Source organism: Oenanthe melanoleuca, chromosome Z (assembly GCF_029582105.1).
Source record: "Oenanthe melanoleuca isolate GR-GAL-2019-014 chromosome Z, OMel1.0, whole genome shotgun sequence".
Lineage (NCBI taxonomy): Eukaryota > Metazoa > Chordata > Aves > Passeriformes > Muscicapidae > Oenanthe > Oenanthe melanoleuca.
Window position 1 is genome coordinate 49,972,241 of NC_079362.1, and position 142,216 is coordinate 50,114,456.

The 142,216-nt window shown below is 37.9% G+C and overlaps 2 protein-coding genes across 7 annotated transcripts; both read left to right on the forward strand.

Annotated features, from left to right (window-relative positions):
* The first annotated feature begins 962 nt into the window (after positions 1-962).
* On the forward strand, positions 963-102,479 carry RFX3 (regulatory factor X3). Of its 6 annotated transcripts, XM_056514896.1 has the most exons (18): positions 963-1,299; positions 46,921-47,035; positions 52,097-52,221; positions 59,097-59,194; positions 67,696-67,954; positions 78,262-78,336; positions 82,403-82,584; positions 83,129-83,248; positions 85,658-85,779; positions 86,982-87,094; positions 87,879-87,994; positions 88,572-88,726; positions 93,579-93,676; positions 93,941-94,090; positions 95,556-95,764; positions 96,705-96,858; positions 98,880-98,922; positions 99,850-102,479. In XM_056514896.1, the coding sequence occupies exons 2-18, from the start codon at positions 47,032-47,034 to the stop codon at positions 100,086-100,088; spliced, it is 2,262 nt and encodes a 753-aa protein (XP_056370871.1). In that variant the 5' UTR covers positions 963-1,299; positions 46,921-47,031; the 3' UTR covers positions 100,089-102,479. The 6 variants fall into 6 exon arrangements, with proteins under 6 accessions (XP_056370871.1, XP_056370875.1, XP_056370872.1 ...); XM_056514900.1 differs by lacking the exon at positions 78,262-78,336; XM_056514897.1 differs by lacking the exon at positions 46,921-47,035.
* Positions 102,480-126,717: 24,238 nt separating this feature from the next.
* LOC130265656 (heat shock factor protein 5-like) lies at positions 126,718-133,504 on the forward strand. Its single transcript, XM_056514909.1, has 2 exons — positions 126,718-127,424; positions 130,875-133,504. Exons 1-2 carry the CDS (start codon positions 126,841-126,843, stop codon positions 131,092-131,094), a joined length of 804 nt encoding a protein of 267 aa, XP_056370884.1. The 5' UTR covers positions 126,718-126,840; the 3' UTR covers positions 131,095-133,504.
* Positions 133,505-142,216: the final 8,712 nt, after the last annotated feature.

Consider the following 142,216-nt stretch of genomic DNA (forward strand, 5'->3'; position numbering starts at 1 on the left):
TGGATGCAGGGGCACTATACATAGCCTGAAAGTCACCTTCAGGAAGCAGCTCTTTATCTTGGTAGTGGCAGAACACTGGGACAGGCTGCCCACCGAGGCCCTGGAGTTTCACTCTCTGAAGACATTCAAAACACCTGGACATGTTCCTGTGTAACCTGCTGTGGGTGACCCTGCCTTGGCACGGGGGGTTGGACTAAAAGATCTCCAGATGTCCGTCCCTGTAACTCTGTATACACCTGGAAGGAGCAGACAGAGCCTGTCAGGAGAGCATCCGGTTATCACACTTAGTGGTAACCTCGGTGGAAGTGTTTAAGGAAAGACCGGACATGGTACTCAGTGCCCTGTCTAGATGACTCAGTGGTGTTTGGTCACTGATTAGACCTGGCGATCTCAGGCCTTTTCCAACCCAGTCGATTCTGTGACTCGGTGTGCCAGCTGGAACAACGGCCCAACGCACGCACTCGAAACGAAAGGCCACGTGGGTTGGCAGCAGCCACCGGGCACTCCGGGGCCTTGGCTCGGCCCCCCTGCAGAAGTCCAGGGTCGGCAGGGCTGCCGCGAGGCCACCGCGAAGTCGGCGGGACAGGAAAGACGCCAGGCATGGTGCCAACCGCGCTTCCCCTTCCATCGCCGCCTGTCGCCGGCTACCCACTCCTGGTCCGGCTTTTCTTCCTCCCCCCCACGAAAATGGCAGCGCAGGCCACGGGCGGTGGGGGAGCGGCCCGGCCGCCGCCATCTTGAGGCGGGAGGGACGGCAGCCGCCGAGCCCCTCCTGCCCGGCCTCCCGCCGGAAGTGGCGTCAGGCGGCCCCCGCGAGGCCACGCCCCGCTGCCGGGCCTCGCGCGGCCGCCGCGCGCCCCGCAGCGCGCCGGGCCCGCCGTGTGAGCCGCCCCGCGCGCGCGGAGAACCGGGCGGGCGCGCGCCCCGCGCCAGGGGCCAGGGGGAGCCGCCGCGCGCCAGCCGTTACCGCAGGCCCCGCCCCTTCCGGGGCGCTCGGCCGCGCCGCCGCCCCCGCCTCCCTCCGTCCGCCCGTCGGTCCCTCCCTCCCGCTCCCGCTCTCCTTTTGTGAGTTATAGCAACCGTTGCCTTGTGAGTCGAGCGCCATAGTCACCGTAGTCCTGGCGACTGTTACCCATCAACAACAGCCGCTCCGCTCCCGCTCCTGCTCCTCCTCCTCCTGCCGCTGCTCCGCACCCCCTGCCTCACCGTCACCCACCACAACAACAACAACAACAACCGCAGCCGCCGCCACCAGCAGCAGCGACAGCGGGAGCGCCGCCGCAGCCCGCCCCGGCACAGGTGAATGCGCTCGGCGGGCGCACCCCGGCCCTCCCTCCTCGTTCTCCGCGCGGCATCCGGGCCCGGGCTGCGCCCTCGGGCTGCGCCCCTGCTCGCGGGGCGGCGAGGGGACGCGGGGCTCCCCGCTGACCCCCCGCGGCCCTCCCGGGAGCGCCGTGCGGTCGGGGAGAGAGGGGCGGCGGGCGGAGACGGGGGTGTCGGGCGGGGAGCGGGGCCGCCGTGCGGGCTGAGGAGGAGGAGAGGCTGGGCGATGCCGGGGACGCAGGCACGCTGCGGGACCTCCAGGACAATCGCTGGGATGCGGTGCGTCTGCGTTTGAGTTGGGTCTCGTTTGCACGGGTCGGGAGATGGAGAATTCGGGGGACGCGCTGCGGCCGCAGTCGAAGGTTAATGGCTTGAAACCTGAAAAAAGCCGTAGGGTTGGGAGGAAAGATGCAGCCGGATCCTGTAGGACAGCAAGAGTAGAGGTTGAGTTCCCCCTTTCACTTACAGGGGCCTTGTTCTGATTTGATGTGACTACTAAATAACTAAATGTTGCAGGTTTTCGTGAACTTGCTGTATCTTTTAATGATACTCTTCGTGCTATCGATCATACCTACCCCCATTTTTTCTGTGCTTTCTCCGTGTAATTTTTTTCTTTTATTTGTAATTAATTTGCGATTTATATTCGTGCAAGCTGTGTTTTCTTTGTATTGTGAAGTGGGGTTTTGTTTATTCAATACCCCCACGAATACATACACAGAGTAGCAGGTTTGGTTTTTTTATTCTTATTGCACTCCTTCTGCAGAGAATTGTTTTTCAATTATGCTTTCATACTGACAGTGTAGCATGGAACAGTGCATGTGTAGGTCTAGTTTATCACACAGTTACGTTTATGTGGAGAGAATCCATTTGTTTCCTCAAACTCTTCACGATGAAGGAAATTCAAGATACTGACGGCAGGTTTCAGCGCTAAGCAGCAAAGAAAGGAAAAAAAATAGTATGAAAAAGAAGTCTGTATGGTTTTCATAGTGGTGCTGCTTTTCGATAATACTTCTGTTAAAGAGGGAAGGGGCAGCTATTTACCTATCAAAGAAATGTGGTAGGACTCATGTTATTAATGAGTATGGTTTTCTTCTTATTTTCAATCAAAAATGCTTGCTTTCTTCATGCTTTTTGTGATTGCTTATTAAGATCTAAAGATTTTTCTTGTCATTTATGTCAAATCATACTTCTTATACTTATTTTAAAATTATTTGGATGAATTTAAATTTAATCTTTTATGGCAGTGAAACATTTAACATCTTCACCTTTCCATACATACAAAGGGGAGAGTTGTACTCTCCCCTTTGACTTGTCAAATCATATGTTGTTTTGCCAGGCTTTATTCTTTCTGAAGTGTTGACTTACTTATTTCCTAAATATTTAGTATAATAATTAGGAAAAACAGTAATGCTCTTGTTTTTCATCTAAACCCTACATTTAATTGTATATACATCTTTTGCATTTTTATATCCTTAGATATCCAGTGTAAGATACGGGATTTGTCTCACATTGGAACTACCAATGAGTGTGACTGGGGCAATTTTTTCAAGCAGGTATTAACTGTAAAATCTGCTAAGTAGTTTGATACTGGTATTCCTTGAGGTAAGACATATTGGATCTTTTTTTAATATGTTTTAATATTTCATGATTCACAAGACCCTAATAATTAAATTATTTTAGATAATGACCAAAAGCCTCTACATCATCTTTCAGTTTTTTTAGTCCAAGATGAAACCACTACGTGCTGATTTTGTAGATCCTGGTGTAAATAAGTTCTAAATACATTGAGAATTTTCAGTGTGAGTTCTTGCAGAGTATCAGTTATATGGCACATCGTAAGTCTTTATGGATTTGTTGTTAGTTTCTATGAATCATTGGTTTTGAAATAATTCCTGGCATCTACTGTTGTTGAAAAGAGAAGATGTCAGTTCTGCACGATACCTTTCTTGAGTAGCTCTCCTAGATCACGATAGAATATTTCTCAGAATGGGATCATTCCTGGGTGTTGAAATCTCTTGTAGAACATGTATCTGGGCCGCTGGGTAGCAAAGGAAAGTGTGCGCCTCTGTGCGACACAAAGTTTCTGTTCTAAATTCGTGGGGTGATGTATACACGTGTTTCTTCAAAATCATATTAAAAGTACCTTTTTGTCTAAACCCAAAGACCTTTATAGTACTATTTGGCTGCATTTTCCTTAGCCAGTGACTACAATTTGGAAAATAACAGAGCAGGTGTAATCACTGCTTTTAATATTATGGACTTTATTCAGAAAAGTATTGACTCTTTATTCTTTCTGAGATACTGCAGTGACCACAGATGAGATTTGCATTATGCCCACAGCATAATGCCTAATGCCCACAGCTAACAAAATAGTTGATGTTTGTGATACTAACTAGTGTTTGAAAATGATGTGTCTTCTGATTTTTTAAAATTTGATTTAAATGCATAGGCTTTCATGACTTAGAGAGTGTGACTCTAATTTTGTTTCAATGTATCCAAACAAAACAGTCACGATCAGGTCCTCTGTTGTGTTACTAGTAAGTGAACCTACGTTATGCTATTTGGAGAAATCCTTTCAGTAAGGTAGTGTACATTAATAAAATAGGCATAAAAGCTGTTAAAGATTTTAAAGTCATGGTGCTTTATTAGATAATTAGGTTCAGCTTTGTTTGCACTATCACATTTCTTGTTCCTGCCTGACAGGGTAGTTTGTTAATCAAAAACTGCCTAGAGAAATAAATGCTGCATTTTATTTCCATTTACTAAACTTTTGAGAGGTTAGGCTGCTTTTGTTTTCTTCCCTTATTAGAGAAGCCAATGTCAAAAATGCAATAGCACGTTGTCATTGTAGTTCCTTTTAGTGTTGTAGCTAGTGTTTCTCATTTTTATGCTTTATTTTGAAAGGCTTTCTCCCCTCTGAAAATATTCTAGGTTAGTTGTAATTTTTACCTGCAGTCTTTGTCAGCTTACCATTTGCAGGTATGTGTCATGCAGAGTGCTTACAAAATAAATAGGCTTTTTAAAATAGATATGACTATTAAAATGGTTTTTAAAAATCATTGTGAGTTGGAAAGACATGTGAATGCTTGACAATACAGAACAAAAAATAAGGTTGCATTGGCAATGTAGTGCTCCATTCACTGGAGTTCCATTTCAAAACCAAGCTTTTTGTCAAATTCATATACTAGAAAACAAAAAGAAGAATGTTTTAAAATTATTGATGAAAATGCCCTTTTTTTTTTTTTTTTTTTTTTTTTAGTACTAAGAATTAGGGCTGAAAACTTAATGAGGCTTTTAAAATGTATAAGTAATATTTAAGACCTTTTATTTCAATTAACCATAAGTTTATTATCTGTGTATTTTGCCTGCGGTTGGTTGTCAATCAAAACAATACTTCTCTTTTCTCAGAGATGCTGTGCATACCCATATTTTGGAAATTTAAGGATCACTATATATACTGATTTGTCTAAATCTAGTTTGTTAGGAACAGATGGCTGATTTAAACAGGTGTCACTTTCATTTCTTGTGCCTTGTGTTGAAACTTCCAGAGGTTTACAAAGAGCTTCCTAAAGCAGATGGTGATCTCCACTTCTGTGGTTAGAAAAATTACTTTTGTAGGAAATTATTTTCCTAGTGACTAGGTGTATTTTAATAGTTTGATGTGTCATATTAGAGTTTATGCTTTAATAGTTAAAATGTCATAGCAGAGTTTGAAGTGTTTCATATAATACAATAATTTTAAAAATTCTTTTCTCACTTGACTTTTAAAGGATATGTGATTATTTTGGTGTGCAATTCAGTAGTTTGAGTGTGTGGATAGCTGTAGACCTAATAATTGTTATTCTTTCAAGACTAAGAGCAGATATTTTCTTTTCACTGCCTTCTGTTTTTTACTTAAAGATTAGTTCATTTTGAAATATTTTTTAATAAAAATGAATTACTATTAAGAACACAGGATTAGTTTTAAACTAATATAGGTTTAATTTTTTTTCTGGCATCCTGCTGTATTAGCATATCAGAGGGTTTATTTTCTTTTAATTTTTTTTTTATTCAGTAGTTATAATTTCCTCAATTGCAAAAGATTCTAATAAGAAAGAATTAAATTGAAGTTGGTGTTCTAATTTTTTTTGTTATTTTTGTTTCTAAGAATTCCTTTTTTCTTTTTTTTTTATGTTGACTTTTTTATCTCAATGACTGGTGTTTATTGTTAGTTGTTTTCTTTCTAGGAGATGCACCAGAGGGTGCTATGCTATTTGAAATACAAAAAGGAAAGAAAATCCTAAAAGTTTGTTCATTGAAATGCATTGATAATGTATATGAGAGTTGAATAAACATTACTGAAATTTTCACACTTTCTTTTTCTGTGCAGTGCAATAAAGCAAACTTATTGTTTTGACAATGTTATGTTAAAAATCATAGAGGAAATTGGCTGTTCTGGATCTGTAGATTCACACACTTAATGTGCACCTTCTGTTCATCAAAAGAAAAACAATACTTATATGTAAATTATGTCTATTTGACTTATCTGAAACTATATAAGCTGTATACTAATTGAAGTACTACATGAACTTATCTGAGACACACATGCATTTTGGAGTGACCTTTATTGTATGTTACATTTTTTATTTATAAGTCTGTATTCACATTTTATGTAGCTCATTTGCTCATACGTTAACATGTTTTAAAAAATGCATTGCTGTATGTAGAATTTTTTTCCTTTCTCACTGAAGCTTTTCCTAGATGAAACTGAGGTTGGCATGGGGGCTATGTACTTAAGAATTGCAAAAAAACCAGGGTATTTTTCTCCATCAATCATTAGTTCTGGGAAAGAAAGCCATCAACCTACCTCCCCCTCACACCCTCCCCCAAAAAGAAAAAAGAGAAACTCAAACCAGCCCCTGCGTCTACATATTTACAAGTACTATTATGTTTTCATTTCAAAAAATTCTCTATGGATATATGAACCTATCAGATTAGAAATTAATTGTAGTAACTTGTGTAGTTTAGTAATATTTTATTTTTATCATACCCTGTAAGATTAATAAGGCAGTATTTTCTTTTTTATGTGTAGGTGGTTAATGGTGTCTAGTTTAGTGTAATTTCCCTTTGGAAGTATGTGAAAAGATGCAGACTCTAGGGTAGTACACCTTAAATTGCTTGGTTTTGCGCACTATTTCAAACAATTTACTTGTTCTACCTGTTCCACTATTGTTAAGTTGTTTGGTTAGCTAAGAACTTCAGTTTTAGTATCCTAAAATGAAGAGGTAGTGGATGGGATATATTGTAAATTCTATTTGATAAAGAAATTTCTCGTTTTACAATATAAATATTAGTGGGACTTGGAAGGCTAGTTTCTAGCAACTTAGGTTTCCCTTTGACCGTCTAATTTATTTTTAACCTGTCTTCTTTAAATTCTTGCATGACATTCATAGCAATGCTACGAGAATGCCAAATACTGTATATGAATAACTGAACTGGAGTGTACTTGTAGCATTTATAACTTTATTCATTCATCAATGAGAGGAAAGGGCAATTTAGCTCTTTGTATTTAGCAGTTTTTAAAGGTCATTTCATTCACCCATAGACCCAGTATGTTGAATACATCTCAGCTTCTTAGACCATTTCCGAGTAAACAATGTATCTAGTTCTTTCATTTTCTTCTTATTGAAGTCTGATTTCAAGTAAGTTTATAAGGCCTTTAAGGCAAGAACCATGTATTTAGATTTTGTTCAGGCTTTGGATGCTGCTACTACAACTAATGACTCAAAGCCATGTTTACTGTTTATGTACCAAATAAATGGATTCTCTCTTCTGTTTTACTTCCTCATTGTATTTAATCTAACAATGCTTTCTTTTATATACCACCTCAGGGATGTTTTCTAAACTCTGAAACTCAGTGTAGTTAAATCATGCAACATTGTGAAGTAGAAATAGAAACAGGCTAATCTGTTAAAAGGTGGAGTATGTCAGTTTGTAGGGGCCATTGAGTCAGATCATTCTACCTCAGTTAAGGTGTGCTGGGGTTTTTAGGTTTTTTTGTCTGATTACTTTTTTATGTGCTGTTAACTATGCATGCCTTATAAAGAACTTTAAACGTATAATAGGATTCTATGACAGGACTACTTACAAGACAGTTATTAAGGTTATAGATAGCTATTTATTTATTAAAAAAATGCATTTTTTGGCTCCAGTGAGCTAGTTAATGTCTGCTGAATTTTCAGGTGATTCTCTAATACCTTTGGTCTGATTTTCTTCCCCTGTCCCCAGAATTTCCAAATTCTGAGGTGGGAAGAAGGGAGAGCAGGTTTGTTTGTGTATCTCTCTTAATCTGACCATGATATTGGATGTTTATTGAATTTCTTAAGTTTCCTTTCTAGTGGATTAGATGACTAGAACTGTCAATTTGTACTACTGTGTTTTGGTGTGACCTGTTACATATTGTCCACAAAGCATTTTGAAATGTTGCTCTTGTACTGTGTGACCTCATGTTAACAAAATTAGAGTCATCACCTGAGCTTTTTCTTCCTTGCATTGTGGTAGCATTCTGCACTGGGAAGAGATGGGAGTGAAATTAACAGTGAAACTAACAGAGTTGAATGGTGAAAAGTAACTAGCCTTATCTAAGGAGGACTTAATCTCTTCATTATTGGTAGGGGAAAGCAGAAATAACAAAATAGCTGTAGTTCTCATGCTGTTGGAAGCCATAGCCAATGTCGGTATTTATATATATAATTTATATTATGTCTTATATTAAATGTCTCATAAATGTGAGGACTTATTTTCTATTTAACTGCTGCAAAAAGTATTCTAAATTCTCCCTTTAGAGTCCTAACTCTTTTGTTTTCCCAGTAAGATGTCTGCTGTATACCTCTTTATTGTTCTGTGGCTTGAGAGTAGATACAGTAGAGTTACAGATTTAATGAAGGTAGAATGTTTCCTACCTCTCGTTTTTGCTGATGAGATGCACATTGTAGTTCTTCCATTAGGAAGGACATGTGGCTATACACAAAGGATTGCTAATTTGTTTTTCTAGTTAAGGTTTTATATATTGTGTTTGTTACTGGAAATCAGAAGGTTTTATGTATTGTGTTTATTATTGGAAGTCAGTGTTAATTACTTTGTATCTCAGAGAATTTAGAAGATACAATAAAGAATTAACCTTGCATTAGAACTACTTTCTTTAATTACAATCCTGTTCTTCCTTTTCAATGTTTTAAAGAAAAATGATTATTGTATAATCGCCATTTAAAAACTAACTTTTTCCATAATTTCTGATTGAAAAATCTGGAATAATTTAATGATCAGATGATATGCATTTTACAGTTAAGTTATAGGAAGGTATTATTTAAATATACATAGTCTAAGAGGCTATTACAATCATTTAGAAAGTGCATAATTTATGAAAACTATTTAGATTTTTTCTTACGACAATCTAGCCATTTTCAAAGTTACATTAGCCTTGGATAGTGAGAAGCAGTTGAGCTACCTGTGTAGTAGCTGATTTATTAGATTGACTGTTAGCCATGAGGTGAATTGACACACTGTGGTAGCAAGATCATATCAACATTTGTGTTTGTCTTTAGCATTTAGTTCACGCCTATTTTGTTTTGTCCACTCTGTGTTAAATCACTTCAACTGAGTTGCAATTTGCAAAGGAGTTGATAAATAACTCTTCCATGTTCATTGTATTGTTTTCCTGCCAGGAAAAATGGAAAAAACGTAGAATCCAGTATGTTTCTAATTCCTCAGTGTTGACTCTGGGTAATAGTAATAGTAATTCCCTGTAACTCCTAGGAAGTTTATTTGTTGGTGTTTCTGAAAGGCATGGAAGCTCTTCCATGAGCTGTATCATCCTTACAGTTGTTTTAGAGAGTAAAACATGCTTAGTGTTAAATCATAGATTTAATGTAATTTAATATAATTATTATTTAATAATAAGTAAGACAGAAATATAGCTTCATTCCCTTATTTTGTGGAAATATTTTTGAGCTACAAGTTCGGATTTTGAAGTGGGGCAAGAGTGAATGAATTAAGATGAAAACGCAGCTCCTCATGGTATTGTCTCTTTCCAAGTACTTTCTGATGGAAGGTTGTCCTGCGTTGCTCTGGCCTTCTCCAGCTCTGAAACTCCTTTCTAGTGTAAGAAGCCCAGTCCTGAGAGGGTACTTCATAGAACAGTAGTGAGCAAGGAAATGTATAGAGATTTCAACATGCTGGGTCTGTTGTGGTGTGGAGATGAGAAAGGATAACGGTTATGCAAACCTCAGGCTAGTTCACAGAATTTAGGTTTTGTGTCCTAAGAACCCTTTGCTAGCAAACTTCTGCAGTAAGGTTTATTTGCAGTAAACTCAGAATTAGAGGCAGTCCTTCAAAGCAATAGCGTAATTTATGATGTAAGTAATGATTCTGTCTTATGAAACAGACCTTCCAGTGTTTTAAAAGTTCTGGGTTTGCACTAATTCACATTGTGGATTTACACTGTTTGGTGATTTACACTTTTTAATGCTGTTGTTTCAGGTCATTCAGATGGTCAGTTGTCAAACACTATAACCTTATGAACTTGTGTGGTCTGGATATTGAGATTTTTTATTACTGTTTTATATCCATACTTTCTTTGGAGGCAGATTTAAATTCCAGATATTAAAATTTCTTGCCATGATCTTGATATGGGCCACTGAGTCAAATTTCCTGTCCTTAATAGGGCTTGAAAGTCTTCAGTATCTTCACTCTTTGGCCTACTTCAGTATTGATTTCTCCTTACTGAATTCTGAAGAAACTGACATTTCTTGAATTCAGGGAAGAGCTGGACACAGGATCATGATTTCAGTGCAGTGACCAGCTTTCATGACCTGATGAAGACAGATTCTTCATTCGATCTCAAGTCACCAGTTACTAGTTTGTTTATCGCAAACATGATTCAGGCAACTGAGATGAAGAGGAGTTTTAGGATTACTTTGCATGTGAAAGATTGCCATGTAAGGGCTCCCACTGCTTGATTTCAAGATGAAATACTAGGTTGTTTGGCTAAGACTTGTAACAAGTCAGTGCTGTAATCTCAGCAGCTTTTAATGGCTTGTGTCCCCAGCACAGCTGTAAGTTTGAGGTACTCAAAAGTTCTTGTGTCAGCATAGTTGTGTTTTCTATTACAGGCTATGATCCAAGGAGGGTAACTTTTCAGACACAGCTGAATATCTTGAAAGCTCAACATCAACAGACTGACCGTCTGTAGCCTACTGAAAAAAGGAACTGGAACCATCAGTTCATTTTTTTTTCCTGCACTTGAAAATAATGAATATTTTGAAAAACTACAAGCATTTTCTTCCCATATTTTAAAAAATGGGAAAAGATATAATGTCCAAGTCAGAAAAACAAGGGGATCTGGCAGATAGGAAAATAGAAGTTACGTTTTTGTCATCTGTCATGAAGTAAGCAGTGTGTATGTGTGTGTGTGTGTGTGTGTGTGTGTGTGTGTGTGTGTGTGTGTGTGTGTATAAGTTTTGGTCAGAAACTTTAGTACTTATCCCAGAGTTTGCAGTATAAGAAGGGGAAAGGAACAGGTTTTGGCCATTAAAAATGGTTTGAAGATATAATTGGGTGTTAACACTGGGAAATGAGATGTTGATTCATAATATGTTAAATCCTCTAATAAAATTACTTGTGTTATCTCTGTAAAACAAACTGCATGGTCACAAGTATAACTTTGTTTTATAGCTATGCTTCTGACCTCCCAGTGATCTGTTCTTTTTGGCTAATATTTAGACTTTGTTTTTAAAAATATGTTTGTTCTAATGAAGTACTTCTGTCTTCCACAGGCTGATTCAAAAGCATGTGCTCTAGTTACAACATCTAAATTGCTAGTATGGAAATGGTTAAGTTTACCATAATGATGCCAGAATGATTTTTGTTTTTATATTTCCTTCATATATATATTTCTGTAGACTATTGTTGTATAGTTATATAGTTCCTAGATAGCTCCAGTACTTTTCCCTTCCCTGATAGGCAGAAAGACAAAACACATTCCAGAAGCTCCAAGGCCCCTATCCTGTCTTGATTCTCTTTGGGAGCCAAGGTTCAAACCAGCTCTTGGAGACAGATTTTCATAAATGTTCATAAAAGTTTACTTCCTATCTAAGGTGGGGGGGAGTTTCAGGAAGGGGTAGAACCAAGGGGGAATTACCTCATTGCTTGTGCTTCTAATTGAGGATTCTTTTCAATTATGCTAATTTGCTAAACTTATAAACCTGCCCCTTGGAGGCTTCTAATGAAGACCAGCCTTTATATTACCCCTTGTTCTATACTGTCTTAAAAGTGTGTTGATCATTTCTAGATCTTTAAGGCATCAATAAAACCGAAGGAACAGGAGATGCTTAGGGTACTCAGTGCAGGATGGTGTGCAGTTTGTGATTGGTATGTATTTGGTTGATTTTTAGGGGGTTTTTTCCTTGAACAGTGAAAGAAATGTGACGGATAATTTCTTAGGAATAAGAACTATCTAGCAGGACATTTTATTTTAATCTAGGTGGTTCAACTTGTCAAATGGAGTTGCTTGTGTTTGGGCAAAGGGTAAAACTGGTGGTTTTCACATTATTGACTGGTATGTAATTTCTGTATTGAGCATAATTTCTCAAATAATCTCTTAACTATCCTTCACAGAGTGTTAGAAAGCTTATCTTTCCTTACAGCAGACATACAGATTGCCTATTATAAATACAGTTGTCTTAGTGAAATCTAGAACAAAAACAGTCGCTGAAAAAAATTATTCTTTTAACCTATTTCTACAATAATCTTCAAGGCCAAAAGGGAGAGGAATGCCAGTCCTATGAAGCTCTCTAGGACTTCAGAGACCTGTAGCTGCAGACTGCAGGCTGGGACAGAGTGGCTGGGACTACAGGCTGGATGAGGCCCTGAGATCTGTGGTTGTCAGGTAGCTGAACATGTGCTAGCAGTGTGCCTTGGCTGAAGGGAAGATAAAAAATGTCTCTTGGGCTGTATGAACACAGGTATATGCAGGAAATTGAGAGAAATGTTTATCCACCTCTCCTCTGTATTTATTATACAACATTCACAGGCATTTCTGCTTTTACTCTCACTCTTCTGCAGTTGTGGGAAAGGAGTTGGTTGGAGTAAGTTCAGCAAAGGGCCACTAAGAAGTCAGTAGCTAGAGTGCACATATCTGTACGTAGGCACTGGACAACAGGAACTTGTTCAATCTTGAGAGAGTTACAGGCATGCCATCAGCAGCCTTTCCTGGAAGTGCACTTCCAATGGAAGCATGTGGTGAATGGATGAGAGACAGTTTTGTGAGTTGAATCGAGAGATTTAGATTGGAGACAAGAAGAACCTTTCTTCCCATGAGGACAGCCCAAGTACAGCTTGGACCAAGTGAGGTTTTGCCATCTCAATCTTTGGAGATATTCAAGCTCTGACTGGATAAAGCCCTGGTGAGCTGTCTGAACCTGCTTTGGGAGTTAAGTTGGGATTGGCAGCTCCTGAAATCCACACCACCAGCCCAAGCTATACTATGATTTTACTTGTGATTCTTGTTCTACAGCAGAAGTTCCTAGACATGATATAGTTTGCCTTCTAGTCTTGTTGGCCAGCTCAGTTTCCTAGGACAGCATTTGAATCCTCACATCTGTAGGTAAAAGTGGAGGGATAGAGCTAGAGTCACAAAGTAGTCCTCTTGACTTACATGACCTGGATTTGGTACCCAGGAGATGATATCCCCAATAACGCAACTGTTGGGTTCCTTTTTTCTTCAACGCGTTACATTTCTGTTATTTTGGTCCAACACTTCATTCTATGGATTTTGCAAACTTAGGTCTGGACATAGACTGGATTCCTTACATTTATTTATACAATATTTTAGAATGAAACCTCAAGACTTTGCACTGGAGTCCTGCAGAGGCAGAAAAATAAAAGCTGTAGAGAAAATCGCAGTAGCAGGAAAACATTTTTTTAGGTCTCTTCAGGAAAGACAGTGATGAACAAAGGGTTTTATAAAAGGCAGAAGGGCCTTGGTTGAATACCTGGCAGAACCAACCCTGCTGACATCTGTGGATATTTTTGGTGTGTATTTATCAAAGTCTTAATTGGCAGGTTTTGATTTTGTTGTAGCAAAAGAGAAGAATAAATTAAAAGTGAAAGAATGCAAACAGTATTTTTATTGGAAAAAAAATCAGAATTTTAAAATAAACTGGATAATTTCCTTTGTTGAAGCAAGTTCAAGGGTGTTGATGAAACATTCTATATTTGGCCAACTGCCTGATGATTTATAAGTGATGTTCAATGTACAAAACTGCCAGCAATCTGAAGAGGGGGTCTTTTTTGTAATCAGGATATCTCAAATATTTTCCTGTAACTTGCCTGTATCTCTGTTCATTTTGATAAGAACTGGACTGTGTCCAAAAAAAATGGATTTCAGAAGCAAGGACGATCATTTTTGAGTGTATGTAAAGAGATGTTAGTTTTTGAAAAAGTGTTTACTTTATCATATAGCTGCAGATATAAAATTAATAGCAATGATAGAGATCAAGAGCAAGGATCTAAGGAAGTGTGCATTAGAGTAGCTATTACTGGTGAAATCAGAAAAATAGGTTGATAATTAATGCTTCTGTTGACTGAAATGGTTCTCTTTGGGGGTCTTTTGTTTGTTTTGGCTGGAGTTTATCATGATGGGATATTCAGATCCATAGCAAAATTAATGTACTTTGATTTCTCTTACTCTTGTTTAGCACTGCCTGAGAGATAAGCAAAAACATATGTATACATTAGTAATTATGATAAATGTAGTCTTGATAATCATGGCAGTATTTGAAAGTAATCCCTTTATTTAAATGGAGATATTTCATATCAGCTAATCTGAGTTGAATTGAATGAGTAAGGCCTGGATAAGAAAATACATTATTTAGAATGAGTTTTTATTTTATTCATTATTTGTTAAACTGTCAAATTTGAGAATTTCAGTTAAAGAGGGATGTAGGATTTCCATAAAGTATTTCCAGTGATTTTTTTCCAAGGAAAAATCATTTTTCTGATTGAACAAAGTGTATGATTGCCCAGTGAAACTCAAAAGTGCCCTAAAAGATCTAACACCATGACGTGGTCAGTACCTTTTCAAGTACCTTTATTCTAATGTGCTTCTTTTAGAATGTTCGTGTCAAGTCCTGCCTGACTTTTTAAAGTCAGTGATTAAAATGAATATCAAGAAATTCAAGTAGTAGAAATCCTGCTGGGCAAAACAAGAGCTGCAACAAGGAAAACAAGCAAAATAAGCCTATCCAAAATTTATATAATTAGTGTTCAGTGTTGGTCTTGTATGTGTTGTAGTTTAGATTTCTATATTTCTATACTATAAATGAGATAGCTAATGATACTTGTTTGATGTTATTTTTGCTATTACTTGGCAATTATGTAAGAACAATGAAGTGATATGTTATATAGTTGTATGTCTTTATTTTAAGACTTAGAAATCAAATTCAGTTTCTGCTGTTCATGGCATAAATCTTGAATAAATATTGTTGCTGAATGTTCTTTATATTTGAATTGGTTTTTTATTCTCTAGTAGCAGTATGCTGCAGCCTAATAAAAAAAAAAGCACCAAATAATAAAAATCAGTTACCATTACGTTTTGTCAAACCATCTTTTGAAAGTAATATTACTTAAACTTCTTGGGCATCAAGCTTTTTGTAGTATGATATTAAAATTTCTGTTAGGAATGTTTTGTAACACTAGAAGCCAGAAAACAAATAAACAAAAAATACGCTTTGGATCCAATTGTGCAATTCGCAATATTCAGTTTGTATGATAAGTACAATTACTGTAAACATAGAGATTAGTTAAGTATTCACTGTTGTACAGTACCAGCTTGATTAATGACATTCTTTCATATTTTTTAATAATTAATAAATGTTCCTTATTTTTTTACCTTTTTATTATTTTTATTTGCATTTCTGTGTGCTGGTATGCTTTTCTTCACTTGGGTTTTACATTGTACTTTTTTTTAACTCAGTATTTTTTCTTTGAGGGCAAAAAACCCATACTACATAAACCTAGCTAAGTTTAAATTCTTTAAATAAGAATCCTTATGCATATTTTCATTTTACAATTTCATGTTTTCAAATGCTTTCTACAGTCAATCTTAGCTAAGAGCTTAGAGAACTGTTTCTTTGAGAGAAAGGTAGTGGTGAGTAAAGATTTAATAATTTTAGGATATTGCTTATAAATAAATGCTTGTAAGCTGAAAATATAAGTTGAAGTGGTTTGTTCTAAGTCACACAAGGAATAAAAATAAAATATTGGTATCTATCCAGGAAATGCAAGCTGTGGCTTGTTGAAATCACTATCTTTTCAGGTGCTCAGTATTGTTAAGTTGGAAAAGCAGAACAGACTGTGCTGTTTGGAATTGAGTGTCTTTTACAGTGAGGGCAACAAAAAGCCATGTGGGAGTTTTTTTTGTACATTTGGCTTACGGAATTTTTTGGTTTATTGTTTTGTGTATGAATTTGAATGTATTTAAAATATTCAAATATATTTCATTTAATGTGACATAAAAATAAACGCTGGTACTAACAGTGTCTTGTGAATAAATATGTGCTTGTGAAAGCTAATGTTCTGAGAGGTCACACAGGAAGGCAAACAAAGTTATAATTAATATCTTAAATAATGTTGTCAAGTGTGATGGTAAATTTCAAGCATGTTTGGTAGAATATTATTTTTGGAGTGAGAGGTTTTTTGTCATTGCTTTCAGCATAATGCATTTCTTGTGTATTTCCTCTAGAATTGCTGCTGCTGAATTGGCTCTTAAATTAAGTATAAATTTATTAAATTAAAAAAAGACAGAACATAGTAAACACAGTGAAATATTTGTTGCCTTGCTGCAGTTATAGGACTTCAAATAAATGGTTACAAAGCTAAGTAGTAGATTTCTGAAGAGAAACTTCAAATTCAGATGGTAGGGCAGGGTAAAGGATATCTTTAGGACATAAAGCAGTATTTTATGGGGACAACTTTCTGTAAATGTGTTTCTAAATTTCAAAGTTTGTAAATGTTCCTTTCTTTCTTTTATTCTTTCAAGTTAAAGTATATGCCAGTCTTGAATTTTTTTGCCAGCGTTTCTTACCTCCTTTGCGGTTTATAATGTAGTTCTTTTTTTTGCTGCTTTATTGTATCATCATTAGTGACAGTGATATCTGCTTCTTTATATTTTGCAATTACATTTATTTCTTCAGTACTTTTATGGCACTCACTTTTGTTATTAGGCTATGCAGTTTAGTATCCACAGATTGGCTGGGTTTTTGGGTTTTTCTCCCTGCTGTTGTTGGATGCCTGGCTTGGATGTGGTTTAATATTTAACAGTTTACCTGAGATAGTGGGGTATGACTTGTCTGCTAAGCATCACACAGTGCCGACGTATACCCAGTTGGTTATAGGGATAGCTTACAGGTGCTGAGATTGGCTTTCAGGGACTGCCTGATTTTTTATTTGCCAACAGCCGCTTTGCTTTCATGTTTGCTAATCTCGAGCTTTCTCTTGGGGTGCTTTAGCCTACTTCATGGCAATGTATATGGAATTGATACTTAAAAATGTATTTGGAAGGATGTTCTGTAAGTCGGTTTGATATAATTTGAAATAACTTGAATTTAGAAATTCAAATCTGTTTCTTTTAACAGCTACATGAGAACAGGAAAATCTCCAGACTCTGCAGAAAATAACCCCACTTATTGCAAAGTGGAATCCTTGAAGAATATATTGAAGCAAGATCTTGAGTTATTTGGGGGTTTTGGTGGAGTGGGTATATTTGCTGCTGTTTCAGGGAACTCAGGAGCAATTGTGCATGCATTTGGTCTGGATTTATTGTGGTGGTAGTGAACTCTATCCTAAAAATAGGTTTCTAGAATTATGGGTGAAACGTTACCTTTATATGTCATCTTACTAATGTGGAATTTTCCCCTAGAGCCAAGGGAATGTTCAGCTTGCATAACTTATTTGAATGGCCAGTTTACGAGTGAGTTCTATAATAAAGGATGAGGGAATCTTAGGCTTGTCCTTAGCTAGTTATAGTGAGATTCTGGTCAAATTTATTTTGCTAAACCGTCAGTGAAGACAACCAGAGTGTCTCACCAGACTAAAGGCATCAAGGCCCTGTTCTGTTTTGTGTAAAGAAACCACTGATGTCTACAAATTTCATTTACATCAGTAACATTAAAGTAAATATACTTAGAGGAGAACATCTAACGAAAAATGGTGGATGGACAATGCTTTGCATCTGTTCTCTATGATAAAGACCTCCTTGTCTCTAATAAATTCTTGGGCAGCACAGAAGTACATAAAAAGCTCTAACAAAAGGTTGACTGCAGAACTTAATTCAGATAATCAGTACCTACTTTTTAATTCTAAACCTATAGGTAGTTTTACAGTGTGACATGCTTCTATTACACCTCTAGCTGTATCTAGTTGTTGGTGTTGCCAAGCAGCCTCTCATCTTTGAGGTGGTTATGTCTATGGTAACATATTACAGTGATCCTTTTTAAATAAAATCATAAAAAGTTAACTGACAATGGTGGTTATACACACCAACTCTTCAGATTTGTCTGTAGAAGTTGATAGAATGTGTTTCATTCTGGCATTTGGTTGTAGTCTCTACTGGATTGGTAGCTGTTCCAGGCTAAATCCTTCAAGTACAGGGGGCAAGGCAGGTTTTTTATTGTTTGAGTGTTAGCCTGACACAGGTGAAAAGTTCAGTTTTGTCTTTGAAAAATATTTTGAAAACATAAAAATTCTGGAAAAGCAACAAAGTTGTAGTTGGAAGAGTTTGAATTCTGCTGATTATTTGCTGTTTTACCCCCAACCATGCTTATTATTTCTTATTGTTTTCATGGTTCCCCTAGAAAACATCAGTCACTGAGTAGTACACAGCAGTTTGGAAAGGATAAACAATAGCATTTCCTTTCATGACTACTGGATTGCATTTTGTGGCACTGTCTGTTACATCTATTGCCTAGATAACTAATCTTAACGTTTTCAATAACTTTTGGGACAGTGCATTAATTTATTAAATTAATTAAATTAATAAATAAATTAATAAATTGATAAATTAAATTTATTATAAGTTTGGTTTCTTTTTTCTTCTGATGTGCCTGTCTTATTCAAAAGAGGATTAGAAGTTTCAGAAAAACATACTAACAAAATAATTAGCTTGAAAAGATAAGCAAAAATAGGTGCTACCATTGAAGAAGAGGCATTTCCAACTTATTTTTCGCTCCCAACACTTTGGATAGCCAGACAGCAAATATTCACAATCCATCCTACAGTGTTGTATGGATCCATTTAAATGACCAAGCTGGAGGAAATGCTGTATTCTTAATTCTGGTGCCATGGAACAACATGTCCTTTGACGCAGCCTGGAACTGCCCCAGATTATTAGAAAGAAAAGCCATAATAATCAGATCTTTTGCATGTCATTTCGTAGCCATTCTTCAGCAGATTTACAAAAATAATGCTGAAAGAAATTAATTTGCAGAGATTTACATAGTTCTCTAATACGTAGAATGTGTAAAGGTGACAAAGACACGCTAAAACAGAACTCACTTGAAATCTAGTTAGAGGTTTGTTGGACATCTTTTGATGTAGATTATAAATAATAAATATTCTGCTAATTTAGAGTTATTAAATTAATTTTTTCCCTCAAAATCCCACTTTTATGATCTAGAGTATGAAAATCCTACAAAAATGTATTGTTCTGTCAAAAGTTTATTATAAAATACCTTTGCAGAGATGTTTACCAACTCCATTATACTAGCTGGTTAGTATGTGAAGGTTAAACTTTGAGTTTAACTTTGGGTTGGAGTTAACTGCTAATTTAAATAAATGATGGATTAGAGGAAATACTGCTGTCTGCTTTGTTGTAGCATGCAGCATAGGTCAGAGATTTTGCTTCTGTGTAGTTTTTTGGGTTTGTGTTTGTATACAGTATTCGAATTTGTCATTGTAACTTTTTTAAGGATATGCCTGGAATTGGGGTTGAGTAAGGAGAGTGTTCATCTATTTAAATAAACTGGTTAGAGACATAGGAGAAGGCCTGTGGTGTTTTCAAGGCTTCTCAGCCTGAAAGTGCTGCATAACCCTTTTAGGTTGCATAGCAACAGGCTCCTAGCAACAATAATAGATTGAATTTCCAATAGTGACCAGGCCGGATGTAATAATAAAGCAAGAGTACAAACAGTTGTCATGGTTTTCTTTTCACAGTAAACTAGTGTTGAATTTAGGGAGGTTCTATTTCTCAAAGTGGTGAACCTCTTTGCAAAATGAAAGTAATTTTGAAAATTGAGGTACAAAAATCGTGACAAGGTGCTTAAAATTAATGACTTTGATGTCTAATAGTTTTGGAACATTGGGGAAGACAAAGAAACATTGAATTACTTGTTAACAAAAAAGAGTATTTAGTAACCACTTTAGATTGCTTTTTAATCTCAACCTCTTTTATAAATTGACCTGTACTGGATCTTCATAGAAACTGCTAGCTGTACTGATAAACATGTTGTTTAGAAAAGTTTGGAAATATCTGGTCACTGTACTGTTAAGAGATAATAAATAAAACTGAGTAACTGAGATTTGTTTTATGTCACTAATCTGTCAGTATTTCATATTTTTAAGACCTCTTATGTGTGAAAGGTAGAAATATATGGACAAGCAAGTCACTTGGAATGACAGACAAAAATCATCTCACAAAATAATGATAGTTGTAATTCTGGATGAATACATTTCAGTTTCAATGTTTTGATCTGCCTAACAGTTGAAAATTGTAACACTAGTTGTTAAATAAAGAAACAGATTGACACTAGATTAACACCACTTTTCAGTTCCTGTATCTGGTTTTGGGATGGTGTTGAAGTGTCACTATAGTAAAGACCAGTTACCTTCAAAAAAGGACAAATTACTTATTTGCAACCTGTTACATTCCATTAATATGGCACCCTTTGTTTTCAGAATAGATAAAAACTGTTCTAAGAGTATAAAATGTTCATCTTTAGTTACTGGTACAGAGGCAGCTCTAGGCTCTGTACATTATTGAAGAAAAAATATAAAATTAAACATTTGGAAGTTAAAGGCTTGACTAAAGATGTTTCACTGGATTTTGGTGTTTCAGTATGTTTAGATATTTATCAGTAGTGGTTTTTATCTCAGGAATATTTAAATCTGAATTCTGAAAAAAGCTTTTCAGTGGACCTCTGAGGTCTGACTACAGATAGTATTCTCCATTTTAACTGTTAATATCATTATTTTGATAGAATCATAGAATGTTAAGGGATTTGAAAAGACCTTAAAGACTATCCAGTTGCAACTCCCCTGCCATGGGCAGGGACACCTCCCACTAGACCAGGTTGCTTAAGGCCCTATTCAGCCTGTCCTTGAGCATTGCCAGGGTTGGAGCATCTACAACTGCTCTGGGCAACCTGATCCAGGGTCTCATCAACGTCACAGTAAAGAATTTCTTATTAAATTTTTGCTCATTTGACACTAGAATTCTCATGGTGAAGAGTATTAGCATGGTGGTAGAGACATACTTTGGATATGATCAATGAAACAAGATGCTTTTATGTGATTGTACTCAAAAATTGAGTTCTGTTACTTGAATTGTGAGTTAAGCGGTAGTCTGAATAGTGTTCTGAATTTGTATTATGTTTGTAATTTAGACTATGCACTCATTTAAACTTTAGAATTTTAAAGCTTAAAATTATTTAGGAGTCTAACCTAGTCTGAGTCTGACATCTAAGCAAAAGCATTTGACTAGCATTTGTGGATTGCTAACTAATTTTGTGCACTACGGAGGTATTTATTTGATAAAGTAACTACTGCCACAGCTGGAGAGCTAGGAGAGTTTGAAGGATTTAGAGAATTGGAGATTGTAACTTAGAATAAAGTTAAAATCTGATAATGAAATTTTAGCTAGGAGACAGAAAGAAGAAATTTAAAAATACAGAAACGTAACTTTTACAGCCTTCATAGATTATGACTGTTAAAAGTATTTTTACTGAGAATTGTTTTGTGTAGTTGTGATATTTTCAGGGAAGTCTTAGGCAGTTTAACCTTACATTGTAACAATAGTATCTAGTATTTATAATGGCAAATGCATATTCTTAAATCATGTATATTACAATCAGAATTCCTGTAAGAATGTATTTACTTTCCAGAAATGCTGTCATTAACTTTGTTCAACTCTCTGTGCCCCTTTTCCTGCATAGCTGGATTTCTATATACTGTATCAGTGATTGTTTTCACCTTTTAGACCAGAGATGTTGCTTAGAATAGTTACTTACAAATATTCTTGTTGGGCAAACATAATAACTGGATTTGTGGGTTAAGGCTTCTACTTCATTCAGGGTACCTAACCTATCAGGCTGCTTGCCTCTGAATTTAAGAAACCAAAGAAAACACCCTTTTCTGTTCAAATCAAAAGAGCAGAGATTAGATATTTGACTCTGTGTCCGATATGATAGTAATGTTTCTTTGCTTCCTATGCTTTTAGGGAAGTTCAGGTGAAACTTTTATCTGGAAAGGATACTTTGCATTTCTTAGACTTTACAACTTTTATGAAAGAGGAAAAAAATATTTAATATAATAACTAAAAACTGAGAGGACAAAAAACCTATTGTAGAGTCTTGTAGCATGTAACAGTGGAAAATCTTGAAGAACAAAAATGAAAGGCGAGCAAAAGAGAAAAGAAAATACTTTCAATTGTATTTATTTATTTTTAACTGTAAGAATATGTAATTTTAGGAAATTTGTTCAAGTGTTTGGAAGTATAAAAAGAAAGACTAGGAGGAAGTAGTCTCTGAAGTTCAGAGGACAATATCAAACAAGAAGGTTGGTAAAAAATCTGTGTAGTCTCTTGGGCTGTACATTTATCCTGCTACTGATTGCCATGAAATGTATTGTGTTGTGGCATGGCACTGTGTGTTTAATTCTATTTTTTAAAAATTAGTGCTGTTGATATGCAAATTTATTTTCAGAATTTTCCATTTCATGTGAACATATTCTATTCTCATATTGATTAATTGGAAGAACAATTATACCACAATTTAGTGTAAGAAGTCAAAACGGTTATTTTTTTTGTTTAGTATCTGTAAGTTGAAAAGCATAGTTTGGAATAACTTACCAGACACCAATTCTGAAACAAACATATCATATGCTTTCTGTTTATTTTTTGTACTGGTATACTCAATACACTAACTATGACTAAAATAACAGATACAAGCAATAATGTTGCTTTATGTAGTTAAATGCTGTGTAAAATTACAAGATGTTCAAAAATGCAGAGTTTTTTTAATGGGTAAAAGAACAGACCGAAGCAGTGAATGCTTCCATGCAAAAAAGCTATATTAGCATTAAATGTAGTTGTTGTGTGGAGGACTACATGATCTAATTAATTTTTTGGACTTAATTGCTATTTATATGCTACTGGAGCATGTATGATATTCTTCTTTCATAAATATACCCATGTACAATGTTCACTCTTTGATCATCTACTGTTATTTATGCCACGTTTATCTGCCAAGAAGAGTGAAGAATGTCAACGAGATGTTTTTCTGCATAATTAAATACTTAACACCCAACTTAATAGGTCTACATCACGTAAAACATAGCTGTTAATCAGATATAACAGAATGCTGTTTGTGCATTGAACCTGAACTTATGTGTTCGGTATCCCTGTTTTTGATGCACTTTTGAAGGTTTTAAAGTTACTTGTATTGGAAAGAAAGGTGTAGGAAGCTACTGTGTAGTATCTACTTTTATCTAGAGAGGACTAAGATGTACAAAAATAATCTTTAATGGTGACTTTGAAGAGAGAGATGGAATTTTCAGGATATGAGATTTATGCCTGTTTATATGAGTTTTATGTATTTTTCTATTTCTGGAAAGTAATTCTTCAGAACACTCGCGTTTTACCTTTTTTTTGCAAGGTTTTCATTATTGGAAAATTCTGAGTTGCCTAAGATTTACAGATTTTCTTAGGTATTTTCCTATATTTCTGACAATTGAGAATCTAAGATTTCTGTAGTATTCTGAGAAAAAAACCCTTTTTTTTTGCCATTTTTCTTCCAAATGCATTTTATATTGTAATAAATAGGAGAGTATCTAAATAGTATTGCTAAATATTACATGCAACTTTGCATTTATACCTTAATATACTAGTTTTTGTGTTTTATGTTTTTAATAGAATTTTTGACTATTCTGAAAATGCCCTTTAAATGTAGCCCTTGGGGCTACCTATTTTGTATTAGTTATTGATGAGAAGTTTCATTAAGAACTTCTCTTTTAAGAATTGTACAGATATAGTGTGTGAATTGCTGTCTCTCATGATTTAATTTTTGAAGCATAGTAGAACAAAAAGCCCTGTGTTTGGAACTTGGGTAATTTCTAGGTCTTTCTAGAAGCACAGAAATTTTCTATTGCAGTCACTGAAGGTGCTGACCTATAAAGAAAACCTTTTCTATTACTTGATCATGGAATATACCTACCAAGCCAAAATCAATCGGTAACGTGAAGTTATTCATGTCTTGAGATAGCATGCCATTCAGTTTTTACATGAATATGAGAATAGTGGTGATACCACCTTACAGTAATTTACCTCACTAAAATAAAATATATTAAGCCTCTAATCATTAGATAAATAATACTGTAATTACTTGAAGTCTCAGTAGCAAGGACTGTTTTTCCTTTTCTGTAGAAGACAGTCTCTTTTGAACTTGAAGGTTGCTTTTACATGACAAATGTGACATTAAAATCAGTGTAGTTCCTTTGAATAATTAATTGGGATGCCAGTGCTTTTATAAAAGTGGCAAATGTAGGATGTATCTGGTATTGTTATTTCAAAATAATATTAGTTTATAATTGCAGTAATGCTCACTGTAAAAACATACTGTTATAGGTTCAGACATACATCAGTTGTTTTAAAAAGTTTCATTTCCTTAATGTGTTTGACTAGGTAATTTAATAAAAAATCACTAACATGTAAATTGTGCCATGCATTTGAGTTTGGAGGAAGAGGATGTTCCCAAATGAATTCTAGTACTATTTCAGCTTTCTTTGATATTGTTATTTTTAATATCTTAAACAAAACGATTGTAGTGTTGAAAAAAAAAAACTTTTACCGGGTAACGATGCCTTAAGTTTGGAGAGTTCGACTCCCATCTTGTACCATTAGTCACTTCTGACCGCACACTACAGTTCTTCCCTGCACTTTTCACTTGCATTCTTTATTTCTTCTTCGATCTGTGAGACAAATGTGTAATGAAAAAAGCAAGTAGTTTAATTTTGGGTCGAATCAACAAATAATCAAACTGTAGCTGTATGACTAAAACCATTGTGATGCCACAGTCTTGCGACAGTGAGTTTGATCAAAAGGCAACAGCTGATCACTGTGAAAAATAAGTTGCTGTCAGTGCTCTCTTTGGAGATTATTTAAATATAGAAATGTGTGGAAGGGAGGATAGGAAATGAAATGTCCAAACAGTAATTGAAGATGTGTTCTCTAGATGCAGTTTGGGGCAGATCTGGTAGAAAAGGACAATGGTAAAGGCCAAGGTACCCAAGGTACACTCTTGACCCTGGTCTTTGCTGGTAAGCTCTACATTCAGGTGTTGAAGGTACGGGTGGAAAACTTGTGGATCATGGAAGATTTGTCCTCTGTGAAGGGGTGCCAGGTTGTGACTAAACAAACAGGACATACAAAAGTCCATTGATTCTGGGAAAATGCAGACAGGAATGCTGAGGGAGCTGACCAATGTCACAGAGATCACTCTCAATTTTTTGGAAGATCGTGGTGGTCAGGGAATGTTCCTGGTGTGGGGCTGGGAATACGTGTTTTCACTACATTTTTGATCCATGCTTCTGTCTGTTGACAATTACCACAGAAATGCAAAATAACTACACATTCTTCCACATGTCTTACTCCATTTTATTAAACTTTTTCTTTTTCGAATTAATAGATACCTATGTATTCACTTTTGCATAGGATTGTATTTTCTTTTTTTGGTACAATACTGATTAAAACCAGATACTAGCATTGAATAATTGAGCTATTCAGCTACAGTTTCAGAAAATTTATTCTGAATGCAACATGATATGATTTAGTTAAAATGCTTTCAGTGGTCTTTTGCTCTCTGGTTTATTAAAGATGCTTTAGGATAGTATAGACTCTGCTAGTAAAAGACTGATGTAAGGACATAATTAAAGAAATAGAATTGTTCATGGTGAGTTGAATTTCATTAATTTAGTCAGTTAAATACCTTAATCAATTAAAAAACCTATTGAGTTAAATCTGAACTAAATGCTAGAGCATAGTGATAGTCTAGATGCTAAACTAAATTGCATAGAACTATTCCTTGCTTTTCATTTATGCTGGTGTGATTAAAAAGATCCCATGTCAACGTTCCCATGGCTTTGTCACTGCGTAACTTACTGTATGACCTGCTGTTCAGCAATGAGCTTATTCCTCATGATTTGCTTTTAAATGGGCAATCTAATTTTTACAGATTTTTCAATTACTGTCAGTGCCTATTGTTCATCTGGGAATATTTGAATTAAAATGATTAGGTATTTGGGAATTGATTTATTGGTCGTAAATGTTAGCCAGATCTTCTTTCCATAGGAAATATCTGAAAAGACTCAATTATTACAGTCAACAATTTCAGTCCTAAAATGTGTGAATAATTCATTTTATGCTGTCTATTGCCATTTCTTTACTACTGGATATTACTGGTTCAGAGATGGGAGTGTTGATGAAGAGAGTTGAATGGTTGAAAAGGCAAAGAGACATATCAAAGATCATGAAAAGGAGTGTGGGAAAACAGAGTACAGAATTTAAAAGATTCTCAGCTCATAGACAATGATCTTTACTGCATGGGCCAGGATGCCTAAGAGTTATTTTGGTTTTTTTAGCTAGAGGTTATATAGAGAATGAAATGATTACTGGATATATTGAGGATTTTTTTTCTATGCTTAACTCAGCTAAATACTTAGGACATGCAAAATAGCAAGTGGCTATATGGAGATAGGTGTTCATTTTGAGTATATTATTAGCTGAGGAGACTCAGTGTTGCTGCTAGCTCTGAATTCAACCCTCTAGTAAAATGAATATAATCACTCACGTATCACCTATTAGAGGTTGAATTCTAAGCATTCTGAAAGGGGTGAGAAAAGTAAGAGGATTAGTACATTAGTTGCATTTTGAAGAAACTGGTTAACATCACCTGAGATTTATTATTATCACATTGTACAGCACACGCCTTCTGCAATGATTTGTCCAAATCAGCAAATATACTCAAGTGACCCAGTGAGCCACCACAATTTGTACTAAAATGAAGTTAGTAAGCAGCCAAAATAGAGTTTCCATGGACTAGAACTTCTAGGATTAGCTGCAGCTTAGCAACATTTGTAGCGTATTAAGGTCTGTGTAATTCACAATAGTATTTTAGAAGCTAATATAATTAAGGTAATTTTTGAAGTTTATGTTCATTCATGACTGTAACATAACAGAGCTACATTGGTTTATCAGTTTGTCTTCAGTGATACTATTGGAGTTGAACTACTAGCATCTACATTAGCTGAATTTTAAAAAGTAAATTCATAAGCTCGGTCACTGTAGGGGAACTCCTAATGTAGTACGTTACCTTTATGGTCAGATAACTGATTTATCAATATGATCTAGTATGAGAGAGATAACTACTCAAAGCACTTAAAATGACATGGGGGTAAGAAAGATTGTGCCAGTGATTGTATTTTAATCTTCCATTATATTTAATTAAGTTCAGATGTTTCATGTTTTAAAGAAATTTCTGCATACTATGAGAAGAAAGATCAAAAAGAAGCAAATTAAATAAGTATTTATCATATAATTTCAAATCTCTATAGGTATCAGTAAGTCTTTATCAGTAATCATGAGACGGTGAGAAAAAAATGAGGTGATGGATTTCATGCAGGCATGCATTTGGAGTTAAAAACTGCCAGGTGTGTATAGTATTTCTAGTAGGTGCTTGTCATAAAAATAAGAATTGGTGTCTCAGCCTGTTTTCAGGTATCTCTACAGTAATTAATTTGTTTTTATCCACTTGGTTTTTAAGGTTTGAGGGAGTGTAGAGACTTCCACTTCTATGTCATTAACTGTTTAAGGATGGTTATGTAAATAACTGTATGGCCTTCATTGTACTACTTCTGTATTTGTATCATTTAGGTACTATGGTAGTAGTGGTGATGGGCATTTTAGTTAGGGAATGTTAACTTCTTATGTTTGGGGTTTTCTTTGACCTTGCTTGAAAACATGTAGACTTCTGTCCTGATTCGTTTTTTAGGCTGAACTGGAATACCACTATACCATGCTAAACTGGAACGAGATCTAGACAGCATTCACTGTAATAAAGATTTATCAGAAACCCTGGAGCACATGAATGAGTATTTTTAATTGAAGAATAAGACACAACACACTTTGAGAAAGAGCTATCCTTATTAAACTGCATCTGCAGATACTAGTTCTTGTAGAAAATGTATAGGAAGTATTCTTAAAACTCTTCAGTCGCAACCTACTTCCTAGTTTACCACACTATAATGAATGTGTAAGAAGGCCATGTTAATAAATTGGTACCTTACCTCATTGTTGCACCTTGTGTGTCTGTGTGTGTGTGTGCACGCGTGTGTGTGTGTGGGTATCTTTTCTGCCGCTCTGTGGGCCAATTTTCTTTTTTTTTTTTTTTTTTTTCCTATAATTAATTCTTCCTTAATTTCCTGGAGAGGAACAGTTGGGTTTTTTTCTTGCATGATTTTTCTGCAGTTGTTTTCTATTAATTTTTGTTTTCTGAGCTGAGGTTGAACAAACTCTCCTAGTGTTTTAAATTGAGCATTAACTCTCCTAGGGACCTGATCACCTCAGTTCCTACTATCAGTGGCTGGAATTTCTAAAGATTCTAGCAACATGTTTTTTCTTCATCTCACTTTTTAGCATATGTCAATTTAAGAACAAAGGTGTTAAAAATGGCCAGGAATTTCAATTTTTAGCTTGATAATGTGGTCTCTTCATTTCTTGTTGTCTACTTGGACACCTTTCTCTATGAACAGCTGACAGTTACAGCAGTTTCTAAATGGAAGATGTTTTTAGAAAATCAAATTTTGTGCAGGTGAATCAATACATTTGGCTGGTGAGGCCAGCTGGTGAGACCTTAACTATAGGATGGAGGATTGAGGAAGCATGTTGTAATAAGCAAGTGCTCTGAATGGAGGTAGAAAAGATCAAGACACTCAATAAAAGAATAGGGAAGGAAAAGTTTCAGAACTATTGTAGCAGAAATAGATTTCTATATAAGATAGTAATTTTTAGGTTTTAAAAAATATGTAGTAAAAACTAAGTAAGATTCCATTAAAGCTGTAGAGGCAGTGACTTCTGTACCTTAAACAGTTAGAAAAACGAGGACAGAAAGAACACTTTTCATCCTTTTCTTTCTGTCTGTCCACCACCTCTTCCTTTGCCCTTCCTTTGTCCCCCTTTCTGCTTTTTTCCCTTTCTTATACTTTGCCAGAAAAGAAACTGTGATAGAAGAAGACAGTGAAAAAGAGAGTTGTAAGTGTCTTTAAAACACATGCTTTAACAAGACTTTAGGTTTCTCTTTATCAGAGTTTAAATTTGCAATTACTATTGCTGTGATTTTTAGATTCAATTTTTTGTACAGAGTGATTCTTTACAACAAAATTCTAGGAATGATAATCAAAAAATGAAGATATTTATTTCATATAGCATATGCACATTTAAAATAATACAGGGAATTGTTTATTGAAAATATTCAATTTTTATGCCTGATCTGCTCACTCTTTTGTAGATACTTATTGTTTTGTAATAACATCCTGCTTTCCTGAAAGGAGACAGGGCAGGGGGGAATGAAGTTTAAATGTAAAATACATTTTAGCTTCTCCAAAGCTTTTGTTGACATAAACAGATCTAGGTCTTTGTGGTTGGTGTTTGCAGTTAATTAGCTTTCTCTTCCTTAACAAACAAAGCAAATGGAGTCACAAGACACTTGTCACCTTTTCTGTCACTCTAATAATAATGTATGTATTTAGCTTATGCAGTTCTTCAGTTGTTTTTAGTGCTAACTTTCCTACATTACATGTAATGGAAGTGATAAGTAAAAGTTGCAAAACATTTGTGTTGCAAGAGAAAGCATGACTGATAGCGACATTCCTCTCTACAGGAAAAAAAAAGCATGTGATAGAGCCTTAACAATGCCCTAAATATATATAAGTATAAACCTTATCACTTCAGGTTTCAGAAGTTAACTTTGAAAAATGATTGCTACTTTGGTTTGCTTTTAGTATGGAAACAATTATTTAAATATTATTTTGAAAACAAGATTTTGTTTTGTTGGTTTTGGTTTTTGTTTTTTGGGTGGTTTTTTTGGTTTTTTTTGGGTTTTTTTGTTTTTTTTTTATTTTATTTTTTTTATTTTTGTTAGCAGTATCAGTAATGAAGTTACAGAGAAAAGAAAATTTATTTTATACTCCGAAATAACACTTTAACTTGTTTGAAATAAACCAGTATCAAAACTGTCAAATCCAAATAGGTAAAGTGGAAGACACAGGAAAATAAACTAATATGATAAAACCCACTGTTTTAATGTGAAATAATATAGGACTTATGGTTATACTTTATGAGAGATGGTTATGAGCTACAATAATTTTTCTAAATTGAAGGCTTACATCTAGTATCTGTCATGTCTGTTAAAGAGGAAGGAATATCCAGAAATAAGGGTGTTAATCTGGAAAATTGCAGTTTGTTCCCTATGTTGCTAATTCTGTGTGTTATTCAGAATTAATTGTTTAGGCCTACGTACCTGAAGGTGTTCAGGAATCTAATTCCTCTTAGCAGATCCTTAGTTAGTGTTTCTAAGTATTAGGGAGTTTTTTGGTTGTGATATTTTTTCTTCTTTTTTTTTTTTTTCTCAAAAGTGTGGGTTTTTTTTAACATACTGAGATTTAGCACATTGAATTTGATGTGGGATTTAGAAGGAAATGGCTAGGATTTAAGAGATGCCAGTCTTTTTAATTTTTTTAGTACTTTTTGTAAGCTGTATTTTTCAGTCAGACTGAAGAGCTTTTATCTGAGTAAAATAATATATTGGTATAAAATTGACAATACCCAAATCAGCAGAGAAAAAATTAGGCTAAATTGAGGGCTAAAATTGTTTAGCATAGATGAGTCTCCAAAAAAATGTTTTGGAACTCAAGTACAAGTGTTTTTTTCCTTAATCTTATCCCTTTGTTTCACAAAGATTGATCCTTATTGTTGTTTGTCAATGTAAGAATGTAAATTGCTAAAGTAATTTAAAAGGAGATTGATTTCCTGATGGCTTTTAGTCACTACCACCCACTGTCTACAAACCAGTCTTTGCAGTTATGTATGGCCCACAAGCTTGCTGAGGTGTACCGTGTTCCATCCTCTAGGTCATTGATGAAGGCATTAAACTGTTCTGTACCCAGTATTGATCCTTGCAACTGATGACTGGCCACCTGCTGGACTTTGTGCCACTGGTGGCAACCTTTCTTGTTAAATTCCATTCAGAGCTCTTTTGAAATATGGGTATCAGCAAATACATGTTTCAGAACTTCAAAGACTAATATGCATGTTTTCTCGTCCAAAGAAGTTACTCGTGGGGCAGGCTCTCTCTTGGGCCATAGTGTTGCAGTTGTATGTTTATATAAAAAAGACTCACTCTCAGGACATACATGAAGTTGTGTGTGCCCTGGTTCACTGATTCATTCATAAGGGTTGCATGACAGGAATTGCTATCAAATTCTTACTACATTTGTTAGGCTGATTATAATCTTAATTACTGGTTTTTTGCAAGTCTTGTATTTTAGCACTATTTTTTTTGCTTTTCCTTTAATGATGGCTATGTTCCTGATGACACAATAGTACCAGGTTTCAGGTGTATCCCAAGGTAACTGTATTGTGGTTGTTATTAGTCATTACCTTCTCCTACCATTGTGTCTGGTTTCTGGCTCTAATAAAATAGGGCTTCAAATAATGTGCTGCTTATCCTAAACTAAGACACAACAGAATTTTTTAATAATTTGATTATCAGGAAGATACATCAGTCGTCATGTAAAAGTTAGAAAGTAACTTTTAAGACTGAAATGATAAAGTGCTAATATATTGTGACTTTGATGTAATATATTAACTCCTGAATGTATTCTTATCTGACATTTATTGCAGAGTGTGCTAACAGTAACAGTTTAATTTATGACAGCTTGCTAAAGGAAGTATGCCCTTATTTGCTTGAGGTCACATTCTATTTTTGCACTTTGTATACTACTTAGGTACATAATTTGTTAAAATTGTCATTTTTTTCAGTGATATATCTTGGAATTTTTGTTGTTTGTTTGGTTGTTGTTTTTTTTTTCCTTTTTCTTGCTTAGATATACCTAGAGACTTGTTAGCATTTTTTGAAAACTTCATATAAGCAGAAAACAAAATCCATCTTCTTGTTAACCTATGCAGCTGATCTGTGTAAGGCAATCTAAAACAAGGCAAGGAACATGTATGTAAAAAAAAAAAAAAGGTGAATGGACTGTCCTTTTGGAATGCAATTCGTTTCAGTATCTGCAGCGCATAGTAAGTTCTTGAAAGAAGACAGACTGAAATTCTTCGAACTATGAATATGCCTCCTAAAAACCATCACAGTTTTAGCTCGCTCCTCCTTTTTGCGCCAGGGAACCACCGTGACTAATTTTGAAAGGTTCAGAGTGTCATGGTTTGACCCCAGCTGGGAACTAAGCACTATGAAGCCTGTCGCTCACTCCCCTGCCCCAACTGTCTCCCCCCACCCACCCACTGCGGTGGAGAAAAGGTAAACTTCATCGGTTAAGGAAAAACACTTTATTAATTTAAACGAAATGTAATTTATTACTGCAAGTAACGAAAAAAGAGCGTGCATTATACCAAGGGGTTGTGAGAGCCGCGTGCTCCGAAGGCCTCTGGATGTTCGTTCCAGAGCAGGAGGCCGTGAGCCGCGCCCCCAGCAGTGCGAGGGGATGGCGGTGCAGCGGCGGGGCCGGCCGAGCGCTGCCCTGCCGCCTATGGGGCGGAGGTGTCGGAGCTCCCCGGAGCTCTGCCCCGGTCCCTCGGCGGCCGCCCCCGGCTCCAGGCAGCGGGAGCGCGGCGGGGCCGCGGGCGCAGCCGGTAGCGCCAGGGCGGGGATGTGCCGCGCCCGCCGTGCCCGGCAGCGGCGCTCTGCTGGCAGCCGGACGGGCCGAGCTCGTACTCCTGGTAGTCGTCGTCCGCCCTGACCGTGTGCAGGATGCGGCCGAAGCGCTGCCGGCAGAGCGGGCAGGCGGCGCGCACGGCGGCCCACTGGCGGATGCAGCCGAAGCAGAAGGTGTGCAGGCAGGTGCCCACGTGGGCCGCGTTGTCCAGGTCGTCCAGGCAGATGGGGCAGAGCCCGGCCGCCGCTGGCTCCCGCTGGCCCCCGCCCGAGGCGGCCGGCGCGGCTGAGCCGCTGTCCTGCAGAGCCTCCTCGGCACCGCACGCCATGGGCTGCCGAGAGACGGCCCGAGGGCCGGAGCTGCTGTGGCGCCGGGAGCCGGCAGCAGAGAAGGGCCCAGAGCGGGGGCAGAGAGGGGAGAGAGGGGCCTCCCGAAGGGTCTCGGTGTGGGGCTGAGAGGGGAGAGAGGGGCCCGAAGAGTTTCGGCGTGGGGCTGAGCGGGAAAAGAGGGGCCGTCCGAAGGGTTTTGGTGTGGGACAGAGAGGGGAGAGGAGCCTCCCGAAGGGTCTCAGTGTGGGGCTGTGGCGCTGGGAGCCGGCAGCAGAGAAGGGCCCAGGGCGGGGGCCGAGAGGGGAGAGAGGGTCCTCCCGAAGGGTCTCAGTGTGGGGCAGAGAGGGGAGAGAGGAGCTTCCTGAAGGGTCTCTGTGTGGGGCAGAGAGGGGAGAGAGGGGCCTCCCTAAGGGTCTCGGTGTGGGGCAGAGAGGGGCCGCCCGATGGGTCTCGGTGTGGTGCAAAGAGGCGGGACAGGGGCCTCCCGAAGGGTCTCGGTGTGGGGCAGAGAGGGGAACAGGCACCTCTCTCCTTGCAGGGAAAGCAGGTCTTACTGGAAAGTGACCGAGCAGCCCCTCAGCTGCCTCCACAGGTGCCTCCCCCCTCGGTTCCCCTCAGGCGCGCTGCCCCCATTCCAGCAGAAATGTCCCTTGCAGTGCTGCCGCCAGCCAGTGGGGCTCGGCCGGCACAGGGCAGGTGCAGGGGCCGGTCGGGGTCGCAGGAAGGCGCTGGGAGCCCTCAGTGGTGCCGAGGGCCCCGGAGCATTCACAGGAGCCAGGACCAAACGCACTGGCTTCTGAAGTGCAGTGAGTTTGTGGCTGTGTGTCCCACAGTAATAACACGTAGTCTCTGGGCCTGCACTTCAACCAGCAACTGAGGAGGACAGCAAACACCCCAAAAGGGGGAAAACCTTTGAATCACAGGATGTTTTTCACGTCATGGTGGCGTTTTGAGCTGAGATAAGCCTCAGTCTCCTCAGATCCTGTAGTGACTGTTTTCCCTTAGTGTGAGGACTCAGCAGCAGGGAGTGCAGCAGTGCAGGCAGGGAACACTTGGTGCCTATGAAGCTCTCTCTTGGCACTTTAAAGACCTGTCAGGGAAGAAGGACCTCTTGCTTGTTGTCACAAAACTTCAGCAGTGGGAAATGAACTCTGGAGGCACTTTTTTCATACCCCCGCTCAAACAGGACCACTTGAGAGTCAGTTGCTTAGGACTGACTTTTGAAAATCCTCAGGATGGGGATAGCACAAGATGTCCTATTGGCTAACTAAAAAATTCACTGAAAAAAAAAAAAAAGCTTGTCCGGATATTAAATTAGGATCCTCCTGTATTTCAGTTACAGGCTGCAGAATATCTGCTCCCTTGTAGACCTCTCTGTGTTGCGGAAGCACAAACTGTGTCACCATGTTTTTTCAACAGGATTCAAGAATCTCTGCTCCAGCACCTGAATCACATTTCTCCCTTCTTCTAACCTTGATGTCTGCAGGGTTGCTTGTCTTTCTCAGCTGCTGTTGGATGGGGCTTTTTTTCCCCTGTCTTGATTATGTTATCACAGGGGCATTGCTGCCATTGTTGTTCCGCTCGGCTTTGGTCAGCAGTGGGTTTGTTTTGAAGCCGAGTGGAAGTGGCTCTCTCTGACTTGGGGGAAGTTTCTGATAGCTTATTGGAGCCAGCCCTGTAGATCCTCTGCTACCCAGCTGATACAGGAGCCCAGAATTTGACACAGCATTCCAACTGTGGCCTCACCAGTACTGAGCAGAGGCCAACGATCACCTCGCTTTCCTTGTCTTCAATACTTTGTGTAATGCAGCTGGGGATCTTTGTAGCAAAAGACAAGCTAGCTTCTTTCAAGGGGAAAATTCAGGGTGGAACCTCTTGTGCATATATATGTGCATATCAATAGTTTAAACTTGAAAGTGTTTCCTTGGCACATGAATTACTCAGGTTACATGGCTTCCAGCTGTAGCAAGGTTAAGTTTAGATACTTGGTGTTTTGAAGATGGTTCTATTGAGCACATCTGCACTATCTTAGAATTATTTAGAGAGAGCAACTTTAAAAATAACTTCATAAATTTTTTGTGTTGCTTTTAGGCTAGGCAAGTATACATGTATGTAAAGGTTACTAGTTATTTCTTCCATCCTGTAGGTCAGGAGCTTCATGGGTTTTTAATATTTTCGCATTCTGTGTAATAACTCATTATATTCATAACGTGTAAAATACATGGAATTTATTTATCTTTTAAAGCAAATTTCTGGTCCTAGAGCAAAGTCTTAAAAAGATTTTAATTTTTTCATATACACCTTGCGCTGAGAACTTGACACTTTTCCTTTTATTGTGCTGTGTCTTGTTAGGTGGAGGTTGTATAATAGGTTTTTTGTGTGCACCTTCTTTAAGTGAAAACCATGCAAATGCTGATTTGTTTTTGTTGCTATAAAATATGGCACATTTCAAAGTGCAAAGCTAGTGCAGGTTTGTGTTAGGTAGGAGTAACATGCAGTATAGTCTTTTACAGTGTAGAGAACTTCTGTCCAGGAGCTTGAGGATATTGGGAAGGTGTGAGGAGAGATGGGAAGGGAAAGAAGTGAAGAACAGCAATTCTTGTAAATATCACAAAACTCAGGTAAGGATACTGTTGGGGCTTCCTCTTATTCTAGGAGATACACTATATCTCTTCTAGTAAACAAAAAGAAAAGAAGAATATTTCATTGGTGTTTTGTTAGGTGTGGTGTGTGATAACTATGTAGTTTGTCCTGGTGTTCTAGATTTGTGTAATTTATACTTCATAAGGAAATTTCTATTTTGCCTGAAGTGTATAAGCATGGTAGTTTAAAACAGTAGCAAATATGACTGACTGCTTCGTTGATAAATAAGCAGCCCTGACATTTCAAATGTGAGTAGACATTTAGATTGTGCTTGTTTGCTAATACATTATGAAAGTATAGTGGATACAGCAGGAACTGGAACAAAATCTGTCCAATTTTCAACTCCTGTAAGTATGGCCATGGATCTTATTTTGTATTTGGTGTGAATTGAACTACATTTTTTTTGTCTTGCTTTCTCAAAACAATTGAGATAGTTGTGTCATTATCTTCATTCACCAGAAAGGGAGAATCCCTTGGGAACATACCAGATTTGGACATTTTAACTGACTAAGTATTTTAATTAAGGTTAATTAAGGTTGTACAGCTCTGTGGCTTTTTTTTTTTTTTTTTTTTTTTTTTTTTTTTTTTTTTTTGTTAGAATGAAGACAAATATTTTTTAGATGGGCAGTGTTGTTTACGTAGAAATAACACAATATAACATAGCAAATCAATGTTTAATCACTTAGAGTGAAAATAAGCCTTGCAATAGCTTGGCACAATTTTCTACTTGAACTAGAAAGTTGAACTACAGTCCACAGAATCAAAGTAGAGCTGCTCTTTACCAGAAGTAAAAAATCAGCACTTATATAAGCATGATGTAGTCAGTGTGATACCTGTCAATTCATCCCAGATATTAGATGTAAATATAATAGCTGCATTGGCATATTGGCTGTGAGCAGTAAACTTCAGCAAACTTGTTTAAAAGACATAGCTAATTGTGTGGGGTCTGACAGGCAAGTTTTCTTTTGCAGTCAAGGAACTTCCTTAAATGATTGATAGTTTTGCTTGCTTCGTTGAACTGTAGTAGAACTGCGGCTCATATTTGTCTCTCTATGTGCTAAGTGAGTGAATGGTGGAGAGTAGCTCTGTCTTTCAGCTCTTCATGTTACAGTTGTCCTCCTAAAGTTACAAAAAAAAAAGAAAAAAAATCCATACTGACTTGTTTTGTGGGTAAGGTAAGAACTGCTTGCTGTGGAATTATAGACAGACTTGGAATATTAGCTCTATAACAATAAAACTTTTTTGTACTGAAAGGCAGTACACATTGGTTTATACAGTGCAAGTTCCAAATGTTCGCATCGGGATGCTCTCTTTTCCTGTGAAAAGAAACCAGCATAGTAGCACCAGTGTGATTTTTGCAAAGTGAGAAAGGCTCGCAGTATAGGTTGAAGCCTTATGGAACAAGAGCTGTAAGAAAAGGTACCGTAGTAATCAAACAATTTTTTTCAGTAAGTATAACAAGCCTACTGCTGTAATGCTGCAAGGATGTGAGCAGTGAAAGAATAAATAATTTTTGTGTTTCTTAGCTGAAGACAGGGAGGCATCATGCTGTAATCCAAGCCAGCAAATAATAATGTTGTGTATGGTGAAGTTCATTCTTGGTAAGGCGAAGTTATGTGAACTTGGAAGTACACTAAGTTATTTCTTACACCTGACCAAACCGTTTGAATTAAATTGTACTATTTCCACCTGTCAAATGGTGGAGAAATTTGATTCTTATTTCTATTTTTATCTGAGAGCTTTCTTTTCATCACTTACCTGTGAAGATGATGTACAGATCCAAGCTCATTCTTAATAGGACATTTTCTTACCTCAAAAACCTACATCTTTTTTCTTATGTATTGTGTTTTAAACTTCATCTTCCAGTTTGTTTGCACTGGGTTTGGGTCTCACTATTCTTTTGTGTACAACCAACAGCGGATCAGATACAGACTGTTGAACCTGGAACCATACGGTCAATAACTTGTCTTAGTTTTATTTAAATCCATTCTAAATAAATTCAACTTGTCAGTTAATGCAGCCAGTCATTATGTTTTCTTCAATGTTCTGTATACAGACTTCTGAAATGTAAGTGAACCTATCTGTAAGAAACTAAAATGTTCCAGTTTTCCGATGAAAATCTCTGCTCTTTTGATGCCTGGAAGATGCCAGTAGGTAAACTGAATGTCTTGTTAACCTGAATATAGGTTAATAATTCAGTAACTACTGATTTACTTGGTTTTTCCCCTAAGATGTTAGATGGGTTAAGAAGAGAGAAGATATAAATGAGTTATGGGAAGAAGAAGATTGTTAGTTTTCCTTCAGTTTGAATTAAGAAATCTAAGCACTTTGTTGAGTGTCTGTTTTGTTTTGTTTTTTAATCAGAGTTTAGGTTGTCTTAGAAAAACTACTGGATTACTGATTTATTTGAGGATTATAGTCACTGTGCTATAGCATAAGCATCATCTTTAGCATTTAGAACACACGTCATCTGGAAATTGGCCACTTCTAAGACTGAATATTTGGGGAGGCTACCTCAGAGAAATGCTGGTAATACAATAGTCATATTTTCCATTAAAAGTACTTGGGTGTTTCTGAAGTTATAAGGGTATGTCACAAAATTCAGGAGGCAAGCCATTTACCTGTGAGTCCTTCTTCAGGATCTTATATGTATGTAAACTTCTTTTATTAAGGCTGAACAAATCCCTTCTGGTCTGCTTTTCCTCCCATATTAAATATGTGTGCGGTTTTTTCCTTTTTTTTCCTCTTCTGTGGAGTCCAATGATAGATAGATGGATAGAGCTTTCAGGTGGGGTCTAAAGTAGGGAACTGAGGCACTTACCTGTTACAGTCAAGTCTGTTGTTGGTTGTCTTTACTGCAAGGATATATTAATCTACAGTTCCCGTTTTCTTTACTCCAGTTGTGTCTAAATACTTAGTAATTTTTAATATGTCAACACTTAATACGTTACGGTGTATTGTTTAGGGAGATCAGAAAGACTAATCTGAAATAAGTTAAAGTCATACATAATTAAAAGTATCAGCACAAATAAAGCATTTGAGAATATTTCTTCTATTATTATTACTATTATTATTATTATTATTATTATTATTATTAATAATAATAATAATAATAATAAAGAGAGAGCACATAATATGCTGGGATTTGTACCTTTTAAAATCATAGATGTAAATTAAAATACATTCCACTGTGTGTTCTTTAAACAACTTAGTCCTTGCAGATTCTCTTTGCAATATAAAATAAACCTGTCAAAGTATCTTGAAAGATGAATGTTCTACTATAGTAAATGCTGTCAAGACAGGAGCAGTCTTAAGTAGTCTTAGGAAGAGAGAGGAATGTTGTCCATTGATACACAAAATATATCCGATTATGGTTTAAGAACATACAAGCCTTCTGGTAAGTCAGAAATACCACCAGAAAGGGTACCAATTTGTGGTTGGTCTAGGACCTGATACTACAAATACTACATTTAATTTTTTTTTTCCATTGTAAGTTCCATATTTTTAGGTTCCACACCTTCACGTGAATTATTTGATCAGTTCCTAGGTCTGAAAGTTTAATTTCCTCGTAATAACTTTAGAAATTTTTTTTCGGTTTAGGGAGTTCAGAGGATGCATCTGCCTGGTGTTGTGCAGACCATGATGAGCAGGGCTGACTGAGGCTTCAAGACAGAGTTAATTACTCTGGTGCTAAAAAGAAGACTTCCCGCATAATTCGTGACTGAATGTGATCAGTAAAGAAGCTTTGCACTGAAGTGTTCACAAAACTTGGCTCATGCTTCATGGCTTCATTGTCAGTGCTTCTGACAGAACACAGAAGCACTACATTTTATTCTTTGGAATATTTTTAGGTTTAAGTATGGTTTAAATCCATCTGGCACCTAAGCCCCGTGCAGATGCTCAGTCACTTCCTCCCCAAGAGGATGAGTGAGAGAATCAGAAGGGTTATCCCTGTGGTCAATTAGGGTCTCGGCTGTGTCCTCTCACAGCTTCTTGCACACCCCAGCTTGCTTACTTGTGGGGTGGTACAAGAAGCATAAAAGGCCTTGATTCTCTGCAAGAGCTGTTCAGCAATAAGAAAAATATATCTCTATCATTAACCGTGTATTCAGTGCAAATTTAAAACCCAACCCGATACCAGCTACTGTGAAGAAAATTATCTTTACCCCACCTAAACCCAGCACATTCCAGCCCTTATTTCCTGGCATTTACATCATGCTCAGGTCCTATATTACTTGGTATGACCTTACTAACCACAACCCCCTTTCCATTGTTTGATATACTACACAGATAGCATTCTTTTAGTCTGAGAATCACCTCAGCAAAATTTTCATAAAATGTCCATGGAGTTTATTTAGTCCATGACTTTGTGTTCCATCTGTTCTGGTGGCCACTTGAGACAGGGGAGGTGGTGTTTTGCATGAAGTAACTGGGCACCAAAGCCAGGTCTGGAACTGTTTCTTTTAAGTCTTCTCCTCCATTGGTTTGGGTGGTACTGTCATAATTCCTATGAGATGCAACTCAAATCATGGCTTACAGCAGCAGTTTAAAGGTATGTCCATTATAACCTCTGTGCCTCATCCTTTTGGGCCAGAATTTATGGTTTTTACAGTGAACTCCTTCACTTGTTCCTACCATGCCTAGCAGCAGGGAGTTCCTGCTCTGGTCCACCATTAACCTCCATGGGCTACAGAGAGACAGAGTGCCTCACCATGGTCTTCACCAAAACAGGCTTCTCAGGAATCTCTTTCTTCCTTTCCTCCATCATGGGGTACCACCCACAGGAGACAGTTCTCCAGAGACTTTTTCAGTGTGGATCCTTGTCACAGGTTGTAGCTCTTCATGACCTGCCCCAGCCTGAGGTGAACTCCTTCAGAAACAGCATGCTTCACTATGGATCCCTCACAGGGTCACAAGTCCTGCTAGCAAACCTGCTACAGGGTGGACTCCTGTCTCCGTGCATCCACAGATCCTGCAAGGAACCTGTTAGGTTAGGCATAAGCCTATCTCGGAGTCACAGCTGCTTTTGGTCATCCAGCTATTCCACCATGGGGTCCTCCATGGCCTGCAGGTGGGTACCTGCTCCTGCATGGAGTCATCCTTCTACGCAAGTTCACACTGGTATTCCAGGCTGTCCAGTACAGCAGCACAGAAAAGTGCAGCAACACCCTGGCTACCTGCCAGCCCAGGCACTTTGCCATGGCTGTTTTCAAAATGCTCTGGGGCACAACACAGTAAGGTGATCAGCAGCACAGCACTACAAGGAGCTGCAAAGGCAACAAGTGGCCACTAATGAGCACTAGACCTAATATTCAGTCAGGCAAGCAAGGTCTATGGCAATCACAGGAGCATGCTCATTGCTAGCTAAATGGCATTAGCTATAAATTTGATCTAGTACATTTGAGTCAAATCTGTTGTTACCTTGAGCCTTTGTGCTTCACACTGGCTGCCAAAAAGGACTGTTACGAATTAACCCCAGCTGCCAGCTAAGTTCCATGCAGCTTCATTTCCCTGCCAGTGGGATTGGGAAAAGAATTGGAAAGTGAGAAAATTCACAGGTTGAGATAAAACTAGTTTAATGAAAAACAAAAGCCACAGACACAAGCAGAATGAAAACCAAGAAATTATTTCAGTGCATCCCATGGGCAGGCAGATGTTCAGCCATCTCCAGGAGAGCAGAGCCCCATCACACATAATGGTAACATGGGAAGGCAAATGCCATTGTTCCAAAATGTCCCTTTCTTCCTCTTTCTTCCCTCTGCTTTATATGTTGATGATCCAGCCATGTATCCTCCCAGCCTCCTGTGCACACCCAGTCTCGTCACCAGCATGGCAGTGTCAAAAGCAAAAAACGCCTTGGCTGTGTGTAAGCCCTGCTCAGCAATACCAAAAGCAACTTTATTTTATCAAGCCGGTATTCAGCACAAATCCAACACAACCACCGTGAAGAAAATTAATTCTATTCCAGCCAAAATTGCATGATGACAATAGACTTCTTTTTTTTTCTTTTTTTTTCCTTTTTTTTTTTCTTTAATTAATGCTCTTTTATCAGGAACATAAGGAAGGGTAAGAATAATTTAGGACTGGAGAGTAATTTGGGAGAAAGCTATAAGGATAAGCAAGGCTTCTTTGTCTTTACAGCTGCTAGGTGCAGAATGACAGCTGTAAATGAGTATGGTGAAGTTCATCTGGACACTGTGTGTCCTTATCATCTTCTACTTTCCCTGCCTGTTGACATCTTAATTCTTTAATTTCTTTCTAATTGCATTGTATTTCAGAATTATCTTGCATTCCCAGTGCTTTCTTCTCCATTTTCAGGTGAGTTGACACCATACCAAACAGAGTCTCAGTTGCAGCTAAGGTGTGAATTATTGCAGCTATTATTACTGGATAATTGGGGACTATTGTAATGGTAATATTCTGAGAGACACAGATCAAGTCTCCAAATTTCAGGCACACATTTTTTTATGCTCTGCTACTATCTGGTTAGTCTGTTACAAGCTAAGAATCAAACACTAAGCAAATGCATTGATCTTTGGGGTTCTTTAGAGAGTTGATACCTATTTTCAGACATCTTTCCATGAATCTGTTTCCTGCAAATAGTTGCAGACTGTGGCACGCAATCCAGTATGATAGAATACTGTACTTCTGATTCTAATTCATTCTTTTTAGGGTCTGGGTATAAGGTGAACAAGAATTTATTTCATTTTTCTGTTTTAAGCAAGCAGTGTAATGTCTCAGAGCAAGAATAAAATGATATGTTTCACAAATAGATCTTCCCTGTACAGGGAAGGAAAGCTCCAAGGAAGGATATGCCTCAGATGATGCCTCAGTCATTAGCAAAGTAAAATAGTCACTAACTCATCTCTTGACATGCATGATATACATCCTTCTCTTATGAAATGAAATTACAGGTTGAGGAAGACAGTGGTGGGAGAAACTGGTGAGATTTTATCCATTCCATTCATTGTTTAAGTAGATTACATGTAGTTATCCCTGAAGTAAGCCTGCAGATATCCCAGCTGAAAGCCTATTTGCATGTTACCCAGGTCAGTATAGAAAGGATTTGTCTTAGCTTGCTTCTTTGTTTTAAGCCAATATAGTCCTTACTGGTGTTAGTTATAATATTCTTGCTGAAGTCTCCTTCCTTGTACTTTCGTGGATAAAAGACAGCTGTAGCTTCTGTGTTTAGTAACCAAATGGATTTCACATTTAGCCAAGAAAGCCATTCTGACTTGAATCAGTGTGGTCATCAGGACTAGGGCAGGGGTTGTCCTCCCATACTCGTAACTGGTGAGTTCAAAAATTGTGTTCAGTTTTCCGCCTCTCACTACAAGAACATTGAGGTGCTGGAGCCTGTCCAGAAAAGGGCAGTGGAGCTGGGGTAGGGTCTGGAACACTAGTCCCATGAGGTGCAGCTGAGGGTGCTCAGCCTGAAGAAAAGGAGGGTAGGAGGAGCCTTATCATTGCCTACAATGGCCTGGAAGGAGATTGTAGCAAGGTGGGGGTCAGCATCTTCTCTCAGGCAACAAGTGACCAGACAAGGGGAAATGGTCACAAGTTGCCTAGAGAGGTTCAGGTTGGATATTAGGAAAAATTGTTTTACTATGGTTAAGCACTGGAATGGGCTGCCCAAGGAACTGGTAGAGTCAGTGTCCCTGGGAGCGTTCAAATAATGAGTAGATATAGCACTTTGTGCTGTGGTTTACTGGTAGTGTTTGATCAGAGGTTGGACTTGATCTTGAAGGTATTTTCCAGTATTAATGATCCTATGATTCTGTGATCATTTATCTTCATTTTCAGATCCTAAACCTGAGACGTTTAGAATATATGTTTCCAAATAACTTTCAGTGTGTCAAAAGTATTTTTCACTAGGATTCTCAAATCTCAGAGCAGTATTCTGTATCTTAGTCAGGAGAAGAGTATCATGAGGTAGAAAGAGGAGCTACAGAGAGTAAATGTCCAAATGGTATAATACTGTCAGACAATGTGATACTTTTTTTATTTTAACATCTACTTAATATACACATATTAGTAAATTTTTCTAGCATAAATTTAATTTTGTTGTGTGCTACTACCAAAACACTTTATTTTAAAAGAATATAAAATTTTTATTGTACTGTAACGCAATACTTCCAGCAGAAATACAGAATTTCACCTAACTCAAAGGTGTTGTATACACAGGGTGCCATCACACAGTTATCCACTCACTGTAGAATGTGTACTAGGCACTTCAGTTAAATTTTGTGGGGATTAGAATTATATATCAGTATCAATGCTGTCTGCATGAAAATCATTTGCAGTATATGTGAGCCTATAGCACTGTTTCCAGTGTTTTGAACTGCTTCAACTTCTCAAAAATGGAAATGTTAAGATTTATGCATCTTATCTAAAACAACCCAAAACTTTAGCCATTTGGAATCTGATAATTTTGTTATGTGTGGATTTTGAAGCAAACTTTGCTGTAGTTTAGAATAAAGGAAAAGGTATCTCTCTTAATTTTCTTTTTCCCTTAGATGCACAATCTTGCTTTAGAATTGTTGTTCTATAATACGATGTTGCAAGACAGAGTCATGCTGTTTAACCTTTTATTCTGTACATGTTCCTACATCTAAAGATATTTTAATATTGAACCACTTTTAGTTTCTAGAGAGTACTAAACAGCTTTTCAAGAGCTTTCATCAGTCTTTATCCTAAGCCTTCTTTCCTATCCAGTGACTGTAAATTCTAATTTAATTATATTGATTATATAATCCTGAATATCATGTGGTGAAGTTATTATTGGGTGAAACTTATGTGTCTCCCTCTACATTCTCTTTTTTCCCCCCTCTTTTTTTCTCTTTTTTTTTTTTTTTTTTTTTTAATTTTTTTTTTTTTTTTTTTTTTTTTTTTTTTAATTTTCCTTTTTTTTCTTAATTGGCTTCCCCCATCCCTATTCATAGGGAAGCCATGGATTGTCACCTGCCTCACCATCTGTTTAACTGCTGCTAAGGTGATGGGTAAAGGAAGAAAATGGACAACACAGCCATTGGGGCAATAATTCTGGCATGAATTGTTTCCTTCTTCTTGTACCTGGTGAGGAAATGGCTAAATGAAGCATTTGGAAGGTGTCAGTGTATTACTAATATCATAACTTTTAAGTGTTAAATTATAACATGAGCTAAGGCAGAGCTGATTCTTTTCAGTGTTGCCCAGAGTAGGTACTAGAGGCAGTAACAGGTGGTCCTCTCTCAACCTGAACCTAAGCTTTTTCTGTGAGGATGACCAAGGATGGGCACAGGTTGTCCATAGAGGCTGCGGAGTTCCTGTTCTTGGCTGTATTCAGAAGTCACCTGGATGTGGTCCTGGGCAGAACGGTAGAAGCCTTCTAGGTAGTACTGCTTAAGCAGGTCCCTTCAGTCTCTGGGATTGTACTATAATTTGGTGGAATTCCAACAGTAAGGATCACAAATAGAAAATTCATGACACAGAGGTGACACATGGAGAACCTAAGTTGTTTCCTCTAATACTTGTCATTTTATTAATAAAGTAGATTTTTCCAGCTATAACGTTTTGACTTTTTCATTTTATATTATGGTCTACTGAGTGGTCAAAATAAATAGTCTCCTTTTTCTCCCTTTATTTCATTATTATCAGGTACACATTTAGTCTTTTTATGGAAGGACTGCAGCACAGTATCATACTAGGAGAAAAAAACCCACCCAAACACCCATAAGTCACTTCTGAAACAACCTAGAGATCTCCTTTCGTAACTGTATAAATTATGCAGAAGCATAAAAAGCCATTTTATCCAGGTTCTCCTGCTTTCATATTCTTCCTCAGAAAGTAATTGAAATACATTTTGTTGTCAATAATTTTGAAAGGTTTGAAGAAATAGCATTGTACATGTTAGACTTTATAATTAATTCTGCTGTTATCATTAGTGCCTTAGAATAAGATCTTGGCTCAAGCTAGAAATTTCATTTGATATTGTAACTATCATTTTGCACAGAGATATTTTTGGGCGATTGTGAACATGCTCGTTCCAGCCCATGACAGTTATGCTAATAAAGACAGATGCCTCTGTATCTGAAAAGTATCTGAGTACTATTAAAGATGCATAATGCTTGACTAACTGTGAATTAAAAACCATAATATACTAGACTTAGCAGTGTAAATAGCAACTTAGAAAGCACACTAAACTTGTAGAAATGTACTGTAATATAATTCTTTATTAAAATTGTTTCTGGTTAAACACTACAAAATACCATCTCAACAAGGAAGCTTCTGTGAACTTCATCCTAAAGACTGTTTAGATTGTTTCCTAAAGACTTTTTTATTTCTGAAAAAATCAAACTAAAGTCAGATAGCTTCTGTCCCTCTATTGCTGCTGTTCAGTCACGTTTGCTATCCCGGCATGTCACTGTCACCTCAACAAGATGATAGTCTTGCAAGTGCACAGAGATCTCTATTCGTCATGTTTTTTTGCGACGCTGAGTGTGAGGCCACTGTATACCCCTTCGCATGTTAGCTCTTCAGACAGGCACTGCAGCATGCTGATTTCTGAGAGAAGGTCTGTGTGTCTTCCTCATATAGATGTCTTGTAGCCACTTCCTTGCTTATATGCACATGCTTGAGATGACCCTGCTTAAGCCTCATTTTTTGATTATGTGTTGCCTTTCATTCATGTCACCTCAGGCCTTTGCTTGTCAAATCTGTCCACACAGGGCTGCTGGTAAGTCTTTCTCTCCCCATATCACTCCTGGTTCCAGTCCCTTCTCAGAGAACGTCCTATGGTCATAAAAAACAAAGTCCTGTTGGCCATGCCAGTTCTACAACCAAGTATTGACAAGTATCAGTGCTCTCTTCCTCACAGCCTTTCACCCAAGATGAAGGAAAACACCACTTGGACTTTTCTACTCTCAGAATATCTAGTGGACAAACTAATGCTTTAGAAGAGCATAAATGTAATTGTTTGATGGTTTGCTAGTTTTCTCACAACAAAAGTTTTGGGAAGCTTTGTCCTGTTTGTGAATGTAGTCTTGGTGTTGGTGTATACTAATGTGTAGGGCTCCTGTGTAATACTAATTTTCCAGCAAGAGTAAATACAGTTTTGATGGTTTCAAAGGTAAAATAAGTAAGTAGATCAAAGTAGAGAGCACCATGAAGTAGTTGTTCGATCTAAGCACCCACATGCTGTGATCTGCTGACAATACAGAATTTCATGATGACTGCTAGTACTAGTACTTTTCTTAGCTACTTAGAAAACTGATCATCAAGACAATGCTTTTTATATTATTAATTTTCTTGGAAGGAGTTACAAGGAGTTTCTACTTGCACAGGTCCCTTTCAGTGTGCATCTCGGTATCTCACCTTTCTGTTTGTTACTCTTTTGCAGGGTTTTACTACTTAGAAGTACATATGTAAGTCCAGAGAGGCAGCTTCTAAAACTTCATTCTGTGCCATTCAGTTAAACTGTTACTCCCCCATAAATCTGAAAAGCTGAAAAATGAGTAAGGAAATTTTTATTTATAACTGCAATATTTAGCAGCTAATCCCAGGCAGAGTCCAGCTGTCTACTTTGGTATTCACAAGAGCCATGGGGGAAGACAAACAATCAAATAATGTTTAGTAAGAAACTGGGGTTCTAATGTGAAAATACATTTCTATCTAGAAACTATTGTAATATTCTGTTCTTTCTCTGTGAATAGTTTGTAATCTGTCTTCTGCTCTGTGACTAACAACAACACAATTAGGAAGTAAATTATTCATAAAATGTTTGTTTATACAAAAATTGAAAAGGAATGCTTATGTGAAACTAGTGTATTACTGAAAACTTTTTACATTTATACTCTTGTTCAGGAGCCAAGCATTCCATATTAATTGTTGGAAGTTAATGTTCTGAAAAGTTTTTCTTTATTGTGAAACACATTATGTTGCTGCAAATTCTTAATTAGTATATTGGCTATTCATCATTATAAATAGATAAGATCTTAAGATTAGCCTTTTATTCTGACTATTAAAAGCCTGCCATTACTGGATGTGATTATGAGATCTAGTTCAGTTTGTCTTCTGTGATGTTTTGTTTAGGCTTCTAGAGGAGAAAAAAGAAATTTCCTGCTGCACTTGAAAGTAAATTACAGGCTTTCATTTTCTGCATTGAATTAAAGCCTGCTACATTATTTGATCTGGACAATAAAGCATATGTAGCTGAACAAAACTTTGCAAACTCTGGTCACTTAAAAAGGTAAATTAGTTCAGTGTGAAGTAGTCCAGGAACAAAATAAACCATAATCTGACACATTTTAACAATCTCTTTTGATAAGTAGTAGAGTAAGTTATACTCTTAAATCATTCTGTCTTCATATTTCAAGTCTAGAAAGCAGAAGGATTCCAACTGAGAATTTGGGTATATTAAAAAATCTTTGGGAATTTAACAGACAACATGAAACTGAACAGAGTATATAGGAAAGGAATATTTTTCAGCATAGCAGCTTTGCCTAAGTTCTGCCCATTATCCTGAGGAAATACTAACCTTGTTGCATTCTGCAGCTGGGTCTCGACAGTATCTTTTCCCACTTGGAGGGGTTAATTAGTCTTCTTTCAGAATGTGACCTGTTTAGCTTACATTCACATCATGCAGCAGGCACTGGCTATACAAAGCAATGCCATTAACAGATGGGTGTGTCCAACTGCTTAATTAGGCAGAATAAAAAGGACCTTGTCAAACATTCATCTGTTGTTTGTCATACACCTGACGGTCCAATTAAGCAAGGGTGACGTCTTTTCTGCTATAATATCCACTTCCTTTACTTACATGGAGTGTCAGTGAAAAAATGGGAGAGTCTTCATTTAGATTATTGTTGTAGCTTTAATCCTAGCCAACAGCCAAGCCTGCACAGCCACTTACTCACTCTCCTACCAGTGGGGTTGGGGAGAGAATCAGAAGGGTAAAAGCTGAAGAGCTCAGGGGTTGAGATAAAAACAGTTTAAAAGGGAAAGCCACACACAAGCAAAGTAAAACATGGAATTAATTCAGTGCTTCCCATGGGCAGGCAGGTGTTCAGCCATCTCCAGGAGAGCAGGGCCCCATTACACATAATGGTGACTTGGGAAGACAAACACCATTGCTCCTAATGCCCCCTCTTTTTCCTTCTTCATCCCACTTTGTACACTGAGCATGATGCTGTATGGTCTGGAATATCCCTTTGGTCAGTTTGGGTCACCTGTCCTGGCTCTGTCTCCTCCCATGCAGCCCCAGTCCCCTCACCAGTGTGGCAGTACAAAAAGCAGAGAAGGCCTTGGCTCTGTGCAAGCCCTGCTCAGCAACAGCAAAAACATCTCTGTATTATCAACCCTGTGTTCAGAAGAAATCCAAAACACAGCCCCATGCCAGCCACTGTGAAGAAGGTTCATTTTAGCTAAAACCAGCAGTGTGCTCTCAATATTGATGCAGTGTAAAGGAATTACACTCACTGCATCACGGACACAATGCTAGAAAACCTTTCAGTAAATAGGAAGATGCTTAAGGTTGACTGTCAAACCATATCATATGACACTAGCAGGAAAAATCTGTACAGTGTACTGAACTACATTAAAATTTTGCATTTAGGGTAGAGACTTAAATCTAAACAATGGAAGCAATCCTGGCTGAATGCCAGGTGCTCACTAAAACCACTCTATCACTCCAGTCCTCAGCTGGACAAGGGAGAGAAAATGTCACTAAAAGCTCATTGATGAAGATAAAAACAGGGAAAGATCATTCACCAATTGTCACAACAGGCAAAATATATTCAGCCTGAGAAAAAATATTTTAATTTATTGCCAATCAAATTAGGGTAAGATTGTAAGAAATAAACCTAAATCTTCAAACCACCTTCCCCTCATCCTCCACTTCCTCGCAGGCTTAACTTTATTCCTGATTCTCCTACCTCCTCCCTTCCAGTAGCCCAGGGGAATTTGGAATGGGGATTTGCCATCAGTTTCTCACACATTGTTTCTGTGGCAGTTTCCTTCTCAGGGGGTGAACTCATACTCTTCCTCAGCTTCTGTGTAGGGTCCCTCCCACAGAAGATAGTCCTCCATGCATTTCTCTTTGAGTCATTCCCGTGGGCTACAGTTCTTCACAAACTGCTCCAGCATGGGTCTCTTACATGGGGTGCAGCCCTTCGGGACCAGGCTGCTCCAGCTTGGCTTTCCCTTGGGATCATAAGTCCCTCCAGCAAACCTGCTCCAGTCTCAGCTCAGGCACCTTCTCCTGCTCTTCCACTGACATGTCTTCAGGTTCTCTCATATATTTTCACTCCTTTCTTCTGTGACTGCAATTTGCTTCTGCCCAGTAACATTTTCCCCTTGGATATCTCAGAGGCACTACCACTGTCGCTGATGGGCTCAGGGCTCAGCTTTGGTTTGCAATAGTTCTGTCTTGGATCCAGTTGGCACTGTCTTCATCAGACATAGGGAAAGCTTTTGGCAGCTTCTCAGAGAAGCCGCCCATGTAGTCCCCCTCACTTGCTACCCAAACCTTGCCTGACAAACACAATAGCTCTCTCTTCTTCCTCCCCTATTCTTTCTGAACATGCTTTCTGAGCCTGTGATTATTGCTGGCTGCACTCCACCCATGGGGTATTTTACCAACTTTGAATTGGTACTACTAGGCTGCAAGGTTCTAGCAGCATGGATGCTTCCAGCTCCTCCATATTTATTGTGTGGGCATCCATTTTAATTGTTAGGATTTTAACATATAAGAGTAATCTGAAAATATGTTTGTTTCTTCTTTTTCTTTTGTATGCTGATTTTTGTCATGTGTGCTGGGTCCTGAAGTGCATACACTGCTTAAAAGTAGAGGGTTCAGTTAACATGAAACTGAGAGTCTGTTGATAATCTAAAATTAGTTTGATCAAGAAATTATCTGTCTTTTTTAATATTTCAGAAGAAGAATTTAAATCAATCAGGTGTGCCATAGGCATGGTGTCCTGGAATTCAAACAAAGAATGGTCCCAATTGGCAAAGTCCTGGCCCTGTCGCCTGAGCTTATACCATATTTATATATCTGTTTCTTGCTTTGCAGTGGCTACATTTGAATGCAGAGTGAGCTAGAGATAGTTGGAGGGAGGAACTGCAGAAATCCAGCCTTAAATCAGCTTAAACTGCTGTAGAACACAGCCTTGAGAGGGAAGTTTGCTATTGACACCTGGTTCTGTTGTCAAGCAAGGACACTGAATTTTTTTGGTACAGTAATTAATCCCTCCTACTATCTACTTGTATGTCCCTCAATTTTTTTATAATGGTATTGTCTCAAAAAAATTGTAGTATTTTGGGAAGCTTGTTATTTCATAGTGGTGGTGGTAGGGATTAAAGTCCAGTTTCTTCAGTGTCAGCCATCGGGGTCTCATGAGTTAAACTGAAAAAAAAATTACTTGCATAGGTCATTCTAAGTATCTATAGATATTTTTTTTTTTTTTTTTTTTTATCAATCTCTTTTATTTTGCATGATAAAGCTGCTCATTTTTAGTGGCAGTGGTTCTCAGATTGCCAAAGTATTCTGTGGCTAATATAGATTGATAGAGATTGAGCACAGTAAAATTTCTTATGGAACATTTGGGTTACAGCCTACTAATTTGTGTTTGTTCACTGTGATTCTTCACAGACACATACAGCCTTCTGTTTTGAAGGTACCAGGTGAAGAAGAACCTGTCTCATCTATTTTTTATTTTCACTAGTTAATCATCCACTGCTTAAAAGAAATTTAAGAAGAAAGGGAAGTAAAGGCTGATTCAAAGTTTTGAGTTCAATTTGGTTTGTCAACAGTCAACTGTATTGTCATTTTGGCTGTGCAAAATTGAGGAACCTGGAGCTCACAATCTATGTTTCATATGAAGGCGTGTCATTCTTTCTTGTCTTTCTGATAAGTTTTCTTTGTCAGGGATTTTCCTTGATTCTTGAACCGTTTCTTTATTCTACCCAAATTTTGTTGTTTCCTTTAAATATCAGGGCCATGATCATAGGCCATAGGTCTACTATTTATGTGTTTCTAAACGGTTTTAGTGTCAAAAAGTTTCTTACTATTTGTTTTAGTGCTTTGTACTGAATAAGGTTATTTGAATGTTGTTTTTTTTCACTATGACTCATTAGATGCTTTTCAGAGTTTCCCTTCCAGAGTAGAGGCTGTCATTCTGTGGCCTGGTTCAAGAATTTGAATGTGTAGAGATTTTAGTGTAATTCAGTAAGACACAGAAATTAGATTTAGAATGCTGACTAGTTATTTATAAGCTCAAAGAAGAAGAAGATCTGCTGCTGATTTTTCAGAGTTATTCCTAAAGTGACAAAGTTCATATATGTTTCTTCATGTTTAAGCAAAAGATATTTCAAATATAAATAAAGTAACATAAAACCCCTTTTATACAAACTCGTGTGCTAATAGGGGAAAACATCTTTGGACTCATAACAAGATTGGTATTAGCTAGTTTTAAAATATTAATAGAAATAAGGGACAAATTATTGTGCTAATGTAAGTAATAGAATAAAAACATTTATGCACTAACTTTTTGATTTTTTATTTTAATTTTATTCAGAGATCACAATGCAGACATCAGAGACTGGGGCGGATACAGGTTCGACTGTGAGTTTACAGACATCTGTGGCTGGTCAGGCAGCAGTGCCCACACAGGTAGTACAGCAAGTACCGGTTCAGCAACAGGTACGTGGCTGTTAATTTTGAGAAGATTAAAAGAAAATTCCTAATAATAGTTCTTTACAATATAATGAGGAGTTTGGTTTTGTGCAAGACTGCTAAAGGAACTTTTGCTCTGCTTTTATCAATTTTAGTTTGCTGGAATTAAAATAACCAGAGAAAAGCAAGCTGTTTTCAGGATCTGTTCCTTAACTAGAGCATCTGACAAGCTCTGGTAGTACTCATACATTATTCTAACTGTTTTTTATTATATAATTCATGCAGTAGCTCACAGAAGTTTGCTTTATGTTACTGAATATTTACATTTTTCCTTTAAATAATGGATATGTTTCTGAAATTATTGGCTATATAGTTTCTTCATCCATTTGTATGTCCAAGTAAGTGTAATTCAAATGTAAAGACGAAAAACACTGTTCTTTGCACTTTTAGGCTTGATATATGCACAATGTCATGAAAGTTTTTGTGGTATGACAATCAATAACTCATAGTGTAAATTTGCCAGAAAAGGAAGATCTGTATAGCAGCCAGCACAACGTACTGTTCTGTTACATAGAGTGGTTTCTCCTATGCAGCACCTATGAGCTTTATAAGAAATGGAGGGAGAAGAAAATTCGGCACTAAAAAGAAAAAGTATGGAGGTAGAAAATGGCGACTCAGTGTGAAAGCCGTGGTGGCTGTCCAGGATTTTTCCAAAAGATACAGAAATTAGCTGTCTGTATGGTGGATATTCTGGATGACATCTGATTTTTATCAAAATCTGACTTCCCATTTTCCAAATCAATTATATGAGAGCTAGACTTATTTTGTTAAGTAGTGCCATTTGTTTCTTTGCTGGTGGAGCATTTCTCTTTAATTAAACTCTTCAGCATTTGTTGAGTTCTTAAAATTACAGCGGATTTTTATACATGTGTTTCACAGTCTCATCTTTGTTGCCCTGAGTGTGTAAAACTGTTCCTGATCACCTTTACATACATTTCCTTTAGTACTGCTATTTCTGAGTATCACCTTGTATTGAATACACCATTGTTATATTGGACTGTTTTTCCCTGTGGACATAGTAAGTTATACTTTTCTGGCTGACTCTTAACACTGACTGTATAATCAGCATAATGTTTGAGAAAAGAAATCTAAAGGATCGGGGATTGAAGACCCAACAAGAACATTGGGAAATCCAGTGCAGTGATTGAAACACATATGTATGGGAGATATGTGTAGAGAGAGATGATTGGATTATGGAAGTAGTGAGAAGGAAGGGAAGAGTGAAGATATGAATATGTTATGCTAGCAGGAAATGTGGTGAAGGATGTAGGCAGGATAAGTAATTTCAATTGCAGGGTTGAAAAAAAAAAGGAACAGCAAATATAAAAACAATCACTGTGTTGAGGAAATTGCAAGTAAGATTTGTCTTGAGGAATGTATAGATTGCATTGGCTTAATATTGTCTCTAAGTACATTTGATAGGAATGGGCTAATTTGCCTAAAGAAAGTAAGGAGAAAGAGCCATTATATTGGCTATTTTGATAAAGACATTCTTTTGATGGCAGAGGGAGGACTTACTATTTCTGCACATTTAAAGTTACCAATGTTGAAAGCTGGAGAAAAGGCTTTAGGCAAGAGTGTATAAAATATGGTTTCTTTTTTTTATGGGTTATAATGGACATGCATAATGATTTCAGCTGTATCCAAATTATGTGTGAGTATTCAAATTTTGATTATATTATCTTGTGAATATACATAGCTAAAAACAATTGGGCACTTCTGTGATTTTGTTAAATTAGGGGATACTGTAATATGGGACAATTCGATGTGAGCTGAAACTTCCAAAATATGATTTACAGTAATTTATTAGCGCATTTTAGTGAATAATGCAATGTTAAGTCAATTTGTTTTTAATTAATATTAAAACAGTGTATAGTAGTTAATTTTTCTAGATGGGAGATTTCTGTTACCCATGTTTGTATTCCTGTATGCACACCATATTTAAATGACATCACCTAAATGCATTAATTTGGAGTTCATTTCATGACATCGTATTTCTTTTATGCATAGAAAATTTTTTTTTTTTTTTCAAAAATGAAATATTTTTGTCCTGAAGAGGAGCAAGCTGAATAAGTGGAAGGGCAGACTTAAGTGCCTTTTCTCTTTGACTGTGTTAGTACTTAGGCATCCTGTCTCTTGAACAGTCAACAAAAGAGTAACTGTTAATGTTTTCAGCTAAAACAAATCCCTAATTTCCATGTAGCTGGTATTAATATGCTGCTCATAAAAATCTGCTATAATGCTCCAAGAATAGGGACAGTAAAGGTATCATTATATGAAAATCTGAATTTTTACTCTTGCAAAAGTGGCTCTAGTGGCAGCTGGTTTCATGCAACACAACAGAAGTCACTCTTGAGGTGGCATAGAGGGGAATAAGAAGCAAAAAGCACCAACAATAAGACTGAAAATGTGAGAGTGTAATTAAATTCTGTTTAAATAGCCAGAGGAATTCTCTTAGTCTTCTGTTTTTTTGAATACAGGGATTTTTCATTAATACCTCATTGTTTTTTCAACAGGTGGTCTTCAGCTCAGTGCAGTAAGCTCCGAAGGATTCAAAATTAAACTACTTTTGTGCTTATGCCATGCAATATGAAAGAATTGGAGAAATAAAATTTAAAATAGGTTATTTTATAAAAATATATCCATGCATCTGAAGTTGGGCAAAGCATTTCTTCACAGTCATTGAATTTGGTGGCTATCACATTCACAAAGCATTCTATCATTCATTAATTGGAGATGCAGACTTTTGCTAATCAAAATTGCTCTTAATGCAAAATCGTGCTTAGCATATGAAACACATAATCATGAGGTGACATTAGCCATTATATAAATATGAATGTGCTTAGAATATTGCAGCATGTGCTATTTATATGTTACTTGCCAAAAGTAATCCATACTAATGAAGGAAAAAAATATTTTTATCTCCAAGGACAGAAAATGTTGCACATCCAAGCTGTTTGCAAAGACACCGTGGATAATTATATGTTCTTTTAAAATGGAATTTAAAAATCCATTTATTGCAGTGTTGTTCTAGTCTTTGCTTACTAGTACTTTGAACAAAAGCACTTTTTATTGGAAATCAAAGTTCACTCTTACATTTTAATTCATGCTTCGGTGTAATTTCAGCATTTCAGTATGCTTTTGTGCACTTTATTAACTTTCATAGATAAAGTATAACTTCGTCCCTCATTTATTCCTCTGAGGTATTATAATTAAGAATACAATTTATTTTTGCCTTTTTTTTCCCTTCTTCAGCTAATAAATATAACTACACATGTATAATTAATAAGTTTTCATTCACCTCTTGTTGTCCTGCAACATTTCAGCTGCTTGCTTCTAATCCTATTCCAGTTTTTTATTTCTGGCTAGAGTGACAGAAGCAAGAGGAATGAAAACTCTACTGACTGACCTTATTTAAAAATGTTGAAAATTGCTATACAAGTTCATTAATTTTCTGTTTTCCAGCCAGGCAATAATGAAAATTACCATGGCCAGTTCACCAGTCCACCCTAGAACACAATTCTTAAACTTGCATACTGTTGCTCTTTAATAAATATTTTATTGTGTTTTCTACTTTGAGCCCAGTTCAATTAATTATTGGAGTATTTTTTAATAAGGTCACTTAGGTTTAGGTCTCTGGAAAATGCTGAGAGAATAGTCAACAATTTCTGCTCTGCCCCAAAAAACTACATGACTTAGCTGATACCACTCCTTTAATAGCTTAATAAAAGGTGAAAGGATAATGATAAATAAAACAAGTGAAGAAAAAACCCTTTTTTGTCATATTTTCTACAATTTTTCATGGTGTTTTGTTTCCTCATAACCAACTTCTCCCAAATAATTTTGTGTTTATAGAGAGTAAATATACACATCTCATTTCTTTCTGTTGAAGATTAAAAGAAAATTCAGAGGCATTAGATTTAATTAAAGCATTATAAATGAAATTAAATAGTAAATAAAATTAGTATTGGAAATATCATATAAAAAAGATTTTCATCATGGCAGAAGTTTCATATACAAGGCCATCCTAAAGGCTCCTTACTTAGGGAAAATATTTGTGTCTAACCTTCCCCACCCTGAAGTTCTTAGTACAGTGGAATACCATATAGTGACTGCAGCTTCCTTTGGCAGGATAATGAATTTTACTGTAGCAGTACTGAGTTTCAGAGAAGCTGAAGCAAAGTAAGTTTTTTTGTAAACATTTTTTCTTACTGTATTGGAAACAGAATAATTCAGTGGCCCTCTTGATCTTCAGCATTAGAGGAAAAACATTTTGATTTTCAGAAGTAGGTAAAATGTTTTAACAGCACTGTAGCATATCCATTCTTAAATATTGGTTTAAAAATAAGTTATTTCTATGCATAAATAGTCCTGAAGTTTTCAGTAATATTATGTAGGCTAGTAAAGAACTTATATAAAAATTGCTGGAAAATTGAAATTAAGCAATGAAAATTTTAATTTCAACAGATTTTGGTATTGTTTCATGGTAAATAAAATTTTTATTGGTCTTACTCCATGTTAGAGTAACACATTTTGGAATTTTTCAGTTTCCCGTCCAATAGACAGCAAACGTTGATGCACTGTGTACACACTTTGTCTCTGCAGTATTGTCTCGGTTCTGACAGAAAGGTGTTGCACTGTGCTGACTCTGATGTTTTTGGAATGGGTAGCAGCTTGTAGTCAAGAATAATGGGAGGATATAATGCCTTGTATAGAAGGGGAACATGACCTCTCTGTTTTAATGATGTGTTTGTACACATTGTAGAGTTCCATTTTATCAGTATATGCAGGTTACAGGGAGAAAATCATGTCTCTATTAACAACAAAATAGTGTGGGTTATTTTTAATAGAAACTAAGCCGCATTCAGTGTGCGTGAATAGGGAACAAAGTGCATTTTGGGAGTAGTTGGATGAGAACATGGAATTGATACTGACAACAGCATCATTTCCACAGTGTTACCCCATCTGTGCTACTGAGAGAGAAAATGGGGCATATCCATTACATGTCAGGTGACAAGCTACTGGTTTTAAGAACAAAGCCCGTTTTCAAGATGTTTTCTCACAGCATAGGTCAAGTAGATCAGTTTGGTGTTCTGTAATAGACTGATCAACAATGACTCCCCTTCTCCCATTGATTGAAGGTCATAGAATTGACTCACCCAAAACGAAGAAATATGCCTAGAGTTGAATTTAAAAAATATCAGAGTAAGTTGCATATATGTTTCACAATAAAGCACATACAGATTTTGGCCAATTATTGCATGAGAGAGTTTTTTTGTCAGAGTTTGGCAGATCTGGATATTGAGAGGTATAGATAAATGACAAGTTTACAGGTCTTTCTTATAGTGGATTCAGATCAAGCACATTCCATGAAATTATGTTTGAGTTAATTTAAGTTAGAAAGTCAAAAGTGAGGGAAATAGAAACAATTTAATTTTGGAAGATGGTTGCACAATACAGCTATTTATTGTTTTTTAATTCAGAGAATCTAAGGTCTTGGTAATGTGCATGGTTTTTGATTAGAGTTTTTTGAGTTTATTTTGAGAACTGCACCTTTCTGTTAAATAACTAAATATTTCTAGGAGAAGAAATGTACACAGTTGCCTTACCTTAATAATTAAGCAAACATCTTCAAAGTATACTTTTTGAAGTTGAAAAATTGTATTTCAGGTGTATGTCTCAATTTATGTAATGATTCATGTAGGAAATCAGGAAGCTTTGTATTTTAACAGATATCTTAGCCATCCTATTCTGTCTCATTGCTGTTAATGGATAGAAGCATCTGAGGCATGAAACCGAGACTGATCTGGAATTATGGTGTTTACAGTCCTTAGAATCAACTGGATTAGACTGAAGTAGCCTTATAACAATAAGTATGAGAAAAATTATTGTCACCAAACATTATATCTATTTACTAAATAACTACATTGATACTTTCTTGATTCAATTCCTTGGGTAAAATTTGTCAATCTGTGAAGTCTCTGCAAGTCCTTTAGCATGTTTTAGATTCTTGGATTCTTTGCTCCTGGACCAAAATATGGCTTCTCTAAAAGATGGAAGGTGCCAAAGATGAAATTCTTCATCTTTACTGTGGCAGAAGACAAAATATTAAGACTGGAGAGAAAATTTGCATAACCTGAAACATTCCTATAATAGTATATGAATCAAAGGAATTGATGAGTGGCTGTCCTTAGCAATACATGGGATGATAATCCATGTCTTACTGCCTCTTGTTGTTTAGTTCATTAAAGTAAAACAAGGTTGTGTTGGAGTTTTTAATAGCTGATAATATTCTGGGAAAGGGGTTACTCAGACAGGAGGATTTGGCCCCTAATTGTACACCGTAAAAGAAATCTTGTATCACTGTAGTTTGACTCCAGTTAAAAAAGAGCTGAAGCATCTTAATGAGAACATTTATTTCTAAACATACTGCAACATATTTGAGCTATGATTTTATGGCTTGTACTATTTAGGACTTAAATGGAATAAAATAAAACATAAATGTAATGAAATTATACTTTCTTCTGTAGTAAGTGTAATTCTTCAGCTTGGTGCAAAGCAAAGTTACACTTCATTTCATCTTTGTGCTCTCCAGTTCATTATGTCTTTGGCACTGAAAATATGTATGCTTCATGACTGGGCATCTTCAGTGTTAGGGCTCTGTTTACCAAATTCATAGCACAAATATTGTGTAAGAGCACTAATTTTCTTTGCTAGTGCTGTGATATACCTTAAGTAATGTTGAGGGCAGAGATATCCCAAATTGTTTAGAAGCTGCTAGGTGCTCTGGAGCATTGGTACTTCTTTATGATATTCAAAACTTCTGGTATTCTTGTTTTCAGGTACAGCAGGTACAGACTGTGCAACAGGTACAGCATGTCTACCCAGCCCAGGTTCAGTATGTGGAGGGAAGTGACACAGTCTACACTAATGGAGCTATGTAAGTTGGAAAATGGTCAGAATTTTAATGTTCATTAAAATATGAAGTTAGATACATATTTTCAATTAGATTATATTGACTACTGTATATTAAATTGGAAAGAAAAATTATTCAATTACAGTTCTTCTTGTTTCAAAGTAGTTTTTTGGATGAAAATATGAATTCACACTATTTTTTTTTATTAAGGCAGAAGTTTTGTGTAAGTAGAATTTTTGTGATTGTTTAAGTTGCACCCTTATGGCATGATGTTTTTTGAAAAAGTATCTTCTAGTTCATGGGTATGTTCTGTCTGAAAGACATTGTAACACTTCTGTCCTCAGGACAAAAGGCAGAGCCTTCTGTCTTCCTGATTGCAATCCTAGTGGCAAATGATAGAGAGGTGCAGCATCTATCTAGTTACTATCTAAAGAAAGTTGTGATATAATTTCATTCCTGTGTTTCATAAAATGAGATCAGTTTTTTTTTTCCAAAGGAATGAGGAAAAGCAGAGGAAGAAAATTAACAGTCTCATTTTGCTGCTTCTTAAACATCTTTTTTCACATGATTGTGCATTTCCTGCTTTCCCTGCTTTTTCATCATCAAATTTCTTTCTTCAATACACAAGCTAAGAAGGACTAAGAAAAAAAATCAAGCTTTGATCTGTTTTCTGCACGTGACCTAGTTTAGTAACAGACTTGGAGCAACACCACCTTGTAAATTGGCTCAAACTTCAAAGTAGACTATGTTGCTTCTCAATGTCATTTTTTCATTTACCATTTTTGCTTTCTAACTGGCTTTATGAAGAAGTACAATTTAGAAAGCTTTTTGATTGTCTGAAGGTACTTACGTATTGATGATAATCCAAAAGTAATTTGAGAAAATAATATTGTTTGGATTCAGAGACTTAGGATGCTAACAATGACGATGTTCTTTGGTCTTTTCTACTAGCACGTTTTGATTTATTCATTTTTTCACATACTGTCTTCTCCATTTTTTTTCTTACTTGTAAATCCTAAACTATGTATTTTAAATACGTATTAGACTTCTCTATTGTTCTGATTTTGTCTGGGATAGATTTTCTTCCTAGAAGCTAGTACATGGCTGTGTTAAAGACCTGTGCTACAAATGGCATTGATACTATCTACTGTGAAGAAAGTAACTCTACCCCAGCCAAAGCCAGCACACACATACAGCAGCATAATGACATTGTGACCATGATAGCCTATTAGCCTCCAAAAGAGGTCGTTCTTAAATAAGCTGTTTTTCAAGTTTCTCTTTTCTTTCATTATTTTTAAATTCTTGTGTGTGCTTTTGGGACTTTTGGCAGTGTATAAAAAGTGTACTACACTACTGATTACAGTCCAAGGGAAAAACAGAAGCAGATGTGACTGACTGCTTGGCAGGAACCTTCAGGTTTCTGCTATGTTATTGTATTTCTATATCTGAATCCCTCTGTCAGTTCCTGCAAAATCAGTCAATAGGATATAAAAGAAGAAAGCTCTTCTTAGAATGTGAGCCAAATCTATATTGTTTTTCCTTCCTACAAAGAAGATTTTACCTATGGTGCTGTGAGCAACAATGTAGTGGACAGACAGTTCATTGCTCAATCCTTACAGGAAGATTTACCTTTCTAAAGACTGTAGTTTCATTAGCAGTGAATGGACCCAGTTTGTGTTTCTACTCAGACTTTTTAAAGATTCTATATAGTGAAGCACATTTCCCATATGCTTTTATACACCAGATTTTGGATAGTCTTCCCATGATTATATGTTTGATTTGATATATTTTATGATAAATCAAAATCTTAATTCTAACACAAAATCAGATATAGGTTTGTTCCATAATCTCTCAAGCAACAGTACTGCTCTAGCAAGGTAATAACAAGTCCGCAAACCATAGTTAAGGTGAAGACATTAATTCATATGGGAATCTCTGGAATAAATTGTCACAGCATGCCTGATGAAAGACTTCACTTTCCTCTCTGCTCTCATGAGACCCCACCTGGAGTGCTGTGTCCATTTCTGGGGTCCTCAGCAATTAGGAGGTCATGGACTTGTTAGCACTGGAGCCCGTCTCTTAAAAGGACAGATGAGGAAAGATTTAGAGCTTTATTGTGACCTTCCATTACTTGAAAAAGGCTTACAGAAAAAGGCAGGAGAGGGACATCTTTACAGGCAGATAACGATAGGCTAGAGAGGCAATGGTTTTAAACTAAAAGAGGAGAGATTTAGATTAGATGACATCAGATATTATGAAGAAATTCTTGGCTCAGAGAGTGGTGAGGAAGGTCATCCAGAGAAGTTGTGGATGCCCCATCCCTGGCAGTGTTCAAGACCATGTTGGATGGAGCTTTGAGTAACCTGGACTAGTGGAAGGTGTTCCTGCCCATGGCAGGGGGAGTTGAGCTAGAAGATCCTTAAGGTCCCTTCTGACCTAAACTATGCTACAATTCTGTGAAAGAATTGTCCTTTATTTTAAAACACATACTTGCAAACTAGCACTGATTTAAATCCGTATACAATAGCAGTAAAGGATACAGTTACAATATATATCAGGAAAAAGTTACCTAATTCTTTGGATTATAAAAGTAAGAAGTTTGTCAGGTTTCATAGTTTTTGTTAAGTGTAACTGTTTTATTCCTATAATGCAGTTCTTCCCACACATTTTATATCATGATTTGTCTACACTTAGAAGTTATTTGGTTTTATTATAATGGGAGGGAATAAAACAATAAAAAGGGTGTAGCCTGCAACTTGTCACATATGTTGTATGATAGGAAAATATTTGAACTATGTTATCTACATTTGTCTCTAGTTAACAGCAGTTTTGCTTGTCAAGCATATCACTCTATCCTGAAACAAAAGTGCATTGTTGATGCAATAGCATGTACAGGCTTACCTGGCTGTTCAGAAAATATTAAGACTATTATTGCTGCACCTATGTTAAGAAGTCAATTGGTTCCACCTACTAGAAGTGAACTTTCTTAATACAAGTTGTAGAACTTGAATAAAAGGTAGCCACTTACCTGGTAGTTCTGATGCGGCAAAGAGGGTTTTAATTGCTGGGATTGCTCAAGGATTGTTATTGCTGTTGGATCCAAACAACATTCTTCACCAACTTGTTGCACAACCATTTGTGGTGTTTATATTGGCAAAACACACCATTCAAGCAAACCCAAGGATTTACTGTTACCTTAATTGAAATCTTAATGGTTAAATAAAATAATTATTATCAATATAGTTACAATTGTAATCTTCATACTAGTTTCTAGTATCTATCCCTTTTTCTCTGACATCATCCTTTTCCTTTTACCCTTTTGCATACGAAGGTGAATGGCTCCTCTCCGAGTTACAGAGAATTTCAGCAATTTACCACTAATACAGGTGTTATGTCTGAACAATGTATGATGGGTGGTAAGGGCTACTCTACAGTGTGTCCACTTGCAGATATTTTTAAAGTGTTCTAGTATAGTCCATATTTTATCTATTCTTCACTGACTTTCATTTCCATAATTTATTTGAATTTCTTTAATGTCTGTTTTTGTCAGAATGGATACTTCTTGAATAGTTATGCCAGCTCATGGTCTTCTTTGCTACAGTTTTGATTTAGGGTCATGGATTGTTTATTGTGTGCAGACCAGCTATTTGATACTGTCTGTTAGACATTACAATGCCTCAGCATTTTAATTATAGGTTTCATACCATACAATCATAGAAAGCTAAGCTAAAATGGAAACAGATTAAGTAACATTTAACTAATTATTCAGTAATCACTGCTAGAACAAAACTCTAGACTAAGACAGAGAAGCCTAGAAAAAGAGAACCTGAAAAGCCCGACTCCTGAGGTCTTGCAGATTTAGTACATGGCCTTTGACATGTTCCTGACGGTGGCAGTGCCATATTTCTTGGACCATATAGGTCTGCTGTACTTCATCAGAATTTTAGAAATCTGTAATTAATGTTTCCTTAACTGTCTAAATTACAGATCATTAGAATAAAATTTATTTTTAATAAATTAATTTTTGTTTTCATTTACTATATTCCCTGGTTTGCCGGGTTTTCTGTAGCTGTGCATTGTGTTCACTTTTATCGCTTTGTTTCCATGTGCAAAATGGTCTTGAACTGAGTGTTGAAGTTCTCAGTTCTTTTTTATGACTAATAAATGCCTCTCTATTATAATTTAATGGCTATGTCATGTTCTGTTGTGACTGTCCCAGGATGTATGGCACTTCCTTTTCTTCCCTTTGCTTAGGATAAGTCACCTCCAGAATCTGGCTGTGATAAGGTCTTCCCTACATATTAGACAAAGGATTCTGTTCTCTCTAGTTTCTGTGAAGCTTACTATTAGCTTAAGGACCACAGAATTATTCTGTAAATTTAAAGGAGTTTGAGGCTATTGTTCTGGCATGAAAGAATTTTTTAGTTTGGAGGTGTTCCAAGGCTGAGCACTGATGAATAGCAGTCAGTGGATCGGATATTTATATAGAATCTGATAATAGGTGCAGATGGGTTTAAATTATTTACAATGTGTGCATGTGCACACTGAAAACTAAGGGAGGACAAGAACAAATTTACTCTTTCTGTGACATTGTTTTTATTTTTCTCCTTTTTTCAGAATGTCAGTGTCTTTGAAGAGACAAAAGTGTCTGTAAAAGTTGGGCTCAGTAACATTATATTAGAGCCTGTAAAGTAGGGTAAGACATTGCAATTAATTTGCATGGTAATACTGGGGCTTATTGAATGTAGAAATTAATTCTTTTCTGTTTTCATGTGCAAAAAAAAAACAAAACCTTTAAACAACATTATACCACAGCTCCAGCTCTTTTATTTCTAGTGTTATATTTTGTAAATCAAAATGTATATAAGCAAGCAATGAGGCATAATAGGAAATGCCATGAATTATTGTACCTTGCAATGCTAGTCCAACTCTTACTGGTATTGTTAATTTCTAATGTGGGATTTTAACATCAGGCACCTGTTCTAGGCTTGCTTAATCTGAATTGAGTTCACACAGTGCCTGACTTTCTTTTGCATGCTCTCAGGGTAAACACGATCTAGTTTGCACAGCCTTCTGGAAACTAGGATTCTGCAGCCTAACTACTTAGTTTTTAAATTTACTTGTAACTGATAAGCTTTCAAATACCACATTCTAGTAAGCACGGAACTTCACAGTGTTCCAGTAGTAGAAACTATCAGGTTCTGTAGCCTTCTTGCTATCTCAATCAAGAATTAATCATCAATGTGTTCTCATAAAGAGCACAAAAACTTAGAGGTTACTCCCTGTGTGATTTTATATGCAGCTATTAAAGGAGAGAAGAGCTAGGAATGCTTTTATAACCTCTGCAGTGTGAAGGAACTGACTATGATATGTGTCAGGCTATTTGAGAAAGTGTAACGTATTTGTGCTACAAGTGCTGTAGAGAAGTAAAAGATCACTTCATTATTTTCCTGTATGCTGCAACTTTATTTTAAAGAGTAGTGGTTACCATGTGCAACGACCTTAAAACATTCAAGTCTGCTCTCTAAAAATATCATTTCTCAAAACTGCTTTCTAAAACATAATCTTATACATCTGCATTTTTTATTTCCAGATTCAATAATTTTGGTTAAATTAAAAGTCTCTTTGCTAAGTTGCAATTATTATTGCATGTAATAATAGTTTCATCTCCCTTTTAAGTATACAGTTGATCTCTGTTGTGAAAGGTTTGCTAAGTCATCTCCAATGATCAGGTGTTCTAGAAAAGCCTGCTAGTTGTTGGACCAAATGGAAGTGTGTGTTTATTTTTGAATCAGACCCATTGATGAGTCCCATTGATAAACTCATACAGAGTGCTCTTATAAGCAGAAATAGATGCTCTGTTACAATTAGAGACTATGCGTGATATAGAGGTCTACAGATGATATATATGTTATACAGATATACCTAAGCAAGATAAAAACAAACAAATATTTCGTCTCTATTCCACATCAAGTCTGAGAACTTAATTTTCTTTGAAGGAGAAATTTGAAGCATTCTCTAGGATTTGCATTGCTTCCGATATTCAATTCCAGTTTTGCAAGTAAGATTTGTCCTCCTTGCATCTTTCGTACAGTGAATTTCCTCTAACCTTGTCTATTTTTGCTGTCAACAATGATTATATCCTTTCATTACTTCTCTTACTGACAGCTGATACCAAGACTTTTCTTTCCTCTTTTGGGAGAAATTACAGTGTCAGTCACTTGGTGATCATTTCCATGAACTGTTTTCCCTGAGCCTGCCTCACAGCATTTCCCTACATTTCTCCTGTACTGCATAGCACTGTTCACACATGTGAAGACAGAGGCAACATCCAGTCTGCTAGTGATTATTGTGCTTATCACAAGATGAATAACCAAGGGTTAGGCATTAAGAAAAAAATTCTTCGCTGCAAAGGGTGATCAAGAGCTGGAACAGGCAGTTTGGGGGGTGGTAGAGCCACCACCCCTGGAAATGTTCACAGACATCTAGATGTGGCACATGGGGACATGATTTAGGGATGAAGATGGCAGCGCTAGTTGATGGTTTGACTTGTTATTTTTTTTTTAACCTTAACAGCTCAGTAGATCTTTTCTATGGTTCTAAGATAAACAGTATCCCTAAGGTATCACAAGGTATCACCATGATGCCTTGGTTTGAAAGAACAGATTAATCGGGACCTGCGCAGTACCTCAATACATACATTGGTTTGTGCAATGCAAAGAACAGCTGTTTTTAACTTCCAGAAGAAGGGTTAATAGACGAGGTGTCTTTTTGAACATTAGTCCCTAAAACAACTATTTTGCTTTGTTTTCAGCGGAGTGCAAGGCATTTCATTTGTATTAGCTTAAAGGTTTTTTGCAGCTGATCTTGAGGCTTTGAAATACTTAAAATAAAATGGAAAGTGTTCAAGTAGCTTAAAGAGGGGTAAGAGGGAATAAGGTAGTATGAGGCTTATGAAACATTTCAGATTTTAGAACTTAAGTTTTGGAGATTCTGGAAGTCTTTGCAGGGGAAGGGAGAAACCGTTGTAGCCATAGTTAATAAAGCAAAATTTCTGACTTTGTTTGTTGATGAGGTACTATTATGTTCCTCAATTATTTAGAAATAATGTTTTCCTGGAGGTAAAGAAGAAATTATAATTTCTGGATCTGTTGTTTTCTAATTAAGTAATGTAATTAGTTTTCATAATTAAAAAAATAACAACAGTAAATTGCCTTGGCTTTTTCTCCGTATTTATAAAAAAATAAATATTGTATCAATAAAGGGGAAGGAAAGCCTTTCTGCAGGTTCTTGCATAGGTGTCTTAATCATCAGCTTACTGCATAAAACATGACTGCTGCATCCACCTCTTGTGTTTCTGTACAAAAGTGTCTGGGATTTTGTTGTTTGATTGTTGGGGTTTTTAAAACTTGTTTAGTTACATGCTGTATAAATTGATATTACCTGTGGATTACAAGAAATGTTACAGATTTTTATGCTTAAATGAGAAAATTAATGATTCGGTAAACTGACTGACTTTTACTTGTTATCGTGCTTGTCAACATAAAAGATCCAGTCTTTGAAAAAATGAGTTCTATTTACTTTATAATTTTGAAATACGTTGAGTTAAATATAAAATTTAATTTGTGGGAACAAATACAAATTCAAAAAATTAAACATAGATTATAACACATGAAGAATAATAATTTAAAATAAGTAAATAAGAACATGAAACATATGATAGAAGGTTTCAGTAGCTGAGTAGTTTATTAGGGTGAACTGGTTAATGACATGACAGTGTTTCATACTTGATAATTATTTTTAAAATGTTGCTGTTTCATTCTTTTAACTTCTTTAATCTTTGCAACCATTTTATAAATTATAGATCTGTTTGGTTTTGTTCTTAAATGTCGTTTTGTATCATTACATGAATTCATGTCTAATTTGAAATTTGCCCTGTAAAATAACTGCATTTCCCAAATACCACCAAACTTTTCAAGATTTTCAAGATTTTTAAGCTTCATTCAAGAGCTTCAGTGACTTTAAAAACAATTGACAACAGAGGATTCTTGAACAGTGGACTCTGTTAACTGACATTTGTATGAATTGTTTGTAATTTTGCAAACTGTGCATTATGCAAAACATATAACATCCAACTAGAAATCAAAATTCCATTGTCAAATTTTAAAAAAAAGTTGATGCAGGCAAAGCTTTATAAATTAAATATAATTTATATTTGCAATGTATTAATAATTGTATTAGCTCTATGTGCCTGCCTTCAATTTTTGTTGTTCCTTTCTCTCTTCCTTTTTGTGTAAGACCGGCAGTTTTTCTGTATTGTTCGGTGGATACTTGGCTCATCATTGACACTGAGTTAGTTATTTAATGCTTTGACTTGATTAACTGTTATTCTCTGAGGAGACAGGGATTGTTTCTGATTTGATTTTCATTTTTGTAAGATCAATTTCTAGAGTTATAACGTTACCCTCAGCTAAATGAATTACAAATAATGCATTTTCCTTTTCTTTTATTTTCTTCTCTTGAAGCCGATCAACAACTTATCCTTACACAGAAACCCAGATGTACAGTCAAAACACTGGGGGAAATTATTTTGATACTCAAGGAAGTTCTGCACAGGTGACAACAGTGGTGTCGTCTCATAGCATGGTGGGCACTGGAGGGATTCAGATGGGCGTAACAGGAGGACAACTCATTAGCAGCTCAGGAGGGACCTATCTGATTGGCAATTCAATGGAAAATTCTGGTCATACAGTGACTCACACAACGCGGGCCTCCCCAGCGACAGTAAGTATTTTAGACTGATGCAAAACCTTTGAGGCTAGTCTTGTAGTCACTCAGATGTTCTTGCAGACTGACACAGTTTTTGTGACAGAATGCATTGTAGTATTCTGTTGTCAGAATAACAATTACATAGTACTTTTTGTAAAAAAAGGACTATGTATGTATAAGGTGCAGGAGTAAGAGTACTGTGAAAACTTAATCATGAAGGCATACCTCTCTCCCTTGACAGCTTGAAAATAATTGCATTTCATATGTTAAATTTTAACATTTTATAATTTTTCTGAAAATGTAAGAAAAATATGGTGTTGTTAAGCATAACTATGTTAGATATAAATGTTAAATAATTTAAATTATAGATCAGTATCTGTAACTTCCCTGCATTTAATCAGTTTGTTTGCCTGATATTAGTATACTTTTGGTAGCTTATTTCGAAAAATTTCCAATTGTTCAGAATACTGAGGTAATATGTTTTAACTCTTTATTCGAGCTTATCTATGGTATGTCTACAAATTCTGTTGCAGATTTAAAGCTTATTGTGGGAATGTCTGACACTGCTATGGGAAGATGCATTCTGTTGCAACTGTGGTATTGAGTATTGTTACATAAACATGAGCATGAAGAACTTTACCTAAGAGCTTACTCAATCAGCCTATATTTCAGTTAGGAAAATGGGTTTATAATAACCTTACCTTTGATGCCCTAAGGAGCACTTTTACCTTACCTTATTCTTCTGAGTATTCTGGTCTGCACGTAGAGATTTGGAAGTAATGGGGAAGAGAATTGTGAAACATAGGGTAACAGCAGTTTAAAAATATAGAAATGAGATACTGCATCAGTAATAATACAGATTCATCAGTATTCAAAAAGGCAATGAAGTTAGGGGACTTAATTTTTAGGAACTGATGTAAAAGCATTGGATACTTTAGATGATCTGAAAATTCTCTCCAGTTTGAATCTTAAAGTGATTGGTCAAGAAAAATACAATTTTTGGTACCATGCAAAAAATTATTACATTATCCAAAAAAACCCATGTAGTATTATTTCCTGAAAACAAAAATTGTGAAGAGTCATAATTCATGAATAGTATAACTATCCCACTTGAACATAGTGGGATCTTTCACAGCAACAGAGAATTTTATACTTGAGTAATAAAAAAGAGTGTATATTAACATTTGCCTGTATTGTGCATGACTTAATAGAAGAACAGAGGTTCTGAAAAAAGTGTCATTCCTCTTTCAGATATCAGGTGCTTAACTGGCTGTGAAAACAAATGAGGCTTAAATATATCCAGTACACACAAATAAAAAGTAGTAGAGTTACTTTGTAGTTAAAAATCCTAGAATTATTTGAATGTCAGAACTCCACACTGTATTTTGAAAATTAAACACTAGTTTGATCTTTTTTTAAAAAATTAAAATAATTTGCCAGTATTGAACAAAAGGTAAAGTCTATGGCTTCAACAGCATTTTTCTCTTGTGTCTCGCTCTATGTGTCAATACAATAGTCTGTTTCTCAAAATAAATTCTATACTGCTGTATCAACTCACTGTTAAGAATAGGAAAAAACACTGCTAGTTAAACAAAAATTATTAAATTGCATTTTGGCACTAAAATAATTTCCTCTGTTTCTTGGGGTGTTATTTCATCTGTATAATATAGTTTTCTATAAGAATGATGCATTAGAGTATGTATGAAGTACATTTCTTGCTAAGGAAGCAGGACATAACATGATTTTAGATCATAATTTTAGTCTAGATGTGTTTCAGCTGAAATGTTAAAAAATTAATTGAAACACTAAAGGTTCGGTGTATGCTCACTTGAAAGCACCAAGTCTGTTTTATTTTTGCTAGGTAGCATAATTAAACTGCGTTAAATAGAGCAATGTAATTCTTTAATTGGATTGCACCTTAGGTAGAGCTCGTTTCACTTGTGATCCTCATTTGATCTTTACCATCACAACTTTTTTTATTCTTGTGTAGAGAACATATTTGAGCTATGAAAATAACCTGTATCCAGACTGTTTTGCTAGAATAATATGCAGAAACAAAGTCCAAAGTTTTGAATTAGTTTGAAGGATTTTCATATGGAGAAAAAGGATATAAAAATTAGTAAGAATTTATTTATTAATATATATTGTCATCACAAGTTCTCTTTGTTTTGCCACAGAGGTACTAGTTCTGTTTACTCTTCTCAGCTGATAACTTCACTTGTTTTGTCATTTATCACCCTTACTGATCAAATCATTACATTCTGTAATAAGCAAATTATTGTATGAATGATGTTATCTCTTTCTGATACATCTAGCTAAAATTAAAAGAAAGAAACAAGAGATTTTTAGGTTAAAAGTCAAATATATAAAATAGGTACATTTTATTAACTGTCTTTTAGATGAATTAAATTAAAAATCTGATTTACTCTTCAGCAGGTAAGCTATTTGTTTTATGCAGAATTCAATAAAATGTAGGCTTTTTAGCTTAAGTTTATTTTCACTTTTTTCTTTATGGTTTAATGTAATTCTGAGTTCTGCTTCAGAATTTTAATAAAGAGCTAATATTTTGGTTGTAATATTTAATTTGTTTTCATTTTCTGTCAAACATTCATAGTAGAAAGCTGTCCTTATTAAGCTATGGCATGCAGTAGCACTGCTTTTATTGCCAAAATATCAAGACTTGTGCTCTGTCAAACTATTCAAACATATATTCAGTAGTGGTTTATGTTGGTATCCATGAAGAACATTTGTTAGCTTTTTCTTTACTTTTTTCATTTCCATTGATTTCACTGCTTCTTCCCATTATATCCCTTGCTGGCCTATTAAACTACTTTCTCTATGTGCTAAAAAGGTTTTTTTTTTCACAAAACCAGAAGGACATTCAGATTATAAGAACTTCCATGTGAGATGCTCAGTAGATAAGCAGCTCTCCAAAATTATAATTTTCCTGTATGTTTGTAGATTGGTCAAGAACATATTGTGATTGCATTGAAGAAGAACTGATTTAGCCTAGCTGGAGACCTATTTGAAATGAATTTGCATGTTGAAACCTGTATGAAAGCGTCATCTGTTGGTTTACTGGCAGCTCTCATTAAATAAGGAAACACTACATTCAAGGGACTCTCCAAAAAATTGGATTGCCATGTCACTAATGAAATATAAATCATCTTCCATTTTTTCCTGTATGTAAACATCTAAGGATTTTTCCCGTGATGAAAAAAAGTGATCTAATCACTGTATTTCATAATATCACAAGGTTAAAAAAAATCATACAGTTTCTAGTAAAAAATATGTTGTTATTCTTGTCAGTTATTGAGAGGCTTGCATCTATTAGACTTGTTTTCTAATAAGCTTTTTGACTAATCCTCAATTTACAGTTGTCACTCAGCAGTCATCACCAACCGTAGGAGGTTTCCACTCATACTGTTACAGAAATTCATCCTATGTCAGTGCAAATCTAAATCTGCATGAAAATAAAATCAGAATTAATATGGATATAATGTATCACCACAAACTATTAGTTCTGCTAGTAAAAACAGCGTGCAAAAGTTTCTATTAACTTTAAAGGAAGGTTGGTACCTGCTGAAAATATGTTGTAATTATTGGAAAGAAAATAACAATAAGAAGTAAGAAGGCCCAATGTAAATACCATATCCTGATAAAACAATTCTGGTGGAAGTTTCTGTTTCAGGAAAACTAACAAATCTTATATAAGGGCATAAAGGTTGTAATTTGGATTTAAGTTTGAGATGAGATTTTATTTGCTAATTCCTTCTCTGTAGAGGAGCTTTTTCCTCCTCCATTTCTTAGCTTCTCTGGTAGTTTTGATGTAGCTAAATCCATTTTAGCATAAAATAAAATATTTTTTATCAGGTCAAATATGCACAGATATTTATGCAAAAAGGATTATTAGATCATTGTGTCTGACATCAAATACAGGAAAGATATGTATTTATTATTCCTACAACTGAGCACAATGGCTTCTTTTGTGAAAAAAAAGGTATCAGGTGGATCTTGTGCCTTGATAAATCTCCTGCTTTGGTTTCTGCTTCAGAGCTGTGGAGCATCATGATTTCTCCCCCTTCCTTCTAGAGGTTTCAGTATAGCAATGTCACCAAAACCATTTATGTATTTCTCTGTCCCTTTGAGTGCTTTACTGCTGCACTGTAAAGTCTTGCATTGAGACTATGTCATCTTCATAAGACAAGGAGTGTGGGGGGAAAGGGAGAACGATTGCTACTGAGGTCTGCCATACCTACCTACTGCGTTCTGGCTTCATCTGTCTATGCTCCTTGCTTCTCTTCTGGTACAGGCTGGCCCATTGGCTCTTAGTGTATTTTCTGCATAAAAGCCCTGTAGCAACCATAGTGTTTCCAGTTTTGGCAGTTTAATGTTTATTTGGGTATTTGTTTATCAAAATACCGAGTTGTTGGAAACTCGATTTATTCCAATGTAGTACTCCAGTTTGTGATTTTAAAAGATCTTAAGAAGCACAATTTTTTAATCATAAGATGTCAAAAATATGTATCTTTCAATCCATGGGAAGAATTTGCGTTAATTCTTTTTGTTTGAAAATGCATAATAAACTGGATGCCAGGAGACTTGCCATGATGTTCTCAAAGCATTCTGGTTGTCAATGGCATAGGTGCATCACCTTTCTAAAGGACTATAGGTTTTCTTTCTTTTTTATTAAACACACATTTGTCCTAATATGGCCACTCTATCTGTCTAAGGCTGTCATGCCATAAATGTTTTCAAATTTTATTTTAATAGTAATTGAATTTAATTTTTTTCTTAATTTCTCTATTTTGGTTCTGTGGTGTGAATGACTCTGATATATTTACACATGTTTTTCAGTGTTAGGTGGAATGTATATATTTTTAAGTCATTATGACAAGCTTGACAAAAGATTTTTACATGGAATTTTTTTTTTTTTGTTTTGTTTTCCTAAAGTGGGGGAAATGAACACAGAGAAAAAGGTTTAGAATATGTGTAAAGGTGTATATAAGAGACATTAGGTATACAAATAACTAGATGATCTGGGGAAAAGATGGTAAATCAGTCAACTTCTAGTGAAGAAGATAAACATAGAATCATAGATTGCTAGGCGTTGGAAGGGGCATTAGAGATCATCTAGTCCAGTGCCCTCTGCCTTGGGCATGGACACCTTCCTCTAGAGGAGGTTGCTCAAGGCCTTATCCTTCCTGGCCTTGACACCCTCAGGGATGGGGAAACCACAGCCTCTCTGGACAACCCATTTCAGTGTTTCACCACCCTCACAGTAAAGAATTTCTTCCTCATATCCAACCTTTGTTTCTCCCCTTTCAGTTTCTACCCCTTAGTCCTTGTCACTGCAGTCACCTTATGAAGAGTCCCTCTCCACCTTCCCTACACACCTGCTGCCCACACTGCTTTAGATGCAGCCGAGGACACTTTGCCTTTCTGGGCTGTGAGTGCACATTGCTAGCTACTATTGAGTTTTTCCTCAGTCATCAACCCCAAATCTTTCTCTGCAGGGCTGCTCTCACACTTCTTCACCCAACCTGTAGCTTGGGATTGCAATGACCCAAGTGAAGTGGACCTTGCACTTCACTTTATTGAATTTCATGAGATTTACATTAGCCCACCTCAAGTTTGTCAAGGTCCCTTGGGACCTGGGCAGTGCTACATTTGAAAATTTGGGAAGGAAAAGGAAACCAGATTTAAGTCCAAGCATTTTATATTTTTCCTGTTTGTGACTGATAGGTGTGCTTTTTCTCCCAGATTACTCTTTTTGTAATTACTAGAGAACATGCTGTATTCATTAGTCAGGATGCCTACCTTATGTACCTGCAGATGTCTGGTGGTGTGCATTTGCAGCAGGTGTTTTGACCTGTATCTGTTATGTATATTAAACTTTCATATTTACACTTTAATCAGGAGAGTTTTAGGAATAAAAAAAGCACTTATATTTCTAAGTTTTTAAGGTTTATTAGCATTCTTTTAAGGTCAGCTTTATGTAAAATACTGCACTTATTTGACTTTTTTTTTTTTCTTTCTTTCTTTCTTTCTGCATATTTACATTTCTTTCATTCTACAGACTTAAATTTTAAGTATCTTTTTATCTGTCTTCATAGTATTGTTTCAATATTTTGACCAAAATTTCACAGAATCTCTTTGCAGGGGTTGCTATTGACAAGAATGCAAATCTTTTAGATTTAATTCCCCCAGCTGTATGGGCTAGTTTGGAGATCTCCTCACGTGGTCAATACAATTTCATTTTTAAGCTTGTTTCATAAAATAGTGTGACATACATGAATACTTTTGTCCTGAAATAGAGCTGAAAGCCACCATAAACCGTGTATGTTTGTGACATTCTAAAAGGGTGTAAGTATCACATTTTCAAAAGGCCTGTGTCCATTTATTCTGTATTTTCAGATTCGTTCTGCCTTAGTTAGGTAGGCACAATTGCCACAAGTACCCAGGACTTAGCTAGCTGTATCACCAAATCAGTCTTTCTTGTATACATATGATGAATTGGTAATTCCCTCATAATGGAGCATTGTGATGATAGCTGCTTTAGAATTTCACTTTCTTTAAAGCTGAAAAGGGTGAACCTTTGGAAGTGAATAAAGGGCACTGTGAAAGAGATGTGCCTGTGGAAAAAGAGACAGGAGCTATCTTTTTTCAGCATGTTGCAACAATATATTGAATACTAAGATACCACCTGCCTGCCCTGCTGCTGGTGGAGAATGGTTTACAAATGCAAACAGATAAAGAAAAAATATTGTAGAGTACTCGGATTATTCACTAAACCTCAGGACCTCAATTTTGCACACTCTTTTCTTTTTTTTTACTTCCTCAGAGCAACTTACGATAAACATTTTGTACTAATTGTTAAATTCTTAGTTGATCATGGAAATTGTTAGTTGAATTATAAGGAAAATAACTATTTCTTTCTTCTTCCAAGAACGAAGGGAGTTTTTTTGCAAAGTGGTTTTGAGATAGGTATTTGCTATGTCTGTGCTATATGCATCTATTATGTGTAATTTGTTTATCTAATAACATGTTAATGAATTCTAAGACATAACCTAGCAAAAACAGTCAATAACTTCCAATTCAGTAGACCATGTAAGGATTACATTATAGATCCACATACTGGAATCAAACTGGTGAATTTTTTAACCCCAGGAGATTATCCTATTCCTTAATGATTGTGTCAGTATCAGCATCAGTATCAAGCAGTATTTTAGCTGGCAAACAAAGTAAATTAAAGAAATTCACAATCATAGTTTTCTCATCTATAATGCCCTTAATTTAGTGACTGCCTATGTTTGTAACTGTAAAAACTAATTAATGTTCCTACATGTAGTGTAACATTTAACATGGTTTAGTTGGAATTGCAAAGTGAGTGCATTGGGAGTGATAGTGTACATTTAAGTTATCAGAACTTTTAAATATATGATTTTAGTCTTATTAAGAGAAGAAAAGGGGGAATGTATGACTGAGCACATATTCAAGTAAGTGAAATTCTTATTTAACATATCAGATAAATATGTTGTGCTGGAATCTCCCGCTGCTTATTGTTAAAAATGGGAGAGTATCAGTCTTCCATTTGTATTTACACAGAATATAATTTTAAATGTTAAAATTACTTTCATCATTCCACAAAATATCATAATAATATGCAGTGTATTACCTGTATAGTTGTTCTGTGTTTACGCTTAAGTACTGTTTGAATAGAGACATTATGTTCAGTTTTTCTAGAGCTTAAATAAAAGTCCCTGGCCAGAACTTAGAACCTAAGAGCTTGGAGAAACAGATCCTTTACTTCAGGAACTTTTTACTCAGGTAGCTTCTATTTCCTGTACACATGGTACACTCTGTGTGGCATAGAGCCTCTTGAAAACCCAAAACCTGGAGATAACAGAGGAGAAGAAAATAAAATATTTCAACTGCGGGGGCCTACAAGAATCATACTGCTTGTGCTTTCAACGCCTGTATCCAGATCATTGATAAAAACATGAACAGACTGGCCCTAGAATTGAGCCTTGCAGGGCACCAATAGAGTAAAACAAGGAGCAGCTGTAAGTTTTCAGAAAGGGCAAGTGAATCACTTAGTGTCTGAAAAATCTGTCTTCAAATCAATCATATTTTATGCTCAGAAATAGTTAAGAATTAACTTTACATCTTATATGCAAGAGGGTTTCTAGCATTATAGAGACATCTGTCAGATAAATGTGAAAATTTATTTTATCAAAATATATCCTAAAAATGTTGAACAAAATAATTAGTAGTGAAAACAATTCCTCTTTAATCTTGTCCTAGTAGAATATGGTGAAGATTGATTTTAAATATAGATCGCATTTTTGGGCTTGATAAAGTAATTAACATGTTTTAGTGGGAACCAGCGTTGCTTGGTTTATGTGATGCACTAAAAGTGAATACAGATTCTTTGCCTTCAATAGCCAAACTGATGAAATTTACGAGAAGAAACTCCAGCAACAAAAATCTCGCAAATGACAAAAAGCCCATCACTGACCCCCAAAAGCCATGAAATCAATGTGGCAGTGAGAAGTCAGTGTCATCTGTAATGCCACTTTTCAAGTGAAATTTCTAGAGATTCCAGTCTTTTTAGCAGACTGGTTCTCTGAAGGAGGCCACAAGTTGCAGCAACAAAATGAGAGTAGGTCAGTAGTGGGAATGAGCAGCAGGTGGTGTGACCCCAGTGTACAGTACTGCTGTGGGTTAAGCAGTGTGATACATGTGACCCAACATTCAAATTTAGGATTTAAATGTCTGTATAATCTTGATTGCTTGATTGTAATATTTTGTTAGGAAGGAAGCTTCTCTCGCTACTGTAAGCTGACCTTATGATGACCTTTTCTGCTTGTAGTTTTTACCTTGCAGCATGCTTTCAAAATTTGATCTTCCCTGTGTGATTGAATACTTTGGCCTCATAGTATTTTGCACTGAAACAAGTCAGTGAAGAAGTCAGGCTGTTAAAAAAAAGAACATTATTGCCAAGCAAGAATGGTTTTTTACATAATTACTGTATATATTTAATAATGTACTTTTTTTAAAAGACTTGCAAGGTTAATATGACACAATTAAATTACTCCTCACAGCTGATATACTAAAATACAATTGTCAATTGCCCTGGAAAAAAAGGATAAACTAATTTTACAGGTAAATTTGAGTATCAACTACAGTAGTTTTTCATTTCTGCTATACAGAGAGTAAATTCAGCCAATATTGATAAATTATGTCATTAAAATTATAATTAGTACTGTGGTATTTGAAGTAGAATAGAGAGGACTATTAAAACATTAAAAATGTTCACAGAGATAATTATAAGTATTTTTTAAAAGTTTAAGTGGTGGTTCCATTGCTTTCATTTTGGCCATTTATTGTAGCTAATAATTGTGTGCCTTTTCTTACTGTGCGTTCCATTGTCTCTGTCATTTTCATTGTTGGTTTTTGCTCTTCTGGCCTCCCAGATAAATTACACTTAGGTTTTTTCTTTAATGTTGTTACCAAACTGATCAAAATCAAAATATCCATTGTTATTTAAAAGGAAAAGAAAGAAAATGGATGTGAGAGTAACCATATATTTGCATTTGAAAAAAAATCTACTTTGTGTTTTAGTTACACTGTGTTTTCTTTTCCTTTTTAAAAGTAAAATTATTGTGAACAAATCTGCTTTTCCAAAGGCTGGATCCTGCAGTCTGTGTAACTCCTGACTTTCCATTTACTTTGACAGCTGGGGATCTTCAAAGGATGATGGCAGGAGTTAAGGGTTGATGTCCTGTCCCAGTGAAGCTAATGATGTAAAACCTATTGAATTACTTTGGTTTGGGATTTGAATCTGTGATTTCAGATAGTTAAAGTTTTGTCTCTAATTCAATTCTTATTGCAAGCTCTGCATGTTTCTTCCTGGTCTAGTTGAAGGGAAAACATATGGAGGCCTTTCTGAAAATCGTTCAGGGATTTTTTATTTAATTTTTTTTCCTTCAGTGATTATATTTTTGTTCAATCTGGGTTATTTTTATTTCAACCAGTAATTCTACATCTTTGAGCTCATTCTGAGCAGCTTGGAAGGTAAAATGAACTTTGAGGCTGTTATCCTACACTATACATACAAGCAGAATTACTCTCTTACCTCATTGAGGAGGCTTGTGTTCACTGGGACTCTAGAATGAGGCCTTTTAATAAAATATGTGCCCTAGCCAGGAATAAAGCAGGCATTTCTGTTGATCTGTAAGGAATCTGTCAAAACTTCTCTGATCAGGCTTTTTTACTATCCCATCTTGAGTCCTTTTTTTAATGACATCTATTATCAGATTGAAATGGCGATTGAGACACTGCAAAAGTCTGATGGTCTGTCCACTCACAGAAGCTCTCTTCTCAACAGCCATGTAAGTTGTCTCTTCTTCACATACACTCTCTCTTGCTTGTTCTGCATGCTTAGCCTGCCTCTAAATGTTTGTTTTATTTTATTATTACTTTTTGCTCTTAATCTTCCCATCTTAGTTGCTTGTAATCTTCTACTACACCTCCCATGGCTTTATTTTGTCAGATTAAATGTCTTTTATGGTATATTGCAGACTGTTACCTGTTTCCTATGCTCTACACCTGTGTTAGGATGAGTTAACTGTTTTGCGGGTTACAGTGGAAATGTCAAGCTAAGGTTCAATTAACTCTAAATTAGCTGGCTTTTGGCATTTTAAATAAAATTGTCTACAATTTTAGTAAAAACTGTGTACCATGTACTGATTTTGGGGTATGTGAAGAGGAAGAGAAGAAACAAACAGACACCTAAATAATATATTTAGGTTATTCCCAGGTGTTTCTTCATTTATTCTGACTAAAGAGTTTATTTTGAAATTACTTATTTAAGAACCTTAAGGATCCTTATGATGACCTGGTAAAAACTGAAAGCAGTGCCTTAATTTAAAGTACACAGAAATGTCATATTCATCTTTCTTTTACTTTGTTCTTATCCTGCAAGTCTTATAGTTAAGAACTTTTCATAGACAAAGCTAAAATATATTTGGGCAAAAACATGATCTCCAAATATAGTAATAAGTTCATTATATATAACTTTAAATAAAGGAAAAAGACTAAGTTAATTTTAAACTTATTATATAAATAATATTATTCATTTGTAAGTTGTTAGTCTTTCTGAATTTTTTTTTTTTTCTGTTGGTACTTACAGTTTAGAATTTTGTATTTTTGCCATGTTGATTGATTTGTATTCATATTACTTTTTTTTTTTTCCTTCTCAGCTTTACTTACTATATAAATTCAAATACCCTTATTGCTTTACAGAAGAAATTGAAATTTAGTTTGCAGTCTAAATGTAGAATGTGGTGGTAGAAACTGTCCTTCGGAAATCGAATTTAAAATGTATGCTTTGAAGGTTTGGGTTTGGATTTTGGATTTTTTTTTCCCGAAGGGGTCTGGTTTTGTTGAAGTTAAAATTAAGAATGTTTTGTGGAGAAATTAGGCCAGCTTTCTTTTTTCTTAAACCTAAAATTGGAAGATGAAAATTATATTGTAAAAAGTTCCAGGAAATTATATACAGAAGGACATTTAGATTCCACTTTGTGTGCTTTCAAAATAATTATTTTGAAAATAAGACAGTATCAAAATTATTAATATTTAAATAATAATTGATATTATTAGACTATTATTAGATATTATGAAAATCATTGTTTAAATGTCATTTTTAACAGACCATAACTTTTTTGGCAATGTTTTAGAACTCTCTGGAAAGACTTAAAACACTAGAACTATTTAAGTTTCTCCTTAAACCTGTTAGGAAGTCCATAGTCTTTGTATAAAGCCAAGAAAGATTGCAAGATAAGCTGCAGTGGCTCAGTAAACTGTTTCATTCATTCCTAGTTCTAGGCACTATTCTGAGTGTCTTCCTAATAACGAGATTTTCACAGAAGATCACAGTCTTTCCAGCTGTGAGGACTTATCATGGCATTTATGGACTGTGAACACTTTGTGAAAAATATTGTGATAGGGATATATCTTTGACTCTGTGGGGAAAGAAAAATTTAAAATAACCCTTGTACATATTTCAGTGGCAATAAGTCTTTCCTGGTTTTGGTCTTTTTCAACAAATATTTAAAATCTAGATGGAGCCTACAGGATGTTTTGCCTGTTTTTAAAGCAATGTTTATTGTCTTTAAACTTGAGGACAGTGTAAAGGAAGTTTAAGTGTAGATGTACACTTTGTCTATTTCAACTTTTCTTGAATTTGCCTTCTAGTGATTTGGTTTGACATTTATTAAAATAATTGGCTTAATAGATTTTAAAATAGAATTCTAAATTGTGTTTTTAATTAACTTACACTCTTTGCAGGTGATAAATTAATTTATGGGAATATTTTAGTTTGGGATTTAAATTTTCACCCTTTTATACCTCAGTGCGGTTTTGTAGGATTTTTTTTCCTAAATACATTAGTTCTCATTTTAAGGAGCTTGTCCTTAAAATTTCTCCTCTGTTTTCTTTTGTTTCTTGATATATTTCTGCATGGGATCAACTTATTCAACTAATTGATAGTTGAGTGTTTTATAAACATTGCAGCTTAATTGAAGTCACACTCAATTGAACAGGTCTGGCTCTGTAAATATTTCCTGCCTTTCTCCATCTTACCAATACATTGTGGTCAAATTTATAAGCCAGGACTCAAACCTGAACAGTTTTAAAATTGTATTTCAGCTTGGTAGAAAAATATGTGGGTTTTTAAAAAAAGTTGTTTAAAATAATGTTTGGATTCAATTTTCTCTTAAAATAATGAGTTAACTGCACATTTTCTTCCAGGCTATGATTTATCAAGTAAGGATTTCAAGCCCTTGCTACTAAGTAACTCATTCCAAGAGCAGAGGTTCTTATTATTGCACTTAACTTTTGATTTGGGTTTTTTTGTGTGTTGAATAGTGCAAGTTATGTTTGAAATAACATCTGTTAGAAATTCATATAATTAATGAAGTGCACTCGAAGTGATTAATAATAGATTAGAAACCATCTGGAGGAAAATATCTTTAATGCTACATACAGAACTTAATTACAAAATAATTATTTTTTGTTTGTCAGTCTTTTGGGATTGACAGAGTTTTTCCCCTTGGGGAAAGCAGAAGTACTTCACGTTCTGTATCGTTCTGATTCAATTCTAGATGTAATAATATATGACAAATGGTATATGAATGTATTAATAAAAATAGAGATGTAATAACAGATTTTCAGTATGGATAGATTGCACCTGTTGAAAGTTATAATTACCTTTGTTTGTAAGCCAAGACAGGCTATGTGAGATCACTAGTGAATAAGTTTAATACTTTCACACAAAACTCAAATGTTTACAATTATATCTTTTCTTCAGCTTTATTTCAAAATAACAGGTGCTCAGTTTGGAAACACTTCTGAATGTTAGTACATATAAAACAATGATATGATAAGATGATTAACTGTACTTCTTAATTTTCTTTATTGAAGTGCAAAATTGCCTGCAAACCAAGCTAAAAATTTTATGTTTCAGAAGCATTTGCATCTTCTTTCTGTATTTTTCTAGAGCTTAGAAAATTCTAGGGATCTGTGACAGGCACTGGGAAAAATAAGGAAAATGTTGACTCACCAGAAAGTAAAACAATGAAATTGAATATATTCTCACACTATATTGGTTTTGATATATTTTGTCATTTTCCTTTAATATTAAATCTAGGAGTATTAAATTGTCCTTTTTTGGTTATTAGCAACAGCCAGAAGTATTTAATGAGTGTGCTGTACTTAGAACATGCAGTGATATTACATAAAGTCTCTTCTTGCATGTTTCTAATTATCTACGACAATTACATGAAAAGATTACTGTTTTTCCAAGAAACTCATTCTGTGCCATTTGGAAGTCAAAGGCAAGCAAGCTACAGCTGATAGGATTTGTATCCCTAATTATTCGTAGATGTACCAGTTATTTCAATGTTACCTAGGTAGCTCTTTGACTTCTATGCAGTAGCTTTTTTCTTATGTGTATCTTAATGTTTTTTAATAATAGATAAACAGTATCATATTCCAGGTTTACAAATACATTAACTGCCTATGGTGTCCAAGGAGTTTGGTTTTTTTGCAATTTATGTGTATTGCATTCATGATTACTTTATTTCTTTGTACTAACAATTTGTCTCCAAAGCATAGATATGTTTATCATGTACTGATGTGTGGTATTGAATTAAAAATATTTTAAGAAAAGGACACTTTCCTGAGGTCACAAGTACAAAGAGTTCTGCTATTTCCTGGTAATTCTGAAGATACTAAAGCATTATTGTTTAATTAACATTTAAAGACACTCTGAGGAAGGAAGTAATTTTTGGTAGACCTGAAGGGTGGTTCCAACTGTCAGAAGTTAATGATGTATGGCTACAATATTGTTAATAAAGTATATAATAGGGGTTTTTTTCTGTTTTGTATGTGATATAGCTTCAGTGGCTTTTAGACAACTATGAAACTGCAGAAGGAGTGAGCCTTCCAAGAAGTACTCTTTACAACCATTACTTACGACATTGTCAGGAGCACAAGTTGGATCCAGTCAATGCTGCCTCCTTTGGAAAACTCATACGGTCAATCTTCATGGGACTACGGACCAGAAGACTTGGAACTAGGTTTGTGCAATTGAAATAATGAATTATAATAAAAAATAAGTAATAATTATGAATGTCTGCTAGGCAAAAGAATACGTAAGACCTGCATAAAAATACTAGTGTTTTTCTGTCAGTTCTGTTTCTTCATGTTAAACAGTTTTATGATTTTTCAAAATGCTATTATAGTTTTATTTGTTCTGCTTTTGACAGTTTATGTATTTTGGTAACTACACTTCAGATTTTTATCATTACAAATAAAACATAACTTGCCATTTGGAAATCACTAAGAATACTGTTTGCCCATAACTACATAAATTGTATTTATTTGCAATTTATTTTTCTTATCCAAGTGTAGTGAAAGTTAATATGCTGATAATATTTGTTTAAGAGAGTGAATTAATTTCCTAAAGGTAGTAAAATGACACTCATGTAAAACAGGTGTCACAGGAGAGCCAGATCTGATTTGTGTGTGTTATTTTCCAGTCAATGTAAATTGTAAAGTAAATGTAATGTAAATATGTAAAACTAGTATTACTGCACTTTTAATTCTTGCTCTTTCATAAAGGGGGAACTCCAAATATCATTATTATGGGATTCGTGTCAAGCCAGACTCTCCTCTTAATAGACTACAAGAGGACATGCAATATATGGCCATGAGACAGCAGCCCATGCAGCAGAAACAGAGGTAAAGTGTGAAACACAACTAATCATTACTATTTCTAGTTCATCAGGTCTTACTTTTCCTTACATGGACAAGTTGGAATTCCTGTTCAGCTTTTCTGCTGTGAAAATAAAAGTGTGCAGGATACCCAGTTGATGTCAGTGATGTGAGGCACCAGTCAATGTGAAAGAATATTTACCTAGAAATGGTAATAAATTTGCAGAAAATAAATAATAATGAAATTATCTATAATATAAACAGATTCTTCTTAAATATATGGAATTCTTGTCCCACAAGCTTAATAAAAGCAGTAAGAGCTTTAATTTCAAATTCCTGCTTTTTCTGCATTGCTGTATCATTTTTTGTTCACACTTCTTATCAGAGAACTTACTTATCAGAGAATTTATTATTAAGTTGCTTGGTAATTATTTCATCTCCCTGTGAAGTATGGATGTGATCACTATAGTTTGCCTCCAAGTACATGTAAGTATGTTCCCTTTGTATCTTTGTTCCTGAGGAACCTGTGAAAGCTCAGAAGTAATTGAAGGCACTCCACAGGGCTGTACTGGTGGTGAAAGAATGTGTGAATATGCATATTAAAAACTACGTTGAATGAAAATTTTAGGTGAAATAATGGGAATTAGTAAATTTTTTCAAAATTAATTTTGATTTGACTGGTGTCACTAGCCACCCATATTACCCTAAAGTAAAATACCTTAGGGAAGTATTTTGTGTCCCTGTACACAGCTGAGATATGGAGAACACAACTTCAAACTTTAACTTCAAACACAAAGATCACTTTGATCTGAAATGACAGTACAGATTAGTTACAACACTAAATGGAAGCTCATGTTAAAATATATGGTCTTAACTATCTTTTGCTGAGCATAATACAAGGACATGAGAAGTCTCATAATAACATCATGTAGAAAATGCTTGCTGCAAAAACCATAGCAGGATTATATATTAAGGAATGATGATAGATATTTACAAAATCTCACAGCAAACTTATTCTGCACACTCAATCTCATTCACTTAGACCTTTCATTCACTTGTATTCAAAATTGCATATGTGCACCAAAACATATTCCACAATGGTCTAACTAGGATTATTTCTGGGAAAAAATTATGCCAGTCAGCTAAACATTGTCACATCTTGTGTCTTCTTTGTGATTCGCAATGAAAAAGTGATTTTGGAATTTTATTATATAGCTGTTAGGACTGGATATTTCTTTTTGTATTATTTGCTTGATTATTTTATTTACCACCATATGTCTTGCACAGTTCACTTATTTTTCCTTACCTGAGTGTGTTTAGCCTAAGTATCATTTTCTTAACTTTATGTCAGTATGTACCTTGATTATATCTGAACAAAATCACACATATTGCACTGTGTGCAGTTAGTGCACACTTCTCCTGTACCCGATGTTTTGCACTTGCACACATGTCCCCGCACCAACATTTGCCCAATTCAGGCTCAATTCACACCAATCCTAAGGTCTCCTGTGAGAATCTGTAAAGGTGTTAATGAGGGGTGGGAATTGCAAGGTACCATTATGCAGAATAGGTTAGCTGTTGCATGAAAAATACTGTGCCATGGGAGGCTTGATATTTAACTTAGGTGTTTCATATATGATTGTATGTCATATATGTATATATATATCAATGATATGTATATCATGGTTATCCAAGTGTATTGAAAAATTCTAGGAGGACTTACTAAGAGAGAACTAAACGACTGAACATTGTAATTTTCAGGATTGTGGTAATATTGCACTTCTGCCAGCTTATTAATATTTCTAGTTGTTCTTTTTTCTTTTAAATTAGTGGTAAATTGCAGTCAATATACTTTTTTTTCTGGATAGTTATACCAATTCTACCATCTCTCTTAGACATCTAATTGAATAAGCACTTCTCTTCAGCAGAGCTGTAGACTGAATGTATGCCACACATCATTTTTCTTCATTCCTTTTCTTAATTTGGGAATCATGCATCTTTTGTATTTGCGTAACTTCAATATACCAAAGCGCTTGTGTTGAAGTCTTCATTATCCTCAGACAGTAATGTTGTTTCTTCTTAAAAGTAATGAAACATTATATCTCTATTACAAAATTATGTCAAGCTTTGTGGAAAGGGAAGGATTTGATTCTTTTTGGTATAAATTTGCTGGTGTTACAGTATCTTGTTACTAAGCTAAATTCTACCAGAAATTGGAGTACTGCTGGAAGTGCCACCTTTGCGAATTCTGTAATGCACTGTTAATACTCTAGCTTCCCTTAGTGTTTTTTTCTTCTATTATTTACAGAGTAAGAAGCTCTAAATTCTTTTGTCACTTGTCCTGAAAATTTTATTTTGAGATGGAAATATCAAACTCTGTGTTCATTTATGAGGAAGTAAACAGAAAGGATAATTTTGTATTTGATATTTTTGAAGGTATAAGCCTATGCAGAAAGTGGATGGAGTTGCAGATGGCTTCACAGGAAGTGGTCAACAGACAGGCACATCTGTTGAACAAACTGTAATTGCCCAAAGTCAACACCATCAACAGTTTCTAGGTATGAAAGCAAGTTGTATAAATAAGATGAACTTTGTTATCACAGTGAATATCAAGCCAGACAAGTATAATAGTTGCTTCTGAAGTTATCATGCCCTCTCTAAAATACTTATTCTCAACAGAACAGAAAGGCACTTAAATTACACATGAACTTTATGTAATATTTAATATGCATAGTGTAAGTATTAAAGGAAAAATAGGGTGAGATATACTTCATATTACATAAATGAAGTTGCTTTGCATAATTATAATAAATGTGCATATTGAAATTTCTGCTGTGAAAGTTGTTTCCTTCATGTGCATTTTATAGTGCATTTTATTTCATGAAAGTTGGGGTAGAAGAATGGCATTGCACTACTATGCCATTAGGTTAGCTGCCCCTGGCTGTTTTGAAAGGGTGTTCTAGTGTGGTAAGTGGAAAGAGACAAATATTTTCAACTGAAACCCTAAAGGTCATGTTTAAAACTATCCAAATTTTGGGTTTGTTGATCCGGTTAAGCATATGTTCCAGTCATAGAAACAAATCATAATTTAGTTAATTGTTTATGTAAAAAGAGACCTTGGCTGATAGTGTCCTATTAGTGTGGGCTTATTTGGTTGGGATTTTCAGCCACCAAATCCTTTGGCCAGATTTTGCTTTTACTAAAACCACTTGGAGCATAAGGGTAGCATTAATATGCTTTGAATCTTCTTTTCCAGGTACCTTTCAGTCCAATATTTTTTCTTACCAGCTTGTGTCTCGGAAACATTTGTGGCAAATAGTAAAAGCACATATTGGCTCTACTTGGAAGTCTAGTAAATGTCAAGTAAAAATGTGTATTGAGTTTATTAAGCCCCATCACACCTGGCTTCATAGAAACTCTTCAGCTGAACAACAAAAAGTTATTCAAGGATTAGTCTCTTCTGCACTGACTCTAGATATTTTCTTGCACCCAGTAATAGTCTGAGAAAGCATGTGTTAGCTTCTCTGTATAGGTATACTGTGTATATGATAGCGTTTTAATTTATTCAAGTATAATTTTGTATTTCATTTTTACTAAAAATTATTAATATATTTAGTATTTTGGCATACAACAGGTACTAAATACTTTCTTTTTTGAATATTACGACCTTTTGGAATTTTTTTTTTTTATATAATCCTTCAATTTTTTTTTTAACCATACTGTAACTGGCATCTCTTTCATTATGTTGTCATGACAACAGATGCATCTCGAGTACTGCCAGAGTTTGGAGAAGTTGAAATATCTTCTCTCCCAGATGGTACTACCTTTGAGGACATCAAATCACTACAGAGTCTTTATCGAGAGCACTGTGAGGTATTTCCTATAAACCTTTTTTTTTGGAAGTTCATTGCTTTTACTGAAGGCCTGTGGAGAATAGTGCGAAATATATTGCAGCCACGCTAGTGGCATGTGACTTTCCCCAGAATATTTTACGTATCTCACTGAAAAGGGAAGTAAAAAGGGTTTTCTGGAGGATCCCCTTTCAGAGGGGAAAGAGTAATATGTAATAGATACGGATAATGTAATGTTGTTACATGTATGTTTTTCAGAACATTAGACTTTAGATTGTACAAGCAGATATTTGGTTTCATTAATAGGAAATATAAATCAGGTTAGATTATAATTTTATTTTCTTTTACATTAAAAGCAATAACTTTTTTTTTCATATCACAGAAACATTGAGACATTAAGCCACATTTGATACTGAACAATATGTCTTTTAGAAATAATTTTTGAAGGTGCTTCCAACATATAAGGCATTGTGAAAAGGAGTAACATGTCAGGCTTACTTTTTTATTTGCAGTAGCAGTAAATATTTTCTGTGCTTAAATTCCTCTGATATGTTTACATAGCCCATACTATTTCCTGGAGGCTTCCGTGCAAGCCTCAGGCAAGTCTCTGTGCACAACAATATATAGTGCTGGATAATTTATGTATTCAAAGGTATTAAAACAAATACCATTTATTAACTTGAGAAATGTGCAGTTTGCCTTGATTCCACTATGTGATAAAGGAAAAGAGCTGTAGATCTAGTTGGAGTTGGGAGTGGTAGGATTTTGGGTAAAAGACACCATGATCTCATGTTTATTTTTTTCAGGCAATACTGGATGTGGTTGTTAATCTTCAATTCAGCCTGATAGAAAAATTGTGGCAAACTTTCTGGCGCTATTCTCCTTCTGCTCCACCTGATGGCACTCCTGTTAATGAACCAAGGTCCGTAAATGTTTCTCTTTGTTTAATGTGTCTCTTGATAATGTAAGTGTGAAATTTAAAAAAACATATTAGTTTAAACTTAATATTTTTTTATCCTATGATTATTTTCCAAAATAAATTTGTGTTGTCTGGTGATATTGTATAGCCTGCGTGTATGCCAAAGAGCAGTCTTGAAGCAATTGTGTGATCCATGGGGATACTTTGCATGGACAAGTACAGTGAAGATGTCTCATCCCAATATTCTATCTACTTCTTTAAAGCAAATAGGATCATTCATACATCTGCACTATTTATGAGCTGTAGGAAAATAATGGTGACGTTTCTTAAATCCATGAGACAACGTGTAAATAAGTTATATTGGTTGCAGCTGAGACATCTATAACGCCTGTATAAAAAAGTACATTTAAACACCCAAGTTTTTACTGGCTGTAAGTCATGGAATCATGAAAACTTTAGGTCAGAAAAGTCAAATCCAACTGTTAACCTAGCACTGTCATGATAGCTGCTAAACCATGCTGCTAGGTGCCATAAATGCATTATCATTTATTAATTTCATACTTTTTTTTTTTAACACCAGCAATCTGAGTGAAATAGAAAGTCGACTTCCTAAAGCAAAGCTGATTACTCTGTGCAAGAATGAGTCTATTCTGAAATGGATGTGTAACTGTGACCATGTGATGTACCAGGCTTTGGTGGAGATTCTCATTCCTGACGTCCTTAGACCTATTCCTAGTAAGTTCAACACCTGAAACACTTTAAGGATTTTTTTTGTAAGCGTGTTTATGGTGGAGGTGTACTTGTGCCTCACAGGGCAGCTTAAAAAAAAGTTTGAAAGTTACAAAATACTGTGTATAGTTTATCTGTATTTTTATTGTGTAAGGAATTGTGCTGGGAATCCAAGAATTGTGCTTTCAGAATTCAAGGCATTCTGAAAGTTGGTAGATCTAGTTTTTAATATACAATTTCATATTTAATGTACTTCTTTTTCTATATCTGTTACATCTTCAGGTAAAAATGTTTTCCTTTTACCCTAGCTGCAGGATGCCTAGTATAAAGAAGTCCTGTGGTTCTGTGGCAATTTGCACTATTGTCAGTCAATCCTTCCACTAAATTCAGTAATTTTCAGTTCAAACATCACATATTAATCCTTAGTCTGGAAGAAAACCGTAGTCTTTGTGATTCTGTATTTGGAGAGGTGGTCCTTTGTCCCTGACTGCTGAAATAAATTCTAATACCTGTTAAGGCCATGAAAAATTCCTAGTCCAATTTATTACTCCAATCTACTGTTTTCCTGTCATACATTCTGCATGAAATAATAATTGTCCAGTCATACCACCATTACCAGGAGTAGAGCTTTCTTTTCAAATTTAATTTTGCTAGAATCCATCATTGTTCTAGCAGCGTATTTTTATGGTTGTCTTTGGTAAAAAACAAATTTATGTGAAGAGAGTTGAACTCCTTCATGAAGTATTTGTTGACTCACATATACTGTCCTAAATATTATGAAGAAATCATGTTAGCAACCCACTAAAACCCTCAAAATTCCTATGTATTATCTTCTTCCAATGAAAAAACAGTACTTACTTTAAAAAGTTGGATTATTTTTTTTTAAATTAGGGCCATAAGTAGTATTGCAGGTAACAAAGCTATGTTGTCATGCTGTGAACACCCCCTCTGCTATAGTGACTCCAGCAGTAATAAGCACTCAGTAAGAATATTTGGTGGTTGTGCCTTGCAAAAAAGTTGTATTGACTTCTTGCTTACCAGTGGAATAAAATCAGGCTTTAGCAAATTATGTATAATTATGTATAATAAGTATAATACAAAAAAAAATTGAAACTGGAAATGTATAAAACATGAAGGTTTTCCATTTACAATGCACATTTTACCTTTTTTTTAAAGAATGAGTAAGTTCTTTGTAGCAATTGACATAATTTGTGCATCTACATAGCAGAATAAAGGAAAAATGTTTTCTCAGACACATGCAATTATTGACAACTGTTACTTGTGTAAGTTATTTTGCATTGGTTTATATTTAAGGTTTTACTTCTCTAACGACAATACTATTGGTATGATTTTAGAGTAATGTAGTGTATCATAAACAATTAGGTAACAATAAAAACCCCCACAAATTTAATTGGGACATTTAATAAGTTGAATGAAAATTCTCACTTGCAAAAGAAGTTAATTTCTGAATTAAAAGGTAGTGCAGACACAGTTTTTCATCTGACCTGCTTCTCTCCTTTTCAGTTGCTTTTCCTGCAAAGCCTGGCAGTCTCTAGAGGGGTGTTTAAATGACAACATGCTGTCTTCCTGGCTTGCTTCGTATGATGCCAATACAGGATTTCAAGAAAATGGGGCAAAATCAATTAATATCAATAATTAGATGCATCATGTCCTTTTCATCCTATTTCTTTCTTTCTAGAATTACCAGTCATATTTGAATAATTAATAGATACTGTGTTTGACATTCCTATTTTGAGGGTGGTTATAAGACTATTTGATTCAAATACATCTGATCCCAGGACAAATTCATCCTAGGAGACTTCTGCCTCCTTTTTGTGAGCAGTCCAGTGGATTTCTGCTCTCAGTGAATTGCACTCACTGAGCTGCCTTTGGAAGACAGCTAATGTATTTCTTTATCCTTCAGGACCAGCTAACTAAATGGCTTTCTTTAGTAGTTTTCCTTTAATGATAGGCCATCCAAGTTTCTTCTTCCCCGTTAAATGGTTAAAATCTTATGATTTTTTAAACTCCTGCTTTTGAATAAAAGCATCGCCAGTCATTACAAGAGACTGAGATAATGGCTTTAGGATTAATATAACAAAAATGCAGCGGGTGAAGCAGACAAATCCATCATCCTCTGTGGGAAAAGAGCAGTTTGTAGGAAAGTTTGGACTCTGTAGAGGAGCTGGGACTGTAAATGCTTCATTAAAGGCATGTTTATTATCTTTTTGAATAAATAGGAAGATAGCAGCAGCTGCTGCTCGAAATAGGCAAAAATATTAATTTGAAGGGAGCTTGAAGAAAGCCCCCTTATTTTTTCAAGGTGTTTTGTTTTGGTTTTTTTTTGTTTGTTTTGGTTTTTTTTTTTTTGCTTTGTTTTGTTTTTTGTTTTTGTTTTTGTTTTTGTTTTTGTTTTGTTTTGTTTTTTGTTTTGTTTTGTTGTTTTTGTTTTTGTTTTTGTTTTTGTTTTTGTTTTTGTTTTTGTTTTTTTTTAGATCTTCAGTGTTTGGGGTTTTTTTCAACAAGTCCTGTTGTTGATACATATTACTGGAGTGAAAAAAAAGACTGTTGTGAAAAAAAATGGTTTTATTTTTAACCTCTGTATTAAATTTATCAGCTGATATATTTTGCACCCACAGAATGAGTGAAGAATTTCTCTGTATAAAACAATGAAATTCCTTTTTCTAAGAAGAGTGAAATGCTGTCCATCAGAGTCAGGAATAAAGAGCATAATTATCTAGTGTCCTTGGCAATAGACAAGAGCTATTATATATAGAATGGACGCCTTGCATCTTCACACATTGCAGAATGGACAGGAATAAATTTGGTTGTGAGTTAGTTTCTATGATGGGTGGAGAATTTATGCAAAATACACTTCCACACCATATTACACAATTCCAGAGAGAAAAAAAATCAAAGTACTGGACAGACTGGAAAGTTCAATTTTGTACAAGTCAGAGTGGGTTTGGTTCAGAAGTCAAGCTTTTTAGGTTTTTATGTAAATCAAACTTTCAGTAACTGCCATTGCCTCATCATTTAGTGTGTGACTAGTAACACCTTATGATTTAGGCCATTTACTTTGCACCATGCTTATCATACAATGATTCTTTGGAAGGATTCAGATGAACTTAAAAGTTCAAGGATGTAGGTACTTACATTTTTGGTAATGGCTAGATGTGTACTTAAGAATATGAGAAAAAGTCTGTATTTAATATATTTCCAAAGCTCATTAGAAATTCATGACGGTTCTATACAATACTGAGGCCTGATTAGCTACTTTAGCTTTTTTTATTTCTCCAGAACATAAAATTCCTTTTATTTGTTTCTTTTTCTTTCTAGTTAAAGGTCTTTCTTAAGGCCTGAGCTGTTTTTCCATATTTATTTTTAAGGGAGATCAGCATTGCAGTGATGCAAATAATTTTGTAACATATATATACTTGGGTAAAAAAGAATAGTCGGAACACTAGAAGTGAAAAAGTAGTAAATTTTTTCTTAAATATCTAAGTATTTATGCAGTATTTACATTATTACTTCCATCTTTTCTGGTAGGTAAGAAAATGCGAGTAAATACATAGTCAATTAGTAAGTGCACTGAAATAATTTATAAAGCAGCACAAGTGAGCTAGGGGATTGACAGGGTTGAAGAAAAAAGCTCATTCTTCACGTGTAAGCCTTAAGGAAGAGAAAAAACTCATACCATAAGAGGGCTCAGCTAACACAGATACTTTGTATGATCAAATTGTGGTCAGTTAAGCATCCAAAGACATGGTGAGTTATAAGAATGACCAATATGGATTCTACTGCTTATGACTGCAAGTTTAAGGACATGAGAAAAATATATCACAAAGAATACAATTTCTGTTCTAGTAAGTTTGCATTTCTGATAGAAAGCTGTATTTTAAAAAGGTGTTACTAAGAAAAGGTATTACTTCCTTAGGTTTTTTTCCTCTTCACTTTTGTAGTTGCATTCATTCTCTAGTAGTCTTCAGAAATCTGTTGTTTTTTCTTTTTGTCTCCTACTTTTTGCAGCAGTTTGAGTGTTGTGCTGTTATGTCAGTGTGAAAGGGTTAGGCATGGGAACGCTGGGTTTCTATCACTCAGGAGATAAAACTTTATTTTTTCCAGGTACTGTTCCTTAGGACAATGCTTTCTGTCCTCCTCTTTTGAAAAACTAAAATTTCTGGTTTTAGTAATGCAGAGTACTATAGGGGCTTCTTCAGTGTCTTTTTAAATCTGTCAGTCATTCAGCATTTCTCTGGATGCCATAGAAAAGAAACAAAATGCACATAAACTTCACAGTCATTTGAATAATTTCACATTTTTTTTAATGAAACACACTCCCATATCTTGCTTATTGATGATATCCTCAAGCAGTCCATATGAACGGAATTTATTCTTTAAAACTGAATTAAGCAGCACTATGACATAATTTAAGATTACTTTGAACTTATTGGAGGAAACTGCAGTATTCCCATAAGTGGAATTTCCCCCAGACTTTTGCTTTTTAAAAGAGGTGCTTAAGTAAAATGAAAAGCTGTAAGTTTGTGATGGAAACTTCCACAATGACTGCTGCAATTAGGGTTGTTCTTGTATAGGAGTGCCCCAAACAATACTGCTAAGTCACAAACTTCTTTGGAAGATTGTCTGGTGAAGAAGCCAAAACTGCTTAATAAGCCAAAACTAAAATCATTATTGTGTAATCTTTATCTCAGTGAGGCATTTTGAACCTAGACTAGATTTGTCTAGTAAGTAAATGCAGCAGACCTGAAAGTTGAGTACAAGAGGCCAGAGGATGCAAAACATTTCAAGACAGGTGCACTGCTTTATTTTCATTCTGTTTTTATTCTCCAATGCGCAGGTGCCTTGACCCAAGCCATTCGCAATTTTGCAAAAAGCCTTGAAGGTTGGCTTTCAAATGCCATGAACAATATTCCACAGAGGATGATACAAACCAAGGTAGATAAAACTTGAAGCACTATTCTTGCAGCAGCAAACCAAGTGGGCAGTAGCATCTAAAAGAAGCATTTTAACTTTAATGATAAATTTCATGTTTAGCATCAAGCATCAAATAGTGGGAGAGAAAATAATATTATTTTATCTGCTACATGGTATAATTCAAATATGAGAATTCATTAATATACACTATTAACATAGTCAAGACCCAATCTATAGAATTAATCTACTGAGTGCAATATTTAAAAATAATAAATTTCTTTATAGGTTGCCGCTGTAAGTGCCTTTGCCCAGACTCTGCGAAGATACACATCTCTTAATCACCTGGCTCAAGCAGCTCGTGCTGTGCTTCAAAATACTTCTCAAATCAACCAGATGCTCAATGATCTCAACCGTGTTGATTTTGCCAATGTTCAGGTAAAATTTAGTTTTGAAAAGCAGGGGATTTTTATGTGTTATTTCTTCTATGGTTTTGAACATTATTGTCAGGCATCATTCTATCAAGAAAAGTCAAGTGCTGATATTTTGCTCATTCGTATACATGGTGACTCAGTCCAAATGTGACAGCTTAATGCTTTAGAAAGGCAAGAGCTCAGAACCATTACCTGTTCCCATTTACTCTCTTGAAATGCACATATTCTTCCAACTTCTATGTAAATGCAGAGCAAATACTTTCTTAGAATGGGTGCCATAAATCGTGTCTTACTAATAGCAAAAATGGTATTTTAGGATTAGATCTCAGTAGTGTATCTTCTGAATGTCTGTTAAAGTTATTAAATGCATAGCACTGTCAGTAGAGATTGTCTCCATTATTTAAAACCCCATCGATTAATATGTTTTTTCTATATGTCTCTGCCTAAATTAACAAGATCTCCTGAATAATGGATTAGATTAGTATGGTTAGAACGTCTAGAGCATAAATTCATGTTTTTACTGAGCTTAATTTCTCTACATGTTTTTGCTTGTCTGAAGAAAAATAATTTTTTCCTTTTGGCCAGCAAAGTGAAAGATTTCAGATTCCTGGTAGTTCTCTGTTTCTCTTCGTTGTGAGCAAGTGTTTCAATGTACTTGTTAGCACACTTAACAGAAATCTAGTCAAGAGTTCTTGACTAGAGATACAATATATTAAGTGCAGTAATGTTCACATGGATACAGTCTCTGAATGAGATGTTAACTTGGCACATGACTGCTAAAGTTTAAATGGAAATGGCTTGCAATTAATGAGCTGTCATTTTTTTTCATTTTCTGAATTAAACAATTAGCTTTATTTAAACTTGGTAACACTTGACTAAAGTGCTGATTACTGTATACATATTGTGTTTTTCCACTCACGTGCAGCTTATTTTTTCTTTAAGTAATGTGTAATCTATTACTCTGTAGAGTTAGCAAACAATCTTTGTTTGCATACAAGGTTTCTTCCATAAGATGATGAAATAGGATTTCTCTTTAAGCTTACCTTCTTCAGAACAAAGGGGATGTTGCACTTGATTTCTCACTACTTCTTTTATTACTTTAGTCCCCAGCATTGGACTCTTCTTCCTTCTTGTTCTACTTGAAATCCAAGAAAGAAATTACGAGATATAAGTATTTCAGTAGCAAAACTACAAAAGTAGAAGCCTTTTTCACAAATGCATGTGGGAAAGAGTAAACTTCAGTTGTTTACTTGTTCATTCTAATTTCTGTATTTGATGTGTGATCTTTTCCCACCTATTTGCTTTCAACAAAATTACAAGAGACATAAAATAAAAACCACTTCTTAGTCTGTCTAGTAGGTAGGTCCAGTCTCTTTCATCCTTTGAAGAGCTTAACCTTTGAGCTACAATTTCATTGGGTGCTTTGGCTTACATACTGTCAATTCAAGAGTTTCCATATGCTATAACAGGAGCAGGCTTCCTGGGTGTGCCAGTGTGATGACAACATGGTTCAGAGACTTGAAACAGATTTCAAGATGACTCTCCAACAGCAGAGCACTCTGGAGCAGTGGGCTGCCTGGCTTGATAATGTAATGATGCAAGCATTGAAACCGTATGAAGGAAGACCCAGCTTTCCTAAAGCAGCACGGCAATTTCTGTTAAAATGGTCTTTCTACAGGTAGTATTTAATAGATTTTAAAACATTCTAACAATTTTATTAATTGCCAAATTGTTCATTGTACTGAATTTGACAAATCTAATATCAAATAGTGGCTTGGTACATGTTGAAAAACCTGGGTGTTTTTTCAGAGGACTTCTGTTACCTTGAACTCAGAACTATCAGGAAATGACCCTTGTTTATTGTTTTAAAGGCCATCTGAAAATGAATGCAGGTAATTTTGTTCAGACTTAGAAACATATTATGAATTGTTTTGGATAAAAAAACTGTGCAGTTATTAAGTCACTGTTTTTAGTATTAATTATTAAAACATGGTGGCATCAATGTTTATTATATAAGAAAGGTAAAAGCTGGTTTTAATATATGAAAAGAACATTAAGACAAGCATTCCATGTTAGCTGCTTATTGAAACAGTTATCAGAGTAAACCTTGTTCTTTGAATCTGACTGTAGCAATTGCTTGCTGAAGATACAAAGGTATAATATGAACACACAAGTCCATTGGTTTTGCTTTCTAAGTTTAAAAGCTTTTAAAATTCTGGCAATTAAAAGCATTGCCCTGGAAAGATTGATACAACTATTTAAGTAATAGTTTCTTTAAAATCAAATAGTTTTCTTACCATTTTAGTTGTTTATGTTTCCAACAAAGTTTCTTTCAAGTTAGTTATACAGTTGGTCAATTAGTGGTAGTTATGCATAGGTCAATACCAAAACCAAACTAGTGTAGTTATTTCTTAAGTGGTGTCCAACATTACCTTCAGAGAAAGGAGAAAAGCAAATGATGGCCATTTCCTGGTCATCCCTTTAAATCAGACATTTGGGGATAATGTTGCTTCTGAGAATACTGGTTTTAAGGTAAAATGTCTGTCTACATGGATAACTGTTAAAATGGCTGTGACATATAATACATAAACATATATATATTTTTTATTTTTGAATAGCTCAATGGTGATTCGGGATTTAACCTTGCGCAGTGCTGCTAGCTTTGGCTCTTTTCATCTGATCCGCTTGCTTTACGATGAATACATGTTTTACTTAGTAGAACATCGTGTTGCTCAGGCAACAGGAGAAACACCTATTGCAGTTATGGGAGAGGTAAGATAATATGTAAGAGACTAGATTGATAGATTTAGTGATGAATTGGAGTAAGTGTTTTTTGCACATTTTTAAGCATGTATGTAGAATAGTAGGATGTTCTGCAGTATTTCAATAGACTGAGTTACAAACAGTGGTTTCAAACTTGTTTCACTAGTTCATTGTAAGAGTACTAAAATCACACTGAATTCTTAAAATAAATTATTTCTAAATGAACTTGCTTTTTTAGGAATTTGCACACAGATTCATGTGCATAGATTGAAAAATGTTGATCAACCTACAACCATTTTCTGCTTTTTGAGACCTGAATATTTTATGTCAAAAGAAAAAAGAGCCTAGTAATAGGAAAATGTTTACATGCATTTGCACACAGAACTCCCACACAAAATGTACACCCTCTTTGACATAAGAAGGCTGCTTCACATGCAGAATTTTGGCTTGTACAGACCTGTTCATATACCAGTGCAGACATGCATAGAGGTTTGCAACACATTTGATTTTCATACAGTTGTTTTAAAGACTGTTGGTTTAAAAGGCAGATCTAGAGTCTCCATTCATAACTATTTTTTTATACTCAGATGTGGCATCTGCAAGACAAAGTTTCTCTTATCCCTCTTCTTTTCAGTAGGTCATCTGTCCTTTTATTTTGAGTGAGAAAGTAAGGAAAGCATGAACAGTTCTCAAAGAATAATGCCTTCAAAGGTGCTGGAAAATGGATATATTTGAAAATGTGCTAAATTGTTAATAGGACGGATTTGTTACATTTTTACACTTGCGAGTCAGTCTATCATGTTCTGTGTTACCTATAAATTGCAGGTAATTTTGCTAGTTGAGTTGTCATTCTTCCCACAAGGCTTATATTGATAGGCTTATTAAATATTATAAAGAGATTATATACTTTCAAAAGAAGTTGGAAAATGTCTCAGCTTGCTTTGTCAAATTATTTTGTTTTGTGTGTCATGACATGTTTTAGAAAAATTAAACGTTTCTACTTAGTAGAAGGACCCAGAATCAGCATACATGCTCTTACATTTCTTGCCTTACATTTGCAGAAAGTACTACACAAGTATGCAGTTACTACATTCTTGTTGTCTCAGCAGGTTTTATATGTTAGACATAAATGTAGCATAGGGCCTTCTAAAAAGTTTATGAGACTGAAGATGGAAATACTGTGAGGAAGTAGGTATTGCAAAATTTTTTGAGGTGAGGGGAAGAATAGAAATAATGCATGAAATGCATGTCTTCTTATGTCTCTGTGTATTCAATGGCTGAAATAAAATGAGGAAGATGACAGTCCAACAAGTACTGTTAAACAGTATTACTGGTTGCAACTGAGAAAAGCATTTTTATACTTCTCCCTTCCTCTTCTTCCACCTTTGGACACAGGTATTGGCAAAATTCTTCTGGAAAAGACTCATATCTAGTATCATCATTTATGGTTAGAAATTTATCTATCTAAACAATGTACTTTTCTTTTGGTATCCATTGTTGGCATTTTACTCTTCCAAATTTCACACAAGAGAAATGGATGAAGGAAGGGGAAGAAGGTTTCTAAGTTACATGCAGTTTCTTTTAAAAGGTCTGGATTTTCATCTGTGTTATAGGTAGCTTAACAACACTGTGACTTCATTTTTTTCCAGAACAATTAAAATGGTGCCTGGGAAATTTTAAAGATAGTTTTTTGTTATAACACTGGCAATTCAGAATGAATATACATTTGTTTACAAAACACAGAAATAGCTCCCTTCAAACAATAAAGGCCCTGAGGAAGCAATCTTTAAAAAAGGTTGTACTTCTCCATTCTAATTTTTGAGGGTTTACATAGTGATAATTGTCTTAATAAGCACAAGACTGAAATGGAATGGGAAATTGCTCTGCAATGGATATGGCTGCAGCTAAGATTATACAGTTGAATGAATGCAACCATCAAACCAGTGGGGCACAGACTTCCTACATCATAGATATTGTAAGTCCATATTTGCTTAAGACTGTGTCCATTTTTTTTATTGTTTATTTTGCAGTTTGGTGATTTAAATGCTGTGTCCCCTGGAAATATGGATAAAGGTAAGCATTTTAGTATCTCCAGGGTATAATTCTGTAGAGCTAAAGTGTCTCTGAGCAAAATAAATCTTTATGCTTTAAAAACGCAGTCAAACAGAATTTATAGAGCTGTATCATCTTTTAAACTGCATGTATATACTCTATGGATACAATGATATAATACAATAGCTATGTATGTAGTATGCCACATATAATAATGCTGGAGTAATGTTGGTTCGTTTTACAATAAGAATATTTTAAAGATGTTTATTGTTGTCACAAAGAAACACTCCATTTTTTATGCAAATTTTGTTATATCTAATAGGATGGAGGAGGGTACCAGCTGTGGAAAGAAAGACAAGAGTCTGCTTATGTATGTTTAACTAGTCAATGTTTTGCTAACTCAAGAAGCAGAATTGTATGCAAGTAGGCAGGGACAAATTAGTTCCTTATATTCTCTTCATGGCCTATTTTGACATGCATTCTTATACTGACTATTTGAATGATTTGGGGTGATTTGACCTAAGAACACTCAACTAGTGAGTATAAAAATGTTTGTCAAAATTTGGGGTCAAGTGACTACAACTCTTCTTGCCTCAGTTTCCCTATCTATACCTAAAAGTAACAACTCTTGTTCACCATGTTTTGGAAATGAGGCATTTCCGAATATGAGGTTAACATTGTTTGTTAGACCTCTTGAGATTGCAGTTGTTTTTTCCAAAAAGCTCAAGTGATCAAACCTGAATCTGTTTATCTATTTGAGAAAAGAGTTGACTTTTTTCCATTAAAATTTTTTTCCATTAAAATTTTAATTTTCAGTTTGTGCTTTATCAGTTTGTGCTCTCCTGCATTTCAGCTATTACTTACAAAATAAAGAAATTATTATATGTATTATATATGTATTAGAAACTTCTCGCTTTGTCATAGTTACCTGCTGGTCTGTTTGTACAGATGAGGGCAGCGAAGTTGAAAGTGAAATAGATGAAGAGCTGGATGAAAGTGGAGAGCCACAAGCTAAGAGGGAGAAAACTGAGCTGAACCAGGCATTCCAGGTGGGCTGCATGCAGCCAGTGCTTGAGAGTGGAGTACAGCAGAACATCCTGAACCCAATTCATAATGAGCACATTGTTGCAACTACTCAGACTATCAGACAATGCAGTGCTACTGGAAATACATATACTGCAGTCTAATGTGAAACTTCCCCTGGCCTCCAACACATGGCCCATTGCATTTTAGCTGTTTAGGTTTACTATGAAAAAGAAAAAAAAAAAAAAAGAGAATAAGTCTGGAGGTTGACTGTTGTCAAATGTAACTGTTCTGATCATTATTTTGTTGGAGTTGTTAAATGGAATGGGTATGCGTATTTTGCCAGGTGTGTTTAGAAACAAAAGAATTTTTGTAAACAAAATCATTTTACATTGGCCACTCAATATGAAGAGGTTTCTTTGTATCAAATGCAAGGAAGATTTTTGCAAAGTTTAATGTTAATGTTTTGTCCTTACAATAATTTAATTTTTTCATAGTTTTAAAAATATTTTAATGTTAATTATTAGTTATTATGCTGATTTCATATAGATAGGTTTTTAATTAGATGCACTTCTGTGAAATATCAAAAGAACTATTTTCTTTGATTTACACTGGAGGCATACTTATTTGACAGCAGATGTATCAAATTTGTTATAAAAGGTGCTTTTCATCGTACTACGAGAAGACACTATTTTGATAAAATTGTGAGTATTCAGGGGGATTTTTTTGTAATAATGCTGGAGGGTTGAGAAGATCTAGTTTCTTCCTGTGAGGAAGAAGCTGTTTAAAAGACAGAATTGTATCAGAATGTGGTAATCTGTATGGCATAAATGTACCTAATTATCTGAACATGATGTAAACAATGCAAGCTTCATTTAAAATCAACAGTTTCAGATATTATTTGCATACCAGTTCCTCTGTTTTGAAGACTACTGATTCTATATGTGAGGCCACAGAACAGATGCTTTTGATTGTTCAGTGGCACTGTAGTTGTTAGAAACTGAAGCTAAAAGAGAAGTGACTTGATTATTGTTAATTTTAAGTGTATGTGCTACTTATGCTGAACTGGACATACAGGAAAACATTCCATTTGGATGACTTTCTTCTATTCCAGGTCTTTTCCTACTAGTGGTTCAATCTGCTGCTCTTAGAAAAGATGATTTATAGAATGCAAGGAATGTAGCAACCTGCATCATTTTCCTTTCAAAAACATTTCCTTGTTGTTAAAGTGGATTTAAATTTTTACAAAAATTAGACAAGGCAGTGTAACTGGCACACCTCACTTGTACTTATTCCCAATTGTGTAGAATTTGAATAGGTGGCTAGATGGACCATTGCCATTTAAGAATGTACATCAGGGATCATTGTACCTCGGCTATTACATGGTGCCTTAAACAGAACTGAAGCTAAGACTTAGTACTTTTTGTTATTCTTAACTCTTAAATTAATTCAACAAGGTGTGCCTGTCATTTTCAAATTCCCTAAGAAGTAAGGACAGGTTACACAGCCTTCAAAAGAATAAAAGGATTTTTTTATTATTAAATGATTTTAATATCCCTCTTAGAATGACAATAGACCTATTTTTTCTCGTTTCTAGCTGGATTTCACTTTAATAGAAATAAATTTGCTTGGGAATTTGGAAAGCAAAGCTAGCTTTAATACCAACATCAAATGTCAAAATAGATTGACCATAGTCCCAAGCATGATTATATATTTTCTAAACCCTTGCCTACTTTTAATTTTAAAAACTAAAAAGAAGTAAATGAGCAGGTACATAATGCAGTGCATGTTTTCAATTTCTATATTTTGTGGTGTATCAGCCAGATAGTACATTTTAATGGTTAAATAATATCAGTTTATAGATTCCGTATTAATTGACATTAAAGAACTCAAGTTTTTCTTCACGAACATTTCATTATGCAGACACATGAATTTGCTACACTAAAGTATGGAATTAAATAAGGAAAAAAAAAAAAGCCAAAAAGTGAATGAGAACACAAAAATATCGACTTTACAGGAAAGACTGTGTGAAACAATTAGGATTATTTTATTCTGGTTTATCTAGTGTGTCTGAAAATGACTTTGAAGTCATATATACCAAATGGGAGAAGAGCATATAAAATGGAAATTTATTTATAGCAAACAGGTTTGTTGCTAGAGTTTACATATGCTCCAAATACAGCTGCACATAAACTAAAATGTCCTAACATTATTTGTGCACAAAAATAAATTTTAATTCCTTTGCAGAATTGTGAACCTATCCAGCTCATTCTGTGTAGGCATAATTCCTACTAATGTCAGTAGATGGCTTTTGCCTCAGTAAAAAGTAAAAGTGAGGTTTATTCATTATTTCTTAACTCATAAATGCACTGAATCTCATTATAGATTTTGTTGTCACATATATTGCTCAGTGTGTCCTGATTTTTCCTTAGAAATCAGCACATCTGTACCCTTCACCAAAAATGCTAAAACTAAGCTGTGATAAATATTTACTCCCCTTCATTGTGCATTATAAGATGTTTACAAGTAAAATAAAGTGAAATAATTCAACATTTTTTTCATTTTCAGCTTTTTTTTAATATTGTAGTAGTTGTTTTAATTTTTGTCTTCGTTTGTGTTTTCTTATTCTTATTCTTTGGTTTAATGTTGAATTTGTTGTTGATGAGAAAAGAGTACAATTGTAAAAGGTAAAACTAGATTGGTAAATATGATGGGACTTTAGTATCTTTCATTATTTAGCTCTCCACTCCACTCAGTTGTTAACTGTCATAAAGTGAAAAACAAAACTGAACAAAAATCCAAATACAAAAAATTGAATGTATTTCATAGTTTCTAATAGCAATGAATTTTCAAGACAAATTGGAACTTTCACAGGTTCAGAAAACTGACTGGAGTCTCTATGCTTATGCTTAAATTCTAAAGATTTTACAGTTTTTTTTAGAGCAACTATCTTGTGTTGTAAACTTACAGATTTGGGGGGCTTTTGTTTTATTTTTACTGACATTTCAATCAAACACTTAGATAAAACATTTTGCACACTCTTGCTGTTTAAAAGCTGGGTTTTAGTAATCGCTGAAGGAGAGAGAGACGAGTACCTCAGTGTGTATTCTGTAATGTGTAGCGTGCGGCTGCATTGCCACACCAGCTCTGAACTCTGCTGTCAGTGCTAGGGAGAGGTGTAGCGTGTGTCCACAGGGTAGACATTATGAGAGTTGACATGATTTATGTGTTTTATCTAATCTTTAAATGGAATCCAGAATAATTATTTTAGAGGCATTTCCCCCATTAGCACAAAATAGCACAGTGAACAGTGTGGGGGAAGAGGTCTTGTTGAGCTACCTTTTCAAAGCACAGGGCCCAATTTTCAAAAGTTTTATATTTGTTAAAGTGTTTTGTTACATTTGCATTTCTTGTGGTAAATCAGTTTTAAAACATATTATTTCTTTTTTTCAGTTTTTTTTTTTTTTTTTTTTTTTTTGCTTGTACTGTAGCATGCTCTAAGCACCTTCATTTTAAAAAAGTTTCATAAAAATTTGGAAAATAGATGTTAAATTATTTGCCTGTAAAACAATGATTTACAGCATTACTGCCTTTAGTTAAAAAAAAAAAAAAAATTCTGTCATTCAGGAATGCATAGGTCTATATACAAATTTCATTTAAAGCGAGGTATTTTTAAATATCTGGAACACTTTTTGTTTTATCTTGTTTTCCCTAGGAGAAATTATCTGATATCTTTATCATTCTCACCAGTTGACATCTGCACTGTTTAGAAAAAAATCCATGTTAGAGATGCACTGCAATCCAATTTAATTCACAATGTTTTTATGAAAGAAAACCAAACACTCATAGCCATAAATGTGCTGACAAAACCCCTAGATTTATTAGTAATATAAGTATAAAACAATAATTTCAGAGTTTAAAATACAAATTTGAGAAAGCAAGATGAATTTCTGAAAATTGGGCCCGTGTCACACTAACAGGACATGCTCTGTGTATGCAGTTTAAAGCAAATTGATACATGGAACTCTAGTATCTCTGCTAATTTGTTTGGTGTTTTAACACTGATAAAAAAAAACTGGAATAGAAGCATAAACACACAGTGCTTAATTCTAGTATTAGGAAATTAATTTGATATAATGCCTTGCATTAACCCTTTGAGCATTGTAAGTAACATGATGGGAACAAAGATTTTTAGATAATTTACCTAGTCCACTGAGCATATACTTTGAAATAGCTTATAGTGTTGTAAATTTTTTTTAACTATGTCTAAAGTAAATACTTGCATACAATATGGGGATGTTTTTTATTAATAGGGAGCTCTGTAGATGTAGGCAAAATATTCATTGCCATTGATATGTACTGTGTAATATAAAACAGTACTTCAGCTCCCTGGTTTTCGTAACTGCATAGATATACAAAGAAAATCAAACATGATTCTACAGATAGGAAGTTGTCTACTTTAAGATGCCTTTAGAAGATAAAGGTTTAGAAAATATATTCAGCTATTTTGAAAATTTCTTGAGATAGATTAGTATTGGAATACTCTGGTACTGTAAAAGAGAAATCTTTAGGATAAAAGAACGTTTAGTAATAATAAATTTTGCAGAATATTGATGTGTTTCATTGAAATTTTTGGCAGTGTTTGTGAGAAATAGGAACAAAAAGTGCACAATTATGTTAATATTCCTTTTAAAACTCAGTCACTGCAATAATGGCTAGCTAGAAGATGAAGGTATTTTATTAATTTCACATACAAGGGTGCAGTTTGGATGGCCCTTATTGAATGTCAGAATTTTAAAAGCAACCTAGAAATTGCACGAGCAAATATTTTTAAAAGCCCCTTTGTTCTTACAATTACTGCTTACAGGAACGAAGGAACAAGTGTAGTAGCAAGCAAAGATTCTTTTAACTTAGAGATACTGATGCCACCTTACTAAGTGAGAATACAGTACAATTTCTACTGGTTTCTTGCAATATCAGTAAGCAAACACTAAAGCAGCTGTACTTATTTAAGTCTAGCTGAGAGCAAAGAAAAAGGGTATCATTTGAAGTTATTCAAGGGAATTACGTCAGTAGTATAGTGCAAGTAAGTTGTAAACATTTTTAGTCAGTTAATGCAAATTAATGCATAATTAATTAACATAAATGCAATACTCAAAGGGTTTTAATTTAACAACTTTTTTTATTCATAATTTACTGTAAATGCTTCTGAGTTTGCATGCCTTGATCATTGCTGCTAGTGATTTTATGTGCCAGTAGACCTGAGTTTAATTTACCAATTTAACTAAAAAATAGTAAAAGCCACTTACAAAGTGACTGCCTAGTGTTTGTTTGAAGTAAAATATGCCTTAGTTTGAAAATTATCATTTTAATTCTTGTTTTATTTGGATTTTTTCTCCTTTTCCCGTTTAAAAAAAAAATTGGCATTTTGGGATTGGAAGCCCTGAGTAGTTAAATATTTGGAGATTGCTCATTAAGGCTGAAATTCACTGTAGAAAATAAGGCCCAGAAAAAGTCTGTAGGCATCAAATGAGCCTCACTTAACACTAATTCAGGAAAATGTTCTTTGTATGTTCTTAAGCACTTTCTTAGTTATGGTGCAAACATCTTACAGGAATTTTCAGTTCTAGATTAACTTTACTCTGAAATATCTTTTTAGGAGGAATTTAGACTTCAGAGGACAAACCTTGAATGAATTGGTTTTTAACAGGAACTCAGTTCCATTCTTTCTAACTAAGTGATACCAGCAAAAGCTTTTTACACAAAGAATAATTAATGGGTTCACCAAGTAAAGTTTCCTTCCATACAATATTAAAGTGACTGCCTTGTATTTAAACATTAAATACCCATCTTAAAGTAATTCAGTTAAGCAATTTAAAATATGTTGGGAAAATATCACTTTGTACCAAAGCAAGTTGCCCATTTCTACTCATACCCACTGAAAATTTGGATTTACAGTTAATAACCAATGAGGCTGTTAAAGAAACTTCGAGTGCCTTTCAAAAACTTGGAAAATTGTGCCTGAGGTGGTAAACTTTAATTAGGTTAATTCTAGAGCTACCAATCAGTAATTTTATCATCACTCAGGGCTTTCTTACCTTCTAGGAAACTTCCCTTGTTGCATTTATTTTATACTGTATTTTTTTTAAGTGCCATCATTTAAATTTCACTTAGTAAGTGGCAGATTACATTATCCAGTCCCACAGCACAGAAACATCATAACACTAGGACATATTCAAACTCTTATTTTCCAGTTGACTGAATATATTATGTAAATGAGGTAAGCAACTTTTTGTAGATTGTATGTGTGAGATAATGTAATGTTCTTTTCCAGTTTTTGGGCTACAGTTGAATATACTTTTTAATTATTTAAAGAAGACATCTTTACAGAATAACGTGATGGTTTTTTTTGTATAATGTATTTGATTTTGTAAATACGTATTTCCTGATGTGATTTTTGTGACAAATGCTAAATCTTTTAGTATATAATGTCCTCTCAGAACTGGCAGGAGCTAAATAATAGTTTGTTGGCAATTTGTATTGTGTACTGTACAATAACTGGGGACCTTTTATAATTATAAAAATATATATTAACTTTTAGTGTGTTGTATAAAAAAATGACTGGAACATACTAAAGACAGTAGGATTTTTCTGAATATTTCAGACTTGAACTCAGGCTAGCTTTCTTGTGTTTTTCAAAACAAAATTGTGTCTTGTCTTTTAAAATCAATAAATTTGTTTTCTTGTTACAAACATATCTGAGTGGCTTCAGTTTTTATATAGCTAGATATTTTGGACTGATGTGCTGTTGATTTTGAGAGAAAAGTTACTGCACTTACACCTGTGAAATAAGACCACATTTTATTTATTTAACAGCAACACAACTAAGTAACAAGTGCATCTCAGATGGTGAAAAACCTAAGACTTTTGAATCACAGAATCACAGAACCACTAGAGTTGGAAGGAACATCTGAAGATCATGTAATCCAGCCCACCCTGCCAAGGCAGAGTCACCTAGAAAGTGTCAGTTCCACTCACTTGCAGTCATATTCCCAGTAAATAGAGACTGTATTGTACTTACTCATTTCAATGAATAAGTTTCCAGTAATTTCCCATTACAGATTTATGTAGTTAACAGCTAGCAGTGAGAGGCAAGCAGACTTTGGCCTCCAGGAATTAGTTGTGTCAGTTTGGTACCAGAAGAACCTACTTCTGCATTTTTTGCTATAAATATTCTGCAATATGCTAATGTGTTAAATGTTTTGACAATTTTACAAAACATAATTGAAGGCCTAATCTTACTGGATCAGCTATTCTATGGGTCTCTAGTATGTGTTGCAGGCACCATGTATATTTCTTATAAAGAAATGGTGAATTTTATTTTAATGGGGAGGACCCACTAAGTAATAGATGCCAGAACATCAAAATAATTATTGGATGCCAAGATTAAAGTAGGTATTTCACACAAAACTGTGGTAAAGGTAGAAGAGTTCTACCCTAAAGCTTACTTTTCTCAGGATGTTCAGCCATAAAATTCTTTAATTTCAAGTAAAGACAAAAACTTAGTATAGTAAAATATTGGTCCCTGCATTGCATCTTACCTTACAAAACTACAACTACACCAGTGACCATGCAACTAAAGAGTCGTGGAATTGTCAAGGTTGGAAAAGACCTTCAAGAGCACCCAGTCCAACAGTCCACTCAACACTAGCTGTGTCACCCATAAACCACCAAACCACATTACCAGACCCAGATGCCTCTTGAACACCTCCAGGGATATTCACTCCACCACCTCTGTGGGAAAACTGTTCCAATCTGACAACCCTAACAGTGAAAAAAAAATTCTGATATCTGAGTGCCCCCTGTATCAGCTTAAGGTCATTTCCTCTTGTTCTTTCACTGTAAGCGCAGCGGAAAAGAGTCCTCACCTCACTGCAGCCTCCTTTCAGGCAGTAGTAGAGAGAGCGCTGAGGTGCACCCTGAGCCTCCTCAAGACTAAACATACCCAGCTCTCTCAAGTATTCCTCATATGACACGTTCTAAAGCTTTCATGAGCTGTATTGCCCTTCTCTGGACACGCTGTAGGAGCTCAGTGTCTGTTTTACACTGAGGGGCCCAGAACTGAACACAGGATTTGAGGTGTGGCCTCCCCAGTGCTGAGTACAGGGGGACAATCCCTGCCCTGCTCCTGCTGGCCACACCATTGCTGGAACAGGCCAGGATGCCATTGGCCTTCTTGGCCACCTGGGCACTGCTGGCTCATGTTCAGCTGCTGTCAGCAGCACCCCCAGCTCCTTTTCCTGTGGCAGCTTTGCAGCCACTCTGCCCCAGCCTGTGGCACTGCCTGGGGTTGTTGTGACCCAAGGGCAGGACCCAGCACTGGCCTTGTTGAGCCTCACACCACTGGCCCTGGGCCATGATCCAGCCTGTCCAGATCCCTCTGCAGAGCCTTCCTGCCCTCCAGCACATCAACACTCCTACCCAGCCTGGAGTCATCCACAAACTGACTGAGGCTGCACTCAATTGCACCACCCGGATAATTGATAGAGATGTTAAACATTATATCCCCAAAACGGGCCCTGGGAAACACCATTGGTGACTGGCCAACAACTTGATTTAGTTCCATTCACCACCACCAGGCCTGGCCATCCTGTCAGGTTTTTACCCATGGAGGAGACCACTCATCAAAGCCACAAGCTGATTTTCTATGAGGATTTTGTGGCAGACGGTGTCAAATGCTTTACTGAAGTCTAGATACACCACAGCCTTCCTGTCATCTACTAGCAGGTCACTTTGCCATAGAAGGAGATCAGGCTGGTCAAGCAGGACCTGCCTTTTGTAAATCCATGCTTGCTGGGTTGTCCTGCATGTGCCATGTAATAGTCTTCATGGATCTCTTCCATAGCCTTGCTCAGAACAGAGGTAAGATTGACAGTGACAGTCTTGCAATTCCCAGGATCATACTTTCAACTCTTCTTACAGATGGGCATTACACTTGCTAATTTTCAGTCTCCTGGAACAGTAACCAGGACTGCTGGTAGATGATTGAGAGTGGTTTGTAAGTTGCTTTACCAGTTCCCTCATTAACCTGGGGTGGATCTCGACCGAGCCCATAGACTTGTGAGTGCCTAATTGGCACAGCAGGTCACTAACCATTTCCTCCTGGGTTATGGGGCTTCACAATCTTCCTATCCAATTTCCAGCTCTGGTAATTCCTTGAGCTGGGTATCCCAAGGACAAGTGAGAATGGTATTAAAGAGCAAGGCAAAGAAGGGATTAAGTACCTCTTTCTCATGCCCTGTCACTCACTACACTACCCTCTGCATTCCACAAATGATAAGACACTCCTTTTGTTATCACTGTATTTATACAAGCTTTTTTTGCTGTCTTAAACTGCTGTGGCCAAATAAAGTTCTAGTAGTGCTTTGGCCCCTCTAATCTTCTACCTATATGATCTTGCAACATCCTTACAGTCCTCAGAAGTTATTTGACCCTCATTCCAGAGACGATAGATTCTCTTTTCTTTGCCCCCATGTTGTCTTTAGCCAGGCTGGTCTTTTTTCCCTGATGACTTGTCTTTCTAGCCTGATCCTGAATATTTAATAGTTCCTTTTTAAAGCACATCCAGCCTTCCTGGGCTCATTTGTCTTTCAGGACTGACTCCAAAGAGACTCTGTCAATCAATGTCCTAAACAGGCCTATTCTGCTAGATGAAAGTCTAAGATGGAAGTTCTGCTGATACCCCTTTTACTCCACCCAGTACTGAAAACTCTAATATTTCATGGTCTTTCTGCCCAAGACACCAACCACTGCATCATCCACTAGTCCTTCTTTGCTTGTTGCCATGGTTTAGGCCCAGCCCGCAGCTAAGCCCCAGGCAGCCCCTTGCTCACTCCCCTACCAGAGGGATCAGGGAGACAATCAGAAGGATGACTGCCAGAAAACTTGTGGGCTGAGATAAAGACAGTTTAATAGGGAAAGCAAAAGCCATGCACAAAACCCAAGCAAAACCACTTACATTCTAAGCATGGTGCTGTATGGTCTGAAATAGCCCCTTGGTCAGTTTGGATCATCTGTCCTGGCTCTGTCTCCTCCCATGCAGCCCCTGTCCCCTCACCAGTGTGGCAGTACAAAAAGCAGAGAAGGCCTTGGCTCTGTGCAAGCCCTGCTCAGCAATAACAAAAACATTTCTGTACTATCAACCCTGTGTTCAGCACAAATCCAAAACACAGCCCCATTCCAGCCTCTGTGAAGCCCTGCCAAAATGAGCACATACACATAAAACCCCAGGTCTACGAGGGAATCTCCTCTGATGGGCTCTTTCACCAGCTGTGTCAAGAAGTTACCTTCCATACACACCAAGAACCCCCTGGTCTGCTTCCTTTCTGCTGTGTTCTATTTCTAGCAGACATTTGGCAAGTTGAAGTCATACACACATAAAAGGTCCACCACGAAACTTCTGCCAGCCACTTGGAGAATGCCTCATCTGCCTGTCCATCCTGGTGGTCTGTAACAGACTCCCACCATGACATTTGCCCTGCTGATCTTCCCCCGTCTTACCATTGCCCTCAACCTTGTCATCTTCATCATAACCATCAACTTCAATACAATCAAATCACTCCCTAAGTGACCCCATGCTATTCTATGTTTACAGAGTACTCAAATTAGTTTGCTAATTCAGAAAAGGCTTCGTTTTCTAGCAGGTGTCTCATTGAGACTAAATAGGTTTTTCTCTGACACATACATGAGAAAACAATCTGTAGAGGAATATTGTCCCTAGAGAGATCACACACCAACCAACTTTTGATATAGACTGCAGCCTACGTTGCTCAGCTCTTTTCCACTGCTACCAGGAAGACCTTGCAAAATTCAACCTCTGTTGCTGTTCATATTAATTGAACTGATTTTATTATGGAAGTTCCGTTCACAGTAATATAGGTCCACAAATCCAGAACTCTAAGCATGAAATAAAGGTAAAATGTAGGAGAAACCTGAAAATACTGAGTATTGTAAGAAAACAGAAGTGCAAGAAAGGTAATATATTATTTGTATTACTTCTGTAATGTAATTTTCTGCACAATGTTATTGCCAAATAAGATACATTCTACATTGAGTTATTTTAAGTATATTTAATTTTACTTACTTAAAGCATTCATTTTAATTATGTAAAATCACATACAGCCAGCATGCATCAGTTGTTTAATTTTGTATCAAGGTCTATGCCAAAAACCACATGAAATATAAGCCAGTTATTTTTCCACAGAAGTGTCTGACCAAGGCAAGGAAGAAGAAGAAACATGATCTATTTTTGGCACTGTTAACATTATGCTAGAGAGAATTTTTATTCTGACTTGGTTCTGCTGGTCTCATTCAAAATTTTGCTAAATTCCGTTGTACATGTACTTCCCCAATACATTAATTAGCCTAATATGTAGGACTTGCCTGTTCAAAAATCAAAACAATGCCTTCTTGACTGAAATATGCCACTTTTGACCTTTTATTATAAAGGTTTTACAAGCAGAACTGTTCTAGAAAGAGTAATTCTGTGTATAGGCATTTGGCACGGGCACACTATACACAAGACCTGCTGCTGCTTTTATGATCAGAGTTTATGGCATATGTAGTTGGTCAGTGCATATTTAGTTACCTACTTGTTAGTAAAACAGACATACTTTCAGAGATGGAAGAGATATTAAAAACTGCTGTCTCAATGCTCTGCAGCTGGGTGTTACCTTTCCCTGCAATACATGGTGTCCTGGCAGAGTGTGTCAGAAACAGCTGAAAAAGCTGCAGTAGCAACATGTTGAAGTTAGGATCACGAATTGTGCTATAGCAACACAGGCATTGAATTTACTGGTCTGTGAGTGACAAGGTAACTGTTGCTCAGAACAGTAGCAATCATTTCATCAGTTTATTTTCTTGGTCTTCAGGGGTTTCCAATGCCAAAGAAAAAGTTAGACTTCCCTTCTTCTTCCAGTTTCACTCAAGAAAATCAAATACCCAAAATCAAAAGGTCAAATAATTAAAATGGGACAGCCCTAATCATCACCACATAAATGACGCATTCCCTTCCTGTGAACTTCTTGGTGGACTATTCTGTGAGTCTTTGGGAAGTGTAATTCTTCTACCTGCACACTTTACCACCATCCACTTATTATGGCAAATTCAAATCCATGCTCTACTACACCAACAAGTAGACAAGAAATGCCTTGGTTTTGGATGTTTCTGCTGACAAACTTGCTAGAATAACTGACAATATCTATGCTGAATAATGAACCCCAATCAACCTTTTTTTGGTCTTTCTCCTACTAAAGAGAATTTAATTGACTTACATTTCCTAAAGTGTGTGTGGACTTTTATTTTTGTTAAAAAAAAAAGTGGTCAAATAGATAATCTGTTATAGACAAATTCCATTGTGATGCCTAAAGAGGAAAGAACTGGTCTCATTTAACACCACCAGATCTGATGACTTTAGACCCACTAAGCAGGATTGTAACTGCAGTTGCTCTCAACTTGAAAAGCAATGGGGCTCTACAGAGGCAACAGTCCAGGTGGGAAAGACTGTGACATTCAAACTCAATTCTGTGCTACAGCACAGGGTATGCCTGTGGAACAAATGCTACTTGATCTGTTCTAGCCTTCAATGTCAAAGCAGCAGCTCAACAATAATGTTTAATAGAGGGTATTGTTGCACCTCCAGACTTAAATTTGGTTTTAAGTATAAAATACTTGATTTAGCAAAAGAGACTGAAAATCTAGAGTTTATAGAATTAGTGATGAGCTCGTCGGTAGCAATAATTTGATACTATGGATACTGCTGACTTTGTTGATGATGTCAATGAAAGACAAAACTGAATTAAAAGCTGTTTTCCTATTACTTCCACAGATCAGTTTTGAAAGCAAAATCATGCACACACAAGAAAGCATTCACAACAAGGTAGCAGTTTCAGGTGAGCAACATCTTGTATAATGTTTACAGTCAAATTTTGATGGAATTCACCATATGAGGGATATGGTAGTGACTGTTTGAGCAACAACCCTTGAAGTTATTTCTTCACATTCTTGAAAAACACCATAGTTTAAAGAGACTGACGAAAATCTGGATAGGAAAATGATCGGAAATTACAAAGGCAGAACAGAAATTTATTATCACTTGGGTTTGGGTTTTTTTTTCTTTTTTTTTCTGATTCACCTAACAATTCAACATGTGCATTAAAGGCTAAAAGGAATGATCAAAATTTTCTGTCTTCAGTAGTGCAAGTTCACATTAGCTACTGCTCTTCAAACTTTTAGGAATACAGGTGGGTTTTTTCAGACACATTGTCCTCTTATTTGGTTTGATAATTAAAACTAATTTATGCCCTCAGAAAACACATTTGCCCAGTGTGTCTTTGATAGAGGGCTGCAATACAGAAATTATCTCAGAACTCTTTCCCGCATGTCCTAATTCCCCACTTCCTTCATCACAAAAACATATATTTGGTTCAGGAAGCAAGTTTGCTCTCTTACAGTCACTCTTGCAGCTAAAAATTAATGTACTGGAGCCACAGGCATATAGCCATTCAGAGGTATAGTGGTGATGCCCAAAGTTGGAACCAAGGCTGCCAGCTGAAGCTGAGGCAATAAAAGAAGCAATGGCCATTGCTTGAAGTTGGCCTTTTCTGTGGGACACCATTTATCTTTTACTGCTGAGGAGTAGGTGGTCAGTGTCTCACTTCTACTGAGCTGAGGAAGTCATCCAGTAAAGATCCTGGTAAAAAAAAAGACACTCTTCTGTCTCCTTGTATGTGTGAAAACATTTACCCCTCCAACTAGCTTTGCCGCCATCTTTTTCAGAGCACTGTGAGCAACAACAACATCTTGCCTGTTGCTCCATTTTATTACTGGTGTGTCATCAGGTTCTCACATCTAGGAGAGATAAAATCTACCTGCAAGTCACTTTTCTACTTATCCAGTAGACTTCTACAACTCTTAGCTGGCATTTGCCCTATATTTCAGCTATCTGTAGATACCTTCTTCTGTGCTAAACAAATGCAGTGTTGCCATACCTGTATTTATTCAAACTTTCACTGCAATAATGAATTTGACAGCCTGGAAATCTCTGTTATTGGGACTAGATGTTAATTAAGTGGCTGTGGAATTGGCTTTGGGTGTAAGTAATTCCGCTGAGTGCTGAAGCACTGACTGTGTGCAGTGCGCTTTGCACCTCATGCACATCCAGAAAACCTTGTTCCTCCTTCACACAGGGGTAACATCAAATTCCCTCACAGGACGATAAAGAGGTTATTGTTACAGCTGAACCCTCTCAGTCATTAGTGCAAACAGAAGTTCAGCAACACGTGTGCCTCTTCTGCACATTTTCTGGATATAAAGAAGCTCAGAGGAACAATTCTCCCATGAACAATTCTCTCTCGTAGCTAGACATCGTCACTTTGTATACGTCATGTACAATCACACAGTCCTTTGCATGCAGTCAGGGTGGCTACAGCTGCTACCTTTCCAGACAGGATAGCCCAAGTAACCATTTGGGTCCAGAGATTACTGACATACATACTACACAATATCTGAAACACAATGAGCTGAGGCCAACTTAAAATCACACTGTACTTTTAAACCCAAGAGCACTTCTCAAATATTGTTAATATTATATTATATATAATTAACTAACCTTCCTAGTGTATTTTTGACACAGACGTACATACGAAATTAATTAACAGGGTTTTGTTTGTTTGTTTTTCCCTTTTACCACGACGGGGCGGGGGTGGTACTACCTAACGCCAACAAAACCCACACAATCCAGGAAGAGCTTTTATAGCAAAACAGCGACACCCACTGCTGGACATCACAGTTGCAGCCCTACGCTCCTCGAAAACAAAGCGAAGGGGAAAACGCCAGGGAGGGGGAAGCCGAACTCCCAAGGGGTTCGCGAACCTTTTCCCTGCATCGCCTCCAGGAAGCTCAGGTTCCAGTCTCCACACAGGGCTGTCCCCAAGCGCTGTGGTCATTCAGTTGGGAGACTCGGCGGAGGGAGGAAGGGTGTCCGGTGTCCCGGTGTCACCGCCCCCTCGCCTGGCGTGCCCCACTGCCTCCCCTGGGCACGGACAGGGGGACGGGCGGGAGGCACGGAATCCCAGCCCCGCTGTCTCCGCGACGCAGCCTGGAAGCGTGAGGATGCTCCGCGCTAGGGAGGAGCTGCCGGCGGGACTGCAGCTCGCCAGCCCCGGCCAGAAAGTCCTGCAGCTGGAGAGAGGCGGGCGCGGACGTGACTGTGACACTCGGGTACATACCGAAGCCCCTCGGCCTTTTGTGCTGCGCATTGCCTCCCAGGGCGGGCTCTGCATCCCGCTCCGCCGGGACGCAGGTGGCTCCTAAGGACACTGGGCACTTCCCGCCGCGGCTCGGCGGGAGGAGGTGCTGTGCTCACGGGCTGTCAGCACCGCACGTAGCCCCGGTGCGGTGCGAGAGGCTCCCGCCGTGTTCCCTCGCTTTCCCCAGTGCCGGCGTTGCCCGTGAAGCGGCGCCAGGAGGCGCCGGGGCCAGTCGCTCCCGGTGTGCTTGGGGCTCGGCGCCTGTGCCGGGACACTCCGGCTCGCAGCGGCAGCCCTGGCCAGGTCGGGGTGGCTTCAGCCCTTGGAGCACGCGGCTGTGCCAGGGGCTCTCCTAGGGTGCGGACGCTGGTGGTGCTGCTGGCACTCCGGCGGAGGGTCAGGCCGGCGGCGCTGCCCCGGCAAGGCTGTCCCGGCCAGCAGCGAGCCCAGCAGCCGGGAAGCGCCTCTCGGCTGTCGGAAGCTGTCTCGGCCCAAAGCAAAGACTGGCGTTTCAGGATCGTTTCTCTTCCCTGTTCTTGAGTTTGTAACTTCAGGCAGGGATGATCAGAAGAGGTCTTCCCCCTCACCTGAAGGACAGGGTCTTTTCTTGCTATGAAGACAAATGGGAGACACAAAAGAACCAGCTGGAAAAGGAAGGAAGTAATGGAAGCCAGTCTGTAGCTGTATGAACACAATTATGTTTGTTTTTCTGTTGCTGTTGCTAGCTGGACTACTGTGCTGTGACGGCAGCAGAGCACAGCAGTGCCTTGGGGATGCACTGTGCTGCTGGGAAAATCAAAATTGATCCAGAAGGGTACTGCTTAGCCCTGAAATAATTCACTCTGGCTCTACTATTTGTAGGAAGACTGGCTTAAGGTGCACAAGTGATGTCTGCATGGACACCTGTATTGACTTTCTTGAGAGCAATCTTTCTTTCAAAGTTGTGTCTTTACAGAGTAATAGCACAGCAGAAATTGTAAAACAATACTAACTGCTTGAATCTAGGTGAGGAGAAGATGGTGAAAAGAAACCCACCCGGAGTTGGTATGTGTACAGAAAGTAGTTTGTGCGGTGGATGAATGAGACCAATCTGCAGCAGTTCTAGACATGCACTGCTTGTAGTAGCTTTGGTTTGTCAAGATGGATCTCAGTAACTTCTGAAAGGGTTGATTTAACAGATATTATACAGTTGTGCTTGGTTTTTGGCTAGCAATGTAAATGAATCGGTGTTAGTACTGGCATATAGATTTGTGTTTTGAGTCATCTAACATGTCGTTTAAGAAGGCTTGAGTGACATAAACTGACCACGAATCACAGTTGATATGGTCTTGCACTGTATTACTTAGAAGACTGATCTGTAGTTACTGTTGTCTTGGTGTTTAGTTTAATAAAACCACATTTGAAAGTTTTGGATGAGGGCGCATTGATGTGCCATTGTTGCTAAAAGAGAGAAGTATTGCAAACCTGCTTTGAGGTGCAGACTGTCTTTTTTTTTCTTTTCCTTTCATAAGGAGATGTTCAAATTACACCCTATCAGACCCTATGGGTAATACAAAACTTTTTAATGGTATCTGGTAGTTCAGCAACTTGATGCTTGGATACTTTGTTAAGTAAGAGAAGTTGGCAAATAGCTAGATGGTAGCTTATTATTAGTACTGCTAATCTGTGGTTTTAGTACTGCTGTGTGTACTGTTCTGTACTGTTACTAGTACTGCTAGTGTGTTTTTCTAGCACTAATATCTGATCATTAGAATGATCTACTAATATTTGTATTTTCTCACCTAAGATGGACAATTTTGCTGTGAAAAGAAAAGCTTCTTTTACAAATGTTGAACAGAATACCCCATACTCTAGTGCCTTATGTTGTTGGTGGTAAGATTTATGTTATTTAAGCAATAAAAGGAATTGATATAATTTGAAATCTTTACTTTTTTTCCCCTCCCTGCTTCATATTGAAATGGTGAAAATTACTTTATTTTCAAACTTTCTACTAAATATATGTCCCCAAACTATATATTGGGTAAGTCTGGAAAAATATTAATCGTTGGACTCAATGATCCTAGAGCTTTTTTCATTTTGTCATTTAAGTAATAAAAACAACAAAATGAAAAAATCCTAGCTTTTAAAACCACCTACTTTCTTTACCAATAAGAGAATATTTTTGGGGAAATACTTTTATAGAGAATAAAACATGAATTCTTTATGCGTATTTTCAAGTGATAAAATACTCCTGGTCAAACCATCTGGTCAAAAATTAATCCAAGTTCAGATCCATCAGGACTGGATGTTTTTACACACTCAGTTTATCTGTAGTTTTTATACTTCATGTATCACTATTGCATTTGTCTAAATCTTTTGTATTTTTGTAATTTAATAGTAGTAACTAAATTTAGAGCTAACTAGGAATGTAGACTACATTGCATAGCATAATGTACAGTATACAGTTTATTACTGGTACTCAGAGTGATTTTAAAGTCTAACAGGTGAGTGAGTTATATTGTGGGTGATTGGTTGCTGGACTTTGTGCTCCTTACTTGCAGCTGTTGGTAAGAATTCCACCAGGCCTTAAACACTTACTGTTCATGTGGATGTATGCTGGGTCAATACAGGGTCTAAAGTCAAGAGATATAAGTACAACCTTTCTGTTACCCAGAAAGGAACCCTGAAATAATGGAATTTCTCCTTAAGTGGAATAACTGGTGTTTGCAAAAACTGTCAAATAATACAAGATGTTAAAACAAGGTAAAAGGTTTCATTATGCTTTTTCAGACAACAGACCTGTTTCAGATGTACGACAGTAGAAAACAAGAATCTCCACAATGCAGTATTCATATATGTAGAGAAAGAAGAAACACTGGACTTTCTCAAGTACAGGTGCTGCAGGAAGCAGGTGAGTGTACTTCTGAGTGTGGTGCAGAGAGACCAGCTCTGACTGGAGCTGCAGTAGCTCGGGAAAAGCATCCATGAGGAAGACTGTGGATTCTGGTGAGCTGTGAGCTGAAGGAGAGCTGCAGACTCGTGCCTCTTGAGGCCTCTTGTGGAGGAGAGGCATTGTCAATAAGACAGATGATCACTTGGTCCAAATTACTATCTGGGACAGTTCATCATTTGGAAATGAAAATGTAATCTGCAAAGGAATCCTTGAAAGGTAGGCAGCTGTGCTGAGATGACTCTGACTTTCATTCAAAATATTTTAATGGGTGCTGAACAGAAGAAATCCTGCTGTCTCACAGTGCATTGCTTTGGGGTGTGATACTAAAAATGTAATTTATAGCTGGTTATGGAATCATCATAACAGAACTGCAAAGTTCTGATAAAAATAGTGAAAAAGAAAACTTCTCAGAAGAAAGTAGAAAATTGTTGCCCAGGCCAAGAGAAAATCCAGGGCTGCAACCTACTAAGGATCTAAGTAAGCTTAAGAGCAGATAGCAAAGTGTCCTAAGATGCAAATATAATAGTGTGGTAGCTTCTCCAGGGCTGCTAGGCCTCTTGTATTCCGTATCCTGTGTAAATTGGTATGTAAACGGATTTCAGTGATCCTATACTGAGACTAGCGAAGTTATTGGAAGGTTCAGACTTTGCTACACTGTTGCAGTTGAGACAGATGCGACTTGACACTCCAAGGTCCATACAGCAATAGCAAATTTTTGATTACAGCTTTTAGGGATAGGATTTTCAAAAGCCTTGCATTTGGTTCCGATTGCCTACAATTTTGTTACCAGCTCACTGGCCAACAGTTGCCTGCATCCATGCTCATCAGGGATTGGCTGGTGTTCCATTGTTTGAATTTGAATCTCTCTGTTTCTCAATGCCTTCTTCATGGACGCGTTTACTTCTTTCCCTTAGTGGCACAGGCTGGTCAAGTTACGGTCAGGGTTATTAATGACTGCGAGGCCTCCAGGCCAGATGTTAGTTGTCACAGTAAAGCAGCTCTCATTCTGTTAACCTGCTGCTTAATTGCTCTGAAAGACCAGTTTGTCTGAAGTATTTTTTTTCCACCTTATCTGACAAAATAAACTTTCTTGAATACTTTTACAAGCATTCTGTAGAATCCCCTGGAATCTTGTAGTGGTTTTGGTTTCTTCTGTTGATTTATTACTACAATTTTTTTGTCTCCTACAAGTATCAAGGATATAAACACAGACAGAATTTAAGCTTCTAAAGAAAAAGACATCCAGCTTCACTGTACCTAGCAGAAGTAAATAACATTGTGATCAGTTTTGGCAATTTTAATATTAAACAAAGTTTAGATCTGTTGAAGCTGAAAAGAAGACAGCTGCAGAACTCATATTTCTTGGATTAAAGTGCAAGTTCTGGACAAAAGCCTGTTACAACAACTCTTCACTCATTATTTGTTTTGCCTGAGGTTACTAGGAAAAACAAAATCCCTGGTACTTTTGCAAGAAAGGGTTATTAGCTGTTACTAGTAGTTTGGAGTGAATGAGAGGGGTGAGAAAGTAGTATTTTTCTGATTCAGCAGGTATTTTGACAAAATTCAACAGCAGCCTAAAAGATAATGTAATTTTTCACGCTAGTTATAAACTCACCAATGCCTAGATAAGCAGCTTTTTCAAACTGTCTTTTTATTTAAAGGACATGGATAGGATGGTCTAGATGAAACTGAAAGAGTAGTCCTTATTTTTGTTTTGAAAAATGAGCAGTCTTTTTAGAAATCCTGATTTTTTTTTCTTTCCCCTTACCTTCCAGGAAACAATATCTGCAGTAGACCTGTTAGTTGTAAATGACAGATCTAAAAACTGGGAGGATGGCAGATTAGTTTCTCTCTGTTTACAGTTGAAAAAAGGTTAAGAAATCTAATAAATTTGTGGCTTGGTTATTATATATGTTAAGTCAAGTCAAGACAGGTAGCAAAATCTGCGTGTTACATATGCAGGAAAGACTATTTTTTTAGAATGTTGGTGTTCATTTATGGAAGGCCATTAATTTTTAAAGAGTTAGTAAAATTAGTGAAAACCCCAGGGAAAGTCTGCTGTGTCTCATCACATATTTATATTATTACATCTTCCTATATTTCTTGAAGGTCCTTCATATCTTCCATGAGAGTTGCCTCTGAGCTTTATAATTTTGAATGAGTCAGACACAAATCTTTATCCCACAAAAATGTATACTAGTATTTTCTGCTGTGATTTATTGCCTTTGACTTCAGTTGGCATATACCTGGAAGACATTACACTTGTGTTTATAGGATTGGGTTCTTTTGTGCCAAAAGCAAATTGGAGCTCTTTAATACAGATATCTGGAAAACAAACCATCTGTGCTGAGGTTATGGCAATTTGATCACTTCAGTCTTCTTGTTGTTATGGTTGAAATCTAAAGGATCACACATCATGTATCACCACAACTTTTTCTCCACTGTTTTATGGTAGCTCATTCTCTTTAAGTCTTACATAAAACTATAGTTGAAATGTAATGATGTTCTCAGAAGGGTGTGGACATAGAATTAGCAAAAATAAAGTAGAAATAAATACATTCTTAATTAGAAAATGAGCGTGGTTTTCTCTTCCTGCCAATCTAGTAACTTTACATCAGGCCCATGCTCTTCAAGATTTTGTTATATAAAGAAGGTGCACTGACTCATTAAATGTCAAGTTGAGTAGACAAGAACAGTGTAAAATCAATTTTCAACTAGCAGTATGTTTGCAGGAGTTATAACTGGATACAATAAAGTGCCTGAGGTGTATAGCTTCTGATTGCGGTCGGAGCAGTTTTAGGTTACATTGGGCTTCAGGGGGTCTACATTTCCAATTTTACCAAGAAGAAAGCAAGGCAAGGAAGTATAGTACTGCATTATTCAAAATAGAAGAAAAGGAAAAATCCTGCTCTAAATCACACTATAATGATTAATGAAAGATAAAGGCCCTCTTGCAGCACCACAAAGAAGCATTTGGTGGTACTTGAAATTACATCTTTGACAGTTGATGCTGCCCTCCACCACCTTCAGAAATATATTTTCTGGTGCTCAATGAAGCATTGCTAGCTGTACAATGAAACAGATGCTCCCAACTGAAAAAGTACCAGGGATCATCTCATTAATTGGTCTCTTCTCTTATTGTGGCCTGGAAAAAAAGGCTTTTGAGCTGCTCACCAAAGCAGCAAGATAGAATTCTACTTGCTTCTTTTCTATTCAAGCATCAGATGCTTGAGTCTTTTGGGCTATTTCTAGTTCTTCCAAAACTGTGTTTCAGGTAAATGACTACTCCTTATGACAAATTGTGTGGCATTTACCTTTTGACCTACCAGAGAATATATATAAGATTTGCTTTCTTTGCTCTCAAAGTGGGCCTGCTGATACCATTTTAGCACGAAACTTCAGTCTGGTTATTTCAAGATTTTTTTAACGGCCTGTGGAAAACTGTGGACGCTTGCAGGTTTTGAAGAAAAGCAGTATTGAGGAATATGGCACGCACTGATGTGCAGTTTGAGAGGGCATTTATGAGGAATCAAGGAGATGGCACTGTGGCAGGACATCCCCCCTACCACAGAAGAGCTTATCTGCTCTGTCAATCAACTGGTGTAATAGCTCTGGACATTCTTCCCCACACATGATGTGATGGATAACTTGCTAGTGAGTTATTTCTCTCTGTTGCACCGGAGGTAGAACTACCAATAAACACCTGGATGTGAGAACAGATGTGGGAAGATAAGATGGAAATTCTTGACTGAGAAACACTACTTTACAAACTATAAAAGCTACACACACTTTCATGAAGGCAGAAACCTCCTACACCACGAAGGCAGAAACCTCCTATACACTCTGTAAATGTGTGGGACTTCTCACGCAGAGGTTGGATGCAAATCTGGCACGTACTTCCCGGGAACTGAATAAAAGAATTCTGTGTGTACTCCATTACCTATTCGGTGGTAAGTTACATTGAATCCTAATCTATACTAATTCTTCGCTAGCTGTAAGTATAGATACCTTTATCATGCATTGTATTTTATCTACTGGTAGTTCTTTTTGTTTTACTCCTGTGTAGTAAGTAATCTGTTTAAAGTCTAATGTCTGTTAATTTTGTTAATTCAACAAATAATTCATCTTGTAATAGACCTAATCAACCATTTTTAAGAACTTGTGAGTGAGAGCAATCTTGGGCGCAGGCCACCTCCAAACAGAGCCACTCTCAGAAATCTGCATCTCAGGAGGATTTAATTTCTCACAATTGCAAACAGCAATCTAGACTGACAAATATCTGCTCTGTAGATGCCCAGAGCTTCCATTGCCTGGCAGAGGCCTGCAAGTCTAGCGGAGGTGTTTTGGGAGACTCGCACTGCGCAATACTTCTGGCAGCACCTTGGCTTTGTTACTGTGCTCTGATGTCCTTATCACAGGCACTGATCTGGCATGGGACAAAGAGAGAATGAAAAAGGTGTAGGAGAGATAAGGGACTCCACTCTTGCTTTCACTATTGCCATAATCAATTTTATACCAACATTTCCAGCACAGATGAACCTATCCATTTCTCTCCAGAAGGCAGTGGTCTGGGGAAATTTGGATCTGATAAGGCTGAGCAGGGTTCAGAAGAAATGTGGGAGCTGCAAAAGCAGAGCAGCAAGATGGGCATGCAGCTCTCACTTGTGCTCTGAGTGTGGCTTGGGCTAACTGTGCCAAGGACAACATCATCACAAGGCTTGTGAGTAACCACATCTTGCAATCCATCATGAAAGTTAGATAGATCAAAGCGTTATCTAGATCCTCTAGATTCCTCTAGGCATTAACATGATCTCTTAGAATTTGTTGATATCATAGCTTTATGAGGTTTTATCTTGTCTAGATCAAATGTGGCCAACCACAAAGATTTTCTGTGTGGAAATTCTTCATGGAAGTAAGGGATTTTCAGAGTTTTGCAGACTCCTGAAAGGTAGACTCTGTCTGGTATGGCATCTAGAAAATATTTGTCTTTTGCAGTCTCTTAACAACATCTGAGTATTTCCACCTCTTCCTGCACTCAGCTGCCTTAATAAATAAAAAAATGCCATCACCTCTGTCTTACAGAAGAAACTGAGGGATGGCACGGCTATGACTTACTACTCATTAAAATAAGAAAGTTGGTTTTGGGACCCTTCTGCCAGTAGATCAGTGACTCTGATTTTGCTTGTGAAATGACAAAGAAAGGATAGCAGGGCACGTAGGAAGAAAGAACTGTTGAAAGGCTATGAAATATGGTATGAGTAAAGTTAATCTGACTTTAGAATTCCAATTCCAGACACCTGTTCTGATTCTGCAGCTTTAGTTGAGGTGTTAAATGACCCCCACAGGTAAATCTGAATATAGCTGTACCACAGGAATGTGCAATCAGTTTTCAAGCTTTTGCCTGAATAAACAGCAATTTGTTTGAGACAGTTTGGAAATCAGGGATTTTTGATTCGCCACTAGAAAAAGTCTCAGACATTGCTTCCAGACTATTGCATTGGATGCTTCAATGCCTTTGGAAATATGAGCTGGTGCCTGAGCAGACTGATCTTGCTCACTTTATTGAAGTGAGTATTTTGCTGAAGATAATAAGCCCCTTGTATGAGACAACTCCAGCATCATGAAACAGGGTTTTGTGACCTCTGACAATTTGCTGGGCCTATTTTTTACAAAGCAAGTTGAACCCCTCTCTGATCAGCTTCACAGAGATCACTGTTTGGGCTCTGAATTGCAAGCAGCTATGTGATGTGGCTTAGGGGGAAGACAGCAAAGCTGTATCTCTGCTGGCCCAGCGCCAGGCCACCTGCTTTGTAACATAAGAACAACTATTTCTAGTAACATTTAATTGCCACAGCTAGTCTTGGCTGCTGCTCCACTTCACTCCTGCCAGCTGCAGAGCCACTGTATTTCTTGCTCCACATGTGCAGGCAAAACCATCACACACAGTTGGCCCAGCATCAGTCTGTGAGTTTATTCAGCCTCCACTCTGTCTCTCTCCGGCTGCAACCTTGAACGAAGTCAGCAGCCAGTAGTGTTTTCTCTGATTGTCTGATTTCCCTGCTGTGAATCCAAGGAACAATTAGGTTTTTCGGGGCAAGAGTCTGCCCAAGCAGACTGTTTGGTATTTTTCTGTAAGCTTTAATCACACAGCCAGTGCACGTGTCCATAGCTAAGGTTAAATGGAGCAGACAACCACAATATTTGCAGGTGACGGAGTGCTGTCTCCACCACTCATGCTGTTTTGCACATAGGCCTCTTTTGCTGGAAAAGCAACCTGTTTGCAGTGACAGTGTTCCCAAAGTCTATACAATACTGCATCAAAGGATTAATCCCTTTACTCTTCAGTAGCTTCTTGGCTGGGTAATCTGGTTCTATTGAATTTCAGCCAGAGATTGCCCACATACTACTAGATTGTTTCTTTTGACAAATAATGACTGAGCATCTCTCCCTGATGTACTGCTGCCTGAAAACCAGTCTCCTTCATATCCCATATTATAGAAGGAATTTACCTTCAACCCCCAAATTAGTCAGCATGCATGCATGGGAAAAAAACCCCAAAAAACTACTACAACAGAAAACCATTTGAGGACCTTCTGGTCCTTATAAAAACAGATTCTGATTATCAACCCACAGCAATTGCATTAAAATGTGAGTCTTTGAGCCTTTCTTCAGCATTTCATAATTGTCCTGAGTAGTTTTTGATAGATAAATATGCAGTACTACATGGAAGAATCCATATAGATACCACATGGTAACAGTGGCAATTAGCCATCCATATCATGTTCCAGCAATTGCACTGTATTTTATTAATGTAACTGTGCCCAGGACATTGCAAGCAGCTTCTGGTGTGTGTTTCACCACTTCCCTTTCACATTCTGAGTCAAGAGCAAGAGTCAAGAGTCTTTGAGGCTTTTGCAAAAGTCCTTTACCCCATTTTAGGCTGACTACATCACACCTATTCCCTTTGTTCTGCCATGGAACATTCCTCATTGGTTTTTTTTCCTGCTCCTACTGAAGATCTGCAGTCACTGACCTGCACTGCTCATTATGGGCTCACAAGGCAGCAGCGATGCTCTGATGCACATGGCATAGGTGACCTTTGAGCCTGAGGAGTGGTTGATGGTCTGTGCTACCATTGATCCAGGCAGAGCCCAGCACCTCTCCAGAGTGAGCACATCCAGTCTGTCGTGCCCACGGCCCACAGCCAGGCAGGAATGCCCTCTCACCAGCATTGTTGGGCTGTTTTCCATGTCCCGTCAGCTCTGAACCCCTTCCTGCCCGGCCCTCCCACCCACCCTGTGTTACCCCCTCAGCTGGGTTACTCACAGGAGCAATGGCAGCACTGTCCTCCTCAGGGATGTCAGATGGGAAGGGACAGGCAGCTGAGGGAGTGGTGGGGCTGAGGGGGATGGCAGAGGACTAGGGACATTAGGGTGTGGTCTGGAGACACTGAGGAGACATGAGGAAACTGATGACATAAATACTCGAAAAGTGTATTGTTTGTAGTATCTCAGTCGTGATGAGAAACTGAGACCCATTGTTTAAAGTTTCATAAACCATAAAAAATTTTTTCACCAAGGAGAGAAGTTGCTCAACCTACACAGCAGGCTGTGAGCCAATGTCCGGTGGTGAACTTGTGGCCATGAAAGGATAAGGTGAGGTGAGGGCCATCCCCCAAATAACTACCGGAGACCCTCTTAAGACATTCCCCAAATTGTATACGAATGTACAGCTTTGTATATGTAAGTTCTAAGAGCGGGGACGAGCATTCTGGGAGTGTGCACCCAGCACTGAAATAAAGTAACGCCTGCTCTCTAACATTGAAATTACAGTGTTAGAGAGTTGCATTCCACCTCTCAGTGCCGCTGAGGGCAGCGGGTCTGGGCTGGGGGCCCTGAGGGGAGCGGAAGGCCCTGAGGGGAGCGGAGGGCCCTGAAGGGAGAGGAGGGCCCTGAGGGGAGCGGAAGGCTCTGAGGGGAGCGGAGGGCCCTGAGGGGAGTGGAAGGCTCTGAGGGGAGCAGAAGGCCCTGAGGGGAGCGGAGGGTCCTGAGGGGAGCGGAGGGCCCTGAAGGGAGAGGAGGGCCCTGAGGGGAGCGGAAGGCTCTGAGGGGAGTGGAGGGCCCTGAGGGGAGCGGAAGGCTCTGAGGGGAGTGGAGGGCCCTGAGGGGAGCGGAAGGCTCTGAGGGGAGCGGAGGGCCCTGAGGGGAGCGGAAGGCTCTGAGGGGAGCGGAGGGCCCTGAGGGGAGCGGGGGCTCTGAGGGGAGCGGAGGGCCCTGAGGGGAGCGGGGGCTCTGAGGGGAGCGGAGGGCCCTGAGGGGAGCGGAAGGCTCTGAGGGGAGCGGAGGGCCCTGAAGGGAGCGGAGGCAAGCCCCTGAGGGGAGCGGAGGGCCCTGAGGGGAGCGGAAGGCTCTGAGGGGAGCGGAGGGCCCTGAGGGGAGCGGAGGGCCCTGAGGGGAGCGGGGGCTCTGAGGGGAGCGGGGGCTCTGAGGGCACGGGCGGCGCTGGCGCAGTGTGGCGCGGTCCGGGACGCGAGGCCGGGGGGCCCCGCGGGGCCGGGCTGGCGCGGGCGCGAGCCGCGCGTCGTGCGTCGGGCGCGTGCCGGTGCCCGGCGGCCGTTGTCGGTGCCGGGCGTTGTGCGCGCGCCGCCGCGTGTCGCGACAGTTGCCGCCCGGCGCGATGGCGAAGCCGCCGCTGCCGGCTGGTTTCCGCCCCTCCGCCGCCGCCCTCTGGCCCCGCTCCCGCCCCGCCATCCCCCGGCCCTGCACCTTCCCCATGAAGCTGTGGCTGCTGGTCAACAGCCCGTGGGTCGACTCGGTGCGCTGGGACGCCCGCGGCGAAGGGCTATTCATCGACCAGAGGCTCTTCGAGAAGGAGCTGCTGGGCGTGGGGCCCAGCGCCGCCGGGGAAGAGGAGCTCTTCAAAACCAAGAACTTCGGCAGCATAGTCCGCCAGCTCAACCTATATGGCTTCCACAAGCTGACGGTGAGTCCGACCAGCAGCGTGGTCGGGCCCAGAAGGCCGCCCGCGGCGGGGGGCGATACCAGCTACGCTGATGGGCCCCTGCACCACTTCTGGAACCCGCATTTTCGCTTCGACCGCCCCGACCTCCTCGTAAAGATCAGGAGACTGACCAAGGCCAACAAGGAGAAGCTGGACGCTGGCCTGGAGGTGACCAGCCGCCTGCCCGACGACTTGCAGTACATTACTGGGAGAGGACTTGCTGCAGTCGCCCATGTGCCTCGGCGAGGTCGGAAGGACCGGTGAGACGGGCGGGTCGGCCTGGGGGTGGCACGCACTTAGAAAATTGACACTGCCCTGGGGGGAGCGAGACACCGGCCCTTGCTGGGGGTTCACACGGTGTTAGAAAGGAGTTGTTCTTCAGGAAGGTAGATCTGCTGCCAGTAAACACAGGGGATGTAATTACAGGTGACTACAACTGTGCTGCCTATATATAAATACACAATATCAATATCCACTTCTGAATATCTAGATACCGCTCATTGCATAACTGACAGCTCCTGCTCGTATTATCTGGAATGAATGACGTGGTTCGCACATGTTTCACTGTGCCTGTAGACTGCCAGCAAAGACTTACAACTAATGTGCATGCCAAATTGTCCTTAGATAAAAGGTGCAACATGCATCTTTCGGTATGTTTAGAATCTTTGTAATAATTATTAAAAAAAAAAAAATTTGCCCAAAACACAGGTTCAGCGTGCTTTGAAAACGAAGAGGCCAATCAAAAGAAAATACTGCAGCAGTTCTGCTTTTTGCATCATATGTTTTCAGCTGTGGGAAACCAAATACAACACAGAGAAGAATGGAAAGGAGAAAGGCTTTTTCTCTTTTTTGTTTATTGTGTTTGAAATTAGCTTCTGGTCTTATTTCACATCACTCACATTACATAGCTCTTGGCCATAGTGCTTTTCTGATAACACTAAGATGTGCTAACATGAGGCCTGCCTTAGATATCTGAAAGACCTTTTTCACCTTTCACCCAAAGAAAAGTTCCCCAGCCCAGGGCATCACAAACAGTATCAAAGTTACCTGGGCCACTGCTGGGATGGCTGAGGATGGGCAGGATACTGACTGTGCAGCTGAGCAGAGACTGATGTGCCATTGGTGCCCTGCTTTAGCACAACAAGGGGAATCAGATGAGGTAATCCAGAAAATCTTCCTAACTTTGGAATGGGAATGAGCTCAGAGCCTAGAGTTTTTGTAAAGCTTATGCAAAAGGCTGTGTAGGGTTCAGATAATGAAGAAAGCTGCTTCTCTGCAATATGTACAGACTGGCTGTGGCCAGCACTGCCTCATTGCTCTCTGCTCCACATGGGTAGACAGTTCCTACTCAAATCTTCAGTCTGTGTTGTCATCTCTCTCCTCTAAGAACATTTTATAATAGTAAGAAGCAAATGAAACTAAGTGAAATAAGACATAGCACCTCAAACTTGTGAGGGTTTTTTAGAGATTTAAGTACAGAGGCCGAACAGGCACCTAATTCACAGCCTGAGGTGTCCTTCCACAAGGTGACTATTGCAAATCACTGAGTCCTGGTGCTACCTAAGGATACCATGGGTCCTTCAGATCTCACAGTTACTGTGCCGTACATGGAAAGAAAAGCTGGAACAACTTATGTAAAACTTAATGTGTTTAGGGCAGTACTATGAAAGAAGGTTCTATCTATGGCTTTTGTAATTCTGGGGTTCATATTAGAACACCATAACACTGCTTTCTGGACCTAGCTCCCCTGAATCACACATATGAGGTCCTTTAAATAAAGATTTAGAAGTCTGATTGTTGCAATGCACAGTTCATAGGTTGTAAGTTACTTGTTTTGGGGTTTTTTCCCCCCGATGACCTCATAGTGGACGTAAATGAAAAACTTATGACCTGTCTTTCTACATTTTACCTGGAGTAGCCATGGCAAACCCCTGCATGAAGAAGATGAATTAATGAAATTATCATGAACCACAGCTAATGTGCCTCTGACATGACAAAGCATTTAAACTACGTTCTTAAAGACACGTTCCTCTTTTGGGGGAGTCATTCAGACCTTAATTGTACTTAATGCAGGTAATATCTTCTAAGGTGGAGAGAAAGGGAGTAGTAGGGTTTCTCAATCTTTTAAAAAGCACACAGAAGACAGATGTCTAAAGGAAAATGCAAAATGACAAATGCTGCATACTGTCATCTCACCAAATACATATCATCTTACTTTGTGCTGCAAGTGGGAGCAGCAACTGGCAAGTACAGTTGAAGCATGTTTAAAAATAAAAACCACCAGTCTACCAGGAGATTTTACGTGTAAAGTCATCAATGAATCTTGGAATTGCACTGTGCAGGGGACCACTTACAGCCACAGGCAGTATCCTAGCTGTCTGCTCAGGGGGCAGAAACATCATAACATGACAATAGCCACAACAGAGTGAGCACAGCCAGTGCTAGAAGTGGGGAAAATAAAATGGCTAGACTCCAAAAATACCAGAAGCCTGGGAAGGAAAGCATCTTCTAAAAATTGAGGCAAATCAGATACAGACAAGAAGAAATGCTTAATTGAATTGGAAATAAATTTAAAGAGACACTGGTGGCCCTATACTGGGTCTAGGACTGCAGCCATCCATCAAAAGTTCTGCTCTGCCTCACTGCCTACTAAGCATGTTGTGCCTCTTCTCCTGAAGCTGATGTCACTGTCAATGCTGTGACAGTGTCTTTCATTCACCCAAGTCCCTGTAACACAGCAGAGCGAGCAGAGTTCACTTTGACCTGTGAGCCCCTGGGGGCCTTAAGGGATGATGCAATGTCCCTGCTTCTTGTTCTGCCTAATGAGATCCCACATAGTTCTTCTCACTGCATATTGTGATGTGTTTATACTGCTGCTAAGTCACCAGCATGGCATCTGTGTGGCAAAGAAGTGTTTGCCACCATCTGTGAAGTACCAAGAAGCAGAAGCACAATGTACCATTCAAGTACCAAATTCAAGTTTTGCTGGCTGATTTAAATTACTTTTTTTAAAGCTTCTTAAAGGTCAATCACTTCTGAGTAATAGTGTACCCTCAAACTCATAACTGGAGATCTAAAAGTATGTGAATGACCCAAGGGATGGATGGATGGATGGATGGATGGATGGATGGATGGATGGACAGACATGGATGGATAGGATAATGAATAGAATGTTTTCTCCATCCCTAACAGCATAATTCCAGCACACTGAAGTCCTGTAAAGGCATACTGTACAATCTTAAGAGACTTCTGCTAAAATGCAGAGGGAAGGAAGAAAAACAGTGAGACGTTAGTCTATTTTAAAAGAAAGGGATTGTTCTTTGGTGCCATTAACTGTTGCAGTTCCATTGATTTCTTTACAAAAAGCTGAAAATCTAGTTTAAAAAATTAAAATACTAGTGAGAGATTTCAAAAAACAATTGGTGTGGTCAGAAAACTGTTGCCAAACTTGCCAAGTTTAGAAAACCCAAATATCTAAGAACATAAAACATTCAGGTAATTTTTTTTTTTAATGGAGCAGTCACAGTGGTGCCCTGGAAACATCATATAATCTATATTCTGTATTTGAATTAACATGTTTACAACCCCCAAACTAGCTAGTGTAAAATATACCCTGTTTCAGGTTTTCTTCCTCCCAGAAGCAAGAATCAAAAAGTAGGCAGTAAATGCTTGTAGATAAAGGACTTGACTCTTTGGTAATCTTTTTGCAGGACATTTCCAGTGGCCGAGCTGATGTGTGGTCATGTGTTCTCCCTGGAAAAAAGAGACGTAAGTTGGATGAGCAACAAGACAGAAAGACAAGGGAGGTCAGGAGGAGCTTGTCAGGCTTGCAAAGGAAGAAGCAGAGACATATCTGCACACCACACTATAAAGGAGGAGAAGCAAAACTCACACCTGAACGTCTGTAACAGGCAAGGCTTCTTAGTTTAGACATTTTGCCAGCAGGGATAAGAGCAACATGAAGAAACATCCTTAAGTGCCAGAGAAGCTGATGTGTATCCTACTTATCGAACAGTCTGTTGCTGACCTGTCTGCTGCAGGTCCATTTGTCATGAGCAGACTTACAGCAGAGAACTGTGTTTGAATGGTCTCAGTGACATTTTGGCTCTACTTGAGGTTAGTGGCCAAAATGCTACAAGGCTCAAAAAGGTGAATTCTCACCCTCAACCTGTAAACCATTTATAAATCATTTATTAAATATGACTCTTTAAATTGTTGGACTGCTTAGTGTTTTCACTGCCATGTGTGCATGACATTAATAAAAGTGCCGTGGAATCCAGCTGATAGAAGAAATATAACTATGTTGTTGTGTTCCTGATGACAAAAGGATTATAGTCTTTCCCCAAAATTTGACTGTCCCACTTGAAAATAAAGCATAACTGCATTGTCTTTTTTTCCCTGAAATGTAAAAATCACAACAACAGGTTTTGTTTCTGAAGAGCACATTTGGAACTCCAGTTTGGAATTCCAAATGTTCATTAGCTTTAAATCAATGCTGTTTAGCATCTTGATCAATATTTCAAATAATTCTGTTGAAATAGTGGTTGTTTTTTTTTTATTCAGTAGTATCAGCCAGTGGACTGCTTAGATCTTATTTCTGTTGGCACTTTTGCTTCAGTTTATGTGAACTTTTTGTAATTGCACCTTTGATACCTTACTGTAATTTAGTTAACTGTCTTTATTTATACATCTGTTATTACATTTATTTGTCAGCATTATGATTAGAAAAATAATGGATAAATATTCACTTACAACTAACAGAGTAGGAACAGAAAACCATGTCTAACCACACTTCTTAATGGCTTTGTAAGGGGATGAAACTGTACAGCAAGTAAAGTTTAAGGGTAACATATGAGGCAAGTCATAATGTAAGCTCTGCTGGACATTCTATGTATTTTACTATAAACATTTGGTTATGTCCATCCGCTACACTAAAATAATGTTATTACAAATTGCAAAGTCAGCTTCTGAGAATTTGAAGGCATATTGAAATTTGTGCATTGGAAGTTTGTGTCCAAGAAGAACACTGGAGGAAATATCCATCTCACTGCTTAGCCTAAAGAAATCTCAATAAGGAAAATAGCTCATGGTCACCTTTGCTAGAACTGGATACAAATTGGAGGGCAATAAGCCACTGCCATACCATGGAGGAGCAGAATTTGAGTAGGAATGAACGTCTTATCTGTGGGGTTTCAAGACATTTCTGACAAGAAGAATAGAGAGCATTTGGGGATCCCTAGTCTGTGTACACAGTCCAAGAACACAAAACAAATAACTTTCCAGAACAAAAAGTTTAATATTTTTAAAACTACTAAAAATTAAGGCCTATAATGCAAACTAGAGTGTAAATTCACTCCACTTACTGCTGAAGCTATTAGTTGCACAGTTACACTAATGAAGTCCTAATCCAGAACAAAGACCACAGAGGTTCTGAATGAACAGATAGAAAGGCAAATACACATATTGACAGCTGTTGCCTGTTAATCAAAAGACAGAAGACAAAGTAAAACACCATGGGTGCTGTGAGCACAATTTAGTTTTGTTAGGCCTCAACAATGGATGTCAGAGGCACATGGGAGAAGGATTGCACCGGCAGGAGGCAACTAGAAGAAGCCTTATCTCTGGGAGGACTTCGCCTGGCAGCATCTCACATGCGACAGGCAGTAGGAGACACACTGAACTCCCCAGAGGGGCTTCTCCAGTCTGATGATGAAAGGTTGGACTGGGCCAATGGTCTCCTGCCAGCAGGCAGGTTTGTAGGGGCCAGGAGCATAAACAGTAGCTGCAAAACAAGCGCCAGGGGCTTTCTTGAAACTTGCTTGAGTGTGGAGTTTTGGTTTGGGGCTCTTTTGAGGCTGTGCTTTCACGGCTTGGTTTTTCAAGAGTTGCTTTTTGAAACTTGCTTTTGAGTCAGGGCTTTTTGAGTGCTATGCATTTTCCTCTGGCCCCAGCCTGCCTTTTGGCTCTTCTGCCCTCCCCGGTTCTTGCTCGCCCCCGCGTCCGTTCTGCCGTCCTGTGTCCCTGACCAATGCCCTGCCTGCTTCGTCTGTGCGTCCCTGCCTTGGCCCCTGCATCCATCGCTGCCTCAGGGATGCAGCTCCCCGAGAGCTGCTGTTCCGGCCCGGCCGTGCTCCGGCAGCCAGCCGGCACACCGCCGCCGCCTGGACGCCGAGTACCAGAGCTTGTCGGACTCGCTGGTCGCAACGCCCTCTTTCCCTCTCTGCCTTCTCTCTCTCCCCCTGCCTCTCTCTCACTCCTCCTCCATTTTCCTTCCTCCGTTTCTGTCATCCCTCTTTTGTTTGGGCAACTCCCTTCTCGTTCTAATAAACAGTTCACAGATACAATGTTTGCGTCGTTTGGCTAAATTTCATTTCTGACCATCCATTACGAAAAGACCTCACAGCTCCCCCTCCGCAGTGGAAAGCGACAGCTGCCCCAGATGGGTCGGGGCTGAGGGTTGTGCTGCAGATGCTGGCTGGGTCAGATGCTGGCTGGTCTAGACACTGCAGACCCCAAGTTTATGGCCCCAGGGACCACATGGACTTCAAGAAGGAGCTGTACAAGTTCCATTTCAAGAGCTTCACCTCTGAGGGCAAGCTCAGCAGGTTGGATGTTTACCGCCACCTCAAGGACTTCTGAGGTTTTGAGGGGAAGTGTTTAGCCTTCCACTAGGGCTGACCTCAGGGGACAGGAGGGACTTCATCCTAGCCCTGAAGCTTGGAGGGTGCGAATTGTTTCCTCAGTGGGAATGCATCTTGGTTTTGTCTTGTTTATTGTGATTGTTTTTTTACACGGTCAGTATAATTCCTTCTGGAGAGAAAACAAGTCTGGATCCTGACCTGTACTACAACAAAATGCTGGCTGCTGGGAGTGGGTGCTCCCTGAGCTGGGGCTGTAAGGTAGACACCAAGCTGTGAGTTGGCTTGGGAAAAGGGAGACCAGTTGGCCTAGGAGAGGGCTGGGGTGATTACTTCCCTACAGACCTGGAGACACTTTCAGGAGATGGTGGCTCGGGCACAGACAAGTGTTGGCCCACTGACTGCTGCCCTTGTGTGGTGGAATGGCAGCAGCATGGCCCTGGATACCCCACTCCATGAGAACTGTCTTTCTGTGGATGCTGGGTTTGGTGGGACTTTGGGGACAATGATACACCCCCATTGCCTCAGACTGTGGTGTGGTGACACCCTCTCTCCAATGGGACAACCAGGGAGGATAATGACTCATCTTCTGAGGGGGGTAGCTGGGCTCATCAGGACCCTCAGGTCTGTGACACCTCATCCCTCTCTCTGGGATACCCCTCTTTGGGACCAGAGAGGTGGCTCCTGAGCTTTGCAGGAGCCCCAGGCCTTTGACAATCCCCACTTTTGGGGGAATGGAGCTTGGTGGGACCCTCAGGGCCATGGGACCCCAGCACTCCTGCCAAACCTATCCCGTCAATAGATGTAGTCACCCTAGGGGGAACCTTTAGCATGAGGTCTCCCCGTTCTATCCCAGGCAAGTGCCCTCCCAGTGACAACTGCTTCGGTCATCCTTGGTGTGCCTGTCCTCCCTGCAACTTCCTCAGCTGAGTCAATGCCATTCCAAGACACTCTGGAGGTAGCTTGTCCAGCTGCCCCCCAGAGACCCATTCCCTGGGTAATGGTAGCCTGTTTTTCAGTGTTGGCATTTGCTTTCACTTTGGTTTATATCCCCAAAGAGAATCTATAGTTGGCTGAAATCACTCTGCAGCACCTGACTCCCTACCTGCTCTTTTTCCTGCACCTCATAAACCCCAACGCCCACATCCTTGTCTATCTTGTTGCCAAGATTTCCATTCTGGAAACAGGATTAGTAAAAGTAGGAAATACTAAATTACTTAAATTGTGAGATTACAACAAGTACCTATTCTGCTTCCCTAATGTAATTCCCTTTTGCTAGGAATGTAAGATATATGTATTTTAAAATTTTAATATTTATTACTATTTAGATAAGAGGAAATGTGAAATGTTGAAAGTTTTAATCACATTCATAGAATCATAAAGTGGCTTGAGTTGGAGCCATTTAAAAATGGCTTGGCATCTAGTCCGTCCCCACTTCCACTAGACCAGGTTGCTCAAAGGCGCATCCATCCTGGCCTTGCATACTTCCAGGAATGGGACATTCACAGCTTCTCTGGACAAACTGTTCCAGTGCCTTACCACCCTCACAGTAAAGAATTTCTTCCTAACATCTAATCTAGACCTACTCTGTTTTAGTCTAAAGATATTCCCCCCTTGATAATATTACAAGGTATCACATCTTCTCTGTAATAATAAAGGCTGCAGTATCATAGCTGCTGAGTTGTTAAGGTCCACCACTAACAAATTTTCAGATGACAGATGGAGAAGAGTGTTGATCTGCTGGAGTACAGTAGGGCTCTGCAGAAGGACCTGGACAGGCTGGATTGACGGGCCACATCCAGCAGTATGAGGTTTAATGGGAACAAGTGCCAGGTCTTGCACTTTGGCCACAACAGCCCCAGGCAGAGCTCCAGGCTGGGGACAGAGTGGTTGGACAATGGCCAGGCAGAAAGGGGCCTTGGGGTACTGTTGGAGAAGATGAAACTGAGGAATCTTGCAAATATGAATGCTCAGATTCTGGGAATTGTTGGGGAAGGTAAAACAGGAAAGCCCTAGTTACTGAATTACCATAAACACAATAGGATGGCTCACCGAAGCTAATCCACTCTTAATTAAACAATGCTTTTGGCCAGAGGGCAAGACCAAAAGACACAAAAGACTGACCCGCACCCAAAGATTAGATCTTAGAGTTTAGAATGTCACTTGCTATGCTAATGTAACATTTCCTATAGGCTGTATGTAAATGCTATAGAATTAGTATTTTGTATTAGATTGGTTCTTAGGAATTAGAATATTCATAATGGAAGTGGATTTATTGTGTTACAAACGGGAAGTCACTCTCTTCTCTTCCTCTCTTTACCCTCCTTCTTCTCTCTTTCTCTCCCCCTTTTTATCTCTTTAATCTGCACGTGGCTGTGCCGGGCAGCTCCTTGCAGACTCCCTTATAATAAACTGCAACTGTAGCTTTTAGCATTTACAGAGCGTCTGAGTCTTGTTCCTCGCGTCCACCCTGATACAAAGAATCCAGGAGTCTCCCGCAGAGTGGCGCCCAACGTCATTTAAAGAACCAGCTCACCCGTTTTTGGTTGCGGGACATTTTTTCCTGGACGGTAACTATTAAACCTACTTTTACCTACTTTCCTCGCTTGCCGTGAGCACAGCTTTGCGTTGGTTCAGCAACGTATTGGGCTGGAGCTCTTAAAATATTCTTACTGTCGAGAAAGCCGTGGAGTAAGGGGAGCCAAGCTTTGCACGGACTTTCTGACAGCCCTCGAGCACACAGTTACTGCCGGTCAGTGCTGTCTGGAGCTCTCTGAGGGAACCGCCGCGGCACTCCCCGCCGTGGCACCGAGTACAGCCACACGCTGCCTGGCGGTGTGTGAGCTGTAACTCAGTGGAGGGAGGTCCCGAGTCCGCTACGCCGTTGCACAGCGACGCATAGAGCGGTGCTCAGAGAGGGGACCGGAAATACAGTGTCTTCCACCCAGAAAGGACGCCTGTCCAGCGCTTTCGTGGGACTCCGGAAATTTTACACTGTATCAGCGGCAAACCGAGGTTAGTAGTTAAAAGTTAATATAAAAGTTAGTAGTTAAAAGTTAATATAAAAGTTAGTAGTTAAAAGTTAATATAAAAGTTAATAATGGGACAGACTCATTCCGCTCAAGAGAGAGACCTGTATAAGCAGTTGAAACATTTATTAAGTTCTCATCACCATGACCTGCCTAAGCAAGAGTTAAAAAGTCTTTTGGAGTGGACTTTACTTAATTTTCCTCATGCAGACCGTTCCGTAGTTTTTACCGCAGATTTTTGGGAGAAAGTAGGGGTTAAACTTTTTAACCGCATTTCTCGTCGAGATATGGCTGTAGCAGAACTAGTCCCGGCATGTCGCGCATTGCTTGAGTTGTTTGTGGACAAGTCCTCAGCAGCCACCTCCCCTCATGCCCCCGCGGTTCCCCCCTCCGTTTCTACAACCCCGGTCCCCGCGGCACCGGTTCCCCTGCCCCCCCGAGTCCCGGCCGCAGCGCCTCCAACCCACGTGGTCCCAGGACCCGCTCCCCCGGTCCATCCATCTTCCCCGGACCCCGCAGCCTCTCCCGCTGCTCCCGCCGCCCCGGCGGGCACCATCCCCCACGCCCCCGGGGCCCCTCCCCCCGCGGTTTCTGTAACCCCGGGCCCCGCAGCGCCAGTCTCCCTGCTTCCCCGAACTCCTGCCGCCACGCTTCCGACCCACGTTGCTCCTGCCCCTCCTCCCCCTGTCTCCGCTCCCGTATCCCCAAACTCCGTCCCCGTAAACCCACCCGCCGCGTCCGCACCCAATCTTGCTAATCTCCCTCCCGTCCCGGTAACTACGACCGTTCCTGTCTCTCATGCTTCCTCAGTAACCCCAAATCCCGCCCCTCCGCTCGCAATCTGCACTTTCCCCACCCCCGGTCCTGGCCCGTCCCCGTCCCTTGCCCCCGCCCCCGCTCTCCCCGCCCCCGCTATCCCCGCCCCCGCGCCCGTCACTGCCATGGCCCCGCCCGTTGGCTCCGCCCCTGCACGCCCACCCGCCAACGTCATAGCCTCCGCCCCGCCCCTCGCTGATGGCGTCACGCCGACCCCGCCCCCCTCCCTCGCTCCCGCGAGTCCCTCAGCCCCTCCCCCGATAACCGGCGCCGCCGCCATGACGTACGTGGCGGCGGCTCCCTTTGTTCCCACCCCGTTGCAGACACACCAGTCTGCAAATGCCATAGTGCCTGCAGTTACGGCATTGGTGCAGTCCAGCGTCCTGACGGACCGGGCTGCGCCGCTCGGCTCCACACCGGCGCTGCCGGCAGCAGCACAGATGCTCCCCGTTCCCAACCCGGGAGCCGCCTGGCGCGGATCGAGCCCGCCGTCGGAGCTGGCCCGCGCCGATGCACCGCTGCCTGCGCGCAGCTCCACGGATGCGCGGAGCACAACGTCGGCGCCGACCACCGTCCCGGAGTGCCGAGACGTGCCTGTCGCTCCCACGCCAGCGCTGCAGGCTCCGGCCAGCCCAGTCCTCGGGCAGGCGGTGGGGGACGCTCAGCCTGGAGCTCCCCCACCTCCTGTGCCGCCTCGAGCCACTGAGTTCCTGCCTCAGTTCTGCCCGGTGACCATCGCAGCTCACCCCCTGAACTCCCGGTGCTCGGCAGCGCCCCACCCCCAGTCGGCAGCGTTCACCGACAAGCCGCCGCCCACCCAACCCTCCGTCCGAGATACGGCCGCAGCCGCGCCGCCGTTCAGCTGCTCTTCCGTGTCAGCAGTGCAAACTACGTTCCCTATGCACCTCCCCGCCTGCGCCCCGCCTCCGCCTCCTGCCCGGGTCTCGTCGCACACGGCTCCGCCGCCTGCGACCCGCATGGCACCGCCGGCCGCCACCATGCAGCCAAGTCCGCCGGTGGAAGCCCTGATGCAGCATCCTGCCTCAGTTCAACTGCTGCCGCCCGTTGCAGCCCCAATCTTGCCTCCCGTTTTAGTCCCATTGAATGCAACTCCGCAGCCCGTGCCCACCAGTGCAACTCAGTCCTTCCCAGCCCCTCCTAATCCACAGCACCCCACCAGAGCCGTCAGCAAGCAGCCCGCCACAATCACAGACGCCATGCCTGTCCACATAACACTGGACACGAACACCGTCCATGCGCAGACCTCGCCAGCGCCTCCTGCATCTGCGCTGTCCCCGTCTCTCCTATGTCCCAAAGCGTCCCTTCAGCAGTACCCCTCCACAGCCCGCTGTCCAGTATTCTATATGCCTACCGCACCAAAGCCAGATCCACCACCGGACTTATCCAGTTCAGCCCTGTTATCGCAACCTGGCACACATATTATGCAACACAGAGGGGGAATTAACGGCATTGCACCCCCCGGTTTTGGTTAGAAACTCAAAAACACCTCAAGAAAAAATTGGAATTTTATCGTTTGCTCAAATGCATGTTAATTTTCTTCCTTTGTTTTAGTTTTCATAGTAAAACTTTATCTGTAAATCAACCTAAGATAAATGCCTGAGTTGCTTTAGCCAAATCCGCAAGCTATGATATCATCTGTCTATTTAACACATGTAAAAATTTTCACAAATTTGCTGCATAAAGTTATCAAACTATTTTGCAAAATTTAAAAAATTTGGCTGACCAAATTACAAAAAGTTACTACCTAGCTGAACAGTTTGTTCAAAGTTAAGGCTTTGCCTCTTGGCTAAAGAAACTCTGTTTAACTCTAAAATAAGTTTGTGTATTCTAGTAGTATTAATTTTAGTTTTAATATTTGTACCCTGCAAATACTAATCAAAGCAATATCCAATGTATTAATTGTTAAACAAAACGGGGGAGATGTTGGAGAAGATGAAACTGAGGAATCTTGCAAATATGAATGCTCAGATTCTGGGAATTGTTGGGGAAGGTAAAACAGGAAAGCCCTAGTTACTGAATTACCATAAACACAATAGGATGGCTCACCGAAGCTAATCCACTCTTAATTAAACAATGCTTTTGGCCAGAGGGCAAGACCAAAAGACACAAAAGACTGACCCGCACCCAAAGATTAGATCTTAGAGTTTAGAATGTCACTTGCTATGCTAATGTAACATTTCCTATAGGCTGTATGTAAATGCTATAGAATTAGTATTTTGTATTAGATTGGTTCTTAGGAATTAGAATATTCATAATGGAAGTGGATTTATTGTGTTACAAACGGGAAGTCACTCTCTTCTCTTCTCTCCTCTCCTCCTCTTCTCTTCTCTTCTCTTCTCTTCTCTTCTCTTCTCTTCTCTTCTCTTCTCTTCTCTTCTCTTCTCTTCTCTTCTCTTCTCTTCTCTTCTCTTCTCTTCTCTTCTCTTCTCTTCTCTTCTCTTCTCTTCTCTTCTCTTCTCTTCTCTTCTCTCTTTCTCTTCCTATCTTTACTCCTTGCTCTTCTCCCTCTCCCTTTACCCCAATACCCTTTTATCCCATTACTCTTCTCCTCTTCTTCCTCTCTTTTCTCTTTTCTTTTCCTCTTCTCTTCCTCTCTTTACCCTCCTTCTTCTCTCTTTCTCTCCCCCTTTTTATCTCTTTAATCTGCACGTGGCTGTGCCGGGCAGCTCCTTGCAGACTCCCTTATAATAAACTGCAACTGTAGCTTTTAGCATTTACAGAGCGTCTGAGTCTTGTTCCTCGCGTCCACCCTGATACAAAGAATCCAGGAGTCTCCCGCAGGGTACTGCTGACAGCAGCTGAACATGAGCCAGCAGTGCCCAGGTGGCCAAGAAGGCCAATGGCATCCTGGCCTGTTCCAGCAATAGTGTGGCCAGCAGGAGCAGGGCAGGGATTGTCCCCCTGTACTCAGCACTGGTGAGGCCACACCTCAAATCCTGTGCCTAGTTCTGGGCCCCTCAGTTTAGGAAGGACATTGAGGTGCTGGGGCATGTCCAGAGAAGTCAACAAGGATGGTGAAGGGTGTGGAGCTCAGGCCCTGTGAGGAGCAGCTGAGGGAGCTGAGGCTGTTTAGGAGGCACAGGGGGACCTCATCCCTCTGTACAGCTCCCTGAAGGGAGGGTGGAGCCAGATGAGAGCTGGGCTCTTCTCCCAGGCAACCCGTGACAGGATAAAGAGAACACAGTCTCAGCCTGTGCCAGGGGAGGTTTAGATTAGGGAATAAGGATATTAGGAGGCTTTTCTTCACGAAGGGTTGATTGGGTACTGGAATGGGCCGCCCAGGGACGTCCATGGAGGTGTTTAAGATAAGACTGGATGTGGCACTCAGTGCCATGGTCTAGTGGACAAAGTGGAGTTCGGTTGTAGGTTGGACTCAATGATCTCTAAGGTCTTTTCCAACCTAGTCGATTCTGTGATTCTGTGAAGATGAGAGTAGAAAAGATAGTCATCAGGGACCATGCCTGCAACCACTGTGCAAAGACATTCAAATTAGTTACTGGATAATAGAATACCCATTGGGATCCTGCTATTGGTAAAGATCTATTACTAAGGAAACAAGGTCACCATACTTTTAGAAAAAGAAGCTAGCATGAACAGCAGGACATTTCAGAAAGCAAAATGGGCATCAATGAAGAAGTGAAATACTTGTACTCTTTCAGTACAAGAAACAATTAATTGATCCAGTGATGTTTTTCCACGTTATTGTCTTTCTCTGTACTAAATGAGAGCTTGTCATTTCAGAAATAAGACACTTTTCTTTAAAAAAAGTATCTAATTCTTGGTTTTACTATGAATTTCTTATCTTCTTACTCTATGTCTTTATTCTTAACTATTTTTCTGGCTCTGTATCATCGTTCACATGTCAACAGAGTGCATTACACCTCAGCCCTGCTATTTGCTATGTGGCTGTACCAAAAGCATTGTAAACTCAAGAGGCCTCTTTTGATACTGGTTATGCAGTGAAAGTGTATAGGAATTTCAGACTGCAAATACATCATGACATGAAATAGTCCGGTTCAAACTACTTTTTGAGCATGTTTGTTATCAGTGTGGGTTACTGAAGGACATTACATGTTTCGTTTCTTTGCAGGTTTTTTTTTTTTTAAAACTGTGGTAGTTTTGCACCTGAAATTATTCATATTTTAAGTTCCAGTTCTGAATTCTCACTGTTCACTGCTGTGAACAGGCAGTTCATGTATTGCATTTTGTCCTAGTTTTGGCTGGGATTTTATTCTCAGCAGCTAGTGCTGTGTTTTGTCCTGCTGCTAAGCATATATAACAATACTCTAGAAAGGCAGTTCAGAGACTTGTCCAAGAGTGCGGGCAAATGTAGTGTGAGAGAAAATATATTAAATCTTACTGCACTCCTTCTTTAATCTTTCTTGTGATCAGGTCTGGTTGTTTAAATTAACAGTATTTAGTAGAGACCATAAGTAAGATTCCCTAAAGAAATCGGGAAAAGAACTATTTTGGAAAAAAGCTTTAAAAGAACAGTGGATAAAGAAAATATCATTACTAACACCATGCCCAGGGGTTCAAATTACAATG

What these genes read in the sequence shown, in the direction of transcription:
- RFX3 (XM_056514896.1), top strand. An exon ending in CGTCCTTAGACCTATTCCTA is followed by an intron (nt 88,727 to 93,578) that starts GTAAGTTCAACA and finishes TCCAATGCGCAG; the next exon opens with GTGCCTTGACCCAAGCCATT. An exon ending in CTATTGCAGTTATGGGAGAG is followed by an intron (nt 96,859 to 98,879) that starts GTAAGATAATAT and finishes TTTATTTTGCAG; the next exon opens with TTTGGTGATTTAAATGCTGT.
- LOC130265656 (XM_056514909.1), top strand. Translation starts at nt 126,841, where the DNA reads ATGGCGAAGCCGCCGCTGCCGGCTGGTTTCCGCCCCTCCGCCGCCGCC. An exon ending in CGGCGAGGTCGGAAGGACCG is followed by an intron (nt 127,425 to 130,874) that starts GTGAGACGGGCG and finishes ATCTTTTTGCAG; the next exon opens with GACATTTCCAGTGGCCGAGC.